The following is a 144179-nucleotide window of genomic DNA, read 5'->3' as shown; positions in this document are numbered from 1 at the left end:
TCCTTGGTACGCAGATTTGGTGAATTATTTGGTGACTAAACAAGGACCTAGCACCCTAAACAAATTCCAACGTGATAAACTTAAAAAGGATGCTAGATTTTATGTTTGGGATGACCCATACTTGTGGAAATATTGTTCAGATCAGGTTATAAGATGTGTGCATGAATCAGATTTTCTCTCAATTTTAAGTTTTTGTCACACATATGCATGTGGGGGTCATTTTGGCACCCAAAGGACAGCTTTTAAGGTTCTTGAATGTGGATTTTATTGGCCTACTTTGTTTAAAGATGCTAGAACCTTTTGTTTAGCATGTGATCGCTACCAAAGGACAGGTAATATAGGCCAAAAAGATCAAATGTCGCAGGTACGCATCTTTGTTGTTGAAATTTTTGATGTTTGGGGTATCGATTTTATGGGTCCTTTTCCTTCATCTTTTGGTTTCGTTTACATATTACTTGCCGTTGATTATGTTTCAAAGTGGGTGGAAGCGAAAGCCACTCGAACTAACGATTCTAAAGTTGTGGCAGATTTTGTGAAAACTAATATCTTTTCTAGATTTGGGATGCCGAGGGTGTTAATCAGTGATGGAAGGTCTCATTTTTGCAATGATAGGAGCATATTTATGCGCCTTAGTTAGCTAGTTCTTATGCACTTTTGTATGTTTTCTTTGTTAAAATAGTCTTTTAAGCTACTTTCTTGTGTTTTCAGGTTTAGCGGACGTATTACATGAAATGATGCAATTGGGAGCTTTTGGAGCAAAAAGTGAGCTTGAATTGAAAAGGACATGCTTGGAACGCAAGGTTGGGATGGAATTGAAGAATTGAAGATTTGAGGTTTCCTACTTGAAGTAGGAAAGCTAAGCCTAAAAGTTTCCATTTTGGGTCGATCTTTCCTAAATCGGAATTGGCAACCAAAGTTTCTAAAAGTTGAAAGTTTCTATTCTTGGCGTTGGGCTTTTAGATGACCTAAACCCAAATTTCCTTGTGGACCTTCAACCCATGCCGAACCCTAGGGCCTAATCATCTAAAATCTGCCATGTTAAACCCTAGCCCATTCCTCCTAAACCCAAGCCGCACCTTTCCACCTAGAAGCCCTATTTTACAAACCCTAAACCCTAGTCCACTTAAGTAGCCGCACCTAACCCTAGCCCAATCTGATTTATTTAGGGTTTTAGGTGTCTATATATATGTATTTTTACACCTAGCCGCACATCTTCTTCCCTCTCCATAAAAATCAGAAAACCATATCCCTTTCCCCACCTTGCCGCAGCCACCATCACCCAAATTCCTTCCTTGCCGCAGCCATTCATCCATTCCAGCCACCATCCTCCACCTTTAGACACCATTCCACACCTCCATAACTCTTTCCCACACCTTGCCGCACCACCCTACCATCCTAACTCCCTTCTAAAAACCAAAAACACATCCAGCAAACTCCATTCACGCCAGAACCTGTCCCTCACCTTTGCCGAGCCCAACCTACACCCAAATCCATATTCTCTGACCCCAAACCTTCCTAGCCGTGCCCTACACCTGTCCTAGATAGTTTTCCACCATTCTCCCTCATCCAAAGTCATCCAAAACCATCCAAAAACCCCCTAAACCAACTCTGCCGCAACAAGGAGAAGAAGAAAGAGGAGCTTTCTGTGCAGAATTCAAAGTGGACTTCTTTGGCATTTTAGGTGTAATCTTTCTTATGTCTTCGATGTCTCAATTCAATAAACTTTGTGTTGTGAGTATGAGGAACTAAACCCCCTTAGTTGGGGGGTGATTCGAAACCATGTACATGCTTGCAATTTGATTCGATTACATTCAGTTGTTATTTCATGAGTTATGGATTCAATTCGTTCATCTATTTGATTGATAACTTATTTGTGTATGTTGATTGAGAGTGCACGCTTAGTTTTCATGCATGAATATGATGCTAGATTATGAAGGAGTTTCACCTAATAGTTACAATCTTATAATCACAAGTAGTGAAGATCGCTTGAAAACGATCGCGTTGAATGAATTCTTAGCATAAGTTTCATGCAATTCATAGTAACAAATGCTTCGTCAATGCTTATGTTTTTCATAGAACGTAATGATTCTTGCTTGTATCTCTATTATGCAATTCATGTAGGGAACTTGTAGGGAATGTTTTGAGTTGTCGTATGCAATCATCCAACTTGATAAATTCTGGAAAAACTGAGGGTTAATTAGTGCAATTCACGGTTAACTTGGGGCGTTGAGTATTCATAGTTTATTGGAAGAACAACTGAAAATCGTTTTGTTTGCAAGTGTGACATGTGTGGAGAAGAACCTCCTAACTAGCCTTTTATCCATCTATTTCACCAAAATCGTTTTTACAATCTGTTTAGTTTCAAGTTTCTGTTTTGTGTTAAATTTTCGTCCAAAACAAATCCCCCTTTAATTTGAAGTCTTAGATTAGTTAGAAAGTGTTTTGATTTGTGTTTCTAAGTATTTTGATTCAAGTTTTCATCAAATTTCGTCCAAATTAGTGTAGGTGCTCAAAACTGCCCAGAAAGTGGTTTTTAGGCAGTTTTGAGCCTTCTAGTTGCTGTTTTAAGTTTTAGGTTTGTTTAAGTGTTTTAACTTTTAGTTTTGCATTCTTTGAGTCTAGTTTAGTGTTTTTAACTTTGTTTTTGAGTGTTTAAGTCAGTTTCCAAGCGTTTAGCAATCCCTCCTAATCCCCGGTCTAGAACGATCCCTACTTACATCTTTGCTACAATTTGACAAAAAGAGGGTTTAATTTGTGTGCTTAATCTATTTCGCATCATGCAACCGTACCATTGAGGCATTACTCAAGAAGTACCATGTGACACATAAGGTTTCCACACCTTACCACCCCCAAACCAATGGCCAAGCCGAGGTGTCTAAGCCTTCGCTTGTTTCCTAGTAAGTTGTGTTCCAAATGGATTGGTCCTTTTGTGGTTACTAATGTTTTTTCTCATGGTGCAGTCCAAATACAAAGTTTGAAGACGCAACAAGAATTCAAGGTAAATGGGCATCGTTTGAAGCCCTATTATGAGGCCTTTGAGGAGCAAGTCGTGGAGAATGTACCCCTCAATGCCATGGGCCCTATTCAAGCTTAAATGGAGGTATCGTCCGGCTGGAAGACGTTAAAGCAAGCGCTTCTTGCGAGGCAACCCATGTATTCAAATGAGGAAGATTTTTGAATCGCTCCACAAGCAGTTTTGCGTTTCTAAAAACCTTCCCTTTTCTGCATTTTCATTTTGCCTGATTGTCAATTTTGTTTTTAATTTATTTGGTTGTTGCTTATTTAATCATTTTTGGGTTTGGATTTTTTTTTTTGAAACATTGACAAATATGCAAGGTATTTTTACATTCATAAAAAAAAAAGGAACATTAAGCAGAAAAATACAAGAGGAAGCCTTCACAAAGGCTGTTTGGGAGAAGTCTCAGTAGTCGGCGAAGCCTTAGCAGTCCGCGGGGCCACAGAAGGAGGAGGTATCGGAGGTTGATCATTTGGAGCTTCACTACGCGGTACAGCCCCAAAAGACGAAGGCAAATGATGTTGGAACAAACCCACAAACCTCCGATGATCAAGTAAAATCTGACCATCAAATTCCTGATCGGATCATATTTATATATATTTTTACTTCAAATTCACTCGTCTTTTCTTAGTTAGTTCCTTATATTTTTGAGCTATTTACGTTATTTTTGTGTTTATAGGATTTGTTATGCAAAGAAAATAAAAATGGCACAAATGAGTTTTAAATAATAAACAGAAAGAAGGAATAAAAATTAAAAGGAGCTGCCTTTGCAGCTGGAGGAAAGCAGGTCAGCAAGGGACAAACAAAAGGGGGAATAATAGCATAGACGAGGAAAGAAGACAGTGGGAAGGTAGTGGAACAAAAAGAATGGCAGAAAATAAGAGGAAGTGGACAGAGTTAGGTGAGATAGAAGAAGAATAATAAGGGGGGAGGAGACAAGAAACCGGAGGGGGGTAGCTGCCTTTGGCAGCTCATAGGAAAGAAAATAATATAAAAAAAAGGAAAAGAAGTCAGACGGGGAGAGGGGATAGAAACCGGGGATGAGAAGCAGAAACCGAGGGGGCAGCGTGATGGAGTGACGGAAACAGTGAGGACAAAGAGCTGCCCTTGGCAGCCTTGAAAAATGGAAAGAAAATAGAGGGAGGTCAGAGAGGTTAGACGAGAGAGCAGTGGGAAGAAAACAAGCAGAGAGCTGCCTGGCGGCAGCAGAAAACCGAAGGGGGAGCTGATGTGCAGAGCAGAAACCGAGGGAGAGACTGACAGCGTGCAGGAAACAGACGGACAGCAGGGGCAGAGGGGAAAAGGCGCAGGAAATGGGAGAGAGCTGCCTTGCGGACTCAGACTGGCGAGCAGTGTGAGCCTCGGGGAGGAGAAAAACAGAAGCAGCAAAGCTGTCCTCTCTCTCGGTTAAATCTTTCCAACTTATGTTTTACTTTTGGTTTAATTTGAGAATAATGTGTAACTAATTTTATTTTGGCTAGAGGTTAATTCAAAGTCATGAATATATTTGTAATATGAATTGATTACCTTCAGTTGTGATTTCTGAGTTGTGATTTAATTTGCTTAACTGCTTGATTGATAACTTATTTTTGTATGTCGATTAAGGATGCATACTTAATTTTCATGCATGAATTTGATGCTAGAATATAAGTGAGTTTCACCTAATCGTTATGAACTTATATTCACAAGTAGTGAAGGTTGCTAGTCACAATCACGTTAAGTAAATTCTTGGCATAAGTTTCATGCAAATCATAGTAACGAGTGCCTCGTCAATGCTTATGTTTTTCATAGAACTTAATGATTCTTGCTTGTATCTCTATTATGCAATTCATGTAGGGAACTTGTAGGGAATGTTTTGGGTTGTCGTATGCAATCATCCAACCCAATAACTTATGGAAAAACTGAAGGTTAATTAGTGCAATTCACGGTTAATTTGGGGCGTTGAGATTTACAATTTATTGAAAGAACAACTGAAAATCAATTTAGGTTGCATATGTGTCATGTGTGGAGAAGAACCCTCTAGCTAATCCGTCACCTATCCTTTCACCTTAATTTCATGTTTTTGTCAATTCTGTAATTTATTTAAGTTTAATTTTCTTCTCGTCAAAACCAAATCCCCCCCCCCCATTATTAAATTATATTATTTAGTTAGTTTTCTTTGTTGTTAGTCTTTTAATTCAATTTCCGTCCATTTCAGTTCCTAGTGTCTAATTTGATTGCTTTCATTATTTTGAGTCATTCTAAGTGTGTTTCGAGTTATTAGAGTTTTTAGCCTAGTTTTGTGTCCTTGAGTCTTGTTTAATATTTTTAAATTAATTTAGAATAGATTAGCAATCCCTCCTAATCCCCGGCCTAGAACGATACCCTACTTACATCTATACTACAATTGTCAAAAAGAGGGTTTAATTTGTGTGTCAAGTAATTCACGCATCAAATTTTGGCGCCGTTGCCGGGGATTAGCAACTTTGCTAATCCCTTTATTTTTGTTTTTGTTTATGTTTATATTGGTGTTTGTGTATTTTACTTTTGATATTTGATTTATTTTTCTTTCTTTGATTTTAGGTACAAATGGAGCAAGACATGGCACTTGCGACCATTCAAGCTCAATTGGCACAGCTCACTGCTCAATTGACTCATAATGCCGAACGGACCACAATGCCAAGTGTCCCTACACTTGATGTGCCCTATGGGCAAGGATATCAAAGTCCTCAATTTTCTGCCAATGAAAATGCTTGGGGTTATCAAGGCTATGATCAACCAAGCAACAACATGTTTTCCAACGCTTACAATTCGGCTTGGAGAGATCATTCAAATTATATGTGGGGGGAACCTCAACAATTCCAACAAGAGGGATATTGGCAGCAAGAGGAGGATTTCTATTCAAAACCTATGCAATATGCTCAATCAAACTCAGGTTCGTCAATAAATTATAATCAAATTCTTAATGAATTAAATTCTTTGGTGCAGGGCTCACAAAATCAAGCCAAGGAGGCTCAACAAGATGGATATTGGCAGCAATCTGAGGAGTTTTATTTAACGCCTATGCAGCCACCACCGCATACCCCACAACAATTCCAATCAAATTCAAATATGTCCATGGATAGTGATCAAATTCTTCAAGTACTAACCTCTTTGACGCAGGACCAACAAAATCAAGACAAGAAGTTGGATAAATTGATGAGTCAAATGGGAGAGATTATGGAATTCATGGTACAAATTCAAGAGCAAAGTGAACTCTCCAGCTCAACTGTTGAAAATTCAAAGGAAGATTTTGAAATCCACGATGCTATCACTTTGGAAGGTGACATGAAGGATGAAGCTGTCCCAGAACCATCCAAACATAGCCCGAACATGGATGAATTGCTGCTGCAAGCAGAAGAGGAGGAGGACGACCTGGGCAGTTTAGAAGAATTCTTGCTACAAGCTCCTCAAATCCCTATGTCATCCAACTCAGGTGAGGAAGTTCTAAATTCACTTCATTCTAACATTATTCCACCGAATGTCCTTTGTCCTTGCAGGTTTTTGATTCCAAATATCAAAGAGAGTGAAAAAGACATTGTGGAAGCTCTTCCAAAGGTGCAAAGTGATATCCCAATTCTTGGTGCACCAAAACAAGTTCCTGAGGGTATTGAAACGTTCAAAGAACCTTGCACACCAAGAAAAGGGATTCAAGAAACTGAAGTGGTTGAAGCATATCAAGAATACATCCAAGAGGCTGTGCATGAGACAATCAAGCCCAAAGCAGTTGAGTTTGATGACACGGGACAAGCCACAACCATCATAGTAAACCTGGCCAAGTTCAAAGTCCCGGAAATGTTCAACAATGTGGTGTTTGTCATTGAGTTTGTGTCAGAAAAAGAAAGTAAGCCATATTCTCCAATTCTAATTTTAATTTATACTAACATGTTTTTGATTTTGATGATTCAGGCACCCACTCTTGAATTTAAACCATTGCCGAATCATTTCAAGTATCACCTCCCATTAAAAGATAAATTCCATGCTTTGGAGCCGAGTGGAGTTTAAAGGAAAGATTCGTCCGGCTAAAGACGTTAAATCAAGCGCTTCTTGGGAGGCAACCCAAGCATTCAACGAAGGGAGACTTTGGAATCGCTAACCAAATCAGATTTGCATTCTTACACCCTTATCTTTACTGCTTTCATTTTGTTTTGTTCAGTTAGTTGTGTTATTTGGTTGATTTTTGTGAGTTTGTGTTATTTAGTTTAAGTGTGGGGGAAGGTTAAACAAAGTCTTTTTACATTGATTTATAAAAAAAAAAAAAAAAAAAAAAAAAAAAAAAAAAACATAAAAGTAAAAATATTTTACAATGATGTGTAAACTAATAGCATTCATTGGTCAGGTGGTGCTTCAGTAGTCGGCGGAGCTTCAGCAGTCGGCGGGGCCACAGAAGGAGAAGGCAACAGAGGTTGATCAGTTGGAGCTTCACTACGCGGTGCCGCCCCAGAAGACGAAGGCAGATGCGGTTGGAACAAACCCACAAACCTCCGGTGATCAAGTAAAATCTGACCATCATTTTCCTGTAGCTGGTCAATTTTCCTCTTCATGTTTGTGGCATAATTGTGTGCAAGCTTGTGCAATTGTTTATTTTCATGCTTGAGTCCTCTAATCTCCTCTTTGAGACTCTGTATTTCAGCCACCAACGATTCAACGTGACGGGTTCGAGCATATAGGCGTTGGGCCATGTTGGACACAGAACCAGCACACTGCACGCTAAGAGCCAGAGACTCCTTAACCGCCAATTCATCAGACCGTCTAGCGAGCAGTCTGTTATCTCTGGGGGTGACAAGGTTCCGGGCCACCACCGCAGCTGTCATATCATTTTTCATCACCGAATCCCCCACGGTAAGGGGACCGGTAGGGGATATGAAAGATGGACGCCATATGTTGTCTGGTGAAGGCGGGGCTGCCTCTTCACCACGGTTCAAGTCAAAACGACGATCGGAAGGGCCAGACATTTTTCAGAGGTGGTGAAGAAAGAAGAGAGTCGGACAGATCAAGATTAAACAAGTGCAAGAGGGGAGTGTTTACAGGAGGGAGCTCAAGTGTGTTGTGGAACAAAATTAACGCCTCTATAAAAAGAAGAAATCAAAGAGGCGCTCCTCAGAAATTGAAGAGGCGTCCTCTCGCAAATCGAAGAGTCGGGGCTCCGTTCTCAAACGCCTGATTCTTTTCTCAAAAGAGGAGTTTCCTTTCTCAAAAGCCGGTTTCATTTCTTAAAAGATGGGCTTGCTCAGAAACAACGAGCCGAACCCCGGATTTCAAAAAAATCAATTTGTCCAGACGTGTTGTCACTCGTCACATGCAACGTGCAGCTTTGCGGAAATTACGGGCAGCTTTGTTAGAAAGCGCGTAATTTGTACTATTCATCCATCCACCGGCTGCCGACAATGAGTGAGGGAATAGTTCCGGTTGTGAAGAAAAGTCCCATAAGTATCTACCTTCGCCTTCCACAGCAAAGGCACACCCTCTCAGCACTTCTTCCTCTCTGAAATGGCTTTCCAACAAACCCTCTCAAGTCACTCTGTATTTTTCATCCCCTGGGATACCCCTGCAAACAACCCATCCAAAGCACAAGTATTTCATATCATCAAGGTTGAGAGCACAAGTATCTCATATCATGCTTTCTCCCTGTCTTTTCTCCAGCCAGCACTTGCTCTCGAGTACTCATCATCTTATGTTTCCTCTTCGTCTCTCACGTATAAGGGAAGTGAAGATGATACCTCGAAGCATGTGGAGACAACGTGCTGATTCATCCTCAGCTAGGGACAAGGAGAAAGAGAGCAAGAGGTGGGCACTTGGAAAGATTGAAGAAAGAAACAGACCAATACCTCTACCTCGTGCCTGCCCGCCATGCAGAGGAAACAAGCAGAGAAGAATGCAGCTCGTACAATCAACCCAGCACAAGGAGTCCGAGCTGAAGAACTAGAGAAGCTGCCACATCTGCTTGGAGAACAAATAAGGAACTGCAACATCACCAAAGAGCAAAGCTTCGCCGTACAATATCATCAAATCATCACTTGCAAGTAAAAAGCTAAGTGTCACCCCGTTCAAGAGGAAAGCTGTGGAAAGTCAACAAGCACGACCAATGATCACTTATTAGTTCTATTCATTGTCTTTTATCGTGATTTTCAATTTTTCGTTTGCAATTTTTTTTATATTTTCTTGTGTTACTTAACTGAATTATTTCTTTTCTTTGCAGGAACTTTTGGTTATTTCCACCCTTGAAGTTGATTGCAGAATTTTAGCTTGGGGGTCATCACTTGATTTTACTGCAAATTAGGGAAATTTTCAGTCCACTTGTTTTATTTTGTTTCTTATTATTTATTTATTTTATTTTTATTTGCATTATAGTGTTTTCTGACATTGGGGACAATGTCCAGTTTAAGTTTGGGGGTAAAGAGTATAAAAAATGACCAAATTAAAATTTTTTGTACCTTCGACTACGAACTGGTTTCATTTGTTTCTGTGTTGTTGCTTTTTGTTTTCTTAATTAGTTTTGTTTTCTTTAAAAAAAAAAAAAATTAAAAAATCCAAAAATTTAAAAAATCCAAAAATATTGTCTTGTTTCCCTTATTGTTATGAATTAGATTTTTGTTAGTTTCCCGACCCAATGATATAATTGGATCAAATTTGAACCATGATCATCAAGAACTTAGTTAACATGTGTTTTGTGAAATTCCTAATTCTCTTGTTAGTTTTGTACATGTTTGATCATCTTTGAAAAACCAAATGCACATAGCCTTGTTGATGTGAAACTAAAGCATGACTTAAAGCTTCATATGTGAATTTAGTGACCATATACATCCTATGTGAGTTTTTGAGCCTATTGAAAGTGTATGCATTTTTCATACTCCTTTTTTTTTTATGTGTGATGAACTTATGTGAGATACATCTCTAGAACTTGCGTAGCGATCTTTCGAAATGTTTGTCATTGATTGCATGAATTTGGAAATGATAGAGGCATTAGGTTTACCACTATGGCCCAAATAACCATGTTTCCCAAAGAAAAAATGATATCATTAGATTGCCAATTTGAGCCGTGTATGTTGAGCCTTTTATTTCTTATCACCAGATATGTCTACCCTTATACCTGAAACATTTTTCCTTACCCTTTCCAAGCAAGCTAGTGAGCAATGTGAGATTGTCTTATGAGAAATGTTTGTGAAGTACTTTGAAGGTGTTTGGCAAAAGAATAAGTGTGGGGGTATTTCATGTTTGTATTTAAAAAAAAAAAAAAAAAAAAAAGAGAAAAGAGAAGAAAAGAAAAAGAAAAAGAAAGATTGTATACAAATGAAATAAAAAGTTTTTAAAGTTTCAGTTTAAGGGTGTGGTTGGAGGTGCTAGAAGAATCGCTGGAAAGATTGAGTTCTTATAAATCTAAACAAAAGAATTGCTTGCAATGTAGCTTGGAACTTGTGTTTTCCTATTCTTTCGTTTCAATAACCCTATCCCTAAGCCTCATTACATCCAATAAAAGTCCTCTTGATTTAAGTTTTGCAATTATGACTGTGGAGAAGTGATTTATGCAAGCTTATGGTAGAAATTTCACATTTGATTCTTTGAGCGAAACACATTAAAACTAAACACATGTGTGATTGAGTGCATATCTAGTGAGAAGGTCGCTAGTTTGCATATGATGATTTTAAAAATAAAAACTTGAAATTGCATTAGTATGGCTATCTCACACACTACACTTCAAGGATGATTCAAAGATTACTGCTAATATTTGAATAAGGAAGATGAACTAAGATTAGTTTGCTTGATGCTAGCTATGGTTCTTGATGATTTGTTTTCTTGAATGAAATTCTATGAGGGTCACATAGAGGGAAGCTAATGTTTTTCTTGTTACTTCTTGTTCTTGTTTTCTTTGTTTTGCTCGAGGACTAGCAAAAGCTAAGTATGGGGATATTTGATCGGATCATATTTATATATATTTTTACTTCAAATTCACTCGTCTATTCTTAGTTAGTTCCTTATATTTTTGAGCTATTTACGTTATTTTTGTGTTTATAGGATTTGTTATGCAAAGAAAATAAAAATGGCACAAATGAGTTTTAAATAATAAACAGAAAGAAGGAATAAAAATTAAAAGGAGCTGCCTTTGCAGCTGGAGGAAAGCAGGTCAGCAAGGGACAAACAAAAGGGGGAATAATAGCATAGACGAGGAAAGAAGACAGTTGTCACATCCCGGCCCGGGGCGGACCACTTCCCGGGCACGCTCCACCACCGTAGCACGATATTGTCCGCTTTGGGCCCCAACTACGCCCTCACGGTTTTGTTTCTGGGAACTCACGAGCAACTTCCCAGTGGGTCACCCATCATGGGAGTGCTCTAGCCCCCTTCTCGCTTAACTTCGGAGTTCCGACGGAACCCGAAGCCAGTGAGCTCCCAAAAGGCCTCGTGCTAGGTAGAGATGGGAATATACATTTAAGGATCGCTCCCCTGGGCGATGTGGGATGTCACAATCCAACCCCCTTAGGGGCCCGACGTCCTCGTCGGCACACTCGCGGCCAGGGTTAGGCTCTGATACCAATTGTCACATCCCGGCCCGGGGCGGACCACTTCCCGGGCACGCTCCACCATCGTAGCACGATATTGTCCGCTTTGGGCCCCAACTACGCCCTCACGGTTTTGTTTCTGGGAACTCACGAGCAACTTCCCAGTGGGTCACCCATCATGGGAGTGCTCTAGCCCTCTTCTCGCTTAACTTCGGAGTTCCGACGGAACCCGAAGCCAGTGAGCTCCCAAAAGGCCTCGTGCTAGGTAGAGATGGGAATATACATTTAAGGATCGCTCCCCTGGGCGATGTGGGATGTCACAACAGTGGGAAGGTAGTGGAACAAAAAGAATGGCAGAAAATAAGAGGAAGTGGACAGAGTTAGGTGAGATAGAAGAAGAATAATAAGGGGGGAGGAGACGAGAAACCGGAGGGGGGTAGCTGCCTTTGGCAGCTCATAGGAAAGAAAATAATATAAAAAAAAGGAAAAGAAGTCAGACGGGGAGAGGGGATAGAAACCGGGGAGGAGAAGCAGAAACCGAGGGGGCAGCGTGATGGAGTGACGGAAACAGTGAGGACAGAGAGCTGCCCTTGGCAGCCTTGAAAAATGGAAAGAAAATAGAGGGAGGTCAGAGAGGTTAGACGAGAGAGCAGTGGGAAGAAAACAAGCAGAAAGCTGCCTGGCGGCAGCAGAAAACCGAAGGGGGAGCTGATGTGCAGAGCAGAAACCGAGGGAGAGACTGACAGCGTGCAGGAAACAGACGGACAGCAGGGGCAGAGGGGAAAAGGCGCAGGAAATGGGAGAGAGCTGCCTTGCGGACTCAGACTGGCGAGCAGCGTGAGCCTCGGGGAGGAGAAAAACAGAAGCAGCAAAGCTGTCCTCTCTCTCGGTTAAATCTTTCCAACTTATGTTTTACTTTTGGTTTAATTTGAGAATAATGTGTAACTAATTTTATTTTGGCTAGAGGTTAATTCAAAGCCTTGAATATATTTGTAATATGAATTGATTACCTTCAGTTGTGATTTCTGAGTTGTGATTTAATTTGCTTAACTGCTTGATTGATAACTTATTTTTGTATGTCGATTAAGGATGCATACTTAATTTACATGCATGAATTTGATGCTAGAATATAAGTGAGTTTCACCTAATCGTTATGAACTTATATTCACAAGTAGTGAAGGTTGCTAGTCACAATCACGTTAAGTAAATTCTTGGCATAAGTTTCATGCAAATCATAGTAACGAGTGCCTCGTCAATGCTTATGTTTTTCATAGAACTTAATGATTCTTGCTTGTATCTCTATTATGCAATTCATGTAGGGAACTTGTAGGGAATGTTTTGGGTTGTCGTATGCAATCATCCAACCCAATAACTTGTGGAAAAACTGAAGGTTAATTAGTGCAATTCACGGTTAATTTGGGGCGTTGAGATTTACAATTTATTGAAAGAACAACTGAAAATCAATTTAGGTTGCATATGTGTCATGTGTGGAGAAGAACCCTCTAGCTAATCCGTCACCTATCCTTTCACCTTAATTTCATGTTTTTGTCAATTCTGTAATTTATTTAAGTTTAATTTTCTTCTCGTCAAAACCAAATCCCCCCCCCCCCATTATTAAATTATATTATTTAGTTAGTTTTCTTTGTTGTTAGTCTTTTAATTCAATTTCCGTCCATTTCAGTTCCTAGTGTCTAATTTGATTGCTTTCATTATTTTGAGTCATTCTAAGTGTGTTTCGAGTTATTAGAGTTTTTAGCCTAGTTTTGTGTCCTTGAGTCTTGTTTAATATTTTTAAATTAATTTAGAATAGATTAGCAATCCCTCCTAATCCCCGGCCTAGAACGATACCCTACTTACATCTATACTACAATTGTCAAAAAGAGGGTTTAATTTGTGTGTCAAGTAATTCACGCATCAATTCCTACATCTGGTCAATTTTTCTCTTCATGTTTGTGGCATAGTTGTGTGCGAGCTTGTGCAACTGTTTATTCTCATGCTTGAGCCCTCTAATCTTCTGTGTGAGACTCATCGCTTCAGCCGCCAACAATTCAACTTGACGGGTTCGAGCAAATAGGCGTTGGGCCATGTTGGACACAGAACCTGCACACTGCACACTAAGAGCCAGAGACTCCTTAACAGCCAACTCATCAGACCGTCTGGAAAGCAGTCCGTTATCTTTAGGAGTGACAAGGTTCTGGGCCACCACCGCAGCGGTCATGTAATTCTTCATCACCGAATCCCCAACGGTAAGAGGACCAGTAGGGGATATGAAGGATGGGCGCCATATGTTGTTTGGAGAAGGCGGGCTTGCCTCTTCACCAAGGTTCAAGTCAAAACGACGGTCGGAAAAGCAAGGATTCCTACTCGAAGTAGGAAAGTTAAGCCAAGGTTTCCTACTTTGGTTTGATTTTTCCTAAATGTCCCTAATGTTCCAGCAATTATGAAGACTCCCTAAGCATTCTAGGACACAAAACAAAAGCCTAGAACCCTTATTGACCCCTTGCCGCACTCCCTTACCCTTCCCTCTTCCTTGCCGTGCAAGGGAGAGTGCTATTTCCTATTTCCTTGCCTTAAATCACTTTCCTAATCCATTCTAATCCCATGCCGCACGCTTTACCTATTTTCTTTTAGTTTTCTGATTTATTTCCTTAATTCTAGAAGCTTTAAACTTAATTCCTGATTACCTAATTAACCTAGGGTTTGAATTCCTGAAATCCCCTTTAAATAAACATCCTTGTGCAACCACAAATCATCCATAGACTCACCATTCACGCCAGAAATCACATACCACCTCTAGCCGCACCATTCTATCACCATTCACCCTAGTTTCTGCCCAGAAACCACCCTAGCCGACCCTACATCTATCCTAACCTCAATTCCATCCTTCTACATCATCCACAACTCCCCAAATTCAACCCCAATCCCTGTGCCGCAGCAAAGGAGAGGAAGAAGAAGTACTTGAAGATTCTAGCTGTTCAACATCGAATCGTTGGAATATTTAGGTGTTCTCTTTCTTAGATTTACAATGTATAAATCTGTTTTCCTTTGTTTTGTGAACATGAGGAACTAAGCCTTTTTGGCTAGGGGGTTATTCAATACCATGATGATACTTGCAAGATGAATTGATTACGTCTAATTGTTATTTCATGAATTGTGAATGCAATTTGCTTAACCGTTTGATTGATGACTTATTTTTGTGTGTTAACTAAGGTGGCCAACTTAGTTTTCATGCAGGAATTTGAAGCTAAAACATAAGGAAGTTTCACCTAATAGTTACAACCTTATGTTTGCAAGTAGTGGAGGTCGCTTATAAACGATCGTGTTAAGTGAATTCTTCGCAAACGTTTCATGCTTTTCATAGTAACAATTGCCTCGTCAATGCTTATAGTTTTCATGAAGCTTAATGATCTTTGATTGTATCTTTATTGTGCTTTTCACGTAAGGAACTTTTAGAGAATGTTTTGAGTTGTTGCATGTGCATTCCCATCCAATTCAATAACGTAAGGAAGACTTGAAGGTTAAAAAAGTGCTATCACAGTTAACCTAGGGCATTGAGATTCATAGTTTATTGAAAGAAGCAATTGGAAATCAATTTGAATGCAAGTGTTTCATGTGTGGAGAAGATCCCCCTAGTTACCCCCATATCTCATCAAATCACCTAATTTTGTCTAAGAATCTGTTTTCATTGTTCTTGTCTTAATTTAATTAATTTCGTCCAAAATCAACCCCACCTTATTTCTTTGAGTCATATTAACTAGAACTTGTCTTAGAATATGTTTTTAGGTGTTTTAGGTCATTAGAAAATCAAAATTCGTCCAAGTTGTGTTAGAGTCCCAAAACTGCCCAGAAAGTAGTTTTTAGGCAGTTTTGAGTGTTTGTTTGCTGTTTTGAGTCTTTTGGTTTGTTTTAGTGTTTTAGAGTTTAGTTTTGCATTCTTTGAGTCTAGTTTAGTATTTTAAACTTTGTTTTACAGATTTGAGTCAGTTTAGAGTGTTTTACCAATCCCTCCTAATCCCCGGTTTAAGAACGATCCCTACTTATCCATACTACAATTGTCAACAAGAGGGTTAATTTGTGTGTTTAGTTATTTTACGCATCAAATTTTGGCGCTGTTGCCGGGGATTAGCAACTTTGCTAATCCCTCGTTCTTTTTGTTTATTACTTATTTTCGTTTGTTTTCTATTACAGATTGCTAACTTGTTTTGTTTCGTTGTTTTTAGGTACTAGTGCATGACTCGAAGTTCCAAACCTGTTCGTGAGCATATTTTGGACTTTGACGACGATTTTGAGAGAACTTTGAGAAGAAGGAAGAATCAACAAGAGTCTAACCCACCTAGCCCAGAACCTGATGATGTGAAAATTATGTTGACACTCAAATTAACCCTCTTTTTATCAATTGTAGCAAGTATGTAAGTAGGGATCGTTCTAGGCCGGGGATTAGGAGGGATTGCAAAATCACTTGGACTTGACTCAAAAACGTAAAAACAAGTTTAAAACACTAACTAGACTCAAAGAATGTAAAACTAAACTTTAAAACACTAAAACAAACCAAAAGACTCAAAACAGCAAATAAACACTCAAAACTGCCTTAAAACCACTTTCTGGGCAGTTTTGGACACTAGGGAAGAATTTGGACGAAAATTGGTTTAAACTTGACTCAAGACACCTAAAAACACAAACTAAATGGGTTTCTAACTAATATGACACTTAAAACTAAAGGGGGATTGATTTTGGACGAATTTTGAAAACAAAACAAAACTTTGTAAATTGAAGAGACTCTAAAACGAATTTGGTTTAAATGGATGTATGGAAGGCTAGCTAAGGGGTTCATCTCCAAACATGTCACACTTGCATATAAAACGATCTCTAATTGCTTTTCAATAAACCATGAATTCCCAACGCCCCAAGTTAATTAGGTCCGCTTAAATTAACCTTCAGATTTTCCTAATGTTATTGAATTGGATGATTGCATACGACAACCCAAAGCATTCCCCACAAGTCCCCTACATGATTGCATAATAGAGATACAAGCAAGAATCATTAAGTTCTATGAAAACCATAAGCATTGACGAAGCACTTGTTACTATGATTGCATGAAACTTATGCCAAGAATTTACTTAACACGATTGTGATCAACAACCCTTACTACTTGTGAATATAAGTTCATAACGATTAGGTGAAATTCCCTTATATCCTAGCATCAAATTCATGCATGCAAACTAAGTGTCGACCCTCAATCAACATACAAGAATAAGTTTTAATTCACATAGATAAGCAAATTGAAATCACAACTTATGAAACGCAATTAGAAGTAATCAAATCATATAGCAAGCATAAACATGGTTTCGAATCCCCCCCTAGCCAAGGGGGTTTAGTTCCTCATACTCGCAAATAAACAAAGATAAATAAATTTAAACATTAAAACAAAGATAGAAAACACCTAGAAACGCTCCACAATCCAAGCTCCTTGAATGGCATGCACGGCTCCAAGAGTTCTTCCTTCTTCTCCTTGGCAAACTCACGGCACAAGAGGTATATTTGGGTGAATGGTGTAGTGAAAATATGGTAGAGGATGGTGACTAAATGGTGCAGCAAAGGATGGTATTTATAGGCTGAAATTCGCAGCCCCTATGTAGCAAAGGAAAAGGATTTAAAAGCCTAATTTGTATAGGATAATAACACACAATCCTTGAGGGTGCGTTTGGTACGTGGGACGGGACGGGACGGAACGGAACGAGGCGTTCCGTCCCGCGTTTGGTGCGCTAAAAATGGGTGGAACGGGTTGTTCCACGGGACAGATTTTGGGTGTTTTTGCGTTCCACCTCTCCCCCCTGGAACGGGTTTGTTCCATGTCTGTGGAACACAATGTTTTACCATTTTAAGACAAATATACCCCATGTCTTTTTCAAAAATTACACCTTCGTTCCGTCCCGTCCCGTCCCGTTCCGTCCCGTCCCATCCCGTTCCGTTCTGTCCCGTCCGCGTACCAAACGCACCCTGAAGGAAAAGGCTAAGGCTTTTAGAAACCAAGGGGGAAAGGAATAATCAGGTTTCTAGAAGTTCTAGAAAGGTTTGGGGCGTCACTTTTGTAGGACAAGGGATAAGGCCTTCTAGAAAGGTTGTTTTGTGGCTGATTTCTAGAAAAAACAAGGGATAAGGTGTGGCACCTTTGTAGGAGTGGATAAGGGCTTCTAGAAACCAATTTTAATGTGTCCTAATCTGAAAATAAATCCCCCATGCAGCTGGAATTAAATTAGGATAGGATTAGGATAGGATAAGATAAGATAGGATTGGATAGGATAGGGTTTGGATAATGTTTTGGATAAGGTTTCTTCACTTGAGCTGATTCTTTGGCTTCAACTTCCCTTCTTCAAGTAGGAAACCTTGTTTGAGTAGGAAACTTCAATCTTCTAGGAATCCAACTTCAACTAGGAATCCATCTTCAACTAGGATTTCATCTTCAATTAAGCACTTTCCCACTTCAATTAGGAATCTTTGTATCTTCAATTCTTCAACTTCAAAACACATTCCTAGCTTCATCAATCCTTCAAATTCGTCCATCCCTTATGCTTCATGTGCATGAACTCCATTCTAGCCCAATTTTGCTCCAAAATGCTCCAAATTGCATCCTTTTGCTCACTTTGTCTCTAAAACCTGAAAACACATGAAAATAGCTTAAAAGACTAATTTAACTAAGAAAGCACAACATAAATGCATAAGAACTAGCTAACTAAGGCGCATAAATATGCTCCTATCACCTGACCTTGAAGAACAATTTCTAGAAGAGGAGGAGGATCCCACGGCACAAGTGGGTGAAGAAGAGCAAGGTATGGCCATGGACAACCGTACACTCAAGGAGATTTCTGCCTCGGGATTGGATAATGCCGCACCCTTGTGTATCCAATATCCCATGGCTGCTCAAGGTAAAACTGAAGAGTTCGAGTTAAAGTCAAGTTTGCTCCACCACATTCCAAAGTTCCATGGGCTGTCCATGGAGGACCCTAACAAGCATTTGAAAGAGTTTGAGGTGGTTTGCTCAAGTATGACTCCGGTTAACGTCGACGGAAGTATTTTGAAGATGAAAGCTTTTCCATTCTCTTTGATGGACAAAGCCAAGGATTGGTTATACGAGTTAGCTCCCGGAACAGTGACGTCTTGGGAAAGTATGAAGAAGGCATTTTTGGAGAAGTTCTTCCCAACTTCTCGAATCATCCTTCTTCGTCAAAAGATAAGTGGTATTCAGCAAGAGGAAAGTGAGTCTTTTTCCACTTATTATGAACGTTTTAAATCGCTTGTTGCTTCTTGTCCACAGCATCAGATGAAGGGGCTCCTACCACTTGAACGTCAAATGCTCGATGCTTCGGCGGGTGGAGCATTGGTGGACAAAACGCCCATGGCTGCAAAAATCTTGATTGCTAATCGAGCGTTGAACGCTCAACAATACGAAGGTGTAGGCCAAAGAGGACCCCCACGGCAACAAGTGCATGAGGTAAGTTCTACATCCAATATTCAATCTCAGTTAGCTATTCTTACTTCCATTGTTTCACAGATGGCCGAGGGAATGAAGATTCAAGGACCAATGGTGTGTGGCGTATGTTCTATCCAAGGACATGCCTCTAAAAAGTGTCCTCAACTCATTGAGAATGGTGGATGGGAGAGCGCGAATGCCATTGGATTTCAAAGCCAAAATCAACCGAGGAATGATCCATATTCAAATACTTATAATCCAGGTTGGAGAGACCATCCAAACTTCAAATGGAGATGCTTAACAATCCCAACCACAATGAGGCTTTAGGCAACAACCCCCGGGTTTCTACACCAAACCATACGCACCCCCTCAAGTCCAACCACAATCTGCCCCCAAATGCTTCAGGTACGTCTCTAGATAATGATGCACTTCTTAAGATACTAACCAAGTTATCTCAGGGGCAACACGATCACACCCAAGCAATGCAAAACCAAAACAAAAGGGTGGATCACTTGGAGAAACAAATTGGGCAGATTGCAGACTTTGTAGGGAAGTTTCGAGACCAAGGCCAACTTCCTAGTTCTACCATTCCAAATCCGAAGGGAGGGTTCGAAAGTGCAAAAGCCATATTGTTGAGAAGTGGAAAAGAAGTTGGGGCAGGTCCTATACCATCAAAATCAGGTCACAAAGAGGATGAAAACTGAAAATTGAAGAGGAGGAAGAAGGACAGCCCACGGCAAAGGTGGTTCCACCTTTGCCGCTAGCTTCTAGCACCCCAAAGTTGTCCAATCTGTCTAATACAGGTAAGAATGTGTCAAATTCAGTTCCTACTAATGTTTTTCCTTCGAATGTTCCTTTTCCTAGTAGGTTTATGCAAACAAAGAAGGAGGAAGCTGAAAAGGACATCCTTGAGACACTTAGGAAAGTTCAAGTGAACATACCCCTTTTGGATGCAATCAAGCAAGTTCCGAGATACGCCAAGTTTCTAAAGGAGTTGTGCACCACTAGGAAGAGGATTTCGACCAAGGAGGTTGTAAAGGTAGGTGAAAATGTCTTCGCCATCTTGCAACGCAAGCTACCCCCCAAATGCAAAGATCCAGGTAGTTTTACAATTCCTTCTGTCATTGGTAACACTCGCTTCGAATCTGCCATGCTAGATTTAGGTGCCTCTATAAATGTTATGCCATACTCAATTTATGCATCTATGAATTTAGGAGTGTTGAAAAATGATGGTGTAATAATACAATTGGCCGATAGATCTAACGCCTATCTAAACGGAGTTTTGGAAGATGTTCTTGTGCAGGTTAATTATTTAGTCTTCCCAGCGGATTTCTATGTCCTCGAAATGGATGAATCGGACCATGCTCCTTCACTGCCCATCCTCCTTGGAAGGCCATTCATGAAAACGGCCCGGACGAAGATTGACGTGTACAGCGGAACTTTGTCCATGAAATTTGATGGGGAAGTTGTTAATTTTAATCTTTCTGATTCCATTAAGTACCCTAGTGAGGACCATTCATGTTTCTCTATTGATATAATTGACTCTTTGGCGCAGGGATATCTTGAAGATTTGAAGGACGATGCATTTGAAAAAGTCATTACACGAGGCATGGAACTCACAACCAAGGGGGCAGATTCTAAGCTACCCCACGGCATACATGAACCAGGCCATGCCGTGCCTCCTAGTGAGGAAATTATTGAGTTTGTTGCTGCCCTTGAGTCATTACCTAAGCATGGTGGTAAGTCTCCTAACTTCGATTCAATTCTAATTTCGACTAACAAGTTGCTTCCATCCATTGTTCAGGCACCCATCCTTGATCTCAAACCCCTACCAAGCCATTTGAAGTACATTTTCTTGGGGGAAAACGAGACTTTACCTGCCATCATCTCCTCATCCCTCATGGCACAAGAGGAGGAGAAACTAGTGCGTGTGTTGAAGGAGTTCAAATCTGCCCTAGGATGGACCTCGGCCGATATCAAGGGTATAAGTCCTACAACATGTATGCATCACATATTTCTTGAGGAGGGGGCCAAACCAACTAGAGAGGCTCAACGCTGTCTTAACTAATTTTTTTCTTTATGATTGCATGTGAATTCATAAGCTATAACCACAACCAAGCATAAGCAAAGAGTAATTCAAACTTTCATCATATTAATAACTTTCTTTAACAGCCATGCAATTACAAACCGAATCCTCATCATTGTGTTGGAAGGTACCCTAAGACACAAACAAACACACAAAAACAAATCAAAACAACTCTTTTTGGTTTTTTTTTCAAAACAATTTTTCAATTTTTTCTGGGATTTTCGGATTTTTAGAACAACATATACTAAAACACATCAAAACAGCCTAAAAACACCTAAAAACAGCAAGGAACAACATTTTAAATTATGGGTGATAAAACCCTACGAATTTGTATCAAAACACTTTGGTTACCCCCCCCCCACACTTAAATCAAACATCGTCCTCAATGTTTCAAGCATAAACTAACACGAATAACCAACAAGCAAAGAAAACAGCAACTAAACAATCTAAATGACAGAAACGAAATAGCAACAAAGAGAAGGGTTTAGGAACGCAAATCTGGAATTGGAGTGCTCTCTAGGTCTTCCTTCGTCGAATGCATGGGTTGCCTCCCAGGTAGCGCTTGCTTTAACGTCGTGCAGCCGGACGAAGAACACAATCATGCCCCATTGGAGCCCACGGCATCTAGTGGGATCTCATCCTCTAACTCTATGAATGGAAGAGGATAGTAATCCTCCTTGATTGGGCCGTTGAGCATCCTACAATCCATGTGAATTAGGCCACCATCGGGGATCTGCGCAGGTACCTGCACCTAAGAAGGAAACCACCTCTTAATTTTAATGGGAATTGGATTTGGACTAGGTGCCTTACCTTGGTGTTGTGATGAAGTGGCAGCAACATGAATTTTTTTCCTCATGGTATTGTCGCCCACATTGGGTATCTTAAGGGCAGTGGCCGTGGGGTCCTCATGCTCCACTCCAATTCCCTCATCTTGCATGGTTCTTGAAGCAACCTTTGTGTTAGGGGCTGAATGATCCGTCCCTATCTTTTCTATTGTATCAATAACACAACAAGAACGAACAACGTTAGGAGTCTCAATGGATTCAGAAATTTTAAAACAAATCATATCACCACCAAATGCCATAGTTACTTCTCCTTTGGCTACATCAATCTTGGTTTGAGCCGTTTTCATGAAAGGCCGTCCAAGGAGAATGGGCAATGAAGGAGCATGATCCGATTCATCCATCTCGAGAACATAGAAATCTGCCGAAAAGATCAAATGATTAACCTGTACCAAAACATCTTCCACAACTCCCTTTGGATAGGCATTAGATCTATCGGCTAATTGTATGATTACACCATCATTTTTTAACTTGCCTAGGTTCATAGATGCATAAATTGAATATGGCATAACATTTATGGATGCACCTAAGTCTAACATGGCAGATTTGAACCTAGTATTACCAATGACACAAGGAATGGTGAAACTACCCGGATCTTTGCATTTAGGAGGTAGTTTACGTTGTATCATGGCAGACACATTCTCACTTACCCGTACCACTTCTTTCTCCCGAAAACGTTTCTTTGTTGTACAAAGCTTCTTCAAACACTTGGCGTACTTCGGGATTTGCTTGATTGCATCCAAGAGAGGTATGTTAACTTGAACCTTCCTAAATGTCTCTAGAACATCTTTTTCCTCCTCTTCATTCTTGAATTGCAAAAATCTGCTAGGAAAGGGCACATTGGGTGGAATAATGTTAGAATTAACCACACTTGGACTCATCTTACCTAGGGTGGACGGATTGGATGGCTTAGGGGCCATGGGTGCTTGCGGCAAAGGTGGTGCTACCTTTGCCGTGAGTGGACTTGGTGTCTCCTCTTCAGATTTCAACATTTCATTCTCTTCGGGACCTGATTTTGGTGGTGTAGTTATGAATGCCTCGTCAATGCTTATGATTTCCATTGAACTTAATGATCTTTGATATGTGTCTCTATCATGCGTATTCCATAGTTAGGGTCCTTGATAAGAATAATTTGGTTGTAATGCGTATTCCATTCAATTCAATGAATCTAGGGAAATCTGAGAATTAATTGGTGCAACCTAGTTAATTTGGGGCATTGTCATTCATGGTTTGTTGAAAGAGTAATTGGAAATCGAGTTGTATGCATATGTTCATGTGTGGATAAGGAACCCTCTAACTAGTTTCTCACCATTCTATTTCATCACAATCTGTTTTGCTTTAAGTTTGTTTTCAAAGTTTAAGTTTTAAAGTTTTAAGTTCGTCAAAATCAATTCAATCCCCCATTTATTTTAAAGTGTTAGATTAGTTAGAAATCAATTTAGTTTGTGTTTTTAAGTGTCTTGAGTCAAGTTTTAGTCCAATTTCGTCCAAATTAGTGTTAGGTACTCAAAACTGCCCAGAAAGTGGTTTTAAGGCAGTTTTGAGTCTTTTAGTTGCTGTTTTGAGTTTTTGGTTGGTTTAAGTGTTTTAAACTCTAGTTTTGCATTAATTGAGTCTAGTTTAGTGTTCTACATTATGTTTTTGTGTTCTTGAGTCAGTTTCACATTGATTAGCATCCCTAGTTAATCCTCGGTTTAGAACGATCCCTATTTGCTCATATACTACAATTGTCATCCATAGGGTTTAATTTGTGTGTCAAGTCAATTTTCACATCAAATTTTGGCGCCGTTGCCGGGGATTAGCAAAATTGCTAATCCCTTGTGTTTTTGCAGTGTGTTTTAGTATAATTTACTTAGTTTTCTGATTTTGTTTTGTTTTCTTGGTTTAGGTACTAGTGCATGACGCAGAGTTCTCAAACTGTGCATGCACATATCTTGGACTTTAACGACGATTTTGAACGTGATTTGAGAAGAAAGAGGAGGCATGCTGATAGGAGCATATTTATGCGACTTAGTATGTTTGTTTTCGTGCATTTATGTTCTTAGTTCTTAGTTATGTTAGTAGTTTAAGCCATTTTTGTGTGTTTGTAGGTTCTATGGGCCAATGATACAAGAAGATGCATTTTGGAGCATTTTTGGGCCAAGATTGGATGGTGCAAACATGGAGACATGAGGATGGACGAATTTGAAGTCAAATGAGGCTAGGAACATGCTAAAAATGTGGTGAAACAAATACAAAGTGCAAGAAGGGATAGGTTTCTAGAAGGATTGGCCAAAACTTCACTCAAAAACCTCAATGCCGTGGCTTTTACTTCAAAGCAACCAGAAATTTGAGTGGATGATGCAATGCTTAACTCACCATGACATGTGAGTGGATGATGCAATGCTTAACTCACCATGACATGTGAGTGGATGATGCAATGCTTAGCCCACCATGACATGTGAGTGGATGACTCAAAACCTACCCCAACAACAATTCTCCACCATTGCCGTGAGTTTACCTACCCATTCCACCAGAAATTTGTGCTTAAACAAGTCCATCCTCTCCCTATAAATACCATGCAGCAACCTCATTCAATTCATCCAGAAATTAACCATTCTCCAAGCCTTTCCTTGCCTCTCCTACATATCTAAACCCCTTCCCATCCATTCCTCCAAATAACCAACCTTCAACATCATTCCAACCTTGTTGTTGCGGCAAGGAGAAGGAGAAAAGTCCTTGGACGCGCTTGCTATCCAACATGGATCCTTGGAACGTTTAGGTGCTTTCTTCCCTTTGTTTTTCAATGTTTAAATTTGTTTATCTTTGTTTTGTAATAATGAGGAACTAAACCCCCCTTGGCTAGGGGGGGATTCGAAACCATGTTAATGCTTGCAATATGATTTGATTACTTTTAATTGCGTTTCATAAGTTATGAATTCAATTCACTTATCTATTTGATTGATAACATGTTTATGTATGTTGATTAGGGATGCATACTTAGTTTGCATGCATAAATATGATGCTAGAGTATAAGGGAATTTCACCTAATCGTTATGAACTTATATTCATAAGTAGTAAAAGTCGCTAGTCACGATTGTGTTAAGTAAATCCTTGGCAAGAGTAACATGCGTATTCCATAGTTATGAATGCCTCGTCAATGCTTATGATTTCCATTGAACTTAATGATCTTTGATATGTGTCTCTATCATGCGTATTCCATAGTTAGGGTCCTTGATAAGAATAATTTGGTTGTAATGCGTATTCCATTCAATTCAATGAACCTAGGGAAATCTAAGAATTAATTTATGCATTTCATGGTTAATTTGGGGCGTTGAGAATTAATAAGTTATTGAAATGCAATTGGAAATCATTTTGTATGCAAACAAGACATGTGTGGAGAAGAACCCCTTAGTTAGCCTTCCATTATCCATTCAACCCAAATTTGTTTAAAATCTATTTAAGTTTTTAGTTTATTCGTTTTTACTTTCAACTTCACCAAACTCAAATCCCCCTTTTACTTTCTTGTTTTAAAATCTTTTGTTTACATTTTTAACTTTGTTTCTTTTTGTTTTTGAGTCAGTTTAGAGGTTTTAGCAAGCCCTCCTAATCCCCGGTTTAGAACGATCCCTACTTACATACTTTGCTACAATTGTCAAAAGAGGGTTTAATTAGTGTTTTAAACTTGTTTTTACATATTTGAGTCAGTTTTCAAGTGATTTTGCAATCCCTCCTAATCCCCGGTTTAGAACGATCCCTACTTACATACTTTGCTACAATTGTCAAAAGAGGGTTTGCACCAACTCAACCCCAAGCACAACCTGCCCAAAAATCAGGTTCGTCTATTGATAATGATCAAATTTTTAATTTACTAACTTCTATGGCGCAGGGAATGCAAAATAGGGACAAAAAGGTGGACGAGTTGGAGAAACAAGTAGGGCAAATTGCCGAGTTCATGGGGCAGTTTCGAGAGCAAGGCAGGTTGCCTAGCTCAACCATTGCAAATCCAAAAGGAGGCTTTGAATCTGCCAAGGCAATCATGTTAAGAAGCGGGAAACAAGTTGGAACAACCCCACCACCATCCAAATCAGCCCCAAACAAGGTGGAGTGATGTGAAAATTATGTTGACACTCAAATTAACCCTCTTTTTATCAATTGTAGCAAAGTATGTAAGTAGGGATTGTTCTAAACCGGGGATTAGGAGGGATTGCAAAATCACTTGAAAACTGACTCAAATATGTAAAAACAAGTTTAAAACACTAAACTAGACTCAAAGAATGCAAAACTAAACTTTAAAACACCAAAACAAACCAAAAGACTCAAAACAGCACCAAAACACTCAAAACTGCCTTAAAAACACAATCTGGGCAGTTTTGGACACTAAGCACCAAATTAGACGAATTTGGGTTTTAACTTGAATCAAAACACTTAAAAACACAAAGTAAAACACTTACTAACTAATTTGACACTTTAAAACAAAGGGGGATTGGTTTTGGACGAATTTAAAACAAAACAAACTTTGTAAATTAAAACAGATTGTAAAAACGAATTCGATTTAAATGGGTGAATGGAAGGCTAGCTAAGGGGTTCATCTCCACACATGTTATACTTGCATACAAAACGATTTCCAATTGCTTTTCAATAAACCATGAATTCTCAATGCCCCAAGTTAATTACGTCCGCTTAAATTAACCCTCAGATTTTCCTAACGTTATTGAATTGGATGATTGCATACGACAACCCAAACATTCCCCACAAGTCCCCTACATGATTGCATAATAGAGATACAAGCAAGAATCATTAAGTTCTATGAAACCCATAAGCATTGACGAAGCACTTGTTACTATGATTGCATGAAACTTATGCCAAGAATTTACTTAACGCGATTGAGATCATCAACCTTTACTACTTGTGAATATAATTCCATAACGATTAGGTGAAATTTCCTTATATCCTAGCATTCAATTCATGCATGATAATTAAGTGTGCACTCTCAACCAACACACACAAATCAATGTAATTCACATAGATAAGTAAATTGAATTCACAACTTATGAAACGCAATTAGAAGTAATCAAATCATAACGCAAGCATAAACATGTATTTCGAATCCCCCCCTAGCCAAGGGGAGGTTTAGTTCCTCATACGCACAAAACAAAGAGAATTGAATTTAAACATTGAAATCAAAGGAAAAGAAACACCTAGAAATTCCAGCGACGCGAACTTGAATTGCATGAACTTCCGAGCTTCCTTCTCCTCCTCCTTGGTGCGGCAAGGGTCTAGGGACAGGTTTAGGACCTTAGGTGTATGGATGCATGGTTATGGAGGGATGTAGTGGTGTTTAGGGGAAGGGAATGGTGCGGCAAAGATGTGGAGAGAGTTTGGACGAATTTCTGGAGTGAATTGTGAATTGTGGTGAGTGATGATCTGATTTAGGGGTTAATAGGAGTATATATAGGCACTTAAAACCCTAGGGTAATCAGATATGGACTTGGATAACCCAAATCCACAAGGAAATAGGTCTAAACAATCAGATTTTGCAAGGAAAAAGGCTCCTAGGTGCGGCTGGATAGGGATAAGGTGGATAAGGCTTCTAGAAAGCCTTGCAAGGCAAGGAAATCAGATTTCTAGAAGCTAGGGTGCGGCACCAATGTAGGGATTAGGGATAGGGCTTCTAGAAAGCCCCAAAACTGATAGGAAATGTAGGAAACTCACGGCAAGGAGGGGAACACTCTAGAAACTTCTCATTTGTGTTCTACAACACTTAGGAGTCCTTCTAGCATTAGGAAAACATGTGAAAATCCTCCCTTGACTTGGAATTCTTCTCCTTCTTCATCTTGGATTCCTTTTCCTTCTTGGACTTGGAAAACTTCTTTGTTGCTGAAACTTGATGCCATTTGGATTTAACTTTCCTACTTCAAGTAGGAAACCTTGTTTGAGTAGGAATCTTCATCTTCTAGGAATCCCAATTCAACTAGGAAACCCATTTTGACTAGGAATCCTAATTCAACTAGGATTCCATCTTCACTTAGGCGTTTTCCTACTTCGACTAGGAAACCTTGTTCAAGTAGGAAACATCATCTTCAAATCTTCAATTTCGTCCATCCTTTTGGCTTCAAGCATATGACATTCATTCCAAGCTCAACTTTGCTCCAAAAGGCTCCAAAATGCATCCTTTTGCATACTTTGCCCTTAGAACCTGAAAACACATAAAACTAGCTTAAAAGACTACTTTACTAAGGAAAAACACTATAAATGCACAAGAACAAGCTAAACTAAGGCGCATAAATATGCTCCTATCATGGAGGAAGTGATAATTGAAGAGGAGGAACAAGGGTTGGCCACGGCAAGGAAAGAGGTTCCTTTGCCGCAAGTCTCCATGGCTCCTAAGCCATCCAATCTGCCAAATAAAGGTACAATCAAGTCCAATTCCTTTCCTACTAATGATTTTCCTTTGAATGTCCCCTTTCCTAGTAGGTTCAAGCAAACAAAGAAAGAAGAAGCTGAAAAGGACATTCTAGAGACGTTCCGGAAAGTTCAAGTCAACATTCCCCTTTTGGACGCCATCAAGCAAATCCCGAGGTACGCCAAGTTCTTAAAGGAACTTTGCACCACAAGAAAGAGGATTTCGAACAAAGAGGTGGTTCAAGTAAGTGAAAATGTCTCTGCTGTGTTACAAAGGAAATTACCTCCTAAATGCAAAGATCCGGGAAGTTTTACAATTCCATGTGTTATAGGCAATACCAAATTTGAACATGCTATGTTAGATCTAGGAGCCTCAATTAACGTCATGCCATACTCAATTTATGCATCAATGAACTTAGGAGAACTTAAAAACGATGGTGTTATAATTCAATTAGCCGATCGTTCTAATGCATATCCGAAAGGAGTTTTGGAGGATGTATTGGTGCAGGTGGATAACTTGATATTTCCAGCGGATTTCTACGTTTTAGAGATGGAGGACTCACCAAATGTCACCCCATTGCCGATTCTACTTGGGAGGCCATTCATGAAAACAGCACGCACCAAGATCGATGTGTTCAAAGGGACGTTGACAATAGAATTTGATGGGGGAGATTATTAACTTTAACATTTCTGAAGCTATGAAATTTCCTAAAGATGATCATTCTTGTTTTTCTATTGATATATTGGATGAATTGGCGCAGGATTATCTTGATATGTTGGAAGACGATCCACTCGAAACGACAATTGCACAAGGATTTGGCACAAAACCCAACATGGTCGTACCAAATGATGAACATGCCGAGCTTGTGGCTGCCTTGGAATCATTACCAAAACATCATGGTAAGCCGTCTAACCCAATTCCAATTCCCGTTTCCACTAATACGTTGTTACCTTCTGTGATTCAGGCCCCCGTTCTTGAGCTTAAACCGTTACCGGATCATTTAAAGTATGCATTCTTGGGAGAGGAAGAGACGTTGCCCATCATTGTCTCTTCATCACTCACGGCATTAGAGGAAGAAAAGTTGATTCGGGTGTTGAAAGAGCACAAAACAGCCATCGGATGGACATTGGCAGATATTAAGGGAATTAGCCCTACAACGTGCATGCATCGCATCTTTCTAGAGGAGGGGGCTAAACCAACTCGAGAGGCTCAATGCCGACTCAACCCTCCAATGATGGAAGTCGTGAAAAAGGAGATTATAAAGCTTCTCGATTGTGGGGTGATTTATCCAATTTCGGATAGCCGTTGGGTCTCACCGGTTCAAGTTGTCCCAAAGAAGTCCGGAGTCACTGTGGTGACGAATGCCGAGGACGAGCTTGTACCAACCCGTATTCAAACAGGTTGGAGAGTATGCATTGATTATAGGAAGCTCAACAACACCACAAGGAAGGACCACTTTCCACTACCATTCATCGATCAAATGCTAGAAAGGTTAGCCGGTCATTCTTTTTATTGTTTTCTTGACGGTTATTCGGGATATAATCAAATTGTCATAGCTCCGGAAGACCAAGAAAAGACCACCTTCACGTGCCCATTTGGTACTTTTGCTTACCGCCGCATGCCATTCGGTTTATGCAATGCACCGGCCACGTTCCAACGATGCATGGTAAGTATTTTTTCAGATTTTATTGAGAAGATTATTGAGGTATTCATGGATGATTTTAGTGTCTTTGGCGATTCGTTTGATGGTTGCTTGGAAAATCTCACATTAATCTTAAAACGATGCATGGAAACTAACCTCGTTTTAAATTGGGAAAAGTGTCACTTTATGGTAAAACAAGGCATAGTTTTAGGGCATATTATCTCTGAAAACGGCATTGAGGTGGATAAATCCAAAATAGATCTAGTACGTCACTTACCCTCTCCGACTTCGGTTAGAGAGGTTCGTTCGTTTCTTGGTCATGCAGGATTTTATCGTAGGTTTATCAAAGATTTTTCGAAGATAGCACAACCTCTTTGCCGTCTCCTACAAAAAGAAGTGGCGTTTGAATTCACCAAGGAGTGCACGGCATCATTCAATCAACTCAAGGAGTTGTTAACCACGGCACCCATCATTGTTCCACCAGATTGGAGTCTACCTTTCGAGCTTATGTGCGATGCATCCGACTACGCTTTAGGGGCTGTTTTGGGACAAATGAAGGACAAAAAGCCACACGTCATCTACTATGCCTCACGGACGTTGAATGATGCACAATTGAACTATTCCACTACAGAAAAAGAACTTCTTGTCGTTGTTTTTGCTTTAGATAAGTTTAGATCATATCTAATTGGTACTAAAGTAATTGTTTTCACTGACCATGCAGCATTGAAGTACTTGCTCACCAAAAAGGAGGCCAAGCCACGGCTAATTCGGTGGATGTTGCTACTTCAAGAGTTCGACATAGAGATTCGTGACAAGAAGGGAAGTGAGAACGTAGTGGCTGACCACTTGAGCCGAATGGTGCATAATGAGGAGGCTTTGCCGATTTTGGAGACATTCCCCGATGAACAATTGATGTCCATAAAGGTTAGTGAGCCTTGGTATGCTGATTTGGTGAACTTTTTGGTGACAAAACGAATTCCAAGCACTTACACTAGGCACCAACGTGATAAACTTAAGCATGATGCACGGTTTTATGTGTGGGATGATCCATATTTGTGGAAATTTTGCCCGGATCAAATTGTTCGTCGTTGTGTGCTTGATTCTGAATTTCGTTCAATTTTAAGTTTTTGTCACACATATGCATGTGGTGGGCACTTTGGCACACAAAGAACTGCCCTTAAGGTATTACAATGTGGATTTTATTGGCCTAGTATTTTTAAGGATGCTAGAACTTTTTGCTTAACATGTGATAAATGCCAACGAATGGGTAACATTGGTGCTAGGGACCAAATGCCGCAGGTTTCTATCCTAAATGTTGAAATTTTTGATGTTTGGGGTATTGATTTCATGGGTCCCTTTCCTTCTTCGTATGGTTTTATATATATTTTGCTTGCGGTTGATTATGTGTCAAAGTGGGTGGAAGCAAAGGCCACCCGGACTAATGATTCTAAAATGGTTGCAGATTTTATTAGAACTAACATTTTTGCAAGGTTTGGCATGCCACGAGTGATCATTAGTGATGGAGGGTCACACTTTTGCAACCGGACCATTGAGGCGTTATTGAGGAAATACAATGTCAATCATAAGGTTTCTACGCCTTATCATCCTCAAACTAATGGTCAAGCCGAGGTTTCCAACCGTGAGATCAAGCAAATCCTAGAGAAGACCGTTGGGCCAACGAGGAGGGATTGGAGTTTACGGTTAGATGATGCACTTTGGGCGTATCGTACGGCGTACAAGACACCCATTGGAATGTCCCCATTTCGGCTTGTCTATGGCAAACCGTGCCATCTCCCCGTTGAGTTGGAGCACAAAGCTCATTGGGCCGTCAAGAAGTTTAACATGAACCTCGATGAAGCGGGAAGTCACCGGAAGTTCCAATTGAATGAGCTTGATGAGATACGACACGAGGCATACGAGAACGCAAGCATTTACAAGGAAAAGACCAAGGCGTTCCATGATAAGATGATTAGAGGCAAAACGTTCGCAATTGGGCAGAAAGTGCTATTGTTCAATTCCCGTTTACGTTTGTTTCCCGGTAAGTTACGTTCCAAGTGGATTGGACCTTTTGTTATTACTAATATTTTTGTTCATGGTGCAGTCCAAATCCAAAGCTTGAAAACGGGACACGAATTCAAGGTGAACGGGCATCGTTTGAAGCCATACTACGAGAACTTTGAGGAGCATACCATGGATGACATTCCCTTGCATGCCGTGGACTCCATTGAGGAGTGAATGGGTTCTTCGTCCGGCTGTACGACGTTAAAGCAAGCGCTACTTGGGAGGCAACCCATGCATGCAACAAAGGAAGACCTAGAGAGCACTCCAAATTCCAGATTTGCGTTCCTAAACCCTTATCTTTGTTGTTGTTTTCATTTATGCCATGTTAAATTGCTTAGTTGCTGTTTTGTTTGTTTGTTTGTTATTTGTGTTAGTCTATGCTTGAAACATTGAGGACAATGTTTGATTTAAGTGTGGGGGAGTAACCAAAGTATTTTGATACAAATTCGTAGGGTTTTCTCACTCATAATTTCTAATGTTGTTTTTCACTGTTTTTAAGCCTTTTTAAGCTGTTTTGGTATGTTTTAGTGTGTTTTGAGTCAAAAATCCGAAAATCCCATAAAAATTTGAAAAAAAAAAAAAAAATAAATAAATTGTTTTAAAAACCCAAAAAGAGTTGTTTTTGTATGTTTGTTTGTGTCTTAGGGTACCTTCCAACACAATGATGAGGATTCGGTTTGTAATTGCATGACGGTTAAAGAAAGTTATAAACATGGAAAGAAGGGGTTTAATGCTCTTGATTTATGCTTGGTTATAGTTATAGTTTACGAATTCACATGTAATCACAAAGAAAAAAAAAATCAGTTTTTGTAACATGCTTGAAGGAAGGAACTCAAACTAACACTACAACCTTGAGAGACTTGAGCCTAATACGTTCTTTGGAGAGTTATTAATCTGTGCATTTTTTGTTTTCTAAAGTCGTTGCATGATCTCATCATTCTTTGCTTGGTTGCTACTTAGAAGGCGTTTCATCATTTAAGTTCCAAATACTAGAACTTATGCCCGTTCCATTCAAAGCATGACATTGATTTGCATAACACATATTCAAGATGAAGTTGTGTAGTGAACTAGAGCCAAAAAGCTTATCCCGTGCATATTTGTTTAAGTTTAACCCCGTTGAGCCTTGTTTAGCCTGTTTTCTTTGTTAAACCACATTTCCCTTACCTAGCCTAGATTAGGACTATCCATACCCTTGTTTTTAAAGCATAATGAAGCATGACTTAAAATGAATTCCTTTTGATTGTCCTTATGCAGAAAACAAGTGTGGGGGAATGAGATTTTTGTGTTTAGTGTGCCAAAAGAAAGTAATAAGGCACGGGTTAGAAAAGAAAAAGAAAAAAAAAGAATAGAAAAAGTGTTGAAAAGAAAAGAAAAAGAGTTTGAAATAAGTGAGGAAAGGCTCACAAGTGTTGTTTGTTGTAGAAAGGGTCCAAAAAGTTGAAATCGGCCCTAAAAAGTTGAATGAATAACCCCATTGTGTTTAAAGTTAGTTGCTGCATTCAAAGGGAATTCTAAGCATCAATTTCATTACTTTGCTTATTATGCTTTAAAAACATTTGTTTCCTTACCTTTCATTGTTAGCCAATCACCCCTAACCCCGTTACAACCCTTAACTTCAATCTTGAGTGTTATGTGTTTCAATATGTGGAGTTTGGGATTGGTACGAGCATATGGTGTCCCTGGTTATCGCATCTAAGTAGTAGCATTCCAGTCATGAGATCATATCTATACATGCTTAATAACTCCAGAAATTGCTTTCTTTACTATAAACATATGTGAGTTTTCGTTTTCATGTTTACATCAATCTTCTCACATACACCTAGTGTAGGGTGTGTAGTCAGAAAATCGGAGTGAAAATAAGAGTGTATCTTGTAAGGAATTGAGGAGATTCTCTAAAGCATGTTACTACATTCAAAACATAGTTTTAATTGGTTATATGTGAACTAGTATGTGGTGACTATAATCAAGTATGTGCTCAAGGGTGGGGAAGGCCAAAATATGTGGTTATGATGATCTTTTGCATGTCATGTTGCATTGAAAATCCCTAAGGTAAATATTGGAAGGTTCAGGTTTTGTTTTGTTCTTATGTTTTGTTTCTTTGTTTTGCTCGAGGACTAGCAAAAGCTAAGTGTGGGGGAATTTGATAGGAGCATATTTATGCGACTTAGTATGTTTGTTTTCGTGCATTTATGTTCTTAGTTCTTAGTTATGTTAGTAGTTTAAGCCATTTTTGTGTGTTTGTAGGTTCTATGGGCCAATGATACAAGAAGATGCATTTTGGAGCATTTTGGAGCATTTTTGGGCCAAGATTGGATGGTGCAAACATGGAGAAATGAGGATGGACGAATTTGAAGTCAAATGAGGCTAGGAACATGCTAAAAATGTGGTGAAACAAATACAAAGTGCAAGAAGGGATAGGTTTCTAGAAGGATTGGCCAAAACTTCACTCAAAAACCTCAATGCCGTGGCTTTTACTTCAAAGCAACCAGAAATTTGAGTGGATGATGCAATGCTTAACTCACCATGACATGTGAGTGGATGATGCAATGCTTAACTCACCATGACATGTGAGTGGATGATGCAATGCTTAGCCCACCATGACATGTGAGTGGATGACTCAAAACCTACCCCAACAACAATTCTCCACCATTGCCGTGAGTTTACCTACCCATTCCACCAGAAATTTGTGCTTAAACAAGTCCATCCTCTCCCTATAAATACCATGCAGCAACCTCATTCAATTCATCCAGAAATTAACCATTCACCAAGCCTTTCCTTGCCTCTCCTACATATCTAAACCCCTTCCCATCCATTCCTCCAAATAACCAACCCTTCAACATCATTCCAACCTTGTTGTTGCGGCAAGGAGAAGGAGAAAAGTCCTTGGACGCGCTTGCTATCCAACATGGATCCTTGGAACGTTTAGGTGCTTTCTTCCCTTTGTTTTTCAATGTTTAAATTTGTTTATCTTTGTTTTGTAATAATGAGGAACTAAACCCCCCTTGGCTAGGGGGGGATTCGAAACCATGTTAATGCTTGCAATATGATTTGATTACTTTTAATTGCGTTTCATAAGTTATGAATTCAATTCACTTATCTATTTGATTGATAACATGTTTATGTATGTTGATTAGGGATGCATACTTAGTTTGCATGCATAAATATGATGCTAGAGTATAAGGGAATTTCACCTAATCGTTATGAACTTATATTCATAAGTAGTAAAAGTCGCTAGTCACGATTGTGTTAAGTAAATCCTTGGCAAGAGTAACATGCGTATTCCATAGTTATGAATGCCTCGTCAATGCTTATGATTTCCATTGAACTTAATGATCTTTGATATGTGTCTCTATCATGCGTATTCCATAGTTAGGGTCCTTGATAAGAATAATTTGGTTGTAATGCGTATTCCATTCAATTCAATGAACCTAGGGAAATCTGAGAATTAATTTATGCATTTCATGGTTAATTTGGGGCGTTGAGAATTAATAAGTTATTGAAATGCAATTGGAAATCATTTTGTATGCAAGCAAGACATGTGTGGAGAAGAACCCCTTAGTTAGCCTTCCATTATCCATTCAACCCAAATTTGTTTAAAATCTATTTAAGTTTTTAGTTTATTCGTTTTTACTTTCAACTTCACCAAACTCAAATCCCCCTTTTACTTTCTTGTTTTAAAATCTTTTGTTTACATTTTTAACTTTGTTTCTTTTTGTTTTTGAGTCAGTTTAGAGGTTTTAGCAAGCCCTCCTAATCCCCGGTTTAGAACGATCCCTACTTACATACTTTGCTACAATTGTCAAAAGAGGGTTTAATTTGTGTGTCAAGTAATTCTAGCATCACATCCCAAACCTAGTGAACCTAGTTCAAGTTCAGAGGCCGAATCTGAGTTTGAAGAAGTGGAAGAAGAAGTTATGGCAGCGGACAATCGGACCATTAAAGAGCTTTCGGCCTCGGGGTTGACCAATGCCGCACCATTATGCATTCAATACCCCGCGGTTGCCCAAGGCAAGACCGATGAATTCGAGTTGAAGTCAAGCATGTTGCACCACATTCCGAAATACCATGGGCTTTCCATGGAAGATCCCAACAAGCATCTCAAGGAGTTCGAGGTTGTTTGTTCGAGCATGACACCCATAAATGTCGACGGAAACATTTTGATGATGAAGGCTTTTCCATTCTCACTTTTGGAAAAGGCGAAGGATTGGCTTTATGAGTTAGCACCTGGAACGGTTACATCTTGGGATAGTATGAAAAGAGCTTTCTTGGAGAAGTTTTTCCCAACTTCAAGAGTCATTCTCTTGAGGAAACGGATTAGTGGCATCCAACAAAATCAAGGTGAATCGTTTCCTTCTTATTATGAACGTTTTAAATCACTTGTTGCTTCTTGTCCACAGCATCAAATGAAGGAGGAGCTGCTCATTCAATACTTCTACGAAGGACTCGTTCCCATGGAACACCAAATGCTTGATGCCTCGGCGGGAGGTGCGTTGGTGGATAAAACTCCGGGGGCTGCAAAAGTTCTAATTGCCAACCGAGCACACAACGCACAACAATACGAAGGTGTTGGACAAAGAGACCCCCCACGGCCACAAGTGAATGAGGTAAGTTCTATGCTCGAAATTCAATCCCAATTAGCTAACCTTACTTCTATTGTTTCTCAGTTGGCCGAGGGAATGAAGATTCATGGACCAAGTGTGTGTGGCGTGTGCTCTATGCAAGGACATGCCAACGATCAATGCCCTCAATTGATTGAGAATGGAGGTTGGGAGTCTACCAATGCCGTGGGTTTTGGGAACCAAAATCAACCACGCCATGATCCATACTCTAATACCTACAATCCGGGGTGGAGGGACCATCCAAATTTCAAATGGCGGGATCCTCAACAACCCCAACAACAAGGAGGATTTAGGCAGCCACCACCGGGCTTTTATACAAAGCCATTCGTCCCCAATCAAAACCAAGTGCAATCTGCCCCAACAACCTCAGGTACGTCTTTGGATAATGATCAAGTTGTTAAGTTACTTACTACTTTGACGCAGGAGGTACAAACTCAAAATAAGGAGAGACAAATCCAAGACAAACGGGTAGATAATTTGGAGAAGCAAATGGGTCAAATTGCCGAATTCATGGGGCAAATTAGACAACAAGGCAGATTACCTAGTTCAACAGTTGTAAACCCGAAGGGAGGATTTGAAACCGCTAAGGCCATTATGTTGAGAAGTGGTAAACAGGTTGGAGCGGACTCAAATACATCCAAATCAAGTCAAGACGAGGAGGACAAGTTGCTGAAAGAGGAAGCACAGGGAGCAAAGCCCACGGCCAAGGATGACCAAACCTTGCCGCCACCACCTAGTCCTCCTAAACCGTCCCCAACCACCAAGGTAAGTCCAAATTCGACTTTTTCTAGTTATATTCCACTAAATGTGCCCTTTCCTGGCAGGTTTAGGCAATCAAAGAAGGAAGAAGTTGAGAAGGACATTCTAGAGACCTTTCGGAAAGTTCAAGTCAATATTCCGCTCCTTGATGCGATTAAGCAAGTCCCGAGGTATGCTAAGTTCTTAAAAGAGCTTTGTACAACAAGGAGAAGGATTTCGAACAAAGAGGTGGTCCAGGTAAGTGAAAATGTCTCTGCTGTGTTACAAAGGAAGTTACCCCCTAAATGCAAAGATCCGAGTAGTTTTACAATTCCGTGCGTTATTGGTAATACTAAGTTTCAACACTGCATGTTAGACTTAGGGGCTTCGATTAATGTTATGCCATACTCGATTTATGCATCTATGAACTTAGGTGAGCTTAAAAATGATGGTGTGATAATTCAATTAGCCGATCGTTCTAATGCATACCCAAAGGGTGTTTTGGAAGATGTGTTGGTGCAGGTTGGTAACTTGATTTTTCCAGCGGATTTCTACGTGCTTGACATGGAGGATTCACCCCATTCCACCCCATTGCCGATTCTATTAGGGAGGCCCTTCATGAAAACAGCCCGCACCAAGATAGATGTGTTTAAAGGAACTTTAACGATGGAATTTGATGGGGAAGTCATTGATTTTAATCTTTCTGAAAGTATTAAATTTCCTAAGGACGATCATTCTTGCTTTTCTATTGATATAATTGATGATTTGGTGCAGGATTTTCTCGATTGTTTGGAGAGGGATACACTTGAAACGACAATTGCACAAGGAATTGGGCAAACATCTTGTTTTGCCGTGCCTAGAAGTGAGGAGGAGGCCGAGATAGTGGCTGCCCTTGAGTCACTACCTCAACACCATGGTAAGCCTTCTAACCCAATTTCAATTCCAGTTTCCACTAATAAGTTGTTACCCTCAGTGATTCAGGCACCCGTACTTGAGCTTAAACCGTTGCCCGATCATTTAAAGTACGTCTTTCTGGGAGACAACGAGACATTGCCCGTCATTGTCTCCTCATCATTCACGACCATAGAGGAGGAGAAGTTGATCCAAGTGTTGAAAGAGCACAAGACGGCCATTGGGTGGACTTTGGCCGATATTAGGGGAATTAGCCCGACTACGTGCATGCATCGCATACTTCTAGAGGAGGGGGCTAAACCAACTCGAGAGGCTCAGCGCCGTCTCAACCCTCCAATGATGGAAGTTGTGAAAAAGGAGATTATCAAACTTCTTGATTGTGGAGTGATTTATCCGATCTCTGATAGTCGTTGGGTGTCACCGGTGCAATGTGTTCCAAAGAAGTCCGGAGTGACAGTGGTGAAGAATGCTGAGAATGAGCTTGTGCCAACCCGCATCCAAACAGGTTGGCGAGTGTGCATTGATTATAGGAAGCTCAATGCCACCACAAGGAAGGACCACTTCCCTTTGCCGTTCATTGATCAAATGCTTGAAAGGTTAGCCGGTCATTCTTTTTATTGTTTCCTTGATGGTTATTCTGGATATAATCAGATTGTCATAGCGCCGGATGACCAAGAAAAGACAACTTTCACATGCCCCTTTGGTACCTTTGCTTATCGTCGCATGCCTTTTGGGTTATGCAATGCTCCGGCCACATTTCAAAGGTGTATGGTAAGTATCTTTTCAGATTTTGTGGAAAAGATTATTGAGGTATTTATGGATGATTTCAGTGTGTTTGGTGATTCATTTGATGGATGTTTGGAAAATCTCACAATAATTTTGAAACGATGTGTAGAAACTAACCTTGTGCTTAATTGGGAAAAATGTCACTTTATGGTTAGACAAGGCATAGTTCTAGGGCATATTGTTTCAGAAAGAGGAATTGAAGTGGATAAATCGAAAATAGATCTTGTACGCTACTTACCCTTTCCTACTTCGGTTCGAGAGGTTCGTTCGTTTCTTGGTCATGCAGGATTTTATAGGCGATTTATCAAGGACTTCTCCAAGATCTCAAACCCTCTTTGCCGTCTCCTCCAGAAAGATGTGGCATTTGACTTCAACGAGGAGTGTGAGAAGGCGTTCAATCACCTCAAGGACATGCTAACTTCGGCCCCTATCATAGTTCCACCGGATTGGAGCTGTTTTGGGGCTGTTTTGGGGCAAACGAGGAGTGTGAGAAGGCGTTCAATCCTTTTGAGCTTATGTGCGATGCTTCCGATTATGCATTAGGAGCTGTTTTGGGGCAAAGGAAGGACAAGAGGCCGCATGTTAACTATTATGCCTCTCGGACTTTAAATGATGCACAATTGAATTATTCTACCACTGAAAAAGAACTTCTTGCTGTTGTATTTGCTTTAGATAAATTCCGTTCTTATTTGCTTGGTACTAAAGTTATTATTTATACGGACCATGCAGCATTGAAGTATTTGTTCACCAAGAAGGAGGCCAAACCACGACTCATTCGTTGGATGCTTCTTCTTCAAGAGTTCGATATCGAAATCCGGGACAAGAAGGGAAGTGAAAACGTGGTGGCTGACCACTTGAGCCGTATGGTGCATGAAGACGATGCCGTGCCTATCATAGAGACATTCCCCGATGAGCAACTGATGTCCGTCAAGGTAAGTGAACAGTGGTATGCTGATTTGGTGAATTATTTGGTGTCTAAACATGTTCCTAGTGAATTACTTAAACACCAAGGTGATAAATTGAAGAAAGAGGCACGGTTTTATGTGTGGGATGACCCGTATTTATGGAAATATTGCCCTGACCAAGTTATACGTAGGTGTGTGCACGATTCTGAGTTTAATGCTATTCTAACCTTTTGTCTCACTTATGCTTGTGGGGGACACTTTGGCACTCAAAGAACAGCACTTAAGGTGTTAGAATGTGGTTTCTATTGGCCTACCATCTTTAGGGATGCTAGAACATTTTGCATGTCTTGTGATAGATGCCAAAGAACGGGCAATATTGGTCCTAAACAACAAATGCCGCAAACCCCCATTTTTAGTGTTGAAATCTTTGATGTTTGGGGTATTGATTTTATGGGTCCCTTTCCTTCATCACATGGGTTTCTTTATATATTGCTTGCTGTGGACTATGTGTCGAAATGGGTGGAAGCAAAAGCCACCTGAACTAATGATTCTCGAGTGGTTGCAGATTTTGTGAAAACTAACATTTTTGCAAGGTTCGGAATGCCACGAGTGCTAATCAGTGATGGCGGTTCCCATTTTTGTAATCGAACCATCGAGGCGTTGCTCAAGAAATACAATGTCACGCATAAGGTGGCCACACCTTATTATCCTCAAACGAGCGGGCAAGCCGAGGTTTCGAATAGGGAAATCAAGCAGATTCTTGAGAAGACCGTGGGGCCTACAAGGAAGGATTGGAGTTTACGCTTAAACGATGCATTGTGGGCGTATCGCATTGCCTACAAGACCCCCATTGGGATGTCACCTTTCCGGCTCATCTATGGGAAGCCTTATCTTACCCTATCCTTTAGTGCCACACCTTTTAGCCTTTTTCCCATTGAATTTCTGATTTCTAGGCCTTTTTCCTTGTGGATTTGGATTCTAGAAGTCCATATCTGATTCCCCTAGGGTTTTTAGAGCCTATATAAAGGATGTGCCGCACCCATTCATACACACCACCTCTCACATTCATAAATCACGCCAGAAATCTGCCCTAGCCTTTGCCGCACCCTTCCACCACCATTCTCCCAAATTTCTGCCTAAAAACAACCCTAGCCGCACCACCCATCAACCCTAAAGCCTTCCATACCATTCCCCATCCATTCTACACCACAAATAACCCCAAAAACCTGTCTTAAGTTCTCTGCCGCAGCAAGGAGGAAGGAGGATTCTTGGATGCACTTGCTGCCACGTTGGAGCATTCTAGGTGTTTTCTTTCCTTTGATTTTAATGTCTAAATTTATGTATCTTTGCTTTGCGAGTATGAGGAACTAAACCCCCCCTTGGCTAGGGGGGGATTCGAAATACATGTTTATGCTTGCGTTATGATTTGATTACTTCTAATTGCGTTTCATAAGTTGTGAATTCAATTTACTTATCTATGTGAATTACATTGATTTGTGTGTGTTGGTTGAGAGTGCACGCTGATAGGAGCATATTTATGCGCCTTAGTTAGCTAGTTCCTATGCATTTCCATGGTGTTTTCTTAGTTAAAGTAGTCTTTTAAGCTAGTTTTATGTGTTTTCAGGTTTTAAGGCCAAAGGATGCAAGAAGATGCATTTTGGAGCTTTTTGGAGCAAAATTGGGCTTGGAATGATTATCACATAATTGGAGCCAAGGTTTGGACGAATTTGAAGACTTGAAGATGATGATTCCTACTTGAACAAGGTTTCCTAGTTGAAGTAGGAAAGTGCTTACATGAAGGAGAATTCCTAATCGACGAAGGATTCCTAATCGACGAAGGATTCCTAATCAACGAAGGATTCCTAATTGAAGATGGATTCCTAATCACATGAGGATTCCTAGAAGAACAAGGATTCCTCCTCCAACAAGGATTCCTACTTGAAGTAGGAAAGTTAAGCCAAGGTTTCCTACTTTGGTTTGATTTTTCCTAATTGTCCCTAAAAGTTCCAGCAATTATGAAGACTTTCTAAGCATTCTAGGACACAAAACAAAAGCCTAGAACGCTTTTGAACCCTTGCCGCACCCCCCTTTGCATTTCCTCTTCCTTATTTCCTGTTTTTATGCTTTAAAACACCTTCCTTTTGTGTTTTAAACCCTAGCCGAATTTCCCTTGCCCTTTCCTTTAATTTTCTGATTTATTTCCTAATTCTAGAATCCTTAGACTTAATTTCTGATTTCCTAATCAACCTAGGGTTTTTAATTTCCTAATCCCTTTAAATAAACATGTTTGTGCAGCCACAAACATTCCACATTCATCCAGAAACTCACCATTCACGCCAGAAACTGAACTTCATCTTCAACAGCCCCATTCTACCACCATTCACCCAAATTTCTGCCACAAAACCACCCTAGCCGCACCACCCATCAACCCTAAACACTTCCATACGTCCTCCATCCATTCTACATCATCAAAACAGCCCAGGAACCACCAACATCCAATCTGCCGCAAGCAAGGAAAGGGGACAGATTCTCTACAATTGTTTGGCTTTTCAATCTGAGTTGTTGAACGATTTTAGGTGTTTTCTATCTTATATTTCAATGTCTAATTCATGTAATCTTTGTTTTGCTTTAAGTATGATTGGCTAAATTCGTTTTGGCTAAGGGTGGATTCAAAACCATGATTATATATGTGAAATAAGTTGATTACTTCCAGTTATCGTTCCATAAGTCGTGAATACAATTCGCTTAACCGTTTGATTTAGAACTTATTCTTGTATGTTGATTGAGAGTGCACGCTTAATTTGCATGCTTGAATTTGGTGCTAGGATATAAGTTTGTTTCACCTAATCGTTATGAATTTATATTCGCAAGTAGTGAAGGTCGCTAGTCACGATCGTGTTAAGTAGATTCCTGGCAAGAGTATCATGCTTTTCATAGTTACGAATGCCTTGTCGATGCTTATGATTTCCAAAGAACGTAATGATTCTAACTTGTATCTTTATCATGCTGTTCATATAGAGAACTTGTTAGGAATAATTTGTTTGCGATGCATATTCATCCAATTCAATGATTCTAGGGAAATCTGAAGGTTAATTTAAGCGGACCTAATTAACTTGGAGTGTCGAGGTTCATAACTTGTTAAATTGATAACTGGAAATCGATTTAGATTGCATATATTTCATGTGTGGAGAAGAACCCCTTAGCCATTCCATCATCCATTGATTCATCACAATTTTGTCTTACAATCTGTTTTCTTTTTCAATCTGCCCATTTAATTATTTTCGTCCAAAATCAATCCCACCTTATTCCTTTAAGTCATATTACTTAGAACTTGTCTTAGAATATGTTTTTAGGTGTTTTAGGTCATTAGGAAACCAAAATTCGTCCAAGTTGTGTTAGAGTCCCAAAACTGCCCAGAAAGTGGTTTTTAGGCAATTTTGAGTGTTTGTTTGCTGTTTTGAGTCTTTTGGTTTGTTTTAGTATTTTAGATTTTAGTTTTGCATTCTTTGAGTCTAGTTTAGTATTTTAAACTTTGTTTTACAGATTTGAGTCAGTTTAGAGTGTTTTAGCAATCCCTCCTAATCCCCGGTTTAAGAACGATCCCTACTTATCCATACTACATTTGTCAACAAGAGGGTTTAATTTGTGTGTTTAGTTATTTTACGCATCACACGCTTAATTATCATGCATAAATTGAATGCTAGGATATAAGGAAATTTCACCTAATCGTTATGGACTTATATTCACAAGTAGTAAAGGTTGATCTCTGATGTGAAAATTATGTTGACACACAAATTAAACCCTATTTGTGACAATTGTAGTAATGATGTAAGTAGGGATCGTTCTAACCGGGGATTAACTAGGGGCACTAATCACTTGAAAACTGAATTAGAAACGCAAAAACAAAGTTTAAAACACTAGATTAGACTCAAAGAATGCAAAACTAACGTTTAAAATACTAAAACAAACCAAAAACTCAAAACAGCAACTAAAAGACTCAAAACTGCCTTAAAAACACTTTCTGGGCAGTTTTGAACACAAAGCACCAAATTGGACGAATTTGGGTTTTAACTTGTACCAAAACACTTAAAAACATAAACCAACACACTTTTTAACTAATCTAGGACTTCAAAATAAATGGGGATTTGATTTGGACGAAAATAAACTAAATGGACAGATTGTAAAGAAAACAGATTGTAAGACAAAATTGTGATGAATCAATGGATGATGGAATAGCTAAGGGGTTCTTCTCCACACATGAAATATATGCAATCTAAATCGATTTCCAGTTATCAATTTAACAAGTTATGAACCTCGACACTCCAAGTTAATTAGGTCCGCTTAAATTAACCTTCAGATTTCCCTAGAATCATTGAATTGGATGAATATGCATCGCAAACAAATTATTCCTAACAAGTTCTCTATATGAACAGCATGATAAAGATACAAGTTAGAATCATTACGTTCTTTGGAAATCATAAGCATCGACAAGGCATTCGTAACTATGAAAAGCATGATACTCTTGCCAGGAATCTACTTAACACGATCGTGTCTAGCGACCTTCACTACTTGCGAATATAAATTCATAACGATTAGGTGAAACAAACTTATATCCTAGCACCAAATTCAAGCATGCAAATTAAGCATGCACTCTCAATCAACATACAAGAATAAGTTCTAAATCAAACGGTTAAGCGAATTGTATTCACGACTTATGCAACGATAACTGGAAGTAATCAACTTATTTCACATATATAATCATGGTTTTGAATCCACCCTTAGCCAAAACGAATTTAGCCAATCATACTTAAAGCAAAACAAAGATTAGATGAATTAGACATTGAAATATAAGATAGAAAACACCTAAAATCGTTCAACAACTCAGATTGAAAAGCCAAACAATTGTAGAGAATCTGTCCCCTTTGTTGCTTGCGGCAGATTGTATGGTGATGCTTCTTGGATTGTTTTGATGACGTAGAATGGAATTTGGGGGGTGTAGAGGCACGGCAAGGGTTGTAGGATGAGTGGTGGATGGATGGAAGATGGTGGAAAGCTCGGCAAGAATGGTGGGAATGTGCGGCAGATTATAGAACTAGGGTTTCTGGAATTTTGAATGAATGTAGCAGGTTGTTTGGGATGGTTTTGGATGGGGTTGAATGGTGGAAACGTTTCTAGGATGGGTGTATGGCACGGCTAGGGGGGTTTGGGGTCAGAAACTATGGAGTTTTGTGAAGGATATGTGCGGTTAGGGATGGTGGATGAATTCTGGCGTGAATGGAGTTGTATGGATGTGTGTGGAATGTTTTGTGGCTGCAACAAGGAGCTTTATTTAAAGGAAAACAGAAATTAAAACCCTAGGTTGATTAGGAAATCAGAAATTAAGTCTAAGGATTCTAGAATTAGGAAATAAATCAGAAAATTAAAGGAAAGGGCAAGGGAAATTCGGCTAGGGTTTAAAACACAAAAGGAAGGTGTTTTAAAGCATAAAAAAAGGAAATAAGGAAGAGGAAATGCAAAGGGGGGTGCGGCAAGGGTTCAAAAGGGTTCTAGGCTTTTGTTTTGTGTCCTAGAATGCTTAGAAAGTCTTCATAATTGCTGGAACTTTTAGGGACAATTAGGAAAAATCAAACCAAAGTAGGAAACCTTGGCTTAACTTTCCTACTTCAAGTAGGAATCCTTGTTGGAGGAGGAATCCTTGTTCTTCTAGGAATCCTCATGTGATTAGGAATCCATCTTCAATTAGGAATCCTCATGTGATTAGGAATCCATCTTCAATTAGGAATCCTTCGTTGATTAGGAATCCTTCGTCGATTAGGAATCCTTCGTCGATTAGGAATCCTCCTTCATGTAAGCACTTTCCTACTTCAACTAGGAAACTTGTTCAAGTAGGAATCATCATCTTCAAGTCTTCAAATTCGTCCAAACCTTGGCTCCAATTATGTGATAATCATTCCAAGCCCAATTTTGCTCCAAAAAGCTCCAAAATGCATCTTCTAGCATCCTTTGGCCTTAAAACCTGAAAACACATAAAACTAGCTTAAAAGACTACTTTAACTAAGAAAACACCATGGAAATGCATAAGAACTAGCTAACTAAGGCGCATAAATATGCTCCTATCAATCTCAATCGTGTTAAGTAAATTCTTGGCATAAGTTTCATGCAATCATAGTAACAAGTGCTTCGTCAATGCTTATGGTTTTCATAGAACTTAATGATTCTTGCTTGTATCTCTATTATGCAATCATGTAGGGGACTTGTGGGGAATGTTTTGGGTTGTCGTATGCAATCATCCAATTCAATAACGTTAGGAAAATCTGAAGGTTAATTTAAGCGGACCTAATTAACTTGGGGCGTTGAGAATTCATGGTTTATTGAAAAGCAATTGGAAATCGTTTTGAATGCAAGTATAACATGTGTGGAGATGAACCCCTTAGCTAGCCTTCCATCCATTCATTTAAACCAAATTCGTTTTCAAAACTGTTTTGTTTTACAAAGTTTATGTCTTGTTTTAAATTCGTCCAAACCAATTTCCCCTTTGTTTTAAAGTGTCAAAGTAGTTAGTAAGTGTTTTACTTTGTGTTTTTAAGTGTTTTGATTCAAGTTAAAACCCAAATTCGTCCAATTTGGTGATTAGTGTCCAAAACTGCCCAGAAAGTGGTTTTTAGGCTGTTTTGAGTCTTTTGGTTTGTTTTGGTATTTTAAAGTTTAGTTTTGCATTCTTTGAGTCTAGTCTAGTGTTTTCAACTTGTTTTTACGTATTTGAGTCAGTTTTCAAGTGATTTTGCAATCCCTCCTAATCCCCGGCCTAGAACGATCCCTACTTACATACTTGCTACAATTGATAAAAAGAGGGTTAATTTGAGTGCTAGTTAATTTTCACATCAAAGGGAATGGAATCTGGTGGCCGAATGATGGGGGCCGAAGTTTGCATCTCCTTGAGGTGTTTGAACGCCTTTTCACACTCCTCGTTGAATTCGAAGGACACATCCTTTTGGAGAAGTCGGCATAGGGGTGTGGAAATCTTTGAAAAATCCTTGATGAATCGCCTATAAAATCCTGCATGGCCCAGAAAAGAACGAACCTCTCTAACCGAAGTTGGAGAGGGTAAGTAGCGTACAAGATCTATTTTCGATTTATGAACCTCAATTCCCCTTTCAGAAACGATATGCCCTAAAACGATGCCTTGTTTTACCATAAAGTGACACTTTTCCCAATTTAAAACAAGGTTAGTTTCCACGCATCATTTTAAGATTAATGTGAGATTTTCCAAGCAACCATCAAACGAATCGCCAAAGACACTAAAATCATCCATGAATACCTTAATAATCTTCTCAATAAAATCTGAAAAGATACTTACCATGCATCTTTGGAACGTGGCCGGTGCATTGCATAAACCGAATGGCATGCGCCGGTAAGCAAAAGTACCAAATGGGCACGTGAAGGTGGTCTTTTCTTGGTCTTCCGGAGCTATGACAATTTGATTATATCCCGAATAACCGTCAAGAAAACAATAAAAAGAATGACCGGCTAACCTTTCTAGCATTTGATCGATGAATGGTAGTGGAAAGTGGTCCTTCCTTGTGGTGTTGTTGAGCTTCCTATAGTCAATGCACACTCTCCAACCTGTTTGAATACGGGTTGGCACAAGCTCATCCTCGGCATTCTTCACCACAGTGACTCCGGACTTCTTTGGGACAACTTGAACCGATGAGACCTAACGGCTATCCGAAATTGGATAAATCACTCCACAATCGAGAAGCTTTATAATCTCCTTTTTCACAACTTCCATCATCGGAGGGTTGAGTCGGCGTTGAGCCTCTTGAGTTGGTTTAGCCCCCTCCTCTAGAAATATGCGATGCATGCATGTTGTAGGGCTAATCCCCTTAATATCGGCCAATGTCCATCCAATGGCTGTTTTGTGCTCTTTTAACACCCGAATCAACTTTTCCTCCTCTAATGCCGTGAGTGATGAGGAGACAATGACGGGCAACGTCTCTTCATCTCCCAAAAATACATACTTTAAATGATCCGGCAATGGTTTAAGCTCAAGAACAGGGGCCTGAATCACAGAAGGTAACAACGTATTAGTGGAAACGGGAATTGGAATTGGGTTAGAAGGCTTACCACGATGTTGTGGCAATGATTCAAAGGCAGCCACAAGCTCGGCATGTTCTTCCTTAGGTACGGCCAGATTGGGTGGCATTCCAATTCCTTGTGCAATTGTTGTTTCAAGGGGATCGTCTTCCAACATATCAAGATAATCCTGCGCCAATTCATCCAATATATCAATAGAAAAGCAAGAATGATCATCTTTAGGAAATTTCATAGCTTCAGAAATGTTAAAATTAATAATCTCCCCATCAAATTCCATTGTTAACGTCCCCTTGAACACATCGATCTTGGTGCGTGCTATTTTCATGAAGGGCCTCCCAAGTAAAATCGGCAATGGGGTGACATTTGGTGAGTCCTCCATCTCTAAAACGTAGAAATCCGCTGGGAATATCAAGTTATCCACCTGCACCAACAGATCTTCCAAAACTCCTTTCGGATATGCATTAGAACGATCGGCTAATTGAATTATAACACCATCGTTTTTAAGCTCTCCTAAGTTCATAGATGCATAAATCGAGTATGGCATGACATTAATTGAAGCTCCTAGATCTAACATAGCATGTTCAAACTTAGTATTGCCTATAACACATGGAATTGTGAAACTCCCCGGATCTTTGCATTTAGGGGGTAATTTTCTTTGCAAAACAGCGGAAACATTCTCACTTACCTGGACAACCTCTTTGTTTGAAATTCTCCTTCTTGTTGTACATAGTTTCTTCAAAAACTTGGCGTACCTAGGTACTTGCTTACTTGCGTCAAGAAGAGGTATATTGACTTGCACTTTCCGAAACGTCTCCAAAATGTCTTTCTCGTTCTCCTCCTTCTTGGATTGCCTCAACCTGCTAGGAAAAGGCACGTTCAGTGGAATAGAACTAGGAGAATTCGGATTTGCACTTACCTTGGTCGATTTAGATGGGTTGGAAATGCAAGATGGCTGCGGCAAAGGTTGTTCCATCCTTGCCGTTGGTTTGGCTTGTGTTTCCTCCTCAAACTGCAACTTTTCATCCTCTTCATGACTTGATTTGGATGCTTGGGGTTCACTTCCAACTTGTTTACCACTCCTCAATGTGATTGCTTTGGCGGTTTCAAATCCCCCCTTTGGATATGCAACGGTTGAACTAGGGAGTCTTCCTTGGTCTCAAAACTGTCCTACAAACTCCGCAATCTGCCCAATTTGCTTCTCCAAGGGATCCACCCTTTTGTCTTGGTTTTGCATTGCTTTGGTTTGATTTTCTTGCCCCTGAGACAAAGTGGTGAGTAATTTAAGAATTGTATCATTATCCAAGGACGTACCTGAATTTGTTGGGGCAGATTGTATTTGAGTTTGATTTGGTGCGAATGGCTTTTGATAAAAGCCTGGAGGTTGCTGCCTAAATCATCCTTGTTGTTGAGGTTGCTGAGGTTCTCGCCATTTGAAATTTGGGTGATCACGCCAACCGTGATTGTAGGTATTAAAAAAGGGGTCATTCCTTTGTTGGTATTGGTTGCCAAATCCCACGGCATTGAGGGTCTCCCACCCTCCATTCTCTATTAATTGTGGGCACTTGTCTGTAGGGTGTCTTTGCATGGAGCATACGCCACAAGCTGCCACGGTTTGCACTTTTGGACCTTCCACCACCTGAGAAAGCAAAGTAGTAAGGTTAGCCATTTGATTTTGAAGTTCGGTTATGGCACTTACCTCATTCACTTGGTGTTGCCGTGGGTTGCTCCTTTGTCCAACACCTTCGTATTGTTGAGCGTTTAATGCTCGATTGGCAATCAATGTCTTTGCTGCCGTGGGGGTCTTGTCCACCAAGGCTCCTCCCGCCGAGGCATCTAGCATTTGACGTTCGATTGGTAAAAGCCCCTCGTAGAAGTATTGTAGGAGAAGCTCCTCCTTCATTTAATGCTGTGGACAAGAAGCAACAAGAGATTTAAAACGTTCATAATAAGTAGGAAAAGATTCACCTTTCTCTTGTTGAATTCCACTTATCCTTTTTCGTAGGAGGATGACTCGGAAGTTGGGAAAAACTTCTCCAAGAAGGCCCGTTTCATGCTCTCCCAAGTTGTGACTGTTCCGGGAGCCAATTCATATAACCAATCTTTCGCCTTTTCCAAGAGAGAAAAAGGAAAGGCCTTCATCTTTAATATGCTCTCATCGACGTTGATTGGAGTCATGCTTGAACAAACCACTTCGAACTCTTTCAAGTGCTTGTTAGGATCCTCCATGGACAACCCATGGTACTTCGGAATGTGGTGTAGCAAACTTGACTTCAACTCGAATTCCTCGGTCTTTCCTTGGGCAGCTGCGGGATATTGAATACATAGAGGTGCGGTATTATCCAATCCCGAAGCCGAAAGCTCCTTGATTGTACGATTGTCTTGTGCCATGGCTTCCTCCACTTCACCCACTCTTGCCGTGGGTTCCTTTCCTCAAACTCAACTTCGGCTTCTGAGTTTGAACTTGATTCACTAGGTTCTGGATTCTTCCTTTTTCTTCTCAACTCTCGCTCAAAATCGTCGTCAAAGTCCAAGATGTGTTCACGAATCGGATGAGTACTCCTATTGATGACAATTGTAGTAATGATGCAAGTAGGGATCGTTCTAGACCGGGGATTAACTAGGGATCCTAATCAACACAAATAAGACTCAAAAACACTAAACTAGACTCTATAGACTCAAAACACTCAAAACAGCAAATAACAACCAAAAAGACTCAATTCTAGACCTAACAAGTGATTTGGACGAAAATAGAACTTCAAAGACTCAAAAGACTTAAAAGAAACAAGTTTTGACTCTAAAAACAAGACTTAAAAGTAAGGGGGTTGGTTTTGACGAAATTGGACTTTAAAACATAAACTTTGAAAACAAACTTAACAAAAACGATTTTGGATGAAAAAGAATGGTGAAAGGCTAGTTAGAGGGTTCCTTCTCCACACATGAAACATATGCATACAACTCGATTTCCAGTTACTCTTTCAACAAATCATGAATGACAATGCCCCAAATTAACTAGATTGCACCAATTAATTCTCAGATTTCCCTAGATTCATTGAATTGAATGGAATACGCATTACAACCAAATTATTCTTATCAAGGACCCTAACTATGGAATACGCATGATAGAGACACATATCAAAGATCATTAAGTTCAATGGAAATCATAAACATTGACTAGGCATTGATAACTATGGAATACGCATGTTACTCTTGCCAAGGATTTACTTAACACAATCGTGACTAGCGACTTTTACTACTTATGAATATAAGTTAATAACGATTAGGTGAAATTCCCTTATACTCTAGCATCAAATTCATGCATGCGAACTAAGTATGCATCCTTAATTAACACACAAGAACAAGTTATCAATCAAATAGATTTGTGTTAGGGGCTGAATGATCCGTCCCTATCTTTTCTATTGTATCAATAACACAACAAGAACGAACAACGTTAGGAGTCTCAATGGATTCAGAAATTTTAAAACAAATCATATCACCACCAAATGCCATAGTTACTTCTCCTTTGGCTACATCAATCTTGGTTTGAGCCGTTTTCATGAAAGGCCGTCCAAGGAGAATGGGCAATGAAGGAGCATGATCCGATTCATCCATCTCGAGAACATAGAAATCTGCCGGTAAGATCAAATGATTAACCTGCACCAAAACATCTTCCATAACTCCCTTTGGATAAGCATTAGATCTATCGGCTAATTGTATGATTACACCATCATTTTGTAACTTGCCTAGGTTCATAGATGCATAAATTGAATATGGCATAACATTTATGGATGCACCTAAGTCTAACATGGCAGATTTGAACCTAGTATTACCAATGACACAAGGAATGGTGAAACTACCCGGATCTTTGCATTTAGAAGGTAGTTTACGTTGTATCATGGCAGACGCATTCTCACTTACCCGTACCACTTCTTTCTCCCGAAAACGTTTCTTTGTTGTACAAAGCTTCTTCAAACACTTGGCGTACTTCGGGATTTGCTTGATTGCATCCAAGAGAGGTATGTTAACTTGAACCTTCCTAAATGTCTCTAGAACATCTTTTTCCCCCTCTTCATTCTTGAATTGCAAAAATCTGCTAGGAAAGGGCACATTGGGTGGAATAATGTTAGAATTAACCACACTTGGACTCATCTTACCTAGGGTGGACGGATTGGATGGCTTAGGGGCCATGGGTGCTTGCGGCAAAGGTGGTGCTACCTTTGCCGTGAGTGGACTTGGTGTCTCCTCTTCAAATTTCAACATTTCATTCTCTTCGGGACCTGATTTTGGTGGTGTAGGACCTGCCCCAACTTCTTTTCCACTCCTTAGCATGATTGCATTTGCGGTTTCAAAGCCTCCTTTTGGATTCGCAATGGTTGAACTAGGAAGTTTTCCTTGTTCTCTAAACTGCCCAACAAACTCCGCAATCTGCCCAATTTGCTTCTCCAATTGATCTACCCTAATGTTCGTGCTTTGCATTGCTTGGGTTTGCTTTTCCTGCCCATGAGTCAACTTGGTTAGTATCTTAAGAAGTGCATCATTGTCTAGGGACGTACCTGAAGCATTTGGGTCAGATTGTGGTTGGTTTTGATTGGGTGTGTACGGCTTGGTGAAGAACCCCGGGGGTTGTTGCCTAAAGCCTCCTTGGTTTTGAGGTTGCTGGGGCTCCCTCCACTTGAAATTTGGGTGGTCTCTCCAACCGGGATTATATGTGTTTGAATATGGATCGTTCCTTGGTTGGTTTTGACCTTGAAACCCAATTGCATGGGCGCTTTCCCATCCACCATTTTCAATCAACTGTGGACACTTTTCAGAGGCATGTCCTTGGATGGAACATACGCCACATACAATTGGTCCTTGCATCTTCATGCCCTCGGCCATCTGAGACACAATAGAAGTAAGATTAGCCAATTGTGAATGAAGATCGGAAGTTGAACTTACCTCATGTACTTGGTGCCGTGGGGGTCCCCTTTGGCCTACTCCCTCGTATTGTTGAGCGTTCAACGCTCGATTAGAGATCAAGATCTTGGCAGCCATGGGTGTTTTGTCCACCAATGCTCCCCCCGCCGAAGCATCAAGCATTTGACGTTCTAGAGGTAGGAGACCCTCGTAGAAGTATTGCAAAAGCAACTCCTCCTTCATCTGATGATGTGGACAAGAAGCAACAAGTGATTTAAATCGTTCATAATATGTAGGAAAAGACTCACCTTCTTCTTGCTGAATTCCGCTTATCTTTTTGCGTAGGAGGATGATGCGAGAAGTTGGAAAGAACTTCTCCAAGAACGCTCTCTTCATACTCTCCCAAGATGTGACAGTGCCAGGAGCTAACTCGTATAACCAATCCTTGGCTTTATCCATCAAAGAGAATGGAAAAGCCTTCATCTTCAAAATACTTCCATCAACATTGACGGGAGTCATGCTAGAGCAAACTACTTCAAATTCTTTCAATTGTTTGTTAGGATCTTCCATGGACAAGCCATGGTATTTAGGAATATGATGAAGCAAACTTGACTTTAATTCAAACTCTTCCGTCTTACCTTGGGCAGCCGTGGGGTATTGGATGCACAAGGGTGCGGCATTATCCAATCCCGAGGCCGAGAGCTCTTTGAGTGTACGGTTGTCCACCGCCATGCCTTGAACCTCTTCAAATATCCCTGCCGTGGCCTCCTCCTCTTCTTGTACGTTTTCTTCAAGGTCAGATTCGGAATTGGGTGGGTTAGACTCTTGTTGGTTCCTCCTTCTTCTCAAAGTTCGCTCGAAATCGTCGTCGAAGTCCAAAATATGCTCACGAACAGGTTTGGAACTTCGAGTCATGCACTAGTACCTAAGAAACAAGAAACAAAATTAGGTCAGGAACTTAAAATAAAATCTGAAGCAAAGTAAAATAAAAGAAACAAAAACAATCCAAGGGATTAGCAAAATTGCTAATCCCCGGCAACGGCGCCAAAAATTTGATGCGAAATATATTAAGCACACAAATTAAACCCTCTTTTGTCAAATTGTAGTAAAGATGTAAGTAGGGATTGTTCTAAACCGGGGATTATGAGGGATTGCTAAACTCTTGAAAACTAACTCAATAATGTAAAAACAAAGTTTAAAACACTAAACTAGACTCAAATAATGTAAAATTACATGTTAAAACACTTAAACAAACATAAAACTCAAAACAGCAACCTAATGACTCAAAACTGCCTAAAACCACTTTCTGGGCAGTTTTGAGAACCTAACAAGAACTTGGACGAATTTGGGTGAAAACTTGAATCAAAACACTTAGAAACACAAATCAAAACACCTTCTAACTAATCTAAGACTTCAAAATAAAGGGGGATTTGTTTTGGACGAAAATTGAAAACAAAACAGAAACTTTGAAACAAAACAGATTGTAAAACGTTTTTGGATGAAAAGGATGGATAAAAGGCTAGTTAGGAGGTTCTTCTCCACACATGTCACACTTGCAAACAAAACGATTTTCAGTTGTTCTTCCAATAAATTATGAATACTCAACGCCCCAAATTAACCGTGAATTGCACTAATTAACCCTCAGTTTTTCCACAAGTTATTGAGTTGGATGATTGCATACGACAACCCAAAACATTCCCTACAAGAATTGCATAATAGAGATACAAGCAAGAATCATTAAGTCCTATGAAAAACATAAGCATTGACGAGGCATTCGTTACTATGAATTGCATGAAACTTATGCCAAGAATTCATTCAACGCGATCGTTTTTAAGCGACCTTCACTACTTGTGATTATAAGATTGTAACTATTAGGTGAAACTCCCTCATAATCTAGCATCATATTCATGCATGAAAACTAAGCGTGCACTCTCAATCAACATACACAAATAAGTTATCAATCAAGTAGATGAACGAATTGAATCCACAACTTATGAAATAACAACTGAATGTAATCAAATCATATTGCAAGCATGCACATGGTTTCGAATCACCCCCCAACTAAGGGGGTTTAGTTCCTCATACTCACAACACAAAGTTTATTGAATTGAAACATTGAAAACATAAGAAAGATTACACCTAAAAGTTCCAGCAATCTGCAATAGACTAGCAAGCACATTCAAGAGCACTCCTTCTTCCTTCTTGCTGCGGCATAAGGTATGGAGATGGTTTGGGATGGTTTTGGATGAGGTAGAATGGTAGAAAAGTGTCTAAGATGGGTGTATGGCACGGCTAGGGAGGTTTGGGGTCAGAAAATATGGATTTGGGTGAAGATTGGGCACGGCAAAGGTAGGGGAAAGGTTTCTGGCGTGAATGGATGTGAATGGGTGTGTGTGGAATGTTTGGTGGCTGCAACAAGGAGGTTTATTTAAAGGAAAACAGTAATTAAAACCCTAGTTTGATTAGGAAATCATAAATTAAGTCTAAGGATTCTAGAATTAGGAAATAAATCAGAAAATTAAAGGAAAGGGCAAGGGAAATTCGGCTAGGGTTTAAAACACAAAAGGAAGGTGTTTTAAAGCATAAAAACAGGAAATAAGGAAGAGGAAATGCAAAGGGGGGTGCGGCAAGAGTTCAAAAGGGTTCTAGGCTTTTGTTTTGTGTCCTAGAATGCTTAGAAAGTCTTCATAATTGCTGGAACTTTTAGGGACAATTAGGAAAAATCAAACCAAAGTAGGAAACCTTGGCTTAACTTTCCTACTTCAAGTAGGAATCCTTGTTGGAGGGGGAATCCTTGTTCTTCTAGGAATCCTCATGTGATTAGGAATCCATCTTCAATTAGGAATCCTTCGTTGATTAGGAATCCATCTTCAATTAGGAATCCTTCGTTGATTAGGAATCCTTCGTCGATTAGGAATCCTTCTTCATGTAAGCACTTTCCTACTTCAACTAGGAAACCTTGTTCAAGTAGGAATCATCATCTTCAAGTCTTCAAATTCGTCCAAACCTTGGCTCCAATTATGTGATAATCATTCCAAGCCCAATTTTGCTCCAAAAAGCTCCAAAATGCATCTTCTTGCATCCTTTGGCCTTAAAACCTGAAAACACATAAAACTAGCTTAAAAGACTACTTTAACTAAGAAAACACCATGGAAATGCATAAGAACTAGCTAACTAAGGCGCATAAATATGCTCCTATCAGTGAACAACAAAGAGTGCACGGCCCCAACCTTGAAATCACCAAATCTAACCGAGTGCATGATAGGAGCATATTTATGCGCCTTAGTTTAGCTTGTTCTTGTGCATTTATAGTGTTTTTGCTTAGTAAAGTAGTCTTTTAAGCTAGTTTTATGTGTTTTCAGGTTCTAAGGGCAAAGTATGCAAAAGAATGCATTTTGGAGCCTTTTGGAGCAAAGTTGAGCTTGGAATGGATGTCATATGCTTGGAGCCAAGAGGATGGACGAAATTGAAGATTTGAAGATGATGTTTCCTACTTGAACAAGGTTCCCTAGTCGAAGTAGGAAAGTGCCTAAGTGAAGATGGAATCCTAGTTGAATTAGGATTCCTAGTCAAAATGGGTTTCCTAGTTGAATTAGGATTCCTTGAAGATGAAGATTCCTACTCAAACAAGGTTTCCTACTTGAAGTAGGAAAGTTAAATCCAAATGGCATCAAGTTGCAGCTACAAAGAAGATTTCCAAGTCCAAGAAGGAGAAGGAATCCAGAATGAAGAAGGAATGACAAAGACAAGGTTTCCTAATCCTAATAGGCAAAGTTTCCAAATGCAATGAGGAGTCCTTATCCATTTAGGATACCTTATCCTTGTTCTAGAAACCTTATCCATCCTTGCTGTGAGTTTTCCTTGCATTAGAGGGTTTCTAGAAGCCCTAATCTGCCCTATCCTTTAAGTGCCGCACCTATCCCTTCTAGAAACCTGATTTCCTTGCCTTGCAAGGCCATCTAGAAGCCTTATCCACCTTATCCCTATCCAGCCGCACCTAGGACCCCTTTTCCCTTGCAAAATCTGATTGTTAGACCTATTTCCTTGTGGATTTGGGTTATCCAAGTCCATATCTGATTACCCTAGGGTTTTAAGTGCCTATATATACTCCTATTAACCCCTAAATCAGATCACCACTCACCACAATTCACAATTCACTCCAGAAATTCGTCCAAACTCTCTCCACACCTTTGCCGCACCATTCCCTTCCCCTAAACACTACTACATCCCTCCATAACCATGCATCCATACACCTAAGGTCCTAAACCTGTCCCTAGACCCTTGCCGCACCAAGGAGGAGAACAAGGAAGCTCGGAAGTTCATGCAATTCAAGTTCGCGTCGCTGGAATTTCTAGGTGTTTCTTTTCCTTTGATTTCAATGTTTAAATTCAATTCTCTTTGTTTTGTGCGTATGAGGAACTAAACCCCCCCTTGGCTAGGGGGGGATTCGAAATACATGTTTATGCTTGCGTTATGATATGATTACTTCTAATTGCGTTTCATAAGTTTTGAATTCAATTTACTTATCTATGCGAATTACATTGATTTATGTGTATTGGTTGAGAGTGCACGCTTAATTATCATGCATAAATTGAATGCTAGGATAGAAGGAAATTTCACCTAATCGTTATGGAATTATATTCACAAGTAGTAAAGGTTGATGATCTCAATCGCGTTAAGTAAATTCTTGGCATAAGTTTCATGCAATCATAGTAACAAGTGATTCGTCAATGCTTATGGTTTTCATAGAACTTAATGATTCTTGCTTGTATCTCTATTATGCAATCATGTAGGGGACTTGTGGGTAGGGGTGGGTTCGGTTCCATTCGGTTCGGTTTTTGGCCGAAACCGGAAACCAAACCGAAATTACTGTTCGGTTCGGTTCGGTTCGGTTTTTCTTCGGTTTTTTTCGGTTCGGTTTTTTTCGGTTTTGATTTTTTTCGGTTCGGTTTCGGCCCGGTTCGGTTTTTTTCATGAGTTTTTTTTTTTTTTTCTTTTAAATCTGGAGCTTGAAGCCTTGAGCATCATCAGTGAGAAATCATCATGCAAGTTGAACAACAGATAAATCCACATTTAAAAAGAGAAAATATATACATTCCGTGCTTAACTGAGTAGGTTGCTAGATAGGAGAATCCTTGATCCCATTGCAGCAAGCTTGTCAAAATTGTAAACACTAACTAACTAACTAACAACAAAACTAATGTAAATACCTACTTGAATCTTTTATAAACAAAACAGCATGCCCATCAACCAATTGGGTTGGAAATCATAAAGATGGATTTGATGCCTTGGGGTATGAAATCGAAGGTGGAGTCGATCCAGGCTTCGACCTCGTCCATGGAGACAACTTTGACATCGGGAAACAAGCAGAGCCCAGCCAAGCTCGGGCCATGGTCTTCCATTCCTGGGAGGACTGCTCGCTCAAAATCTTACAAGCTGCCGCAGGTTCTGAGGTGGGATTTCTGGGTTTTGGTTGTGTTTTTGGTTGGAGGGAGGTAGAGAGAGAGAGGGAAACAGAGAAGAGAATGATGAATGATGGGAATTGGGTATGAAGTGGCTAGGGTTAAAGGTGTTGGTGGCTGCGGCAGGAACCAGAGAGAGAAGAGGGGAATCTAAAATAGAAAAGGTGTGGCTGCCTAGGGTTTTGTTGATCATTAACAAAAGACTATAGATTTCAATTTTATAAATAATTTAGTCATACATCCATAGCAAAACAAAACCCACTGCCCACTTGGTTTCAGGGAAGCTTTCTCAAGCTGCAGTGCATGGGTTTGAACCCCCATGACTCTAGAATTTCGAAGTTTTTTTTAATGATTTTTTATAATTAAAATATTATAAAAAATAATTAAATATATATTTCGGTTCGGTTCGGTTCGGTTCGGTTTTCGAACCTCAAAAACCGAAACCGAACCAGCCATATTCGGTTCGGTTCGGTTTTGACAGTTTCGGTTCGGTTTTTTTCGGCCTCGGTCCGGTTTTCGGTTCGGTTTTTTTCGGTTTTCGGTTTTTTGAACCCACCCCTACTTGTGGGGAATGTTTGGGTTGTCGTATGCAATCATCCAATTCAATAACGTTAGGAAAATCTGAAGGTTAATTTAAGCGAACCTAATTAACTTGGGGCATTGAGAATTCATGGTTTATTGAAAAGCAATTGGAAATCGTTTTGTATGCAAGTATAACATGTGTGGAGATGAACCCCTTAGCTAGCCTTCCATTCACCCATTTAAATCAAATTCGTTTTTACAATCTGTTCTAATTTACAAAGTTTGTTTTGTTTTTAAATTCGTCCAAAACCAATCCCCCTTTGTTTTAAAGTGTCAAATTAGTTAGTAAGTGTTTTACTTTGTGTTTTTAAGTGTTTTGATTCAAGTTAAAACCCAAATTCGTCCAATTTGGTGCTTAGTGTCCAAAACTGCCCAGATTGTGTTTTTAAGGCAGTTTTGAGTGTTTTGGTGCTGTTTTGAGACTTTTGGTTTGTTTTGGTGTTTTAAAGTTTAGTTTTGCATTCTTTGAGTCTAGTTTAGTGTTTTAAACTTGTTTTTACATATTTGAGTCAGTTTTCAAGTGATTTTGCAATCCCTCCTAATCCCCGGTTTAGAACGATCCCTACTTACATACTTTGCTACAATTGATAAAAAGAGGGTTAATTTGAGTGTCAACATAATTTTCACAAAGTTCTAATTGCCAACCGAGCACATAATGCACAACAATACGAAGGTGTTGGACAAAGAGACCCCCCACGGCCACAAGTGAATGAGGTAAGTTCTATGCCCGAGATTCAATCCCAATTAGCTAACCTTACTTCTATTTGATAGGAGCATATTTATGCGACTTAGTTGGCTTGTTCTTAAGCATTTATGTTGTTTTTCTTTAGTTATTTTAGTGTTTAAAGTCATTTTCGTGCAATTTCAGGTTTAGAGACGAAGTATGCAAAGAAGTGCAAAATGGAGCATTTTAGAGCAAAATTGAGCTAGAATGGAGTGTATGCTAATGGAGCACAAGGAATGGACGAGTTTGAAGGTCAAATGAGCTTAAGAAATGAAGAAATGAAAGTGAAGAACAAAGAATTCAGATTTGGAAACCAAAGTTTCTAAAGTTGGAAGTTTCTATTCTTGGAGGTTTCCATTTTCGAGAGTTTCTATTCTTGGTTTTGGGCTTTTAGATGACCTAAACCCTAATTCCTTGTGGACCCTAACCCTAGCCGCACCTTAGGCCTTATTCCCACTAAAAATCTGATTGTTTTAACCTAATTTCTGGTGGATTTGGGCTTCTAGAAACCCTAATCTGATTACCCTAGGGTTTTGGATGCCTATATATACTCATTATAACCCCTAGATCAGAGCATCACCTCTCATACATAACCATTCACGCCAGAAATTAAACCTTGATTTCTGGCGCACCTTTCCATCACCAAAGTCCCAAAATTCTGCCCAAAATCATCCCTAGCCGTACCCCCATCAACCCTAAACCTCTCCATACCATTCCCCATCCATTCTACACCACAAATAACCCCAAAAACCTGTTCTAAAGTCTTTGCCGCAGCAAGGAGGAAGGAGAATTCGTTGGATGCACTTGCTGCCAAGTTGGAGCGTTCTAGGTGTTTTCTTTCTTTGGATTTTAATTTCTAAATTTATGTATCTTGGCTTTGCGAGTATGAGGAACTAAACCCCCCCTTGGCTAGGGGGGGATTCGAAACCATGTTTATGCTTGCTATATGATTTGATTACTTCTAATTGCGTTTCATAAGTTGGGAATTCAATTTACTTATCTACAAGAATTAAAACTGATTTGTGTATGTTGGTTGAGGGTCGACACTTAATTTGCATGCATGAATTTGATGCTAGGATATAAGGAAATTTCACCTAATCGTTATGGACTTATATTCATAAGTAGTAAAGGTTGATGATCTCAATCGCGTTAAGTAAATTCTTGGCATAAGTTTCATGCAATCATAGTAACAAGTGCTTCGTCAATGCTTATGGTTTTCATAGAACTTAATGATTCTTGCTTGTATCTCTATTATGCAATCATGTAGGGGACTTGTGGGGAATGCTTTGGGTTGTCGTATGCAATCATCCAATTCAATAACGTTAGGAAAAATCTGAAGGTTAATTTAAGCGGACCTAATTAACTTGGGGCATTGAGAATTCATGGGTTATTGAAAAGCAATTGGAAATCGTTTTGAATACAAGTCTAACATGTGTGGAGATGAACCCCTTAGCTAGCTTTCTATCCATTCAATTCAATCAAATTCGTTTTAAAATCTGTTTTGATTTACAAGTTTATGTTTTGTTTTCAATTTCGTAAAAACCAAATCCCCCTTTGTTTTCAAGTGTCAAATTAGTTAGAGAGTGTGTTAGTTTGTGTTTTTAAGTGTTTTGAGTCAAGTTAAAACCTATTTTCGTCAAAATCTTGTTTAGAGTTCAAAACTGCCCAGAAAGTGGTTTTAAGGCAGTTTTGACTTTTGGTTTGTTTTGGTGTTTTAAGTTATAGTTTTACATTCTTTGAGTCTAGTTTAGTGTTTTAAACTTTGTTTTTACGTTTTTGAGTCAGTTTTCAAGTGATTTAGCAATCCCTCCTAATCCCCGGCCTAGAACGATCCCTACTTACATACTTACTACAATTGATAAAAAGAGGGTTAATTTGAGTACTAGTTAATATCATATCAAATTTTGGCGCCGTTGCCGGGGATTAGCAACTTTGCTAATCCCTTGGTTCTTTTCTTTTTGTTTAGTTTGTTTCTGTTTTAGTTTCTGACTTAGTTTTGTTTTCCTTTTTTTGTGTTACTTTTGATATTTGATTTAGTTCTCTTTCTTTGATTTTAGGTACTAGAGAAGTAAGACATGGATTTTGCTAGCATTCAAGCTCAATTAGCAAATCTTACTTCTCAATTGTCACAGATTGCCGAAAGTACCACAATGCAAAGTGTCCCTACATTTGGTGCGTCTTATAGGCAAGGATACCAAGCCAATCTATATCCACAAAGCGATTGGAGTGATCATTCAAACTCTATGTGGTGGGAAGCTCAACAAGTTCAACACAAAGCATATTGGCAGCCATATGAAGAGTTCTATTCAAGACCTATGCAGCCACCACAACCTCATATACAATATGCTCAATCAAATTTAGGTTCGTCAATAGATTATAATCAAATTCTTAATGAATTAAATTCTTTGTTGCAGGGCTCACAAAATCAAGCCAAGGTGGATATTGGCAGCAAGAAGAGGAGTTCTATCATTGGCCATATGAACTATCACATCCATCACAACAATTTGCCCAATTCAATTCAGGTACGTCTTTGGATAATGATATGTTTAATAAGTTACTCACCTCTTTGTACCAGGAAGTAGAAAATCGAAACAAAGAGATGCCAATTCAAACCAAGAAGACGGGTGAATTGGAGAAGCATATTGGGCAGATTATGGAGTTCATGGCACACATTCAAGAGCAAAGTGAAGTTTCCAACTCAACTATTGAAAATTCGAAGGAAGATTTTGAAATCCATGATGCTATCACTTTGGGAAGGGCTATGGAGGTTGGAGCTGACCTAAAAACGTCCAAACATTGCCTAGAAGTGGATGAGGAGCTGATGATTGAGGAGGAGGAAGAAGACATACACACGGCAAGGGTAGAACAACCCTTGCCGCAACCCCCTAAGCCTTCTAACCCACCCACCTGGACGTCCCAATTTCATTTCATTCTAATGTTATTCCTCCCAATGTCCATTTTCCTAGCAGGTTTTTGATTCCCAAGCAAGAAGAGAGTGAAAAAGACATCGTGGCAGCTCTTCCAAAGGTGCAAAAGGATATTCCAATTCTTGGTGCAACAAAGCAAGCTCTAGATCGTGTTGAATATTTCAAAGGCCTTTGTTTCCCAAGAAGAATGATTCAAGAGAAAGTAGTGGCTAAAGAATGTCAAGACTTCATCAAAGAGGACAAATTTGAAACAACAAAGCCCAAAGAAGTTGAACTTGATGACATTGGACAAGTCACAACCATCATAGTAAATCTGGCCAAGTCCAATATCCCTGAAACGTTCAAAGGAATGGTGTTTGTCATTGAGTTCTTGTCGGACAAAGCAAGTAAGTCATCTTCTCCAATTTCCATTACATTTTATACTAACTTGCTGATTTTGATGAATCAGGTACCTACACTAGAATCTAAACCAATGCCGGTTCATTTCAAGTATCATCGTCCATTCAAAGATCAAATCCATGCCGTGGGACCTAGGAATTGCTCTAACAACCAGATTTGAGTTTCTAAAACCCTTCACTTTGTTGCTTGTTTCTAATCTGCCAGTTTTGTTTTTAACTTGCTGTTTGTGTGTTTCTTTGTGTTTTGTGTGAGTTTATGCTTGAAACATTGAGGACAATGTTTGATTTAAGTGTGGGGGGGGTAAATTTTTGAGTGTTTTAGATGCAAATTCGTGGGATTTTATCACCCTTAACTTGGATACTTGTTCCTTGCTGTTTTTAAGTGTTTTTGAGCAGTTTTGATGTGTTTTAGTGTGTTTTGATGCAAAAATCCGAAAATCACATAAAAATTTGAAAAATTTGTTTTAAAAAAATCCAAAAAGAGTTGTTTTTGTGTGTTTGTTGTGTCTTAGGGTACCTTCCAACACAATGATGAGGATTCGGTTTGTAATTACATGGCTGTTAAAGAGAGTGATTAACGTGGATGAAAGTTTGATTTACTCTTTGTTTATGCTTGGTTGTGGTTATAACTTATGAATTCACATGCAATCATAAAAGAAAAAAATCAGTTTTTGTAACATGCTTGAAGGAAGGAACTCAAACAAACGCTACAACCTTGTGAGACTTGAGCCTAAACGTTTATTTGGAGAGTTAAAATCTGTGCATTGTTGTTTTCTAAAGTCGTTGCATGATCTCATTATTCTTTGCTTGGTTATTACTTAGAAGGCGTTTCATCATTTAGTTCCAAATGCTAGAACTCATGCCAATTTCATTCAAAACATGTTATTGAATTACATAACACATATTCAAGATGAAGTTAGTAGTTACCACCATAGCCAAAAAGCCTTCATTCCATGCAGTCGTTTTTGTAGGTTTTAACCCCGTTGAGCCTTGTTTAGCCTATGTTTTCTTCGTTAACCCACATTATCCTCACCTAGCCTAGATTAGGACCATCCATACCTTCGTTCTTGAAGCATAGTAATGAATGACTCAAAATGAATTCCTTTTGGTCATTGTTGGCAGAAAACAAGTGTGGGGGAAGTGAGTTTTGTTGTGGGTGTGCCAAAGTCTTGAATGAGGCACGAAAAAGAAAAGAAAAAAAAAATTTCGTGGAAAAAGAAAAAAAAATTGAAGAAAAAAGTATGAAAAGTTTGAAAAAAGAGTTGAAAAGTTGAGAAAAAGAGTTCTTAAGTGTTGTTTGTTGAAGGAAGGGTCCAAAACAATGAATTCGGCCCTAATTGTTGTTGAATCTTCCCTTTTGTGTTTAAAAGTTAATTTCTGCATGCTAATGGGAATTCTGAGTACGATTTCATTGTTTTGCTTACTATTGCTTAAAGAACGTTTGTTTTCCCTATCCTTTCGTTGTTAGCCAACTCCCCTAGCCCCGTTACAACCCTTGACTTTAATCTTGAGTGTTATGTGTTTCAATTTGTGGAGTTTAAAATTGGTATGAGCATATGGTGTCACTGGTTCTCGCATCTAAGTAGTAGCATTCCATTCATGAGATTATATCTAAACATGCTTATTAACTCCGAAAAGTGCTTTCTTTGTTATACATATATGTGAGCATTCGTTTTCATGTTTATAACAATCTTCTCACATATAACTAGTATAGGGTGTGTAGTCAGAATATCTGAGTGAAAATTGAGTGCATATCTAGTAAGGAATTGAGCACATTCTCTAAGGCATGTTACTACATTCAAAATCATGTTTTAATTGGTTAAATGTGAACTAGTACGTGGTGACTATGATTAAGTATGTGCTTAAGTGTGAAGATGACTAAAATCTGTGGGAGTGATGATTTTTAACATGTCATGTGCATTGGAAATCCCTGAGGCAAATGTTGGAAGGTTTAGATTGTGTTTTTGTTTTGTTTGGTTTCTTTGTTTTGCTCGAGGACTAGCAAAAGCTAAGTGTGGGGGAATTTGATAGGAGCATATTTATGCGACTTAGTTGGCTTGTTCTTAAGCATTTATGTTGTTTTTCTTTAGTTATTTTAGTGTTTAAAGTCATTTTCGTGCAATTTCAGGTTTAGAGACGAAGTATGCAAAGAAGTGCAAAATGGAGCATTTTAGAGCAAAATTGAGCTAGAATGGAGTGTATGCTAATGGAGCACAAGGAATGGACGAGTTTGAAGGTCAAATGAGCTTAAGAAATGAAGAAATGAAAGTGAAGAACAAAGAATTCAGATTTGGAAACCAAAGTTTCTAAAGTTGGAAGTTTCTATTCTTGGAGGTTTCCATTTTCGAGAGTTTCTATTCTTGGTTTTGGGCTTTTAGATGACCTAAACCCTAATTCCTTGTGGACCCTAACCCTAGCCGCACCTTAGGCCTTATTCCCACTAAAAATCTGATTGTTTTAACCTAATTTCTGGTGGATTTGGGCTTCTAGAAACCCTAATCTGATTACCCTAGGGTTTTGGATGCCTATATATACTCATTATAACCCCTAGATCAGAGCATCACCTCTCATACATAACCATTCACGCCAGAAATTAAACCTTGATTTCTGGCGCACCTTTCCATCACCAAAGTCCCAAAATTCTGCCCAAAATCATCCCTAGCCGTACCCCCATCAACCCTAAACCTCTCCATACCATTCCCCATCCATTCTACACCACAAATAACCCCAAAAACCTGTTCTAAAGTCTTTGCCGCAGCAAGGAGGAAGGAGAATTCGTTGGATGCACTTGCTGCCAAGTTGGAGCGTTCTAGGTGTTTTCTTTCTTTGGATTTTAATTTCTAAATTTATGTATCTTGGCTTTGCGAGTATGAGGAACTAAACCCCCCCTTGGCTAGGGGGGGATTCGAAACCATGTTTATGCTTGCTATATGATTTGATTACTTCTAATTGCGTTTCATAAGTTGGGAATTCAATTTACTTATCTACAAGAATTAAAACTGATTTGTGTATGTTGGTTGAGGGTCGACACTTAATTTGCATGCATGAATTTGATGCTAGGATATAAGGAAATTTCACCTAATCGTTATGGACTTATATTCATAAGTAGTAAAGGTTGATGATCTCAATCGCGTTAAGTAAATTCTTGGCATAAGTTTCATGCAATCATAGTAACAAGTGCTTCGTCAATGCTTATGGTTTTCATAGAACTTAATGATTCTTGCTTGTATCTCTATTATGCAATCATGTAGGGGACTTGTGGGGAATGCTTTGGGTTGTCGTATGCAATCATCCAATTCAATAACGTTAGGAAAAATCTGAAGGTTAATTTAAGCGGACCTAATTAACTTGGGGCATTGAGAATTCATGGGTTATTGAAAAGCAATTGGAAATCGTTTTGAATACAAGTCTAACATGTGTGGAGATGAACCCCTTAGCTAGCTTTCTATCCATTCAATTCAATCAAATTCGTTTTAAAATCTGTTTTGATTTACAAGTTTATGTTTTGTTTTCAATTTCGTAAAAACCAAATCCCCCTTTGTTTTCAAGTGTCAAATTAGTTAGAGAGTGTGTTAGTTTGTGTTTTTAAGTGTTTTGAGTCAAGTTAAAACCTATTTTCGTCAAAATCTTGTTTAGAGTTCAAAACTGCCCAGAAAGTGGTTTTAAGGCAGTTTTGACTTTTGGTTTGTTTTGGTGTTTTAAGTTATAGTTTTACATTCTTTGAGTCTAGTTTAGTGTTTTAAACTTTGTTTTTACGTTTTTGAGTCAGTTTTCAAGTGATTTAGCAATCCCTCCTAATCCCCGGCCTAGAACGATCCCTACTTACATACTTACTACAATTGATAAAAAGAGGGTTAATTTGAGTGCTAGTTAATATCATATCACTATTGTTTCTCAGTTAGCCGAGGGAATGAAGATTCATGGACCAAGTGTGTGTGGCGTGTGCTCGATGCAAGGACATGCCAATGATCAATGCCCTCAATTGATTGAGAATGGGGGTTGGGAAGCTGCCAATGCCGTGGGTTTTGGGAACCAAAATCAACCACGCCATGATCCATACTCTAATTCCTATAATCCGGGGAGGAGGGACCATCTGAATTTCAAATGGCGGGATCCTCAACAACCACAACAACAAGGAGGATTTAGGCAGCAACCACCGGGCTTTTTACAAAGCCATTTGTCCCCAATCAAAACCAAGTGCAAACCGCCCCACCAACCTCAGGTACGTCTTTGGATAATGATCAAGTTGTTAAGTTACTTACTACTTTGACGCAGGAAGTACAAACTCAAAATAAGGAGAGACAAATCCAAGACAAACGGGTGGACAACTTGGAGAAGCAAATGGGTCAAATTGCAGAGTTTATGGGTCAAATTAGAGAACAAGGCAGATTGCCTAGTTCAACCGTTGTGAACCCGAAGGGAGGATTTGAAACCGCTAAGGCCATCATGTTGAGAAGTGGTAAACAGGTTGGAGCGGACTCAAATACATCCAAATCAAGTCAAGACGAGGAGGACAAGTTGATGCAAGAGGAGGCACAAAGAGCAAAACCCACGGCCAAGGATGACCAATCCTTGCCGCCACCCTCTAACCCTCCTAAATCGTCCTCAACCACCAAGGTAAGTCCAAATTCGACTTTTTCTAGTTCTATTCCACTGAATGTGCCCTTTCCTGGCAGGTTTAGGCAATCAAAGAAGGAAGAAGCCGAGAAGGACATTCTAGAGACCTTTCGGAAAGTTCAAGTCAATATCCCGCTCCTTGATGCGATTAAGCAAGTCCCGAGGTATGCTAAGTTCTTAAAAGAACTTTGTACAACAAGGAGAAGGATTTCGAACAAAGAGGTGGTCCAGGTAAGTGAAAACGTCTCTGCTGTGTTACAAAGGAAATTACCCCCTAAATGCAAAGATCCGGGTAGTTTTACAATTCCGTGCGTTATTGGTAATACTAAGTTTGAACAATGCATGTTAGACTTAGGGGCTTCGATTAATGTCATGCCATACTCGATTTATGCATCTATGAACTTAGGTGAGCTTAAACATGATGGTGTGATAATTCAATTAGCCGATCGTTCTAATGCATACCCAAAGGGTGTTTTGGAAGATGTTTTGGTGCAGGTTGGTAATTTGATTTTTCCAGCGGACTTTTACGTGCTTGACATGGAGGATTCACCCCATTCTACCCCATTGCCGATTCTATTAGGGAGGCCCTTCATGAAAACAGCCCGCACCAAGATAGATGTGTTTAAAGGAACTTTAACGATGGAATTTGATGGGGAAGTCATTGATTTTAATCTTTCTGAAAGTATTAAATTTCCTAAGGACGATCATTCTTGCTTTTCTATTGATATAATTGATGATTTGGCGCAGGATTTCCTCGATTGTTTGGAGAGGGATACACTTGAAACGACAATTGCACAAGGAATTGGGCACAAAAATGGTATTGCCGTGCCTAGAAGTGAGGATGAGGCCGAGATAGTGGCTGCCCTTGAGTCACTCCCTCAACACCATGGTAAGCCTTCTAACCCAATTTCAATTCCAGTTTCCACTAATAAGATGTTACCCTCAGTGATTCAGGCACCCGTACTTGAGCTTAAACCGTTACCCGATCATTTAAAGTACGTTTTTCTGGGAGACAACGAGACATTGCCCGTCATTGTCTCCTCATCACTCACGGCTATAGAGGAGGAGAAGTTGATCCGAGTGTTGAAAGAGCACAAGACGACCATTGGGTGGACTTTGGCCGATATTAGGGGAATTAGCCCAACTACGTGCATGCATCGCATACTTCTAGAGGAGGGGGCTAAACCAACTCGAGAGGCTCAGCGCCGTCTCAACCCTCCAATGATGGAAGTTGTGAAAAATGAGATTATCAAACTTCTTGATTGTGGAGTGATTTATCCGATCTTTGATAGTCGTTGGGTGTCACAGGTGCAATGTGTTCCAAAGAAGTCCGGAGTGACCGTGGTGAAGAATGCCGAGAATGAGCTTGTGCCAACCCGTATCCAAACAGGTTGGCGAGTGTGCATTGATTATAGGAAGCTCAACGCCACCACAAGGAAATACCACTTCCCTTTGCCGTTCATTGATCAAATGCTTGAAAGGTTAGCCGGTCATTCTTTTTATTGTTTCCTTGATGGTTATTCTGGATATAATCAGATTGTCATAGCGCCGGATGACCAAGAAAAGACAACTTTCACATGCCCCTTTGGTACTTTTGCTTATCGTCGCATGCCTTTTGGTTTATGCAATGCTTCGGCCACATTTCAAAGGTGTATGGTAAGTATCTTTTCAGATTTTGTGGAAAAAATTATTGAGGTATTTATGGATGATTTCAGTGTGTTTGGTGATTCATTTGATGGTTGTTTGGAAAATCTCACACTAATTTTGAAACGATGTGTAGAAACTAACCTTGTGCTTAATTGGGAAAAATGTCACTTTATGGTTAGACAAGGCATAGTTTTAGGGCATATTGTTTCAGAAAGAGGAATTGAAGTGGATAAATCGGAAATAGATCTTGTACGCTACTTACCCTCTCCTACTTCGGTTCGAGAGGTTCGTTCGTTTCTTTGTCATGCAGGATTTTATAGGTGATTTATCAAGGACTTCTCCAAGATCTCAAACCCTCTTTGCCGTCTCCTCCAGAAAGATGTGGCGTTTGACTTCAACAAGGAGTGTGAGAAGGCGTTCAATCACCTAGAGGACATGCTAACTTCGGCCCCTATCATAGTTCCACCGGATTGGAGCCTTCCTTTTGAGCTTATGTGCGACGCTTCCGATTATGCATTAGGAGCTGTTTTGGGGCAAAGGAAGGACAAGAGGCCGCATGCTATCTATTATGCCTCTCGGACTTTAAATGATGCACAATTAAATTATTCCACCACTGAAAAAGAACTTCTAGCTGTTGTATTTGCTTTAGATAAATTCCGTTCTTATTTGCTTGGTACTAAAGTTATTATTTATACTGACCATGCAGCATTGAAGTATTTGTTCACCAAGAAGGAGGCCAAACCACGACTCATTCGTTGGATGCTTCTTCTCCAAGAGTTCGATATCGAAATCCGGGACAAGAAGGGAAGTGAAAACGTGGTGGCTGACCACTTGAGCCGTATGGTACATGAGGAGGATGCCGTACCTATCATGGAGACATTCCCAGATGAGCAACTGATGTCCGTCAAGGTAAGTGAACCGTGGTATGCTGATTTGGTGAATTATTTGGTGTCTAAACATGTTCCTAGGGAATTACTTAAACACCAAGGTGATAAATTGAAGAAAGAGGCACGGTTTTATGTGTGGGATGACCCGTATTTATGGAAATATTGCCCTGACCAAGTTATACGTAGGTGTGTGCACGATTCTGAGTTTAATGCTATTCTAACATTTTGTCACACTTATGCTTGTGGGGGACACTTTGGCACTAATAGAACAACACTTAAGGTATTAGAATGTGGTTTCTATTGGCCTACCATCTTTAGGGATGCTAGAACATTTTGCATGTCTTGTGATAGATGCCAAAGAACGGGCAATATAGGTCCTAAACAACAAATGCCGCAAACCCCCATTTTTAGTGTTGAAATATTTGATGTTTGGGGTATTGATTTTATGGGTCCCTTTCCTTCGTCACATGGATTTCTTTATATATTACTTGCTGTGGATTATGTGTCGAAGTGGGTGGAAGCAAAAGCCACCCGAACTAATGATTCTCGAGTGGTTGCAGATTTTGTGAAAACTAACATTTTTGCAAGGTTCGGAATGCCACGCGTGCTCATCAGTGATGGAGGTTCCCATTTTTGTAATCGAACCATCGAGGCGTTGCTCAAGAAATACAATGTCACGCATAAGGTGGCCACACCTTATCATCCTCAAACGAGCGGGCAAGCCGAGGTTTCGAATAGGGAAATCAAGCAAATTCTTGAGAAGACCGTGGGGCCTACGAGGAAGGATTGGAGTTTGCGCTTAAACGATGCATTGTGGGCGTATCGCACTGCCTACAAAACCCCCATTGGGATGTCACCTTTTCGGCTCATCTATGGGAAGCCATGCCATCTTCCCGTCGAGTTAGAGCATCATGCACACTGGGCTGTCAAAACGTTTAACATGGACCTTGATGCCGCAGGTTTACATAGGAAGCTCCAATTGTGTGAGCTTGAGGAAATCCGACATGAAGCTTATGAGAATGCCCGGATTTACAAGGAGAAAACGAAGGCATTCCATGACAAGATGATTCGTGCCAAGACGTTCTCTATTGGGCAGAAAGTGTTGTTGTTCAATTCTCGCCTTCGGTTGTTTCCGGGTAAGTTGCGTTCCAAATGGGTTGGTCCTTTTATTGTCACTAATGTTTTCCCTCATGGTGCAGTGCAAATCAAGAGTGCAAGGACGCAACAAGAATTCAAGGTGAATGGGCATCGATTGAAGCCCTATTACGAGATGTTTGAGGAGCATGTCGTGGAGGAGGTACCCCTCCATGCCGTGGCACATAGTCAAGCTTAAACGGAGGTACCGTCCGGCTGGAAGACGTTAAAGCAAGCGCTTCTTGGGAGGCAACCCATGCATTCGACAAAGGAAGACCTAGCGAGCACTCCAATTCCAGATTTGCGTTCCTAAACCCTTCTCTTTGTTGTTTATTTCGTTTCTGCCATGTTCGGTTGTTAGTGTTTGTTTGTTTGTTTATGTGTTGTTGTGTGAGTTTATGCTTAAAACATTGAGGACAATGTTTGGTTTAAGTGTGGGGGGGGGTAACCAAAGTGTTTTGATGCAAATTCGTAGGGTTTTCTCACTCATAATTTCCAATGTTGTTTCTTGCTGTTTTTAGGCGTTTTTAGGCTGTTTTGGTGTGTTTTAATGTGTTTTGATTCCAAAATCCGAAAATCCCATAAAAATTTGAAAAATTGTTTTACAAAACCCAAAAAGAGTCGTTTTTAAGTTGTTTTTGTGTGTTTGTTTGTGTCTTAGGGTACCTTCCAACACAATGATGAGGATTCGGTTTTTAATTGCGTGACTGTTAAAGAGAGTTATAAACATGGATGAAAGTTTGATTTACTCTTGGTTTGTGCTTGGTTGTGGTTATAACTTATGAATTCACATGTAATCATAAAGAAAAAAAAATTTAGTTTTTGTAACATGTTTGAAGGAAGGAACTCAAACTAACGCTACAACCTTGTGAGACTTGAACCTAAACATTATTTGGAGAGTTAAAATCTGTGCATTCTTGTTTTCCAAAGTCATTGCATGATCTCACTATTCTTTGCTTGGTTATTACTTAGAAGGCGTTTCATCACTTTAGTTCCAAATGCTAGAACTCATGCCAATTTCATTCAAAACATTTCATTGAATTGCATAACACGTATTCAAGATGAAGTTGTTTAGTAGTTACCACCATAGCCAAAAAGCCTTCATTCCATACATTTGTTTTTGTAGGTTTTAGCCCCGTTGAGCCTTGTTTAGCCTATATTGTTTGTTAACCCACGTTATCCTTACCTAGCCTAGATTAGGACCATCCATACCCTTGTTCTTAAAGCATAGTAAGCATGACTTAAAATGAATTCCTTTTGATCAAGGGTGTGCAGAAAACAAGTGTGGGGGAAAGTGAGCCTTGTGTATTGTGTGCCAAAGTCTTAAATGAGGCATGGGGTAGAAAAGAAAAAGAAAAGAAAAAAAAAATGTGAAAAGTGTGAAAAAGAGTTGAAAGAGCATGAAAATGAGCTCTAAGGTGTTGGTTGTTGAAGAATGGGTCCAAAACAGTGAATTTGACCCTAAGTGTTGCATGAATTTCCCCTTTGAGTTTAAAAGTTGATTTTTGCATTCAAAAGTGAATTCTAAGTGTCAATTTCATTGCTTTGCTTACTATTGTTTTAAGAACGTTTGTTTACCCTTCACCTTTCTTTGTTAGCCAATACCCCAAGCCCCGTTACAACCCTTAACTTCTATCTTGAGTGTTGTGTATTTCAATTTGTGGAGTTTGGGATTGGTATGAGCATATGGTGTCACTGGTTCTCGCGTCTAAGTAGTAGCATTCCTTTCATGAGATCATATACATGCTTATTAAATTCAGAAAAAGCTTTCCTTGTTATAAGATATGTGAGCATTCGTTTTCATATTTACATCAATCTTCTCACATATAACTAGTATAGGGTGTGTAGTCAGAAAATCTGTGTGAAAATTGAGTGCATATCTAGTGAGGATTTGAGCAAATTCTCTAAGGCATGTTACTACATTCAAAATCATGTTTTACTTGGTTAAATGCGAACTAGTACGTGGTAACTATAATTATGTATGTGCTTAAGTGTAAAGATGGCTAAAATCTGTGGGAATGATGATTTTTAATATGTCATGTGCATTGGAAATCCCTGAGGCAAACGTTGGAAGGTTTAGGTTGTTTTTGTTTGTTTTGTTTCGTTTTGTTTTTCTTTTGTTTCTTTGTTTTGCTCGAGGACTAGCAAAAGCTAAGTGTGGGGGAATTTGATAGAAGCATATTTATGCGCCTTAGTTAGCTAGTTCTTATGCATTTTCGTTATGTTTTCTTCGTTAAAGTAGTCTTTTGAGCTACTTTCATGTGTTTTCAGGCTTAAAGGGCATATGACATAAAAGGATGCAAATTGGAGCCTTTTGGAGCAAAATGGAGCTTAGATTGGAAAGTACATGCTTGGAGCACAAGGAATGGACGAGTTTGAAGGGCAAAGGAGCTTAAGAAATGAAGAAATGAATGTGAAGAACAAAGAATTCAGAATTAGAAACCAAAGTTTCTAAAGTTGGAAGTTTCTATTCTTGGAGGTTTCCATTTCCGAGAGTTTCTATTCTTGGTTTTGGGCTTTCTAGAAGCCCTATCTACAAACCCTAACCCTAGCCCACTAATTTGCCGCACCTAGGCCTTTAAAATTTCTGATTTCCTTGCCTTGCAAGGCATTCTAGAAGCCTAAACCCTAGCCCACTAAACCAGCCGAACCCTAGGCCTTTTCCCTTGCAAATTCTGATTGTTTTAACCTATTTTCTGGTGGATTTGGGTTTCTAGAAACCCTAATCTGATTGCTAAGGTTTTTAAGTGCCTATATATACTCTCTTAAACCTCTTGGCCGAACATATCACCCCCCATATCATCCATTCACTCCAGAAAATCATTCTAAACCCTTGCCGCAACCACCAGTCCCATTCTCCCTAGTTCTAAGTCCTAGCCGTGTCTCCCTAATCCTTTTAACCCTTCTACCCTCTTCCATAACCATCCATCCACCATAGCCGTGCCTTCCCACCACCATCACCACCTTGCGCAGCCACCAAAGGAGGAGAAAGGAGGAGTGCCGTGCAGTCCAAAGGAGGAAGACACCTTGCACATGCAATCTGCCATTAGTGGAGTGTTTGGAGTTCTTTCTTTCTTTGTTTCTGTTTTCATGTTTAATTTAAATTGTTGTTCAATTATGTTAGACATGTGGAACTAATTCCTTTATAGTTAGAGGTGAATTTGAAGCCATGGACATATGTTTTATATGATTTGATTTCTTCCAATTATGATTTCAGAAATTGTGAATGTGATTTACTTATCTATTTGATTGATAACTTGTTTATGTATGTGGGTTGAGGGTCGACACTTAATTTGCATGCCTAAACTTGATGCTAGGATATAAGGGAATTTCACCTAATCGTTATTAACTTGTATTCATAAGTAGTGAAAGTCGCTAGTCACGATTGTGTTAAGTAAATCCTAGGCAAGAGTAACATGCGTATCCCATAGTTATGAATGCCTCGTCAATGCTTATGATGTCCATTGAATGAATCTAGGGAAATCTGAGAATTAATTGGTGCAATCTAGTTAATTTGGGGCATTGTCATTCATGGTTTGTTGGAAGAGTAATTGGAGATTGAGTTGTATGCATATGTTCATGTGCGGATAAGGAACCTTCTAACTAGCTTCTCACCATTCTATTTAATCACAATCTGTTTTGCTTTACATTTGTTTTTAAAGTTTGTGTTTTAAAGTTTTAATTTCGTCAAAATCATTCCCCCATGTATTTTAAAGTGTTAGATTAGTTAGAAATCCATTTAGTTGTGTTTTTAAGTGTTTTGAGTCAAGTCATAGTCCAAATTCGTCCAAACTAGTGTTAGGTACTCAAAACTGCCCAGAAAGTGGTTTTAAGGCAGTTTTGAGCCTTTTAATTGCTGTTTTGAGTTTTTAGTTTGTTTAGGTGTTTTAAACCCTAGTTTTGCATTAATTGAGTCTAGTTTAGTGTTCTACATCACGTTTTTTACGTTTTGAGTCAGTTTCACATTGATTAGCATCCCTAGTTAATCCCCGGTCTAGAATGATCCCTATTTGCTCATATACTACAATTGTCATCCATAGGGTTTAATTTGTGTGTCAAGTTAATTTTCACATCAGGGATTAGGAGGGATTGCTAAACACTTGGAAACTGACTTAAAAACTCAAAAACAAAGTTTAAACCACTAAACTAGACTCAAAGAATGCAAAACTAAAGGGTAAAACACTTAAACAAACCTAAAACTCAAAACAGCAACCTAATAACTCAAAACTGTTTAAAAACCACTTTCTGGGCAGTTTTGAGAACCTAACAAGAACTTGGACGAATTTGAGTGAAAACTTGAATCAAAACACTTAGAAACACAAATCAAAACACTTTCTAAATAATCTAAGACTTCAAAATAAAGGGGGATTTGTTTTGGACGAAAATTGAAAACAAAACAGAAACTTAAAACTAAACAGATTGTAAAACGTTTTTGGATGAAAAGGATGGATAAAAGGCTAGTTAGGAGGTTCTTCTCCACACATGTCACACTTGCAAACGAAACGATTTTCAGTTGTTCTTCCAATAAATTATAAATACTCAACGCCCCAAATTAACCGTGAATTGCACTAATTAACCCTCAGTTTCTCCACAAGTTATTAAGTTGGATGATTGCATACGACAACCCAAAACATTCCCTACAAGTTCCCTACATGAATTGCATAATAGAGATACAAGCAAGAATCATTAAGTTCTATGAAAAACATAAGCATTGACGAAGCGTTCGTTACTATGAATTGCATGAAACTTATGCTAAGAGTTCATTCAACGCGATCGTTTTCAAGCGACCTTCACTACTTGTGATTATAAGATTGTAACTATTAGGTGAAACTCCCTCATAATCTAGCATCATATTCATGCATGAAAACTAAGCGTGCACTCTCAATCAACATACACAAATAAGTTATCAAACAAATAGATGAACGAATTGAATCCACAACTTATGAAATAACAACTGAATGTAATCAAATCATATTGCAAGCATGTACATGGTTTCGAATTACCCCCCAACTAAGGGGGTTTAGTTCCTCATACTCACAACACAAAGTTTATTGAATTGAAACATCGAAGACATAAGAAAGATTACACCTAAAACGCCCAACAATTCCACTTTGAACTTCTGCACGTCAAGCTCCTCTTTCTTCTTCTCCTTGCTGCGGCAGAGAGGGTTTAGGGTATTTTTGGATGTGATTTTGGTTTTGGAAGGGAGTTAGGATAGTATGGTGGTGCGGCAAGGGGTATGGGTGGTGTATGGAGGTGTAGAATGGTTGCGGCAAGGATGAAAGGTTGCTGGAATGGATGAAGAAGTGGCGGCTAAGAGGTATTAGGGTGATGGTGGCTGCGGCAAGGAATGGGAGTGGCTGGTTTTTCTATTTTCTGAATTCTCGAGAGAGCTCCTGCGGCAAGGATGTAAAACACATATATATAGGCACCTAAAACCCTAAAGAAATCAGATTAGACCATGGGCTAGGGTTTAGGTGCGGCTAGGGTTAAAAATCCACAAGGAATTAGGTTAAACAATCAGATTTTTGCATGGGAAAAAGCCTAGGGTGCGGCTGCTTAAGTGGGCTAGGGTTAGGGTTTGTAAATAGGGCTTCTAGAATGGAAAGGTGCGGCTGGTTAGTGGGAGTGTGGATAGGGCTTCTAAAAAGCCCAAAACCAAGAGAAACTAAGCCCTAACCCACGGCAAGGATGAGAAAATATTCTAACACCTTTCTTTGTGTCTTCCAACGCTTCGGAACCTTCTAATGTTGCTCAAACGCAAGGCCATTCCGGTTTAGGAAAGATCAACCCAAAATGGAAACTTTTAGGCTTAGCTTTCCTACTTCAAGTAGGAAACCTCAAATCTTCAACTCGTCAATTTCATCCCAACCTTGTGTTCCAAGCATGTCCTTTTCAATCCAAGCTCACTTTTTGCTCCAAAAGCTCCAAATTGCATCATTTCATGTAATATGTCCTTTAAACCTGAAAACACATGAAAGTAGCTTAAAAGACTACTTTAACGAAGAAAACATAACGAAAATGCATAAGAACTAGCTAACTAAGGCGCATAAATATGCTCCTATCAGCCGTGCCTATGGCACACAATTCCTCATGAAAAACACTTCCCCCACACTTGTTTTCTGCTAACATAGATCAACAGGAATTCAATTCAAATCATGCTTTACTAGGCTTTAAGAACAAGGGTATGGATGGTCCTAAACTAGGCTAGGTGAGGTTAATGTGGGTTAACAAAGAAAAGGCTAAACAAGGCTCAATGGGGTTAAAACCTACAAAACATAATGACATAGGGGATTCATGGCTTTTTGGCTAAGGTGGTGGTAACTACACAACTTCATCTTGAATATGTGTTATGCAAATCAATAACATGCTTTCAATGAAATGGGCATGAGTTCTAGCATTTGGAACTAAATGATGAAACGCCTTCTAAATAGTAACCAAGCAAGGAATAATGAGATCATGCAACGACTTAGAAAACAAAGAATGCACAGATTTTAACTCTCCAAATAAACGTTTAGGCTCAAGTCTCACAAGGTTGTAGCGTTAGTTTGAATTCCTTCCTTCAAGCATGTTACAAAAACTGATTTTTTTCTTTTATGATTGCATGTGAATTCATAAGTTATAACCACAACCAAGCATAAACAAAGAGTAAATCAAACTTTCATCCATGTTAATCACTCTCTTTAACAGTCATGCAATTAAAAACCAAATCCTCATCATTGTGTTGGAAGGTACCCTAAGACACAACAAACACACAAAAACAACTCTTTTTGGGTTTTTTAAAACAAATTTTTCAAATTTTTATGTGATTTTCGGATTTTTGCATCAAAACACACTAAAACACATCAAAACTGCTCAAAAACACTTAAAAACAGCAAGGAACAAGTCTCCAAGTTAAGGGTGATAAAATCCCACGAATTTGCATCTAAAACACTTAGTTACCCCCCCACACTTAAATCAAACATTGTCCTCAATGTTTCAAGCATAAAATCACACTAAACAAAAAGAAACACACAAACAGCAACTAAAACAACTAAAGAGGCAGATTCGAAATAAACAACAAAGTGAAGAGTTTAGGAACGCAAATCTGGAATTGGAGTAATTCCTTGGTCTTCCTTTGTTGAATTGCATGGGTTGCCTCCCAAGTAGTGATAGGAGCATATTTATGCGCCTTAGTTAGCTAGTTCTTATGCATCTTTGTTATGTTTTCTTCGTTAAAGTAGTCTTTTAAGCTACTTTCTTGTGTTTTCAGGTTTAGCGGACGTATTACATGAAATGATGCAATTTGGAGCTTTTGGAGCAAAAAGTGAGCTTGAATTGAAAAGGACATGCTTGGAACGCAAGGTTGGGATGGAATTGAAGAGTTGATGATTTGAGGTTTCCTACTTGAAGTAGGAAAGCTAAGCCTAAAAGTTTCCATTTTGGGTCGATCTTTCCTAAATCGGAATTGGCAACCAAAGTTTCTAAAAGTTGGAAGTTTCTATTCTTGGAGGTTTCCATTTTCGAGAGTTTCTATTCTTGGCGTTGGGCTTTTAGATGACCTAAACCCAAATTTCCTTGTGGACCTTCAACCCATGCCGAACCCTAGGGCCTAATCATCTAAAATCTGCCATGTTAAACCCTAGTCCATTTCTCCTAAACCCAAGCCGCACCTAACCCTAGCCCATTGTTAAAAATCTGATTTCATTAGGGTTTCTAAGTGCCTATATATACCACCCTTACACCCTAGCCGCATACATCTTGCCCTCTCCACAAAATCAGAAAATCATCTCTCCTTCCCCCCACCTTTTGCCGCAGCCACCATCACCCAAAATCCATCCATTCCAGCCGCCACTCATCCATTCCAGCAACCTACCATACACCTCCCTTACCCTTTGCCGAACCACCATATCATCCCAAATCCATCCCTAAACCGAACTCACATCCAAACAGCCCCTAAACCCTCACTGCCGCAGCAAGGAGAAGAAGAAAGAGGAGCTTTCTGTGCAGATTTCAAAGTGGACTTCTTTGGCATTTTAGGTGTAATCTTTCTTATGTCTTTGATGTTTCAATTCAATAAACTTTGTGTTGTGAGTACGAGGAACTAAACCCCCTTAGTTGGGGGGTAATTCGAAACCATGTACATGTTTGCAATTTGATTCGATTACATTCAGTTGTTATTTCATAAGTTGTGGATTCGATTCGTTCATCTATTTGATTGATACTTATTTATGTATGTTGATTGAGAGTCCACGCTTAGTTTTCATGCATGAATATGATGCTAGATTATGAGGGAGTTTCACCTAATAGTTACAACCTTATAATCACAAGTAGTGAAGATCGCTTGAAATCGATCGCGTTGAATGAATTCTTAGCATAAGTTTCATGCAATTCATAGTAACAAATGTTTCGTCAATGCTTATGTTTTTCATAGAACGTAATGATTCTTGCTTGTATCTCTATTATGCAATTCATGTAGGGAACTTGTAGGGAATGTTTTGGGTTGTCGTATACAATCATCCAACTTGATAAATTCTGGAAAAACTGAGGGTTAATTAGTGCAATTCACGGTTAATTCGGGGCATTGAGTCTTTATAATTTATTGGAAGAACAACTGAAAATCGTTTTGTTTGCAAGTGTGACATGTGTGGAGAAGAACCTCCTAACTAGCCTTTTATCCATCTATTTCACCAAAATCGTTTTTACAATCTGTTTAGTTTCAAGTTCTGTTTGGTGTTAAATTTTCGTCCAAAACAAATCCCCCTTTAATTTGAAGTCTTAGATTAGTTAGAAAGTGTTTTGATTTGTGTTTCTAAGTATTTTGATTCAAGTTTTCATCAAATTTCGTCCAAATTAGTGTAGGTGCTCAAAACTGCCCAGAAAGTGGTTTTTAGGCAGTTTTGAGCCTTCTAGTTGCTGTTTTGAGTTTTAGGTTTGTTTAAGTGTTTTAACCTTTACTTTTGCATTCTTTGAGTCTAGTTTAGTGTTTTAAACTTTGTTTTTGAGTTTTTAAGTCAGTTTCCAAGTGTTTAGCAATCCCTCCTAATCCCCGGTTTAGAACGATCCCTACTTACATCTTTGCTACAATTTGACAAAAAGAGGGTTTAATTTGTGTGCTTAATATATTTCGCATCAAGTAGCACTTTCTTTTACGTCGTACAGCCGGACGAAAAGCCCAATCATGCCCCATTGGAGCCCACGGCATGGAGTGGGATCTCCTCCACAACCTGCCCCACAAAGTTCTTGTACATTGCATTGATGCGAAATAGATAAGCACACAAATTAAACCCTCTTTTTGTCAAATTGTAGCAAAGATGTAAGTAGGGATCGTTCTAAACCGGGGATTAGGAGGGATTGCTAAACACTTGGAAACTGACTTAAAAACTCAAAAACAAAGTTTAAAACACTAAACTAGACTCAAAGAATGCAAAAGTAAAGGTTAAAACACTTAAACAAACCTAAAACTCAAAACAGCAACTAGAAGGCTCAAAACTGCCTAAAAACCACTTTCTGGGCAGTTTTGAGCACCTACACTAATTTGGACGAAATTTGATGAAAACTTGAATCAAAGTACTTAGAAACACAAATCAAAACACTTTCTAACTAATCTAAGGCTTCAAATAAAAGGGGGATTTGTTTTGGACGAAAATTTAACACAAAACAGAAACTTGAAACTAAACAGATTGTAAAAACGATTTTGGTGAAATCAATGGTTAAAAGGCTAGTTAGGAGGTTCTTCTCCACACATGTCACACTTGCAAACAAAACGATTTTCAGTTGTTCTTCCGATAAACTATGAATACTCAACGCCCCAAATTGACCGTGAATTGCACTAATTAACCCTCAGTTTTTCCACAAGTTATTAAGTTGGATGATTGCATACGACAACCCAAAACATTCCCTACAAGTTCCCTACATGAATTGCATAATAGAGATACAAGCAAGAATCATTACGTTCTATGAAAAACATAAGCATTGACGAAGCATTTGTTACTATGAATTGCATGAAACTTATGCTAAGAATTCATTCAACGCGATCGTTTTCAAGCGATCTTCACTACTTGTGATTATAAGATTGTAACTATTAGGTGAAACTCCCTCATAATCTAGCATCATATTCATGCATGAAAACTAAGCGTGCACTCTTAATCAACATACACAAATAAGTTATCAATCAAATAGATGAACGAATTGAATCCACAACTTATGAAATAACAACTGAATGTAATCGAATCAAATTGCAAGCATGTACATGGTTTCGAATTACCCCCCAACCAAGGGGGTTTAGTTCCTCATACTCACAACATAAAGTTTATTGAATTGAAACATCGAAGACATAAGAAAGATTACACCTAAAACGCCCAAGAATTCCACTTTGAATTTCTGCACGTCAAGCTCCTCTTCTCTTCTCCTTGCTGCGGCAGAGATGGTTTTGGGGGTTTTTGGATGTGGTTTTTGTTCAAGAATGGAGTTAGGATGATATGGTGGTGCGGCAAGGTGTGTGGGTGGTGGAGGGAAGTGTAGAATGGTGTATGGAGGTGGATGGTGGCTGCGGCAAGGTTGGGAAGTGGCTGGAATGGATGAAGGTGGCTGCGGCAAGGTGGGGAAATAAGGGTTGGATGGTTTCTGATTTGTGGAGAGGGAGATAATCTGCGGCAAAGGGGTAAAACATATATATATAGGCACCTAAAACCCTAAGAAATCAGATTGGGCTAGGGTTAGGTGCGGCTACATAAGTGGACTAGGGTTAAGGTTTGTGAAATAGGGCTTCTAGGATGGACATGTGCGGCATGGGCTTAGGAGAAATGGATTAGGGTTTAACATGGCAGAAATTGAATGATTAGGCCCTAGGATGCGGCATGGACTTAGGGTTCACAAGGAATTAGGGTTTAAGTCATCTAAAAGCCCAAAGCCGAGAATAGAAACTCACGACAATGGAAACCTCCAAGAATAGAAACTTCCAACTTTAGAAACTTTGGTTGCCAATTCCGATTTAGGAAAGATCAACCCAAAATGGAAACTTTTAGGCTTAGCTTTCCTACTTCAAGTAGGAAACCTCAAATCTTCAATTCTTCAATTTCATCCCAACCTTGTGTTCCAAGCATGTCCTTTTCAATCCAAGCTCATATTTTGCTCCAAAAGCTCCAACTTGCATCATTTCATGTAATATGTCCTTTAAACCTGAAAACACATGAAAGTAGCTTAAAAGACTACTTTAACGAAGAAAACATAACAAAGATGCATAAGAACTAGCTAACTAAGGCGCATAAATATGCTCCTATCATGCATCCTTGAACGGAAATGGATAGTGATGTTTGTTGATGGGTGCGTTGTGTTGCCTAAGGTTCATGTTCATGCGCCCACCATCGGAGATTTGCTTGGGTACCTGCACCAAAGAAGGAAACCACCTATCAACTTTAATGGGAATTGGATTTGGACTAGGTGCCTTACCTTGGAGTTGTGATGAAGTGGCAGCAACATGAACTTTTTTTCTCATGGTGTTCTCGGCCACATTGGGTATCTTAAGGGCAGTGGCTGTGGGGTCCTTATGCTCTACTCCAATTCCCTCGTCTTGCATGGCTCTTGATGCAACCTTTGTGTTAGGGGCTGAATGGTCCGTCCCTATCTTTTCTATTGTATCCATAACACAACAAGAACGAACAACGTTAGGAGTCTCAATGGATTCAGAAATTTTAAAACAAATCATATCACCACCAAATGCCATAGTTACTTCTCCTTTGGCTACATCAATCTTGGTTTGAGCCGTTTTCATGAAAGGCCGTCCAAGGAGAATGGGCAATGAAGGAGCATGATCTGATTCATCCATCTCAAGAACATAGAAATCCGCCGGAAAGATCAAATGATTAACCTGCACCAAAACATCTTCCACAACTCCCTTTGGATATGCATTAGATCTATCGGCCAATTGTATGATTACACCATCATTTTTTAACTTGCCTAGGTTCATAGATGCATAAATTGAATATGGCATAACATTTATGGATGCACCTAAGTCTAACATGGCAGATTTGAACCTAGTATTACCAATGACACAAGGAATGGTGAAACTACCCGGATCTTTGCATTTAGGAGGTAGTTTACGTTGTATCATGGCAGACACATTCTCACTTACCTGTACCACTTCTTTCTCCTGAAAACGTTTCTTTGTTGTACAAAGCTTCTTCAAACACTTGGCGTACTTCGGGATTTGCTTGATTGCATCCAAGAGAGGTATGTTAACTTGAACCTTCCTAAATGTCTCTAGAACATCTTTTTCCTCCTCTTCATTCTTGAATTGCAAAAATCTGCTAGGAAAGGGCACATTGGGTGGAATAATGTTAGAATTAACCAAACTTGGACTTATCTTACCTAGGGTGGACGGATTGGATGGCTTAGGGGCCATGGGTGCTTGCTGCAAAGGTGGTGCTACCTTTGCCGTGAGTGGACTTGGTGTCTCCTCTTCATATTTCAACGTTTCATCCTCTTTGGGACCTGATTTTGGTGAAGAACCTGCCCCAACCTCCTTACCACTTCTTAGGGTGATTGCTTTTGCACTTTCGAAACCTCCCTTCGGATTTGGAATGGTGGAACTAGGAAGTTGTCCGGGATCTCGAAACTTACCTACAAACTCGGCAATCTGCCCAATTTGTTTCTCAAGTTGATCCACCCTTTTATCTTGGTTTTGCATAGCCTTAGCTTGATCTTCCTGCCCATTAGACAACTTAGTTAGTATCTTAAGAAGTGCATCATTGTCAAGAGACGTACCTGAGGCACTTGGGCCGGATTGGGCTTGATTTTGGGGTGGGCCGTAGGTTTTGGGAAAGAACCCCGGGGGTTGTTGCCTAAAGCCTCCTTGGTTTTGAGGTTGTTGGGGATCCCTCCACTTGAAATTTGGGTAGTCTCGCCACCCCGGATTATACGTGTTGGAGTATGGATCATGTCTTGACTGATTTTGGCTTTGAAACCCAATGGCATTTGCACTCTCCCATCCGCCATTCTCGATGAGTTGAGGACATTTTTCGGAGACATGTCCTTGGATAGAACATACGCCACATACCACAGGTCCTTGCATCTTCATTCCCTCGGCCATCTGTGAAACAATAGAAGTAAGATTAGCCAATTGTGAATGAAGATCAGAAGTTGAACTTACCTCATATACTTGGTGCCGTGAGGGTCCTCTTTGGCCTACACCCTCGTACTGTTGAGCGTTCAACGCTCTATTAGCAATCAAGACCTTGGCAGCCATGGGTGTTTTGTCCACCAATGCTCCCCCCGCCGAAGCATCAAGCATTTGACGTTCTAGAGGTAGGAGGCCCTCGTAGAAATATTGCAAGAGCAATTCCTCCTTCATCCAAGTGATTTAAATCGTTCATAATATGTAGGAAAAGACTCACCTTCTTCTTGCTGAATTCCGCTTATCTTTTTGCGTAGGAGGATGATGCGAGAAGTTGGAAAGAACTTCTCCAAGTACGCTCTCTTCATACTCTCCCAAGAAGTGACAGTGCCGGGAGCTAACTCGTATAACCAATCCTTGGCTTTATCCATCAAAGAGAATGGAAAAGCCTTCATCTTCAAGATATTTCCGTCAACATTGACGGGAGTCATACTAGAGCAAACTACTTCAAATTCTTTCAAATGTTTGTTAGGATCTTCCATGGACAAGCCATGGTATTTAGGAATATGATGAAGCAAACTTGACTTTAATTCAAACTCGTCCGTCTTACCTTGGGCAGCCATGGGGTATTGAATGCACAAGGGTGCAGCATTATCCAAACCTGAGGCGGAAAGCTCCTTGAGTGTACGGTTGTCCACTGCCATGCCTTGGACTTCTTCAAATATCCCTACCGTGGCTTCCTCCTCCTCTTCTTGTACGTTTTCTTCAAGGTCAGATTTGGAATTTGGTGGATGGTGTTCTTGCTGGTTTCTAACTCTTCTCAACTTCCTCTCAAAATCGTCGTCAAAATCCAAGATGTTCGCACGAATCGTTTGAGAGCTTCTAGTCATACATTAGTACCTAAGAAACAAGAAACAAAATTAGGTCAGAAACTTACACAAAGTCAGAAACAAAGTGAAATAAAAGGAACAAAAACAATCCAAGGGATTAGCAAAATTGCTAATCCCCGGCAACGGCGCCAAAAATTTGATGCGAAATAGATAAGCACACAAATTAAACCCTCTTTTGTCAAATTGTAGTAGAGATGTAAGTAGGGATCGTTCTAGACCGGGGATTAGGAGGGATTGCTAAACACTTGGAAATTGACTCAAAAACAAAGTTTGAACCACTAAACTAGACTCAAAGAATGCAAAACTAAAGGTTAAAACACTTAAACAAACCTAAAACTCAAAACAGCAACCTAATGACTCAAAACTGCCTAAAAACCACTTTCTGGGCAGTTTTGAGAACCTAACAAGAACTTGGACGAATTTGAGTGAAAACTTGAATCAAAACACTTAGAAACACAAATCAAAACACTTTCTAACTAATCTAAGACTTCAAAATAAAGGGGGATTTGTTTTGGACGAAAATTGAAAACAAAACAGAAACTTTAAACTAAACAGATTGTAGAACGTTTTTGAATAAATGGATGGATAAAAGGCTAGTTAGGAGGTTCTTCTCCACACATGTCACACTTGCAAACAAAACGATTATCAGTTGTTCTTCCAATGAATTATGAATACTCAACGCCCCAAATTAACCGTGAATTGCACTAGTTAACCCTCAGTTTTTCCACAAGTTATTAAGTTGGATGATTGCATACGACAACCCAAAACATTCCCTACAAGTTCCCTACATGAATTGCATAATAGAGATACAAGCAAGAATCATTACGTTCTATGAAAAACATAAGCATTGACGAAGCATTTGTTACTATGAATTGCATGAAACTTATACCAAGAATTCATTCAACACGATCGTTTTCAAGCGATCTTCACTACTTGTGATTATAAGATTGTAACTATTAGGTGAAACTCCCTCATAATCTAGCATCATATTCATGCATGAAAACTAAGCGTGCACTCTCAATCAACATACACAAATAAGTTATCAAACAAATAGATGAACGAATTGAATCCACAACTCATGAAATAACAACTGAATGTAATCAAATCATATTGCAAGCATGTACATGGTTTCGAATTACCCCCCAACTAAGGGGGTTTAGTTCCTCATACTCACAACACAAAGTTTATTGAATTGAAACATCGAAGACATAAGAAAGATTACACCTAAAACGCCCAACAATTCCACTTTGAATTCTGCACGTGAAGCTCCTCTTTCTTCTTCTCCTTGCTGCGGCAGAGAGGGTTTAGGGGATTTTTGGATGTGATTTTGGGTTTGGAAGGGAGTTAGGATAGTATGGTGGTGCGGCAAGGTGTATGGATGGTGTATGGAGGTGTAGAATGGTGTATGGTTGTGGAGAAGGGTTGCGGCAAGGTGTGGGAAATGGCTGGAATGGATGGAGGAGTGGCGGCTAAGGGTATAAGGATGATGGTGGCTGCGGCAAGGAATGGGAATATAGGGTTGGATGAATTTCTGAATTGTGGAGAGGTGATGTGTGCGGCTAGGTGTAGAAATATATATATAGGCACTTAAAAACCCTAGCAAATCAGATTAGGGTTTCTAGAAACCCAAATCCACCAGAAAAATAGGTTAAACAATCAGAAATTTGGTGAGAAAAGGGCCTAGGGTGCGGCAATTAAGTGGGCTAGGGTTAGGGCTTCTAGAAAGCCTTGCAAGGCAAGGAAATATGTGTTCTAGAAGGGGAAAGGTGCGGCTGGTTTGTGGGAATGTGGATAGGGCTTCTAAAAAGCCCAAAACCAAGAGAAATTAAGCCCTAACCCACGGCAAGGATGAGAAAATATTCTAACACCTTTCTTTGTGTCTTCCAACGCTTCGGAACCTTCTAATGTTGCTCAAACGCAAGGTCATTCCGGTTTAGGAAAGATCAACCCAAAATGGAAACTTTTAGGCTTAGCTTTCCTACTTCAAGTAGGAAACCTCAAATCTTCAACTCTTCAATTTCATCCCAACCTTGTGTTCCAAGCATGTCCTTTTCATTCCAAGCTCACTTTTTGCTCCAAAAGCTCCAAATTGCATCATTTCATGTAATATGTCCTTTAAACCTGAAAACACATGAAAGTAGCTTAAAAGACTACTTTAACAAAGAAAACATAACGAAAATGCATAAGAACTAGCTAACTAAGGCGCATAAATATGCTCCTATCAGTCCCTTCCCTTCATCGTATGGTTTCATGTATATTTTGCTTGCGGTTGATTATGTGTCGAAATGGGTGGAAGCCAAGGCCACCCGGACTAATGATTCTAAAGTGGTTGCAGATTTTATTAGAACTAACATTTTTGCAAGGTTTGGAATGCCACGAGTGATCATTAGTGATGGAGGGTCACATTTTTGCAATCGGACCATTGAAGCGTTATTGAGGAAATACAGTGTCACCCATAAGGTTTCTACACCTTACCATCCTCAAACGAATGGCCAAGCCGAGGTTTCCAACCGAGAGATCAAGCAAATACTTGAGAAGACAGTTGGGCCAACAAGGAAGGATTGGAGCTTACTGATAGGAGCATATTTATGCGCCTTAGTTTAGCTTGTTCTTGTGCATTTATAGTGTTTTTACTTAGTAAAGTAGTCTTTTAAGCTAGTTTTATGTGTTTTCAGGTTCTAAGGGCAAAGTATGCAAAGAGGTGCGAAATGGAGCATTTTAGAGCAAAATTGAGCTGGAATGGAGTGTATGCTAATGGAGCACAAGGAATGGACGAGTTTGAAGGTCAAAGGAGCTTAAGAAATGAAGAAATGGAAGTGAAGAACAAAGAAGTCGGAATTGGCAACCAAAGTTTCTAAAGTTGGAAGTTTCTATTCTTGGAGGTTTCCATTTTCGTGAGTTTCTATTCTTGGCTTTGGGCTTTTAGATGACATAAACCCTAAACTCCTTGTGGACCCTAAGCCTATGCCGCACCTAAACCCTAATCCTAGCCCACTTAATCAGCCACACCCTAGGGCCTAATCATTTAATTTCTGCCAAGTTAAACCCTAATCTATCTACCCTAAGCCCATGCCGCACCTAATGTTCTAGAAACCCTATTTTCTGGTGGATTTCCAACCCCTTGCCGCACCCAAACCCTAGCCTATTTGCCTAACCTGATTTCTTTAGGGTTTGGCTGCCTATATATATGTGTTTTACCACCATGCCGCAGGGATGCTCCCTCTCCACAAATCAGAAAATCATCCAACCCTTTTCCCCACCTTGCCGCAGCCACCATCACCTTAATCCCTCCTTGCCGCAACAATCCTTTACTCCAGCCACCATTATACACCTCCATACACCATCCATACCCCTTGCCGCACCACCATATCATCCTAACTCAATTCCTAAACCAAAACCACATCCAAAAATCCCTTTAACCATCTCTGCCGCAGCAAGGAGAAGAAGAAGAGGAGCTTGACGTGCAGAAATTCAAAGTGGAATTCTTGGGCGTTTTAGGTGTAATCTTTCTTATGTCTTCGATGTTTCAATTCAATAAACTTTGTGTTGTGAGTATGAGGAACTAAACCCCCTTAGTTGGGGGGTAATTCGAAACCATGTACATGCTTGCGATATGATTTGATTACATTCAGTTGTTATTTCATAAGTTGTGGATTCAATTCGTTCATCTATGTGATTGATAACTTATTTGTGTATGTTGATTGAGAGTGCACGCTTAGTTTTCATGCATGAATATGATGCTAGATTATGAGGGAGTTTCACCTAATAGTTACAATCTTATAATCACAAGTAGTGAAGGTCGCTTGAAAACGATCGCGTTGAATGAATTCTTAGCATAAGTTTCATGCAATTCATAGTAACGAATGTGGCGCCGTTGCCGGGGATTAGCAAAATTGCTAATCCCTTGGATTGTTTTTGTTTCTTTTATTTCACTTTGTTTCTGACTTTGTTTAAGTTTCTGACCTAATTTTATTTCTTGTTTCTTAGGTACTAATGTATGACTAGAAGCTCTCAACCGATTCGTACAAATATCTTGGATTTTGACGATGATTTTGAGAGGAAGTTGAGAAGAGCTAGAAACCAGCAAGAGCATCATCCACCCAGTTCCGAATCTGACCTTGAAGAAAACGTACAAGAAGAGGAGGAGGAAGCCACGGCAGGGATATTTGAAGAAGTCCAAGGCATGGCCATGGACAATCGTACACTCAAGGAGCTTTCCGCCTCGGGTTTGGATAATGCCGCACCCTTGTGCATCCAATACCCCGTGGCTGCCCAAGGTAAGACGGACGAGTTTGAATTAAAGTCAAGTTTGCTTCATCATATTCCTAAATACCATGGCTTGTCCATGGAAGATCCTAACAAACATTTGAAAGAATTTGAAGTGGTTTGCTCTAGTATGACTCCCGTCAATGTTGACGGAAATATTTTGAAGATGAAGGCTTTTCCATTCTCTTTGATGGATAAAGCCAAGGATTGGTTATATGAGTTAGCTCCCGGCACTGTCACTTCTTGGGAGAGTATGAAGAGAGCGTTCTTGGAGAAGTTCTTTCCAACTTCTCGCATCATCCTTCTCCGCAAAAAGATAAGCGGAATTCAGCAAGAAGAAGGTGAGTCTTTTCCTACATATTATGAACGATTTAAATCACTTGTTGCTTCTTGTCCACAGCATCAGATGAAGGAGGAGTTACTGTTGCAATACTTCTACGAGGGTCTCCTACCTCTAGAACGTCAAATGCTTGATGCTTCGGCGGGGGGAGCATTGGTGGATAAAACACCCATGGCTGCGAAGGTCTTGATTGCTAATAGAGCGTTGAACGCTCAACAGTACGAAGGTGTAGGCCAAAGAGGACCCCCACGGCACCAAGTACATGAGGTAAGTTCGACTTCCGATCTTCATTCACAATTGGCTAATCTTACTTCTCTTGTGTCTCAGATGGCCGAGGGCATGAAGATGTAAGGAACAACTGTATGTGGCGTATGTTCCATCCAAGGACATGTCTCTGAAAAATGTCCACAGTTGATTGAAAATGGTGGATGGGAAAGCGCCCATGCAATTGGGTTTCAAGGGCAAAACCAACCAAGGAACGATCCATATTCAAACACATATAATCCCGGTTGGAGAGATCACCCAAATTTCAAGTGGAGGGAGCCCCAACAACCTCAAAACCAAGGAGGCTTTAGGCAACAACCCCCGGGGTTCTTTCCCAAAACCTACGGCCCACCCCAAAATCAAGCCCAATCCGGCCCAAGTGCCTTAGGTACGTCTCTTGACAATGATGCACTTCTTAAGATACTAACTAAGTTGTCTAATGGGCAGGAAGATCAAGCTAAAGCTATGCAAACCAAGACAGAAGGGTGGATCAACTTGAGAAACAAATTGGGCAGATTGCCGAGTTTGTAGGTAAGTTTCGAGATCCCGGACAACTCCCTAGTTCCACCATTCCAAATCCAAAGGGAGGCTTTGAAACCGCAAATGCAATCATGCTAAGGAGTGGAAAAGAAGTTGGGGCAGGTCCTACACCACCAAAATCAGGTCCCAAAGAAGATGAAACGTTGAAATCTGGAGAGGAGAACCCAAAGCAACCCACGGCAAAGGTGGAGCAACCTTTGCCGCAAGCAACCATTGATCCTAAGTCCTCCAATCCGTCCACCCTAGGTAAGAAAGGTCCAAGTTCAGTTAATTCTAACATTATTCCACCCAATGTGCCCTTTCCTAGCAGATTTTTGCAATCCAAGAATGAAGAGGAGGAAAAAGATGTTCTAGAGACATTTAGGAAAGTTCAAGTTAACATACCTCTTTTGGATGCAATCAAGCAAATCCCGAAGTATGCCAAGTTCTTGAAGAAGCTTTGTACAACGAGGAAGCGGATTCGGGAGAAGGAGGTGGTACATGTAAGCGAGAATGTCTCTGCAATGTTGCAAAGGAAGCTACCACCTAAATGTAAAGATCCAGGTAGTTTCACAATCCCTTGTGTAATTGGTAATACAAGATTTGAACATGCTATGCTAGATCTAGGTGCATCAATTAATGTCATGCCATATTCTGTTTATGCATCTATGAATCTAGGAAAACTTAAAAATGATGGCTTTATAATTCAATTAGCCGATCGATCTAATGCATATTCCAAGGGAGTGTTGGAAGATGTTTTGGTGCAGGTAGACCATTTGATTTTTCCTGCAGATTTCTATGTGCTTGATATGGAGGAGTCAACCCACTCTCCACCATCACCACTCTTGCTTGGACGACCATTCATGAAAACGGCTCAAACCAAGATTGATGTGGCCAAGGGAGCCGTAACTATGGCCTTTGGTGGTGATATGATTAACTTTAAGATTCCTGAATCAATTGAGAATACTAATGATGTTCGTTCTTGTTGTGCCATTAATGTAATTGAAAATATAGGGCAGGAATGTTCAACACTAGTCAAGAAAAATGCACCTCGAACTACCATCGAGGAGGGAATTGGAGTGAGCAACAAAGAATGCACGGCCTCAACCTTGAAATCACCAAATTTGGCCGAGTGCAACCTTTGTGCATCTGTCCATTGTACTCCCACTCCTATGCCGCACCTAGGTAAGCCACCTGATCCAATTTCAATTCCCATTTCAACTAATCGGTTGTTACCTTGTATGGTGCAGGTACCTAATCAAAGTCAATATGGTGGGAGAGTTCGTGTTGATTTAGAGAAGCACAACACGACACTACGAAAGGATCATTATCCCATTCCATTCAAGGACCCAATGCATGAAGTGGTTCGAAGGACAAGGTGTAGAGGAAACACCCCTCCATGCCGTGGGGTTCAATAACCTTCAAAGGAGCATTGTCCGGCTGCAAGACGTTAAAGAAAGCGCTACTTGGGAGGCAACCCATGCAATTCAACAAAGGAAGACCAAGGAATTACTCCAATTCCAGATTTGCGTTCCTAAACTCTTCACTTTGTTGTTTATTTCTAATCTGCCTATTTAGTTGTTTTAGTTGCTGTTTGTGTGTTTCTTTTTGTTTAGTGCGATTTTATGCTTGAAACATTGAGGACAATGTGTGATTTAAGTGTGGGGGGGTGACTAAGTGTTTTAGATGCAAATTCGTGGGATTTTATCACCCTAAACTTGAAGACTTGTTCCTTGCTGTTTTTAAGTGTTTTTGAGCAGTTTTGAGGTGTTTTAGTGTGTTTTGAAGTAAAAATCCGAAAATTACATAAAAATTTGAAAAATTTGTTTTAAAAACCCAAAAAGAGTTGTTTTTGTGTGTTTGTTTGTGTCTTAGGGTACCTTCCAACACAATGATGAGGATTCGGTTTGTAATTACATGACTGTTAAAGAGAGTGATTAACATGGATGAAAGTTTGATTTACTCTTTGTTATGCTTAGTTGTGGTTATAACTTATGAATTCACATGCAATCATAAAAGAAAAAAATCAGTTTTTGTAACATGCTTGAAGGAAGGAACTCAAACTAACGCTACAACCTTGTAAGACTTGAGCCTAAACGTTTATTTGGAGAGTTAAAATCTGCGCATTCTTTGTTTTCTAAAGTCGTTGCATGATCTCATTATTCTTTGCTTGGTTGCTACTTAGTAGGCGTTTCATCATTTAGTTCCAAATGCTAGAACTCATGCCCATTTCATTCAAAGCATGTCATTGATTTGCATAACACATATTCAAGATTAAGTTGTGTAGTGTCCACCATAGCCCAAAAGCCGTATATCCCTATTCCATTATGTTTTGTAGGTTTTAACCCCGTTGAGCCTTGTTTAGCCTATTTTCTTCGTTAACCACATTATCCTCACCTAGCCTAGATTAGGACCATCCACACCCTTGTTCTTAAAGCATAGTAAAGCATGATTCAAATTGAATTCCTTTTGATTTATGTTGGCAAAAAACTAGTGTGGGGGAAGTATTTCTTTTGTGATTTTGTGTGCCATAGGCACGTGTGGAAAGAAAAGAAAAAAATTCGTGGAAAAAGAAAAAAATGAAGAAAAAAAATATGAAAAGTGTGAAAAAGAGTTGAAAAGTTGAGAAAAAGAGTTCCAAAGTATTGTTTGTTGAAGTAAGGGTCCAAAACAATGAATTCGGCCCTAAGGAGTTGTTTAAATCTTTCCCTTGTGTTTTAAAGTTAATTTCTGCACTCTAAGTGAATTCTAAGTCTCAATTTCATTGCTTTGCTTCTATTGCTTGAAGAACGTTTGTTTTCCTTATCCTTTCCTTGTTAACCAACACCCCAAGCCCCATTACAACCCTTAACTTCTATCTTGAGTGTTATGTGTTTCAATTTGTGGAGTTTGAATTTGGTATGAGCATATGGTGTCACTGGTTCTCGCATCTAAGTAGTAGCATTCCATTCATGAGATCATATCTAAACATGCTTCTTAAACTCTAGAAATTGTGTTCTTTGTGATACATATATGTGAGCATTCGTTTTCATTTCTACATCAATCTTCTCACATATGACTAGTGTAGGGTGTGGAGTTAGAAAATCTGAGTGAAAATAGAGTGTATATCTTGTAAGGAATTGAGGGAATTCTCTAAGGCATGTTACTACATTCAAAGCATTGTTTTAATTGATTACTTGTGAATTGGTAAGTATGTGCTTGTGTAAAGATGACTCAAATCTGTGGGGATAACAATCTTTAATATGTCATGTGCATTGGAAATCCCTGAGGCAAACGTTGGAAGGTTTAGGTTTTATTTTGGTTAGTTGGTTTCGTTATGTTTCCTTTCTTTTGTTTGTTTTGCTCGAGGACTAGCAAAAGCTAAGTGTGGGGGAATTTCTACTAGGAAAAGGCACATTTGAAGGGAAAACATTAGTATGAACCGAATTTGACACATTCTTACCTTTGTGGGACAAATTGGGCAGATTTGGGGCCTTAGGGACTTGCGGCAAAGGTGGAACCACCTTTGCCGTGGGCAACCTTGATTCCTCCTCTTCCATTTGCAAAATTTCATCCTCGTTATGACCTGTTTTTGATGTAGGACCTGCCCCAACTTCCTTACCACTTCTTAGGGTGATTGCTTTTGCACTTTCGAAACCTCCCTTCGGATTTGGAATGGTGGAACTAGGAAGTTGTCCGGGATCTCGAAACTTACCTACAAACTCGGCAATCTGCCCAATTTGTTTCTCAAGTTGATCCACCCTTTTATCTTGGTTTTGCATAGCCTTAGCTTGATCTTCCTGCCCATTAGACAACTTAGTTAGTATCTTAAGAAGTGCATCATTGTCAAGAGACGTACCTGAGGCACTTGGGCCGAATTGGGCTTGATTTTGGGGTGGGCCGTAGGTTTTGGGAAAGAATCCCGGGGGTTGTTGCCTAAAGCCTCCTTGGTTTTGAGGTTGTTGGGGATCCCTCCACTTGAAATTTGGGTGGTCTCGCCACCCCGGATTATATGTGTTGGAGTATGGATCGTGTCTTGACTGATTTTGGCTTTGAAACCCAATGGCATTCGCACTCTCCCATCCGCCATTCTCGATGAGTTGAGGACATTTTTCGGAGACATGTCCTTGGATAGAACATACGCCACATACCACATGTCCTTGCCTCTTCATTCCCTCGGCCATCTGTGAAACAATAGAAGTAAGATTAGCCAATTGTGAATGAAGATCGGCAGTTGAACTTACCTCATGTACTTGGTGCCGTGGGGGTCCTCTTTGGCCTACACCCTCGTACTGTTGAGCGTTCAACGCTCTATTAGCAATCAAGACCTTGGCAGCCATGGGTGTTTTGTCCACCAATGCTCCCCCCGCCGAAGCATCAAGCATTTGACGTTCTAGAGGTAGGAGACCCTCGTAGAAGTATTGCAAAAGCAACTCCTCCTTCATCTGATGCTGTGGACAAGAAGCAACAAGTGATTTAAATCGTTCATAATATGTAGGAAAAGACTCACCTTCTTCTTGCTGAATTCCGCTTATCTTTTTGCGTAGGAGGATGATGCGAGAAGTTGGAAAGAATTTCTCCAAGAACGCTCTCTTCATACTCTCCCAAGAAGTGACAGTGCCGGGAGCTAACTCGTATAACCAATCCTTGGCTTTATCCATCAAAGAGAATGGAAAAGCCTTCATCTTCAAGATACTTCCGTCAACATTGATGGGAGTCATACTAGAGCAAACTACTTCAAATTCTTTCAAATGTTTGTTAGGATCTTCCATGGACAAGCCATGGTATTTAGGAATATGATGAAGCAAACTTGACTTTAATTCAAACTCGTCTGTCTTACCTTGGGCAGCCATGGGGTATTGAATGCACAAGGGTGCGGCATTATCCAAACCTGAGGCGGAAAGCTCCTTGAGTGTACGGTTGTCCACCGCCATGCCTTGGATTTCTTCAAATATCCCTGCCGTGGCTTCCTCCTCCTCTTCTTGGACGTTTTCTTCAAGGTCAGATTCGGAATTGGGTGGATGATGTTCTTGCTGGTTTCTAGCTCTTCTCAACTTCCTCTCAAAAATCGTCGTCAAAATCCAAGATGTTCGCACGAATCGTTTGAGAGCTTCTAGTCATACATTAGTACCTAAGAAACAAGAAACAAAATTAGGTCAGAAACTTAAACAAAGTCAGAAACAAAGTGAAATAAAAGAAACAAAAACAATCCAAGGGATTAGCAAAATTGCTAATCCCCGGCAACGGCGCCAAAAATTTGATGCGAAATAGATAAGCACACAAATTAAACCCTCTTTTGTCAAATTGTAGTAGAGATGTAAGTAGGGATCGTTCTAGACCGGGGATTAGGAGGGATTGCTAAACACTTGGAAACTGACTTAAAAACTCAAAAACAAAGTTTAAACCACTAAACTAGACTCAAAGAATGCAAAACTAAAGGTTAAAACACTTAAACAAACCTAAAACTCAAAACAGCAACCTAATGACTCAAAACTGCCTAAAAACCACTTTCTGGGCAGTTTTGAGAACCTAACAAGAACTTGGACGAATTTGAGTGAAAACTTGAATCAAAACACTTAGAAACACAAATCAAAACACTTTCTAACTAATCTAAGACTTCAAAATAAAGGGGGATTTGTTTTGGACAAAAATTGAAAACAAAACAGAAACTTAAAACTAAACAGATTGTAAAACGTTTTTGGATGAAAATGATGGATAAAAGGCTAGTTAGGAGGTTCTTCTCCACACATGTCACACTTGCAGACGAAACGATTTTCAGTTGTTCTTCCAATAAATTATAAATACTCAACGCCCCAAATTAACCGTGAATTGCACTAATTAACCCTCAGTTTCTCCACAAGTTATTAAGTTGGATGATTGCATACGACAACCCAAAACATTCCCTACAAGTTCCCTACATGAATTGCATAATAGAGATACAAGCAAGAATCATTAAGTTCTATGAAAAACATAAGCATTGACGAAGCATTCGTTACTATGAATTGCATGAAACTTATGCTAAGAGTTCATTCAACGCGATCGTTTTCAACCGACCTTCACTACTTGTGATTATAAGATTGTAACTATTAGGTGAAACTCCCTCATAATCTAGCATCATATTCATGCATGAAAACTAAGCGTGCACTCTCAATCAACATACACAAATAAGTTATCAAACAAATAGATGAACGAATTGAATCCACAACTTATGAAATAACAATTGAATGTAATCAAATCATATTGCAAGCATGTACATGGTTTCGAATTACCCCCCAACTAAGGGGGTTTAGTTCCTCATACTCACAACACAAAGTTTATTGAATTGAAACATCGAAGACATAAGAAAGATTACACCTAAAACGCCCAACAATTCCACTTTGAATTTCTGCACGTCAAGCTCCTCTTTCTTCTTCTCCTTGCTGCGGCAGAGAGGGTTTAGGGGATTTTTGGATGTGATTTTGGTTTTGGAAGGGAGTTAGGATAGTATGGTGGTGCGGCAAGAGGTATGGGTGGTGTATGGAGGTGTAGAATGGTTGCGGCAAGGATGGAAGGTTGCTGGAATGGATGGAGAAGTGGCGGCTAAGAGGTATTAGGGTGATGGTGGCTGCGGAAAGGAATGGGAGTGGCTAGTTTTTCTATTTTCTGAATTGTGGAGAGAGCTCCTGCGGCAAGGATGTAAAACACATATATATAGGCACCTAAAACCCTAAAGAAATCAGATTAGACCATGGGCTAGGGTTTAGGTGCGGCTAGGGTTAAAAATCCACAAGGAATTAGGTTAAACAATCAGATTTTTGCATGGGAAAAAGCCTAGGGTACGGCTGCTTAAGTGTGCTAGGGTTAGGGTTTGTAAATAGGGCTTCTAGAATGGAAAGGTGCGGCTGGTTAGTGGGAGTGTGGATAGGGCTTCTAAAAAGCCCAAAATCAAGAGAAACTAAGCCCTAACCCACGGCAAGGATGAGAAAATATTCTAACACCTTTCTTTGTGTCTTCCAACGCTTCGGAACCTTCTAATGTTGCTCAAACGCAAGGCCATTCCGGTTTAGGAAAGATCAACCCAAAATGGAAACTTTTAGGCTTAGCTTTCCTACTTCAAGTAGGAAACCTCAAATCTTCAACTCGTCAATTTCATCCCAACCTTGTGTTCCAAGCATGTCTTTTTCAATCCAAGCTCACTTTTTGCTCCAAAAGCTCCAAATTGCATCATTTCATGTAATATGTCCTTTAAACCTGAAAACACATGAAAGTAGCTTAAAAGACTACTTTAACGAAGAAAACATAACGAAAATGAATAAGAACTAGCTAACTAAGGCGCATAAATATGCTCCTATCAGAAGGCGGGACTGCCTCTTCACCAAGGTTCAAGTCAAAACGACGGTCGGAAGGTTCAGACATTTTCAAAGGTGTTAAAGAAAGAAGAGGTCGGACAAGTCAAGATCGTAGAAGTGCAAGAAGGGAGTTTTCTATAGGCAGAAATTCAAGTGTGCTTTGAACGTCCTGCGTACCTCTATAAAAATTAGCATGTGATGGGATTTCAGAGATTGAAGAGGCGAGTTCAGAAATCGAAGAGGCCAACTAAAAAAATCAAAGAGGCGCTAGCTTTCTCAAAAGCTGGGCTTGCTCAGAAACCACGGCCAATCTTCTTTTCCAGATTTGTCCGCACTTGTCACATGCAACCTTTGCACTCGACGGGATTTCAGAGATCGAAGAGGCAATTCCAGATATCGAGAGGCATCTGCTTTTCCAGACGTGTCAGCATCTGTCACATGCAGAGTAAGCTTTGCGGAAATCACGGGCAGTTTGTCGAAGCGCCGATTCCAACCATCTGCTTTTCCAGACGTGTCAACATCTATCACATACAGAGTCAGCTTTGCGGAAATCACGGGCAGTTTGTCGAAACACCGATTCTAGATGTCGAAGAGGCACTTGCTTTTCCAGACGTGTCAGCGCCTGTCACATGCACACTTAGCTTTACGGAAATCACGGGAAATTTGTCGATGATTTCTGGTGAAGTATAAAGCACGTGAAGTTTAATGTTCAATCATCCAACGGTTGCCGACAAGAGTGAAAGAACAGTACCGGTTATTATTTCCTATAAATGTCGACCTTCACCCTCCATGGCAAGGCAGACATACATAACCTTCCGTCATCTCCGAGAATGCCTTTCCAACAAACCTGATGTGAAAAATAAGTTAACACACAAAATTAAACCCTCTTTTTATCAATTGTAGCAAAGTATGTAAATAGGGATCGTTCTAGACCGGGGATTAGGAGGGATTGCTAAACACTTGAAAACTGACTTAGAAATGTAAAAACAAAGTTTAAAGCACTAGATTAGACTCAAAGAATGCAAAACTCACGTTAAAATACTAAAACGAACCAAAAGAATCAAAACAGCAACCAAACACTCAAAACTGCCTAAAAACCACTTTCTGGGCAGTTTTGGGACTCTAACTCAACTTGGACGAATTTTGGTTTCCTAGTGACCTAAAACACCTAAAAACATAAACCAACACACTTTCCAATTAATCTAGGAATTCAAAATAATTGGGGATTTGATTTGGACGAAAATAAACTTAAATGGCAGATTGTAAGAGAAACAGATTGTAATACAAAGTTATGAAGAATCAATGGATGATGGAATGGCTAAGGGGTTCTTCTCCACACATGAAATATATGCAACGTAAATCAATTTCCAGTTATCAATTCAATAAGTTATGAACCTCAACACTCCAAGTTAATTAGGTCCGCTTAAATTAACCTTCAGATTTCCCTAGGATAAAGACACAAGTTATTCCTAACAAGTTAATTATGCATCGCAAACAAATTATTCCTAACAAGTTCTGTATATGAACAACATGATAAAGACACAAGTTAGAATCATTACGTTCTTTGGAAATCATAAGCATCGACAAGGCATTCGTAACTATGAAAAGCATGATACTCTTGCCAGGAATCTACTTAACACGATCGTGACTAGCGACCTTCACTACTTACGAATATAAATTCATAACGATTAAGTGAAACAAATTTATATCCTAGCATCAAATTCAAGCATGCAAATTAAGCGTGCACTCTCAATCAACATACAAGAATAAGTTCTAAATCAAATGGTTAAGCAAATTGTATTCACGACTTATGTAACAATAACTGGAAGTAATCAACTCATTTCACATATATAATCATGGTTTTGAATACACCCTTAGCCAAAAACGAAATTAGCCAATCATACTTAAAGCAAAACAAAGATTACATGAATTAGACATTAAAATCCAAAGAAAGAAAACACCTAGAATGCTCCAACTTGGCAGCAAGTGCATCCAAGATTCCTCCTTTCCCTTGCTTGCGGCAGATTGGGTTATGGACAGGTTTTGGGTAGTTTTATGGTGTAGAATGGATGGGGAATGGTATGGGAAGGTTTAGGGTGAGTGTGGAGGAGTGTTTGATGGTTGGAGGGTGGTAGAGAACTCGGCAAAGATGGTGGAATAAGGTGGAGTGGCTGTTATGTTTTCTGGGCACTAGAATGGTGTTTTTGGGGTGTTTTACTGCCTAGGGTGAGTATGGACGAATTTTCTGCATGAATGATGAATATGGGAGGTTCAACCCTTTGCCAAGGGTTGTAAACATGTATATATAGGCCACAAAAACCCTAGAGAATCAGATTAGGCAGTGGGGAAATGCACAGCAAGGAGGGTGAATTTGTGGTGTGCAATGGTCCAAGGATGAAAATGGAGCAATGATGCAAAGTATGGAGGGTAAAATGGAGTGGTATTTCAGCTAGGGAGCATGAATGATTGTGTTCATTGCATGGAAATGAAAAGGGGAGGTGAAATGTTTCAGAAATTAGTTAAAGGTGCAGCAACATGTGTTGCACAAGGCATTGGATTCCAAATGTGGATGATGGAGCATCAATTGGTGCATGGAATGGTTGTGAAATCTGATGGGTGAAGGGAACAAGAGGTATGCAGCAATTGAGTGTGATAATTGAGTGTATTGAGGCATGAAATCAGAAATATTTTAGGGGACAAGGATAATTAAGCATGCATGGGAATCCAAAGGGAATGCTATGTGGATTGCACGGCAAGGATGTGTGTCCTTTTGTGGCTGAGTTCTTGATCCTTTGTACACTAATTCTTCACATTCTTAGCCTCTTTAAGTCTTCAATTTCGTCCAAACCTTGGTTCCAAATATGTGACATGCATTCCAAGCTCCATTTTGCTCCAAAATGCATCTTCTTGCCTACTTTGTCCTTAAAATCTGAAAACACACGAAAATGACTTTAAACATTAAAATAACTAAGGAAACATGACATAAATGCACAAGAACAAGCCAACTAAGTCGCATAAATATGCTCCTATCAAAACCCTCTCGAGTCACTCAGTGTTCCTTATTCCTTGGGGTACCTCTGCAAACAACCCATCCAAAGCAAAAGTATTTCATATCATGAAGGTTGAAAGCAAGAGTATCTCATACCATGCTTTCTCCCTGTCCTTCTCCTTGTCGTTGTTTTAGGACAAGGAGAAAGTGAGTAATCAGCCAGCACTTGGTATCAATCTTCCGATCTGGAACCGACTGCCTGGAACCCCTTCCTGATTGCTTACCTAGCCTTGCTCTTGAGTACTCATCTTCATCATCTTATGCTTCCTCTTCGTCTACCACATCTGCCTGGGGAACAGATAAGGGAAGTGAAAATGATACCTCGAAGCATGTGGAGACAATTTACCAATTCATCCTCAGCTAGGGACAAGGAGAAAGAAAGCAAGAGGTGGGCACTTGGAAAGATTGAAGAAAGAAACAGACCAACACCTTTACCTCGTGCCTGCCCGCCGTGCAGAAGAAACAAGCAGAGAAGAATGACTGCACAATCAAATCATCCCAGTAGAAGGAGTCTGATTTGAAACCAAGGAACTCTCATATTTCTCGCTCAGAATTCCAAACCAATTCGAGACCAAAGCTGTGGAAAGTCAACAAGATCATCTATCTCCGAAACCAGATTTGCGTTCTTAAACTCTACTATGTCTGGTTTTTACTTTGCCATATTTGTCATGTTTATTCGTTAATTGTTTGTTTGCTTGTTTTTGTGTGAGTTTATGCTTAAAACATTAAGGACAATGTTTGATTTAAGTGTGGGGGGTAACCAAGTTGTTTTGCATGAAATTCGTAGGAGTTTATCACCCATTACTTCTAGTGTTGTTCCTTGCTGTTTTAAGTGTTTTTAAGCTATTTTGGAGTATTTTAGTGTGTTTTGACATAAAAATCCGAAAATCTCATAAAAATTTGAAAAATTGTTTTGAAAAAAACCAAAAAGAGTTGTTTTTGTATATGTCTTAGGGTACCTTCCAACACAATGATGAGGATTTGGTTTTTAATTACATGACTGTTAAAGAGAGTTATAAACATGGATGAACATTTGATTTACTCTTTGGTGTATGCTTGGTTGTGGTTATAATTTATGAATTCACATGCAATCATAAAGGAAAAATCAGTTTTGTAACATGCTTGAAAAAAGGAACTCAAATGTACGCTACAACCTTGTGAGACTTGAGCCTAAACGTTTATTTGGAGAGTTAATAAACTGTGCATCATTGTTTTCTAAAGTCGTTGCATGATCTCATTATTCTTTGCTTGGTTGCTACTTAGAAGGCGTTTCATCATTTAGTTCCAAATGCTAGAACTCATGCCTATTTCATTCAAAGCATATTATTGATTTGCATAACACATATTCAAGATGAAGTTGTTTAGTGAGCCGAGAGCCAAAAAGCCTATCCCATTCATTATATGTTTAAGTTTAACCCCGTTGAGCCTTGTTTAGCCTACGTTCTTTGTTAACCCACACTATCCTCACCTAGCCTAGATTAGGACCATCCATACCCTTGTTCTTGAAGCATAGTAAAGCATGACTCAAATTGAATTCCTTTTGATTAATGTATTGCAGAAAACAAGTGTGGGGGAAGTGATTCTTGTGTGTGTGTGCCAAAGTCCTTAATAAGGCACAGGTCGAAAAAAAAAAAAAAAAAGTTGTGAAAATGTATGAAAAAGAGTTCTAAAGTGTTGTTTGTTGAAGAAAGGGTCCAAAACATTGAATTCAGCCCTAAGTATTGCTCAAATCTTCCCTTTGTGTTAAAAGTTGATTTCTGCATTCTAAAGTGAATTCTAAGTTTCGATTTCATTACTTTGCTTGCTATTGCCTTAGGAACGTTTGTTATCCCTATCTTTCCTTTGATAACCATTACCCCAAGCCTCGGTACAACCCTTGACTTCTATCTTGAGTGTTATGTGTTTCAATTTGTGGAGTTTGAATTTGGTATGAGCATATGGTGTCACTGGTTCTCGCATCTAAGTAGTAGCATTTCATTCATGAGATCATATCTAAACATGCTTAATAACTCCAGAAATTGCTTTCTTTGTAACACATATATGTGAGTGTTCGTTTTCATGTTTACATCAATCTTCTCACATATAAATAGTGTAGGAGAAAATGTGTGAAAATAGAGAGTATCCTGTAAGGAATTGAGCAAATTCTCTAAGGCATGTTACTACATTCAAAACATCATTTTAATTGGTTAAATGAGAACTAGTAAGTGGTGACTGTGATTAAGTATGTGCTCAAGTGTGAAGATAACTAAAATCTGTGGGAATAATGATTTTTAACATGTCATGTGCATTGGAAATCCCTGAGGAAAATGTTGGAAGGATTAGAATGTGTTTTGTTTACTTTGTTTTGTTTGTTTGTTTCGTTTTGCTCGTGGACTAGCAAAAGCTAAGTGTGGGGGAATTTGATAGGAGCATATTTATGCGACTTAGTTAACATGTTTTCTTGCATTTACTTAGTTAGTTATTGCTTATAAGAGTGTTTTAAGCTATTTTCGTGTGTTTGTAGGTCCTAATAACAAAGTTGGAAAGAAAGTGCATTTTGGTACAATTTGGAGCAATTTTGGGCCAAAATGGTTTGCATGCATATGGAGCAAGTGGGATGGACGTTTTTGGTGTTTTAAAAAGGGTTTCAACACATGCAAAAATCTGAATAATGAAGTTGAAGTGTGGAAGTTGCAGATACATACACTTAAGGAACAATTTGAAAGGAAAAGAAGTGAAATATGTCATTTGTTGGATTGCTTTACAAGATGTATTCACATTTTCAGCAACTACAAACATAATTGCAAGCTGAAATGATGCATAGCATGTGTGTAGAGGTGTAAAGTGGCCGAAAGTTGATGTTTGCAAGATGAAATGATGCAAAACATGTGTGTGAAAGTTGTCTAACAGCTAGTACATGTGTAAAAGGGATGAAATACAAGGCAAATGCATCAGAAATTGAAGAATAAAGGCACATGGACAGCTACAAAGGAGTTGAATTAGCAAAAGAGGAATGATTGCCTTTTGTTAAAGGCAAGACACAATGATAAAAGAGCATGTAAACTAGCTGTTTTTGCATCATTTTGGTCTTTGTTTGTATTGTTTATTGAAGCCACTTGAGTGATTCTTTGCTTTGGAGCTTCTATAAATAGGGAGTGAAGGGAAGAACACTACATATCACACTACATCAAAAAAAATACAATCAGCCACACCACCCATTCTCCATCCATTCTTTTAGCCAAACCCATCTACACATTCATACACTACATCAGAAACACATTTTCAGCCATCTTTCTCTCTTTTGCCACACCCCCCCCATCCATCCTAAACACCACCATACCATCTCCCATCCATTCTTCCATACAAATACCATCCAAACCTGTCCCCAAAACCTTGTGCCGCAGCAAAGAAGAAGGAGGAGAAGCCTTGGACGTGCATGCCATTCAAGTTAGGATTGCTGGAATGTTTTAGGTGTTTTCTTTCCCTTGTTTTCAATGTTTAAATTCAATACTCTTTGTTTTGTAAGTATGAGGAACTAAACCCCCCTTTGGCTAGGGGGCAATTCGAAACCATGTTTATGCTAGCAATATGATTTGATTACTTCTAATTGCGTTTCATAAGCTGTGAATTCAATTTACTTATCCGTTCGTATAAAAACTGATTTGTGTATGTTGGTTGCGAGTGCACGCTTAATTTTCATGCATGAATTTGATGCTAGAATATAAGGGAGTTTCACCTAATCATTATGAACTTATATTCGCAAGTAGTGAAGGTTGCTAGTCACAATCGCGTTAAGTAAATTCTTGGCATAAATTTCATGCAATTCATAGCAACGAGTGCCTCGTCAATGCTTATGTTTTTCATAGAACTTAATGGTTCTTGCTTGTATCTCTATTATGCAATTCATGTGGGGAACTTGTAGGGAATGTTTTGGGTTGTTGTACGCAATCATCCAACTCAATAACTTGTGAAAAAACTGAGGGTTAATTAGTGCAATTCACGGTTAATCTGGGGCGTTGAGTATTCATAGTGTATCGAAAAGCAATTGGAGATCGTTTTGTATGCAAGTGTGACATGTGTGGAGAAGAACCTCCTAGCTAACCTTCCATCCATAAGCTTCATTCAAATTCGTTCTACAATCTGTTTTAATTACAAAGTTTTGTCTTGTTTTCAATTTCTTCAAAACCAAATCCCCCTGTATTTTAAAGTGTTAGATTAGTTAGAAATCCATTTAGTTTGTGTTTTTGATGCGTTATAAACTAACACACAAATTAAACCCTCTTGTTGTCAAATTGTAGTAAAGATGCAAGTAGGGATCGTTCTGGACCGGGGATTAGGAGGGCTTGCTAAAACCTCTAAACTGACTTAGAAACACAAAAATAAACTTAAAAACACTTAACAAGACTCACAAGACTCAAATCAAACTTAAAAGACTCAAAACAGCACAAAACAATGAAATTGACTCAAATCTGCCACCTAGAGTAAATTTGGACGAAAATTGGTTTTAACTTGACTCAAGACACTTAAAAACACAAACCAAAACAGATTTTAACTAATCTAACACTTCAAAGTAAAGGGGATTGGGTTTTTGGACGAAAATAAGCAAAACAAAACAGAAACTTAAAACTAAACAGATTTTGGACGAAATTAAGATGAATGGATGGATGATGGATTAGCTAGAAGGTCCTTCCCCACACATGACACACTTGCACATAAACCAATTTTCAGTTGTTCTTTCGATAAATCATGAAACTCAACACCCCAGGTTAATTAGGTCCGCTTAAATTAACCTTCAAGTTCTCCTTAAGTTAATGAATTGGATGGGAAAGCGCATACAACAATTCAAAGCATTCTTCAAAAGTCCTTTACGTGAAAAGCACAATAAAGATACAATCAAAGATCATTAAGCATCATGAAAACTATAAGTATTGACGAGGCATTCGTTACTATGATGAGCATGAAACTAGTGCCAAGAATTCATTTAACGCGATCGTTTATAAGCGACCTCCACTACTTGTGAATATAAGTTTGTAACTATTAGGTGAAACTCCCTTATACTCTAGCATCATATTCATGCATGCAAACTAAGTAGGCCTCCTTAATCAACATACACGAATAAGTTATCAATCAAGCAGTTAAACAAATTGAATTCACAACTTATGAAATCACAACTGAAGGTAATCAATTCATATTGCAAATATAATCATGGTTTCGAAATTCCCCCTAGCCAAGAGGGGTTTAGTTCCTCATACTCGCAAAACAAAGATACATAAATTTAGATATTGAAAACAAAGAATGAAAACACCTAGAAACGCTCCAACAATCCAATGTCTTGAATGGCAAGCACGTCCAAGGGTCTCCTTCCTTCTTCTTTTCTGCGGCACAAAGGATGGGTGATGGTTTTTGTGGTGATTTGTGGTGGTGGATGGATATAGGTTAGTTATGGTGAAGGGTGGAACTCCCAAAAGCTGCTGCAAGGGTCTTTTTTTATAGGGCAAGGAAGGGCTACGAATTTGAAGTAGTTTTAGGGAAGGATTTAGCTTTCCAAATCCCCAAGAAAACCTAACAGAAATTAATGAATTTAGGAGAGGAAAATATATGGCAGATTTGAAGGAAAAGAGGTAAATAATTGTGGCAGAGAAAAGGAAAGTGAATAGAGGTCAGAAATTTGAAGGAAAAAGGGAAGGTAAGTGCAGGAATTAAAGAGAAAAAGAAGGGAAATTCGGCAAAGATTTTAGGGCAGATTTTAGGAATGTGTTTTGGGTCACAAAATAGGTAAGAACCTCTCCCCTTGTGTGGCAAGGCTTTATAACAAAGGGGAATGTAATTTTGGGTCAGAAAATAGGTAAGGAGATGAGGTAGGGTGCAGCAAGGATGGAAGAAACAAAAGGGGAATGTGAATTAAAATCAGAAAATAGGAAAGGAGAGGATCCCATGTGCGGCAAGGATTAGGGATAGGTCTAGGTCTCCTAAAATCATATAATTAAGTGTCCTAAATGATTTAGGAACCCCTTTTGTGGCTGGAACATATGTGACTTAGGATTAGGAAAGTGTAGAGCCAAAGATGGAAACCTTCACAAATGGAAACCTCCAAGAATAGAAACTTCCAACTTTAGAAACTTTGGCTTCCAATTTTGAACTCTTCATTCTTCATTTGTCTTGAATCCAATTCTTCACATCTTCATTCAATCCTAAGCTCATTTGATCTTCAATTTCGTCCATCTTCTTAGCTCCAAGCATGTGCAATCCATTTGATGCCCAAAACTGCTCCAAAAGGCTCCAAAATACACTTCTTTGCCACTTTAAACCATTGGACCTACAAACACACGAAAATAGCTTAAAATACTAAAATAACTACGAACTAACAACGTAAATGCACAAGAACAAGCTAACTAAGTGGCATAAATATGCTCCTATCAGTTTTTAAGTGTTTTGATTCAAGTTGTAACCCAATTTCGTCCAAATTTGTGTTTGTGTTTAAAACTGCCCAGAAAGTGTTTTTAAGGCAGTTTTGAGTGTTGGTTTGCTGTTTTGAGTCTTTTGGTTTGTTTCAGTGTTTCAAAATTTAGTTTTACATTCTTTGAGTCTAGTTTAGTGTTTTAAACTTTGTTTTTACGTTTCTAAGTCAGTTTTCAAGTGTTTAGCAATCCCTCATAATCCCCGGTCCAGAACGATCCCTACTTACATACTTTACTACATTTGATAAAAAGAGGGTTTAATTTGTGTGCTTATATATTGCGCATCAATTCCTAATCAACGAAGGAGCCCTAATTGAAGAAGGATTCCTAATCAACGAGGGATTCCTAGTTGAAGATGGATTCCTAGAAGAATGAAGATTCCTACTCAAACAAGGTTTCCTACTTGAAGTAGGAAAGTTAAGCCTAGAAGTTGCTATTTTGGGTTGATCTTTCCTAAACCTAAATGGCTTTAAGTTTCAGCAAAATTAGAAGGTTCCTAAGCGTTGGAAGACACAAAGAAAGGTTAGAGAGCATTTCCTTATCCTTGTTGTGGGTTAGGGCCTATTTCCTCTTGGTTTTGGGTTTCTAGAAGCCCTATCCTCTTCCCCTAAATCCATGCCACACCTAGCCTTCTAGAAACCCCTTGTTCCTTGCCTTGCAAGGTCTTCTAGAAGCCTTATCTTCCTTATCCCTTATCTGCCGCACCCTTTAGCCTATTTCCTGGTGGATTCTGATTTCCTAAGCCTTTTTCCTTGTGGATTTGGGTTCTCCAAGTCCATATCTGATTACCCTAGGGTTTTAGGTCCCTATATATACTCATATCTCAGCCCTAGCCGAATTACCACCTCTCATACACAACAATTCATGCCAGAAATCTGCCTTCTCCTTTGCCGCAGCCTTCTTTCACCATCTCCCAAATTTCTGCCAAAAACAACCCCTTGCCACCCATCCATCCTAAACACTCTCATACCATTCCATATCCATTCCCGCATACAAATACCACCCAAAACCTGTCCAAAGTCTCTGTGCCGCAGCAAGGAGGAAGGAGGAATCGTGGATGCACCTGCTGCGAAGTTGGAGCGTTTTAGGTGTTCTCTTTCTTTAGATTTTAATGTCTAAATTTATGTATCTTTGCTTTGCGAGTATGAGGAACTAAACCCCCCTTGGCTAGGGGGGATTCGAAACCATGTTTATGCTTGCTATATGATTTGATTACTTCTAATTGCGTTTGATAAGTTGTGAATTCAATTTGCTTATCTATATGAATTAAAACTGATTTGTGTGTGTTGGTTGAGAGTGCACGCTTAATTTTCATGCATAAGTTTGATGCTAGGATATAAGGGAATTTCACCTAATCGTTATGAACTTATTTTCAAAAGTAGTAAAGGTTGTTGATCACAATCGTGTTAAGTAAATTCTTGGCATAAGTTTCATGCAATTCATAGTAACAAGTGCCTCGCCAATGCTTATGGTTTTCATAGAACTTAATGATCTTTGCTTGTATCTTTGTTATGCAATTCTGATGCGTAAAATAACTAAACACACAAATTAAACCCTCTTGTTGACAATTGTTGTATGGATAAGTAGGGATCGTTCTTAAACCGGGGATTAGCAATCTAAACACTCTAAACTGACTCAAATACGTAAAACAAAGTTTAAAACACTAAACTAGACTCAAAGAATGCAAAACTAAACTCTAAAACACTAAAACAAACCAAAAGACTCAAAACAACACAAAAACACTCAAAACTGCCTTAAAAACACTTTCTTGGCAGTTTTGGACTCTAACACAAACTTGGACGAAATTTGGTTTTCTAATGACTTAAAACACTTAAAAACATAATCTAAGACAAGTTCTAACTAATATGACCAAAGAAATAAGGTGGGGTTGATTTTGGACGAAAATAAGTAAATTAAGACAAGAACAATGTAAACAGATTCTTACACAAAATTAGGTGTATTGATGAGATATGGGGTAACTAGAGGGTTCTTCTCCACACATGATACACTTGCATTCAAAATTGATTTCCAATTGCTTCTTTCAATAAACCATGAACCTCAACGCCCTAGGTTAACTGTGATAGCACTTTTTTAACCTTCAAGTCTTCCTTAAGTTATTGAATTGGATGGGGATGCACATGTGATAGGAGCATATTTATGCGCCTTAGTTAGCTAGTTCTTATGCATCTTTGTTATGTTTTCTTCGTTAAAGTAGTCTTTTAAGCTACTTTCATGTGTTTTCAGGTTTAAAGGACATATTACATGAAATGATGCAAGTTGGAGCTTTTGGAGCAAAATATGAGCTTGGATTGAAAAGGACATGCTTGGAACACAAGGTTGGGATGGAATTGAAGAGTTGAAGATTTGAAGTTTCCTACTTGAAGTAGGAAAGCTAAGCCTAAAAGTTTCCATTTTGGGTTGATCTTTCCTAAATCGGAATTGGCAACCAAAGTTTCTAAAGTTGGAAGTTTCTATTCTTGGAGGTTTCCATTTTCGTGAGTTTCTATTCTCGGCTTTGGGCTTTTGGATGACCCATCCTTACTTCTTGGACCTATGCCGCACCTAAACCCTAACCCTAGCCACTTAATCAGCCGCACCTAGGCCTTGTTCACATGCAAAAATCTGATTATGTACCCTAAGCCCATGCCGCACCTTTCCATCCAAGAAGCCCTATTTTACAAACCTTAACCCTAGTCCACTTAAGTAGCCGCACCTAACCCTAGCCCAATCTGATTTCTTTAGGGTTTTAGGTGCCTATATATATGTGTTCTACACCTTGCCGCATCTCCTCTCCCATTCTACAAATCAGAAATCGTCTAAACCCTATTCCCACACCTTGCCGCAGCCTTCATCCATTCCAGCCACTTCCCATCCTTGCCGAAGCTACCATCCACCTCCATACACCATTCTACACTTCCATACACCATCCTTACCCCTTTGCCGCACCACCATACTATCCTAACTCCATTCTAAAACCAAAATCACATCCAAAAACACCCTAAACCCTCTCTGCCGCAGCAAGGAGAAGAAGAAAGAGGTGCTTGAAGTCAGAAATTCAAAGTGGAATTCTTGGGCGTTTTAGGTGTAATCTTTCTTATGTCTTCGATGTTTCAATTCAATAAACTTTATGTTGTGAGTATGAGGAACTAAACCCCCTTAGTTGGGGGGTAATTCGAGACCATGTACATGCTTGCAATTTGATTCGATTTCATTCAGTTGTTATTTCATAAGTTGTGGATTCAATTTGTTCATCTATTTGATTGATAACTTATTTGTGTATGTTGATTGAGAGTGCACGCTTAGTTTTCATGCATGAATATGATGCTAGATTATGAGGGAGTTTCACCTAATAGTTACAATCTTATAATCACAAGTAGTGAAGGTCGCTTGAAAACGATTGCGTTGAATGAATTCTTAGCATAAGTTTCATGCAATTCATAGTAACGAATGCTTTGTCAATGCTTATGTTTTTCATAGAACTTAATGATTCTTGCTTGTATCTCTATTATGCAATTCATGTAGGGAACTTGTAGGGAATGTTTTGGGTTGTCGTATGCAATCATCCAACTTGATAACTTATGGAAAAACTGAGGGTTAATTAGTGCAATTCACGGTTAATTTGGGGCATTGAGTATTCATAATTTATTGGAAGAACAACTGAAAATCGTTTTGTGTGCAAGTGTGACATGTGTGGAGAAGAACCTCCTAACTAGCCTTTTAACCATCTATTTCACCAAAATCGTTTTTACAATCTGTGTTAGTTAAAGTTTCTGTTTGGTGTTAAATTTTCGTCCAAAACAAATCCCCCTTTCATTTGAAGTCTTAGATTAGTTAGAAAGTGTTTTGATTTGTGTTTCTAAGTATTTTGATTCAAGTTTTCATCACATTTCGTCCAAATTAGTGTAGGTGCTCAAAACTGCCCAGAAAGTGGTTTTTAGGCAGTTTTGAGCCTTCTAGTTGCTGTTTTGAGTTTTAGGTTTGTTTAAGTGTTTTAACCTTTAGTTTTGCATTCTTTGAGTCTAGTTTAGTGTTTTAAACTTTGTTTTTGAGTTTTTAAGTCAGTTTCCAAGTGTTTAGCAATCCCTCCTAATCCCCGGTCTAGAACGATCCCTACTTACATACTTTACTACATTTGTCAAAAGAGGGTTTAATTTGTGTGCTTAATATATTTCGCATCAACATGCAACAACTCAAAACATTCTCTAAAAGTCCCTTACGTGAAAAGCACAATAAGATACAATCAAAGATCATTAAGCTTCATGAAAACTATAAGCATTGACGAGGCAATTGTTACTATGGAAAGCATGAAACGTTTGCCAAGAATTCACTTAACACAATCGTTTATAAGCGACCTCCACTACTTGCAAATATAAGGTTGTAACTATTAGGTGAAACTTCCTTATACTTTAGCTTCAAATTCCTGCATGAAAACTAAGTTGACCACCTTAATCAACACACAAAAATAAGTCATCAATCAAACGGTTAAGCAAATTGCATTCACAATTCATGAAATAACAATTAGACGTAATCAATTCATCTTGCAAGCATAATCATGGTAATGAATAACCCCCTAGTCAAAAAGGCTTAGTTCCTCATGTTCACAAAACAAAGGAAAACAGATTTATACATTGTAATTATAAGAAAGAGAACACCTAAATACTCCAACGATTCATTGTTGAACAGCTAGAACCTTCAAGCACTTCTTCTTTCTCTCCTTTGCTGCGGCACAAGGGTTGGGGGTGAATTTAGGGAGTTATGGATGATGTAGAAGGATGGAATTAAGGTTAGGATGGATGTAGGGGACGGCAAGGGTTGTTTTTGGGCAGAAAATATGATGAATGGTGAAGTATGGATGTGGTAGAGAGTGGTGGATGATTTTTGGCGTGAATGGTGAATGAATGGATCCTTTTGTGGCTGCAAAAGAGAGTTTATTTAAAGGGTTTCAGGAATTCAAACCCTAGGTTATTTAGGTAATCAGAATTTAAGTCAAAAGCTTCTAGAAATAGGAAATCAAATCAGAAAACTAAGGGAAATTGGCTAAGATATGTGGCAAGGCTTTAAAATAGATTAGGAATGTGTTTAAATGCATGGAATTGATAGGAGCATATTTATGCGACTTAGTTAGCTTGTTTTCTTGCACTTTTATAGTTAGTTTGTGGTTATTATAGTGTTTTAAGCTATTTTCGTGTGTTTGTAGGTCCAAATGACAAAATATGTAAAATGGTGCAATTTGGAGCCTTTTGAAGCAGTTTTGAGCATAAAATGGATATCACATGCTTGGAGTCAAATGGATGGACGATATTGAAGATCAAAGGAGGCAAGTGATGTGAAAATTATGTTGACACACAAATTAAATCCTATTTGTGACAATTGTAGTAATGATGTAAGTAGGGATCGTTCTAACCGGGGATTAACTAGGGGTACTAATCACTTGAAAACTGAATTAGAAACGTAAAAATAAAGTTTAAAACACTAGATTAGACTCAAGGAATGCAAAACTAACGTTTAAAATACTAAAACAAACCAAAAACTCAAAACAGCAACCAAAAGATTCAAAACTGCCTTAAAAACACTTTCTGGGCAGTTTTGAACACAAAGCACCAAATTGGACGAATTTGGGTTTTAACTTGTACCAAAACACTTAAAAACATAAACCAACACACTTTCTAACTAATCTAGGACTTCAAAACAAATGGGGATTTGATTTGGACGAAAATAATTAAATGGGCAGATTGTGAAACAAAAACAGATTGTAAGATAAAATTGTAATGAATCAACAGATGATGGAATAGCTAAGGGGTTCTTCTCCACACATGAAATATATGCAGCCTAAATCGATTTCCAGTTATCAAATTAATAAGTTATGAATCTCGACACTCCAAGTTAATTAGTTCCGCTTAAATTAACCTTCAGATTTCCCTAGAATCATTGAATTGGTGAATATGCATCGCAAACAAATTATTCCTAACAAGTTCTCTATATGAACAGCATGATAAAGATACAAGTTAGAATCATTACGTTCTTTGGAAATCATAAGCATCGACAAGGCATTCGTAACTATGAAAAGCATGATACTCTTGCCAGGAATCTACTTAACACGATCGTGACTAGCGACCTTTACTACTTGCGAATATAAATTCATAACGATTAGGTGAAACAAACTTATATCCTAGCATCAAATTCAAGCATGCAAATTAAGCGTGCACTCTCAATCAACATACAAGAATAAGTTCTAAATCAAACGGTTAAGCGAATTGTATTCACGACTTATGCAACGATAACTGGAAGTAATCAACTTATTTCACATATATAATCATGGTTTTGAATCCACCCTTAGCCAAAACGAATTTAGCCAATCATACTTAAAGCAAAACAAAGATTACATGAATTAGACATTGAAATATAAGATAGAAAACACCTAAAATCGTTCAACAACTCAGATTGAAAAGCCAAACAATGTAGAGAATCTTTCCCCTTTGTTGCTTGCGGCAGATTGTATGGTGATGCTTCTTGGATTGTTTTGATGACGTAGAATGGAATTTGGGGGGTGTAGAGGCATGGCAAGGGTTGTAGGATGAGTGTGGATGAGTGGTGGATGGATGGAAGATGGTGGAAAGCTCGGCAAGAATGGTGGGAAGGTGCGGCAGATTATAGAACTAAGGTTTCTGGAATTTTGAATGAATGTAGCAGGTTGTCATTCGGCCTAGGGGTTAAAACACATATATATAAGCACTACAAACCCTAGGGCAAACAGATTAGGTGATAGGAGCATATTTATGCGCCTTAGTTAGCTAGTTCTTATGCATTTTCGTTATGTTTTCTTAGTTAAAGTAGTCTTTTGAGCTACTTTCATGTGTTTTCAGGTTCAAAGGGCATATGACATAAAAGATGGCAAAATGGAGCATTTTAGAGCAAAAGTGAGCTTGGATTGAAAAGTACATGCTTGGAACAAGGAATGGACGAGTTTGAAGGTCGAGGGAGCTTAAGAAATGAAGAAATGAAAGTAAAGAACAAAGAAGTCGGAATTGGCAACTAAAGTTTCTAAAGTTGGAAGTTTCTATTCTTGGAGGTTTCCATTTTCGAGAGTTTCTATTCTTGGCTTTGGGCTTTTGGATGACCCATCTTTGCCTCTTGGACCTATGCTGCACCTAACCCTAACCCTAGCACACTTAATCAGCCGCACCTAGGCCTTGTTCACATGAAAAAAATCTGATTACTTACCCTAAGCCCATGCCGCACCTAATGTTCTAGAAACCCTAGTTTTTGGTGGATTTCTTAACCCTAGCCGCACCTAAACCCTAGCCCATTTGTCTAACCTGATTTCTTTAGGGTTTGGCTGCCTATATATATGTGTTTTACCTCCCTTGGCCGAAGACGACCCTCTCCATATTCAGAAATTCGTCCAACACCCTATTTCCCACCTTGCCGCAGCCTTCCATCCCCAAACTCCCAACTTTCTGCCCAAATTCAACCTTGCCGCACCATCCTCTTCCCCAAACCATTCCTACATCCTTCCATAACCATTCATCCACCTTGTGCAGCCACTAAAGGAGGAGAAAGAAGGAGTGCCGTGCAGTCCAAAGGAAGGAGAAGCCTTGCACATGCAATCTGCCATTAGTGGAGTGTTTGGAGTTCTTTCTTTCTTTGTTTCTGTTTTCATGTTTAATTTAAATTGTTGTTCAATTATGTTAGACATGTGGAACTAATTTCTTTTTAGTTAGAGGTGAATTTGAAGCCATGGACATATGTTTTATATGATTTGATTTCTTCCAATTATGATTTCAGAAATTGTGAATGTGATTTACTTATCTATTTGATTGATAACTTGTTTATGTATGTGGGTTGAGGGTCGACACTTAATTTGCATGCTTAAACTTGATGCTAGGGTATAAGGGAATTTCACCTAATCGTTATTAACTTATATTCATAAGTAGTGAAAGTCGCTAGTCACGATTGTGTTAAGTAAATCCTAGGCAAGAGTAACATGCGTATCCCATAGTTATGAATGCCTCGTCAATGCTTATGATGTCCATTGAACTTAATGATCTTTGATATGTGTCTCTATCATGCGTATTCCATAGTTAGGGTCCTTGATAAGAATAATTTGGTTGTAATGCGTATTCCATTCAATTCAATGAATCTAGGGAAATCTGAGAATTAATTGGTGCAATCTAGTTAATTTGGGGCATTGTCATTCATGATTTGTTGAAAGAGTAATTGGAGATTGAGTTGTATGCATATGTTCATGTGTGGATAAGGAATCCTCTAACTAGCTTCTCACCATTCTATTTAATCACAATCTGTTTTGCTTTACATTTGTTTTTAAAGTTTGAGTTTTAAAGTTTTAATTTCGTCAAAATCATTCCCCCATCTATTTTAAAGTGTTAGATTAGTTAGAAATCCATTTAGTTGTGTTTCTAAGTGTTTTGAGTCAAGTCATAGTCCAAATTCGTCCAAAGTAGTGTAGGTGCTCAAAACTGCCCAGAAAGTGGTTTTTAGGCAGTTTTGAGCCTTCTAGTTGCTGTTTTGAGTTTTTAGTTTGTTTAGGTGTTTTAAACCCTAGTTTTGCATTAATTGAGTCTAGTTTAGTGTTCTACATTATATTTTTATGTTCTTGAGTCAGTTTTACATTGATTAGCATCCCTAGTTAATCCCCGGTTAGAACGATCCCTATTTGCTCATATACTACAATTGTCATCCATAGGGTTTAATTTGTGTGTCAAGTTAATTTTCACATCAAATTTTGGCGCCGTTGCCGGGGATTAGCAAAATTGCTAATCCCTTGTGTTGTTGCCGTGTGTCTTGATTTAATTTACCTAGTTTTCTGATTTTGTTTTGTTTTCTTGGTTTAGGTACTAGTGCATGACGCGGAGTTCTCAAACTGTGCATGCACACATATTGGATTTTCACGACGATTTTGAACGTGATTTGAGAAGAAAGAGGAGGCATCCCGAACCTAGTGAACCTAGTTCAAGTTCAGAGGCCGAATCTGAGTTTGAAGAAGAGGAAGAAGAAGTTATGGCCGCGGACAATCGGACCATTAAAGAGCTTTCGGCCTCGGGGTTGACCAATGCCGCACCATTATGCATTCAATACCCCGCGGCTGCCCAAGGCAAGACCGACGAATTTGAGTTGAAGTCAAGCTTGTTGCACCACATTCCGAAATACCATGGGCTTTCCATGGAAGATCCCAACAAGCATCTCAAGGAGTTCGAGGTTGTTTGTTCGAGCATGACACCCATCAATGTTGACGGGAGTATTCTGATGATGAAGGCTTTTCCATTCTCACTTTTGGAAAAGGCGAAAGATTGGCTTTACGAGTTAGCACCCGGAACGGTTACATCTTGGGATAGTATGAAAAGAGCGTTCTTGGAGAAGTTTTTCCCAACTTCAAGAGTCATTCTCTTGAGGAAACGGATTAGTGGCATCCAACAAAACCCAGGTGAATCGTTTCCTTCTTATTATGAACGTTTTAAATCACTTGTTGCTTCTTGTCCACAGCATCAAATGAAGGAGGAGCTACTCATTCAATACTTCTACGAAGGACTCCTTCCCATGGAACGCCAAATGCTTGATGCCTCGGCGGGAGGAGCATTGGTGGATAAGACTCCGGGGGCTGCAAAAGTTCTAATTGCCAACCGAGCACATAATGCACAACAATACGAAGGTGTTGGACAAAGGGACCCCCCACGGCCACAAGTGAATGAGGTAAGTTCTATGCCCGAGATTCAATCCCAATTAGCTAACCTTACTTCTATTGTTTCTCAGTTGGCCGAGGGAATGAAGATTCATGGACCAAGTGTGTGTGGCGTGTGTTCGATGCAAGGACATGCCAATGATCAATGCCCTCAATTGATTGAGAATGGGGGTTGGGTTTTGGGAACCAAAATCAACCACGCCATGATCCATACTCTAATTCCTACAATCCGGGGTGGAGGGACCATCCGAATTTCAAATGGCGGGATCCTCAACAACCCCAACAACAAGGAGGATTTAGGCAGCAACCACCGGGCTTTTATACAAAGCCATTCGTCCCCAATCAAAACCAAGTGCAAACCGCCCCACCAACCTCAGGTACGTCTTTGGATAATGATCAAGTTGTTAAGTTACTTACTACTTTGACGCAGGAAGTACAAACTCAAAATAAGGAGAGACAAATCCAAGACAAACGGGTGGACAACTTGGAGAAGCAGATGGGTCAAATTGCAGAGTTTATGGGGCAAATTAGAGAACAAGGCAGATTGCCTAGTTCAACCGTTGTGAACCCGAAGGGAGGATTTGAAACCGCTAAGGCCATCATGTTGAGAAGTGGTAAACAGGTTGGAGCGGACTCAAATACATCCAAATCAAGTCAAGACGAGGAGGACAAGTTGATGCAAGAGGAGGCACAAAGAACAAAACCCACGGCCAAGGATGACCAATCCTTGCCGCCACCCTCTAACCCTCCTAAATCGTCCTCAACCACCAAGGTAAGTCCAAATTCGACTTTTTCTAGTTCTATTCCACTGAATGTGCCCTTTCCTGGCAGGTTTAGGCAATCAAAGAAGGAAGAAGCCGAGAAGGACATTCTAGAGACCTTTCGGAAAGTTCAAGTCAATATCCCGCTCCTTGATGCGATTAAGCAAGTCCCGAGGTATGCTAAGTTCTTAAAAGAACTTTGTACAACAAGGAGAAGGATTTCGAACAAAGAGGTGGTTCAAGTAAGTGAAAATGTCTCTGCTGTGTTACAAAGGAAATTACCCCCTAAATGCAAAGATCCGGGTAGTTTTACAATTCCGTGCGTTATTGGTAATACTAAGTTTGAACAATGCATGTTAGACTTAGGGGCTTCGATTAATGTTATGCCATACTCGATTTATGCATCTATGAACTTAGGTGAGCTTAAAAATGATGGTGTGATAATTCAATTAGCCGATCGTTCTAATGCATATCCAAAGGGTGTTTTGGAAGATGTTTTGGTGCAGGTTGGTAACTTGATTTTTCCAGTGGATTTCTACGTGCTTGACATGGAGGATTCACCCCATTCCACCCCATTGCCGATTCTATTAGGGAGGCCCTTCATGAAAACAGCCCGCACCAAGATAGATGTGTTTAAAGGAACTTTAACGATGGAATTTGATGGGGAAGTCATTGATTTTAATCTTTCTGAAAGTATTAAATTTCCTAAGGACGATCATTCTTGCTTTTCTATTGATATAATTGATGATTTGGCGCAGGATTTCCTCGATTGTTTGGAGAGGGATACACTTGAAACGACAATTGCACAAGGAATTGGGCACAAAAATGGTGTTGCCGTGCCTAGAAGTGAGGATGAGGCCGAGATAGTGGCTGCCCTTGAGTCACTCCCTCAACACCATGGTAAGCCTTCTAACCCAATTTCAATTCCAGTTTCCACTAATAAGATGTTACCCTCAGTGATTCAGGCACCCGTACTTGAGCTTAAACCGTTACCCGATCATTTAAAGTACGTTTTTCTGGGAGACAATGAGACATTGCCCGTCATTGTCTCTTCATCACTCACGCCCATAGAGGAGGAGAAGTTGATCCGAGTGTTGAAAGAGCACAAGACGGCCATTGGGTGGACTTTGGCCGATATTAGGGGAATTAGCCCAACTACGTGCATGCATCGCATACTTCTAGAGGAGGGGGCTAAACCAACTCGAGAGGCTCAGCGCCGTCTCAACCCTCCAATGATGGAAGTTGTGAAAAAGGAGATTATCAAACTTCTTGATTGTGGAGTGATTTATCCGATCTCTGATAGTCGTTGGGTGTCACCGGTGCAATGTGTTCCAAAGAAGTCCGGAGTGACCGTGGTGAAGAATGCCGAGAATGAGCTTGTGCCAACCCGTATCCAAACAGGTTGGCGAGTGTGCATTGATTATAGGAAGCTCAACGCCACCACAAGGAAGGACCACTTCCCTTTGCCATTCATTGATCAAATGCTTGAAAGGTTAGCCGGTCATTCTTTTTATTGTTTCCTTGATGGTTATTCTGGATATAATCAGATTGTCATAGCGCTGGATGACCAAGAAAAGACAACTTTCACATGCCCCTTTGGTACTTTTGCTTATCGTCGCATGCCTTTTGGGTTATGCAATGCTCCGGCCACATTTCAAAGGTGTATGGTGAGTATCTTTTCAGATTTTGTGGAAAAGATTATTGAGGTATTTATGGATGATTTCAGTGTGTTTGGTGATTCATTTGATGGATGTTTGGAAAATCTCACACTAATTTTGAAACGATGTGTAGAAACTAACCTAGTGCTTAATTGGGAAAAATGTCACTTTATGGTTAGACAAGGCATAGTTCTAGGGCATATTGTTTCAGAAAGAGGAATTGAAGTGGATAAATCGAAAATAGATCTTGTACGCTACTTACCCTCTCCTACTTCGGTTCGAGAGGTTCGTTCGTTTCTTGGTCATGCAGGATTTTATAGGCGATTTATCAAGGACTTCTCCAAGATCTCTAATCCTCTTTGCCGTCTCCTCCAGAAAGATGTGGCGTTTGACTTCAACAAGGAGTGTGAGAAGGCGTTCAATCACCTAAAGGACATGCTAACTTCGGCCCCTATCATAATTCCACCGGATTGGAGCCTTCCTTTTGAGCTTATGTGCGACGCTTCCGATTATGCATTAGGAGCTGTTTTGGGGCAAAGGAAGGACAAGAGGCCGCATGCTATCTATTATGCCTCTCGGACTTTAAATGATGCACAATTGAATTATTCCACCACTGAAAAAGAACTTCTAGCTGTTGTATTTGCTTTAGATAAATTCCGTTCTTATTTGCTTGGTACTAAAGTTATTATTTATACTGACCATGCAGCATTGAAGTATTTGTTCACCAAGAAGGAGGCCAAACCACGACTCATTCGTTGGATGCTTCTTCTCCAAGAGTTCGATATCGAAATCCGGGACAAGAAGGGAAGTGAAAACGTGGTGGCTGACCACTTGAGCCGTATGGTACATGAGGAGGATGCCGTACCTATCATGGAGACATTCCCAGATGAGCAACTGATGTCCGTCAAGGTAAGTGAACCGTGGTATGCTGATTTGGTGAATTATTTGGTGTCTAAACATGTTCCTAGGGAATTACTTAAACACCAAGGTGATAAATTGAAGAAAGAGGCACGGTTTTATGTGTGGGATGACCCGTATTTATGGAAATATTGCCCTGACCAAGTTATACGTAGGTGTGTGCACGATTCTGAGTTTAATGCTATTCTAACATTTTGTCACACTTATGCTTGTGGGGGACACTTTGGCACTAATAGAACAGCACTTAAGGTATTAGAATGTGGTTTCTATTGGCCTACCATCTTTAGGGATGCTAGAACATTTTGCATGTCTTGTGATAAATGCCAAAGAACGGGCAATATAGGTCCTAAACAACAAATGCCGCAAACCCCCATTTTTAGTGTTGAAATATTTGATGTTTGGGGTATTGATTTTATGGGTCCCTTTCCTTCGTCACATGGATTTCTTTATATATTACTTGCTGTGGATTATGTGTCGAAGTGGGTGGAAGCAAAAGCCACCCGAACTAATGATTCTCGAGTGGTTGCAGATTTTGTGAAAACTAACATTTTTGCAAGGTTCGGAATGCCACGCGTGCTCATCAGTGATGGAGGTTCCCATTTTTGTAATCGAACCATCGAGGCGTTGCTCAAGAAATACAATGTCACGCATAAGGTGGCCACACCTTATCATCCTCAAACGAGCGGGCAAGCCGAGGTTTCTTATAGGGAAATCAAGCAAATTATTGAGAAGACCGTGGGGCCTACGAGGAAGGATTGGAGTTTACGCTTAAACGATGCATTGTGGGCGTATCGCACTGCCTACAAAACCCCCATTGGGATGTCACCTTTTCGGCTCATCTATGGGAAGCCATGCCATCTTCCCGTCGAGTTAGAGCATCGTGCACACTGGGCCGTCAAAACGTTTAACATGGACCTTGATGCCGCAGGTTTACGTAGGAAGCTCCAATTGTGTGAGCTTGAGGAAATCCGAAATGAAGCATATGAGAATGCCCGGATTTACAAGGAGAAAACGAAGGCATTCCATGACAAGATGATTCGTGCCAAGACATTCTCTATTGGGCAGAAAGTGTTGTTGTTCAATTCTCGCCTTCGGTTGTTTCCGGGTAAGTTGCGTTCCAAATGGGTTGGTCCTTTTATTGTCACTAATGTTTTCCCTCATGGTGCAGTGCAAATCAAGAGTGCAAGGACGCAACAAGAATTCAAAGTGAATGGGCATCGATTGAAGCCCTATTACGAGATGTTTGAGGAGCATGTCGTGGAGGAGGTACCCCTCCATGCCGTGGCACATAGTCAAGCTTAAACGGAGGTACCGTCCGGCTGGAAGACGTTAAAGCAAGCGCTTCTTGGGAGGCAACCCATGCATTCGACAAAGGAAGACCTAGAGAGCACTCCAATTCCAGATTTACGTTCCTAAACCCTTCTCTTTGTTGTTTATTTCGTTTCTGCCATGTTCGGTTGTTAGTGTTTGTTTGTTTGTTTATGTGTTTTTGTGTGAGTCTATGCTTAAAACATTGAGGACAATGTTTGGTTTAAGTGTGGGGGGGTAACCAAAGTGTTTTGATGCAAATTCGTAGGGTTTTCTCACTCATAATTTCCAATGTTGTTTCTTGCTGTTTTTAGGCGTTTTTAGGCTGTTTTGGTGTGTTTTAATGTGTTTTGATTCAAAAATCCGGAAATCCCATAAAAATTTGAAAACTTGTTTTACAAAACCCAAAAAGAGTCGTTTTTAAGTTGTTTTTGTGTGTTTGTTTGTGTCTTAGGGTACCTTCCAACACAATGATGAGGATTCGGTTTTTAATTGCATGACTGTTAAAGAGAGTTATAAACATGGATGAAAGTTTGATTTACTCTTGGTTTATGCTTGGTTGTGGTTATAACTTATGAATTCACATGTAATCATAAAGAAAAAAATTAGTTTTTGTAACATGTTTGAAGGAAGGAACTCAAACTAACGCTACAACCTTGTGAGACTTGAGCCTAAACATTATTTGGAGAGTTAAAATCTGTGCATTCTTGTTTTCTAAAGTCGTTGCATGATCTCACTATTCTTTGCTTGGTTATTACTTAGAAGGCGTTTCATCACTTTAGTTCCAAATGCTAGAACTCATGCCAATTTCATTCAAAACATTTCGTTGAATTGCATAACACGTATTCAAGATGAAGTTGTTTAGTAGTACCACCATAGCCAAAAAGCCTTCATTCCATACATTTGTTTTGTAGGTTTTAGCCCCGTTGAGCCTTGTTTAGCCTATATTGTTTGTTAACCCACGTTATCCTTACCTAGCCTAGATTAGGACCATCCATACCCTTGTTCTTAAAGCATAGTAAGCATGACTTAAAATGAATTCCTTTTGATCAAGGGTGTGCAGAAAACAAGTGTGGGGGAAAGTGAGCCTTGTGTATTGTGTGCCAAAGTCTTAAATGAGGCATGGGGTAGAAAAGAAAAGAAAAGAAAAAAAAAATGTGAAAAGTGTGAAAAAGAGTTGAAAGAGCATGAAAATGAGCTCTAAGGTGTTGGTTGTTGAAGAATGGGTCCAAAACAGTGAATTTGACCCTAAGTGTTGCATGAATTTCCCCTTTGAGTTTAAAAGTTGATTTTTGCATTCAAAAGTGAATTCTAAGTGTCAATTTCATTGCTTTGCTTACTATTGTTTTAAGAACGTTTGTTTACCCTTCACCTTTCTTTGTTAGCCAATACCCCAAGCCCCGTTACAACCCTTAACTTCTATCTTGAGTGTTGTGTATTTCAATTTGTGGAGTTTGGGATTGGTATGAGTATATGGTGTCACTGGTTCTCGCGTCTAAGTAGTAGCATTCCTTTCATGAGATCATATACATGCTTATTAAATTCAGAAAAAGCTTTCCTTGTTATAACATATGTGAGCATTCGTTTTCATATTTACATCAATCTTCTCACATATAACTAGTATAGGGTGTGTAGTCAGAAAATCTGTGTGAAAATTGAGTGCATGTCTAGTGAGGATTTGAGCAAATTCTCTAAGGCATGTTACTACATTCAAAATCATGTTTTACTTGGTTAAATGCGAACTAGTACGTGGTAACTATAATTAAGTATGTGCTTAAGTGTAAAGATGGCTAAAATCTGTGGGAATGATGATTTTTAATATGTCATGTGCATTGGAAATCCCTGAGGCAAACGTTGGAAGGTTTAGGTTGTTTTTGTTTGTTTTGTTTCGTTTTGTTTTTCTTTTGTTTCTTTGTTTTGCTCGAGGACTAGCAAAAGCTAAGTGTGGGGGAATTTGATAGGAGCATATTTATGCGCCTTAGTTAGCTAGTTCTTATGCATTTTCGTTATGTTTTCTTAGTTAAAGTAGTCTTTTGAGCTACTTTCATGTGTTTTCAGGTTCAAAGGGCATATGACATAAAAGATGGCAAAATGGAGCATTTTAGAGCAAAAGTGAGCTTGGATTGAAAAGTACATGCTTGGAACAAGGAATGGACGAGTTTGAAGGTCGAGGGAGCTTAAGAAATGAAGAAATGAAAGTAAAGAACAAAGAAGTCGGAATTGGCAACTAAAGTTTCTAAAGTTGGAAGTTTCTATTCTTGGAGGTTTCCATTTTCGAGAGTTTCTATTCTTGGCTTTGGGCTTTTGGATGACCCATCTTTGCCTCTTGGACCTATGCTGCACCTAACCCTAACCCTAGCCCACTTAATCAGCCGCACCTAGGCCTTGTTCACATGAAAAAAATCTGATTACTTACCCTAAGCCCATGCCGCACCTAATGTTCTAGAAACCCTAGTTTTTGGTGGATTTCTTAACCCTAGCCGCACCTAAACCCTAGCCCATTTGTCTAACCTGATTTCTTTAGGGTTTGGCTGCCTATATATATGTGTTTTACCTCCCTTGGCCGAAGACGACCCTCTCCATATTCAGAAATTCGTCCAACACCCTATTTCCCACCTTGCCGCAGCCTTCCATCCCCAAACTCCCAACTTTCTGCCCAAATTCAACCTTGCCGCACCATCCTCTTCCCCAAACCATTCCTACATCCTTCCATAACCATTCATCCACCTTGTGCAGCCACTAAAGGAGGAGAAAGAAGGAGTGCCGTGCAGTCCAAAGGAAGGAGAAGCCTTGCACATGCAATCTGCCATTAGTGGAGTGTTTGGAGTTCTTCCTTTCTTTGTTTCTGTTTTCATGTTTAATTTAAATTGTTGTTCAATTATGTTAGACATGTGGAACTAATTTCTTTTTAGTTAGAGGTGAATTTGAAGCCATGGACATATGTTTTATATGATTTGATTTCTTCCAATTATGATTTCAGAAATTGTGAATGTGATTTACTTATCTATTTGATTGATAACTTGTTTATGTATGTGGGTTGAGGGTCGACACTTAATTTGCATGCTTAAACTTGATGCTAGGGTATAAGGGAATTTCACCTAATCGTTATTAACTTATATTCATAAGTAGTGAAAGTCGCTAGTCACGATTGTGTTAAGTAAATCCTAGGCAAGAGTAACATGCGTATCCCATAGTTATGAATGCCTCGTCAATGCTTATGATGTCCATTGAACTTAATGATCTTTGATATGTGTCTCTATCATGCGTATTCCATAGTTAGGGTCCTTGATAAGAATAATTTGGTTGTAATGCGTATTCCATTCAATTCAATGAATCTAGGGAAATCTGAGAATTAATTGGTGCAATCTAGTTAATTTGGGGCATTGTCATTCATGATTTGTTGAAAGAGTAATTGGAGATTGAGTTGTATGCATATGTTCATGTGTGGATAAGGAATCCTCTAACTAGCTTCTCACCATTCTATTTAATCACAATCTGTTTTGCTTTACATTTGTTTTTAAAGTTTGAGTTTTAAAGTTTTAATTTCGTCAAAATCATTCCCCCATCTATTTTAAAGTGTTAGATTAGTTAGAAATCCATTTAGTTGTGTTTCTAAGTGTTTTGAGTCAAGTCATAGTCCAAATTCGTCCAAAGTAGTGTAGGTGCTCAAAACTGCCCAGAAAGTGGTTTTTAGGCAGTTTTGAGCCTTCTAGTTGCTGTTTTGAGTTTTTAGTTTGTTTAGGTGTTTTAAACCCTAGTTTTGCATTAATTGAGTCTAGTTTAGTGTTCTACATTATATTTTTATGTTCTTGAGTCAGTTTTACATTGATTAGCATCCCTAGTTAATCCCCGGTTAGAACGATCCCTATTTGCTCATATACTACAATTGTCATCCATAGGGTTTAATTTGTGTGTCAAGTTAATTTTCACATCATTAGGGCCTCTAAAACCCAAATCCATCAGAAATTAGGTTAAAACAATTAGAATTTAAGTGGGAAAAGGGCCTAGGGTGTGGCTGGTTACTAGGGTAAAGGAATGGGCCTTCTAGAATGCCTTGCAAGGCAAGGAAATCAGATTTCTAAAGCCCTAGGTGCGGCAAGGGTTAGCGGGGAAAGGCTAGGTCATCTAAAAGCCCAAAGCCAAGAATAGAAACTCTCAAAAATGGAAACCTCCAAGAATAGAAACTTCCAACTTTAGAAACTTTGGTTTCCAATTCCGAATTCTTTGTTCTTCACTTTCATTTCTTCCTTTCTTAAGCTCCTTTGACCTTCAAACTCGTCCATTCCTTGTGCTCCAAAAGCATACACAACATTCCAGCTCAATTTTGCTCTAAAATGCTCCATTTCGCACTTATTTGCATCCTTTGTCTCTAAACCTGAAATTGCATGAAACTGACTTTAAACATTGAAATAACTCAAGAAAAACAACATAAATGCATGAGAACAAGCCCACTAAGTCGCATAAATATGCTCCTATCAAATTCCCCCACACTTAGCTTTTGCTAGTCCTCGAGCAAAACAAACAAAAGAAAGAAAACAAAACGAAACAAACTAACCAAAATAAAACCTAAACCTTCCAACGTTTGCCTCAGGGATTTCCAATGCACATGACGTATTAGAGATTGTTATCCCCACAAATTTGAGTCATCTTTACACATAAGCACATACTTAATTAAAGCCACAACTTACTAGTTCACAAGTAATCAATTAAAACAATGCTTTGAATGTAGTAACATGCCTTAGAGAATTCCCTCAATTCCTTAGAAGATATACACTCTATTTTCACTCAGATTTTCTAACTACACACCCTATACTAGTCATATGTGAGAAGATTGATGTAGATATGAAAACGAATGCTCACATATATGTTTCACAAAGAACGCAATTTCTAGAGTTAAGAAGCATGTTTAGATATAATCTCATGAATGGAATGCTACTACTTAGATGCGAGAACCAGTGACACCATATGCTCATACCAAATTCAAACTCCACAAATTGAAACACATAACACTCAAGATAGAGGTTAAGGGTTGTAATGGGGCTTGGGGTATTGGCTAACAAGGAAAAGAGAGGAAAAACAACCGTTCTTCAAGCGATAGTAAGCAAAGTAATGAACTTGAGACTTAGAATTCACTTAGATTGCAGAAATTAACTTTAACACACAAGGGGGAGACTTAAACAACTCCTTAGGGTCAAATTCATTGTTTTGGACCCTTCAACAAACAATACTTTGGAACTCTTTTTCTCAACTTTTCAACTCTTTTTTCAAACTTTTCATATTTTTTTCTTCATTTTTATTTTTATTTTTATTTTTTTCTTTTCTTTGCCGTGCCTATGGCACACAATTCCTCACGAAAAAAAATACTTCCCCTACACTTGTTTTCTGCTAACATAGATCAAAAGGAATTCAATTCGAATCATGCTTTACTATGCTTTAAGAACAAGGGTATGGATGGTCCTAAACTATGCTAGGTAAGGATATTGTGGGTTAACAAACAACATAGGTTAAACAAGGCTCAACGGGGTTAAACTTAAACATAAAATGATATGGGATACACGGCAGTTTGGCTAAGGTGGTGGTAACTACACAACTTCATCTTGAATATGTGTTATGCAAATCAATAACATGCTTTGAATGAAATGGGCATGAGTTCTAGCATTTGGAACTAAATGATGAAACGCCTTCTAAGTAGTAACCAAGCAAGGAAATATGAGATTATGCAACGACTTAGAAAACAATAATGCACAGATTTTAACTCTCCAAATAAACGTTTAGGCTCAAGTCTCACAAGGTTGTAGCGTTAGTTTGAGTTCCTTCCTTCAAGCATGTTACAAAAACTAATTTTTTCTTTATGATTACATGTGAATTCATAAGTTATAACCACAACCAAGCATAAACAAAGAGTAAATCAAACTTTCATCCATGTTAATCATTCTCTTTAACAGTCATGCAATTACAAACCGAATCCTCATCATTGTGTTGGAAGGTACCCTAAGACACAAACAAACACACCAAAACAACTTAAAAACACCTAAAAACAGCAAGGAACAACATTTGAAATTATGGGTGATAAAACCCTACGAATTTGTATCAAAACACTTTGGTTACCCTCCCCGCACTTAAATCAAACATTGTCCTCAATGTTTCAAGCATAAACTAACACAAATAACCAACAAGCAAAGAAAACAGCAACTAAACAATCTAAATGGCAGAAATGAAATAACAACAAAGAGAAGGGTTTAGGAACGCAAATCTGGAATTGGAGTGCTCTCTAGGTCTTCCTTTGTCGAATGCATGGGTTGCCTCCCAAGTAGCGCTTTCTTTAACGTCTTGCAGCCGGACGATGCCACATTGATCAACCTTCATGGGAACCCACGGCATAGTGGGTTGTCTCCTCCACATCATGTTCTACAAAGCTCTCGTGGTATGGCTTCAAGCGATGCCCATTCACCTTGAACTCTTGACCTGTTTTGAAACTACGAACCTGGACTGCACTATGAGGAAAAACATCAGTAATAACAAAGGGTCCAATCCAACGTGAACGAAACTTACCCAGAAAAAGACGAAGACGAGAATTAAACAACAACACTTTTTGTCCAACAGCGAAGGACTTGGTGCGACTCATCTTGTCATGAAAGGCCTTCGTCTTTTCCTTGTAAAGGCGAGCATTCTCGTAAGCTTCATTCCGGATTTCCTCAAGCTCATTCAATTGTAGCTTACGATGAAGTCCTGCCTCATCTACATCCATGTTGAATTTCCTCACGGCCCAATGAGCCTTGTGCTCCAACTCCACAGGTAAGTGACATGGTTTCCCATACACAAGCCGAAAGGGAGACATTCCGATGGGTGTTTTGTAGGCGGTCTTATAAGCCCACAATGCATCTTCTAACCTCAAGCTCCAATCTTTTCGTGTTGGCCCAACTGTCTTCTCAAGAATCTGCTTTATCTCCCGATTCGACACCTCGGCTTGCCCGCTTGTTTGAGGATGATAGGGTGTCGAAACCCTATGTGTAACGTTGTACTTCTTGAGCAGTGCCTCGATTGTGCGATTACAAAAATGTGAACCTCCATCACTGATAAGGACTCGAGGCATTCCAAACCTGGCAAAAATGTTAGACTTCACAAAATCTGCCACCACTTTAGAATCGTTAGTCCGGGTGGCTTTTGCTTCCACCCATTTGGAAACATAATCCACCGCCAACAAGATATAGAGAAAACCATGTGATGAAGGAAAAGGACCCATAAAATCAATGCCCCACACATCAAATATTTCAACAGAAAGTATAGGGTTTTGTGGCATTTGATCCTTAGCACTTATATTACCCATTCGTTGACAACGATCACATGTAAGGCAAAATGTCCTAGCATCCCTAAAAATGGTTGGCCAATAAAACCCACATTCTAAGACTTTAAGGGCAGTGCGTTGGGTGCCAAAATGTCCCCCACATGCATACGAATGACAGAATGTTAAAATAGATTGAAACTCAGATTCATTCACACAACGTCGTACAATCTGATCGGGACAAAATTTCCAAAGGTATGGATCATCCCAAACATAAAACCTAGCATCCTTTTTAAGCTTATCACTTTGATTCCTATTAAGTGTGCTAGGGATATGTTTAGACACCAAAAAGTTCACTAAATCTGCATACCAAGGCTCACTTACCTGGATCGATAGTAGTTGCTCATCGGGGAAGGTTTCAAAAATTGGCGATGCTTCATGGATTGTTTTGATGACGTAGAATGGAATTTGGGGGGTGTAAAGGCACGGCAAGGGTTGTAGGATGAGTGTGGATGAGTGGTGGATGGATGGAAGATGGTGGAAAGCTCGGCAAGAATGGTGGGAAGGTGCGGCAGATTATAGAACTAGGGTTTCTGGAATTTTGAATGAATGTAACAGGTTGTCATTCGGCCTAGGGGGTTAAAACACATATATATAAGCACTACAAACCCTAGGGCAAACAGATTAGGGCCTCTAAAAACCAAATCCATCAGAAATTAGGTTAAAACAATTAGAATTTAAGTGGGAAAAGGGCCTAGGGTGCGGCTGGTTACTAGGGTAAAGGAATGGGCCTTCTAGAATGCCTTGCAAGCAAGGAAATCAGATTTCTAAAGCCCTAGGTGAAGCAAGGGTTAGGGGGGAAAGGCTAGGTCATCTAAAAGCCCAAAGCCAAGAATAGAAACTCTCGAAAATGGAAACCTCCAAGAATAGAAACTTCCAACTTTAGAAACTTTGGTTTCCAATTCCGAATTCTTTGTTCTTCACTTTCATTTCTTCCTTTCTTAAGCTCCTTTGACCTTCAAACTCGTCCATTCCTTGTGCTCCATAAGCATACACAACATTCCAGCTCAATTTTGCTCTAAAATGCTCCATTTCGCACTTATTTGCATCCTTTGTCTCTAAACCTGAAATTGCATGAAACTGACTTTAAACATTGAAATAACTCAAGAAAAACAACATAAATGCATGAGAACAAGCCCACTAAGTCGCATAAATATGCTCATATCAGCAAGAAATGAAGAAATGAACATGAAGAACAAAGAGTTCAGAATTGGAAACCAAAGTTTCTAAAGTTAGAAGTTGCTATTCTTGGAGGTTTCCATTCTTGAAGGCTTCTACTCTTGAATTGGAAGTTTCCTAATCCTTTTTCAGCTTTGTTCTAAGCCCATGCCGCACCCTAGGGCCCTAATCCTTTATTTTCTGCTAAGTTTAAACCCTAATCCATCTACCCTAGGGTTGTGACGCACCTAGTGTTCTAGAAGCCTAAAAATCTGCATAAAACCCTAATTCTTTTCTCCCTTGGATGGGCCAAGCCTTTTATCTCCAAAACCCTAACCTTTTCCCATCAGATTTTGTGAAAACCCTAGCTTTGCCAAGCCTATAAATAGATGTTTTAAAGCCTAAATTCGTCACCACCCTTCACACCATTCAGAAACACCTTGCCGCAACCCTAATCACCATTCTACATCACGAAACACCATCCTCCATCCATATACATCTCTGCCGCACCTTTTGGAGAAGAAGGAGAGCCTTGTCGTGCATTCCATTGATGAAGGAGGGCCTTGTGCGCAAGCCATCTGCATCCTTGGGAGTTTTAAGAGTTCCCTTGTTTCAGTTTCGATGTTTATTTTAATTTGCTTTTCAATTGCTATGAACATGTGGAATTAAACTCTTATTAGTTAGTGGTGAATTTGAAGCCCTGGACATATGTTAATATGAATTGATCCCTTTCAGTTATTGTTTCGTAAAACATGAATGCGATTTACTTATCTATTTGATTGATAACTTATTCTTGTGTGTTGATTAAGGAGGCCTACTTAAGTTGTATGCTTGAATCTGATGCTAAATTATAAGGGACTTTCACCTAATCGTTAGAAACTTATAATTACAAGTAGTGGAGATTGTTAGTCACAATCGTGTTAAGTAGATTCTTGGCAAAAGTATCATGCAGTTCATAGTTATAATTGCCTTGTCAATGCTTATGAGTTCCATGGAATTTAATGATCTTTGAATGTATCTCTATCATGCTGTTCATATAGGGAACTTGAGAAGAATAATTTGGGTTGTTGCATGCATTCACGATTAATTTGGGGCATTGTCGTTCATGGTTTAAAGAAACAATACTGGAAATCGATTTATGTTGCATATGTTCATGTGTGGAGAAGGATCCTCTAACTAGCTTTTCACCCTTGAATTCATCTTAATTTCGTTTTAGTTTACTTTGATTTGCAATTTGTTTAGTTTTAATTCAATTTCGTCAGAAATCAAACCCCCTTTTCTGTTTTATGTTATTAGGTCAGAATCTGTCCTAATTAGGTTCTTTAGAGTGTTTTGAGTCAATATAGGTTAGAATCTGTCCATAAACATTGTTTGGGTCTTAGTTTAGTCCTAAATTCGTCCAATTTCATCTCTAGAATCTGTTTTGAGTCTAATTGTTAGTATTGTGCTGTGATGCGTAAAATAACTTAACACACAAATTAAACCCTCTTGTTGACAATTGTAGTATGAATAAGTAGGGATTGCTAAACACTTGAAAACTGACTTAGAAACGTAAAACCAAAGTTTAAACACTAGATTAGACTCAAAGAATGCAAAACTAAAGTTTAAAACACTAAAACAAACCAAAAACTCAAAACAGCAACCAAAAGACTCAAAACTGTCTTAAAAACACTTTCTGGGCAGTTTTGAGCACAAAGCACCAAATTGGACGAATTTGGGTTTTAACTTGTACCAAAACACTTAAAAACATAAACCAAAACACTTTCTAACTAATCTAGGACTTCAAAATAAATGGGGATTTGATTTGGACGAAAATAAACTAACAAAACAGATTGCAAAGTAAAAACAGATTTGAAAACGATTTTGGGGTTTTAAATGGATGATGGATTAGTTAGAGGCTCCTTCTCCACACATGACAAGTATGCAAACGACTCGATTTCCAGTTATTCCTTCATTGAATTATGAATGACAATGCCCCAAATTAACCGTGACATCACTAGTTAATTCTCAAGTTTTCCTTGTGTTATTGGATTGGATGACATCATTCGACAACCCAAAGCATTCCTCAAAAGTTCCCTACATGACATCATAATAAAGATACAATCAAAGATCATTACGTTCAATGAAAACTATAAGCATTGACAAAGCACTTGCAACTATAACATCATGTCACTCATGCTAGGAATTGGACTTAACGCGATCGTGACTAGCGGCCTTCACTACATATGAATATAAGTGTGTGACGATTATGTGAAACAACCTTATATTCTAGCATCATATTCATGCAAGCCAATTAAGTGTCGACCCCTAATTAACAAACACAAATAAGTTATTACTCGCACAGTTAAGCCAATTGCATCACGATTCAAGAACTCATAACTGGAATTTATCAAATCAAATTGCCCACATAGTCATGGCTTTGAAATCACCCCCTAACTAATAGGGTTTAGTTCCTCATAATCGCAACACAAAGATTATTAAACTTAAACATTGAAAACAAAAGAAAGATTACACCTAGAAACTAATAGGAGCATATTTATGCGCCTTAGTTTAGCTTGTTCTTGTGCATTTATAGTGTTTTTCCTTAGTAAAGTAGTCTTTTAAGCTAGTTTTATGTGTTTTCAGGTTCTAAGGGCAAAGTATGCAAAAGGATGCATTTTGGAGCCTTTTGGAGCAATTTAGAGCTTGGAATGGACATCATATGCTTGGAGCCAAGAGGATGGACGAAATTGAAGATTTGAAGATGATGTTTCCTACTTGAAAAAAGGTTTCCTAGTCGAAGTAGGAAAGCGCCTAATTAAAAGATGAAATCCTAATCAACAAAGGATTCCTAATTGAAGAAGGATTCCTAATCTACGAGGGATTCCTAGTTGAAGATGGATTCCTAGAAGAATGAAGATTCCTACTCAAACAAGGTTTCCTACTTGATGTAGGAAAGTCAAAATCCAAATGGTCTCAAGTGAAGCAACAAAGAAGTTTTCCAAGTCCAAGAAGGAAAAGGAGTCCAAGATGAAGAAGGAATGACAAAGACAAGGTTTCCTAATCCAAATAGGCAAAGTTTCCAAGTGCAATGAGGAATCCTTATCCATTTAGGGCACCTTATCCATCCTTGCCGTGAGTTTTCCTTGCATTAGAGGGTTTCTAGAAGCCCTAATCTGCCCTATCCTTTAGTGCCGCACCTCTCCCTTCTAGAAAGCTGATTTTCCTTGCCTTGCAAGGCATTCTAGAAGCCTTATCACCCCATCTCCTTACCTGCCGCACCTAGGAAGCATTATCCCTTTTTATTTCAGATTTCTAAGCCCTTTCCTGATGGGATTTAATCCTCCAAGTCCTAATCTGATTTGCTAGACTTTTAGGACCCTATAAATACATGATGACGCACCCATTCATTCACACCACTCACCACAATTCACAATTCACTCCAGAAATTCGTCCAACCCTCTCCACACTCTTGCCGCACCAACCAAACACCATTCCCCCTAGTTCTAAGTTCTTGCCGCACCATCCCCATCCCCTAAACACTACTACATCCATCCATCACCATGCATCCCTACACCTAAGGTCCTAAACCTGTCCCTAGACCCTTTGCCGCACCAAGGAGGAGGAGAAGGAAGCTTGGAAGTTCATGCAATTCAAGTTCGTGTCGCTGGAATTTCTAGGTGTTTCTTTTCCTTTGATTTCAATGTTTAAATTCAATTCTCTTTGTTTTGTGCGTATGAGGAACTAAACCCCCCTTGGCTAGGGGGGATTCGAAATACATATTTATGCTTGTGATATGATTTGATTACTTCTAATTGCGTTTCATAAGTTATGAATTCAATTTACTTATCTATGTGAATTACATTGATTTGTGTGTGTTGGTTGAGAGTGCACGCTTAATTATCATGCATAAATTGAATGCTAGGATATAAGGAAATTTCACCTAATCGTTATGGAATTATATTCACAAGTAGTAAAGGTTGATGATCTCAATCGCGTTAAGTAAATTCTTGGCATAAGTTTCATGCAATCATAGTAACAAGTGCTTCGTCAATGCTTATGGTTTTCATAGAACTTAATGATTCTTGCTTGTATCTCTATTATGAAATCATGTAGGGGACTTGTGGGGAATGTTTGGGTTGTCGTATGCAATCATCCAATTCAATAACGTTAGGAAAATCTGAAGGTTAATTTAAGCGGACCTAATTAACTTGGGGCATTGAGAATTCATGGTTTATTGAAAAGCAATTGGAAATCGTTTTGTATGCAAGTATAACATGTGTGGAGATGAACCCCTTAGCTAGCCTTCCATTCACCCATTTAAATCAAATTCGTTTTTACAATCTGTTCTAATTTACAAAGTTTGTTTTGTTTTTAAATTCGTCCAAAACCAATCCCCTTTTGTTTTAAAGTGTCAAAATTAGTTAGTAAGTGTTTAGTTTGTGTTTTTAAGTGTCTTAGGTCAAGTTAAAACCAATTTTCGTCCAATTTTGTGTCTAGTGTTCAAAACTGCCCAGATTGTGTTTTTAAGGCAGTTTTGAGTGTTTTGGGGCTGTTTTGAGTCTTTTGGTTTGTTTTGGTGTTTTAAAGTTTAGTTTTGCATTCTTTGAGTCTAGTTCAGTATTTTAAACTTGTTTTTACGTATTTGAGTCAATTCCAAGCGATTTTGCAATCCCTCCTAATCCCCGGTCTAGAACGATCCCTACTTACATATATTGCTACAATTGATCAAAAGAGGGTTTAATTTGTGTGTCAACTTAATTTTCACATCAGAAACGCTCCAACAATCCAACGTCTTGAATGGCAAGCACGTCCAAGGGTGTTTGGTGATGATTTGTGGTGAATTATGGTGGTGGATGGATGTAGGTAGGTTATGGTGAAGGGTGGAATGCTTAGAATGGTCAGCAAGGGCCTTTATTTGTAGGGGAAGGAAGGGCTACGAATTTGAAGCGGTTTTAGGGAAGGATTTATGTAGGAAAAGGAATGTGATTTTGGGTCAGAAAATAGGCAAGAAAGGTGCAGGAATTAAAGAGAAAAGGAAAGGGAAATTCGGCAGAATTTGTAGGACAGATGTAGGAATGTGTTTTGAGGCACAAAATAGGTAAGAATAGATGTAGGGTGCGGCATAGGGTTTTAGGGAAAATGAAATACGTTTTAGGACATAAAATAGGAAGGAGAATCTCTCCCTTGTGCAGCAAGGGATGGAACAAAACAGGAATGTGTTTAATTGCAAGAACTAGGAAAACAAGAAAGGGAAACAAGGAAGGTAAAGTAGGAAAAATAGGAAGGTGGGTGCGGCAAAGATTAGGGATAGGTCTAGGTCTTCTAGACGCATTTATTTAGTCTCCTAAAATATTTAGGAAGCCTCCTTGCAGCTGGAACATAGGTGAATTAGGATTAGGAAAGTTTAGAGCCAAAGATGGAAACCATCAAGAATGGAAACCTCCAAGAATAGAAACTTCCAACTTTAGAAACTTTGGCTTCCAATTTTGAACTCTTCATTCTTTATTTGTCTTGAATCCAATTCTTCACATCTTCATTCAATCCTACGCTCATTTTGATCTTCAATTTTCTCCATCTTCTTAGCTCCAAGCATGTGCAATCAATTTGATGTCCAAAATGCTCAAAAAGGCTCCAAAATGCATCTTTTTGCATACTTTGTCCTTAAAACCTCAAATTGCACAAAAATGACTTTAAACACTAAAATAACTAAGGAAAACAACATAAATGCACAAGAACAAGCTAACTAAGTTGCATAAATATGCTCCTATCATGCTGTTTTGAGTCTTTTAAGTGTTTTCTGAGTTAGTTATGTTACAATCTGTTTTCTTTTAATCTTTTGAGTCAAAGTAAGTTTTAATTTCGTCCAAATCACTTGTCAGGTTTAGAATTGCGTCAATTTCACTTAGTTTTGCAGATTTGAGTGTCTTAGGTCAGTTTAGAGTCTATAGAGTCTATTCTTGTGTTTTTAAGTCTAGTTCAGTGTTTTAGAGTTTAATTTGAGTAGATTAGCAGCCCTAGTTAATCCCCGGTTTAGAACGATCCCTACTTACATCTTTGCTACAATTGTCATCAATAGGGTTTAATTTGTGTGTCAAGTAATTTTCACATCAGGAATCAGGAAACAACCCTCTCCCTTGCACGGCAAGGAAGAGGAATGGGCAGGGTGTGTGCGGCAAGGACTTTAGGAAGGTCTAAGTGTCCTAAAACTGATGGGAGAAGGGCTTCCTTGCACGGCAAGGGGATGGAAGATTGGGAAAGGTGTGGCAAAGGTCCCTAAGGGTTCTAGGGCCTTTGTTTTGTGTCTTCAAGTGCATATGAAGTCTTCAAAGTGGCTGGAACACAAGTACTTTTAGAATTAGGAAAGGTTAAACCAAAATAGGAAACCTTGGCTTAACTTTCCTACATCAAGTAGGAATCCTTGTTGGAGGTGGAAACCTTGTTCTTCTAGGAATCCTCATGTGATTAGGAATCTATCTTCAATTAGGAATCATTCGTTGATTAGGAAACCTAATTTCTTCAAGTCTTCAATTCATCCATTCCTTTTGCTCCAAAAGCTCCAAATTACATCATTTTGCACACTTTGGCCTTAGAATTTGAAAACACACAAAAGTGACTTTAAACACTAAAATAACTAAAGAAACACAACGTAAAGCATGAGAACAAGCCAATTAAGTCGCATAAATATGCTCCTATCAAATTCCCCACACTTAGCTTTTGCTAGTCCTCGAGCAAAACAAAGAAATAAAATGAAACAAAACAAATAAAACACAACCTAAACCTTCCAACATTTGCCTCAGGGATTTCCAATGCACATGACATGTTAAAAATCATCATCCCCGCAGATTTGAGTCATCTTTACACTTGAGCACATACTTAATCATAGTCACCACTTACTAGTTCACAATTAATCAATTAAAACAATGTTTTGAATGTAGTAACATGCCTTAGAGAATTCGCTCAATTCCTTACAAGATATGCACTCAATTTTCACTCAGATTTTCTAACTACACACCCTTTACTAGTTATATGTGAGAAGATTGATGTAGACATGAAAACGAATGCTCACATATATGTATAACTGATCGGATCATATTTATATATATTTTTACTTCGAATTCACTCGTCTTTTCTTAGTTAGTTCCTTATATTTTTGAGCTATTTACGTTATTTTTGTGTTTATAGGATTTGTTATGCAAAGAAAATAAAAATAGAACAAGTGAAATTTTATGTAATAAATTCGTCAAAAGCAAATTTAAATTACAATATTGCTAACCCATTGTGACGCTAAATGATAAACCAATATTTAAACTATATATTTCATCCTTTTATATTTCTTTTCTTGTCTAATTTAGTTGGAAGCTTTAAGTATTTATGATACTTTTGATTTATTGTGCTTGTAGGAGAAGAAAGAAAGCTAAGAGAGACCAGAAAATTGTGTGAAAGATAGAATAAAATAGAAGGAGCAAAAACGCAGAAACGTGAAAAAGGGAAAGCAGGATAATTAAAGGGTAATGGGCAGACAGCTGCCCTTGCAGCTGAGACTGACGACAAAAGGAGGGCATGAAGACAGCGGGACAGATAGAAGAGCGTGGGATTAAGCAGAAAAAAAAGAGAGAATGAGCTGCTTTTGCAGCGTGGGGGAAAAGAAAAATAAAAAGGAAAGACAGCGCAATAAGAGTAGAGAGAGAAGTGAGTCCAGCAAGGAAGCGTGGGCAACGGGGAGAGAAGGAGACGGTCAGAAGGGCAGCAAGGTGGAAAGTGGAAAGCTGGAGCTGAAACATGACAGAAAAATGTGCAGAGAAATAATAGAAAAGAAAAAGAGGGCGAGAGGAGAGCGGGAGAACGTGAAGGTCAGTGAGGGACTGACACGCCAGAAAAATAAGAAAAACGAAAGGGGAAGATAGACGGACAGCAGAGAGAGGACAGCTGCCTGGCAGCTAGTGGGAGAAGAGGAAATATAAGAGGGGGAAATGGAAAGAACCGGGGGGTGTCACAAGCTGCCTTTGGCAGCGTGACTGGCAGAACACGGAGAGCACCGCTGCCCTTGCAGCGTGTGCGCCAGAGAAGAACAGCTGCGGGAAGAGGAGAGGTCAGCAAGAGGAAAGCTGCCATTTGGCAGCATGAGAATGGGGAGGATGGACACTGAAGCACTCTTTCCTCTTTCGGTTTAATCTTTCCAAACTTCTATTTTATTTCGGTTTTAATAATGTGTAATTAAATTTATTTTGGCTAGAGGTTAATTCAAAGTCATGGATATATTTGTAATATGAATTGATTACCTTCAGTTGTGATTTATAAGTTGTGAATTCAATTTACTTATCCGTTCGTATAAAAACTGATTTGTGTATGTTGGTTGAGAGTGCACGCTTAATTTACATGCATGAATTTGATGCTAGAATATAAGTGAATTTCACCTAATCGTTATGAACTTATTTTCACAAGTAGTAAAGGTTGCTAGTCACAATCACGTTAAGTAAATTCTTGGCAAGAGTATCATGCTTTTCATAGTTACGAATGCCTCGTCAATGCTTATAGTTTTCACAAAGTTTAATGATTTTTTATTGTATCTCTATTGTGCTTTTCACGTAGGGGACTTTTGAAGAATGTTTTGAATTGTTGTATGCGTTTTCCCGTCCAATTCAATAACTTAAGGAAAACTTGAAGATTAAAAAAGTGCTGTTCACGGTTAATCTGGAGTATTGAAATTCACAATTTATTAAAAGAACAACTGGAAATCATTTTGTATGCAAGTATAACATGTGTGGAGAAGAACCCTCTAGCTAGTCCGTCATTTATCATTTTACATTAATTTTATATTTTTATCAATTCTGTAATTTAATTAAGTTTAATTTACTTTTCATCAAAACCAAACACCCATCCATTATTAAATTATATTATTTAGTTAGTTTTCTTTATTGTTAGTCTTTTAATTTAATTTCCGTCCATTTCAGTTCCTAGTGTTTAATTTAATTGTTTTCATTATTTTGAGTCATTTTAAGTGTGTTTCGAGTTATTAGAGTTTTTAGCCTAATTTTGTGTCCTTGAGTCTTATTTAATATTTTTAAATTAATTTAGAATAGATTAGCAATCCCTCCTAATCCCCGGCCTAGAACGATACCCTACTTACATCTATACTACAATTGTCAAAAAGAGGGTTTAATTTGTGTGTCAAGTAATTCTCACATCAATAACAAAGAATGCAATTTCTGGAGTTAATAAGCATGTTTAGATATGATCTCATGAATAAAATGCTACTACTTAGATGCGAGAACCAGTGACACCATATGCTCATACCAAATTCAAACTCCACAAATTGAAACGCATAACACTCAAGATTGAAGTCAAAGGTTGTAACGGGGCTTGGGGTATTGGCTAACAAAGAAAGGTAGGGGAAAACAAACTTTCTTAAAGCAATAGCAAGCAAAGTAATGAAATCTAGACTTAGAATTCACTTAGATTACAGAAATCAACTTTTAAACACGAAGGGAAGAATAAAGCAATACTTAGGGCCAAATTCAATGTTTTGGACCCTTTCTTCAAAAACAACACTTTAGAACTCTTTTTTTTTTCTTCTTTTCAACTCTTTTTTTTCATACTTTTCACACTTTTATTTTTTCTTTCTTTCTTTTCACGAATTTTTCTTTTCTATTCTTTCTACCCGTGCCTATGGCACACTAACTCACATGAGAAACACTTCCCCCACACTTGTTTTCTGCCATACATTAATCAAAAGGAATTCAATTTGAATCATGCTTTACTATGCTTCAAGAACAAGGGTATGGATGGTCCTAATCTAGGCTAGGTGAGGATAACATGGGTTAACAAAGAATGTAGGCTAACAAGGCTCAATGGGGTTAACTTAAACATATAATGATATAGGATACACAGCAGTTTGGCTTTGGTGGTGGTGACTACACAACTTCATCTTGAATATGTGTTATGCAAATCAATAACATGATTTGAATGAAATGGGCATGAGTTCTAGCATTTGGAACTAAACGATGAACGCCTTCTAAGTAGTAACCAAGCAAAGAATAATGAGATCATGCAACGACTTTAGAAAACAACAATGCACATATTATTAACTCTCCAAATAAACGTTTAGGCTTAAGTCTCACAAGGTTGTAGCGTTAGTGTGAGTTCCTTCCTTCAAGCATGTTACAAAAACTAATTTTTTTCCTTTTGATTGCATGTGAATTCATAAATTATAACCATAACCAAGCATAAAGAAAGAGTAAATCAAACTTTCATCCATGTTAATCACTCTTTTTAACAGCCATGCATTTACAAACCAAATCTTCATCATTGTGTTGGAAGGTACCCTAAGACACAAACAAACACACAAAAATAAATCAAAAACAACTCTTTTTTGGGCTTTTCAAAACACTTTTTTCAAATTTTTATATGATTTTCGGATTTTTAAGTCAAAACACACCAAAACAGCTTAAAAACACTTAAAAACAGCAAGGAACAACATTTGAAGTTATGGGTGATATAATCTGCATCAAAAACACTTAGTTACCCCCCCCCCCACTTAAATCAAACATTGTCCTCAATGTTTCAAGCATAAATTCACACAAAACACAAGTAAATAAACAAACAGCAACTTAAGCAACTAAACATGGCAGATTAGAAAACAGCAACAAAGAGAAGGGTTTGAGGAACGCAAATCTGGAATTGGAGTGATTCTTAGGGCTTCCTTTGTTGAATGCATGGGTTGCCTCCCAAGTAGCACTTGCTTTAACGTCGTACAGCCGGACGAAGAACACCTTCACTCCTCCTTGGAACCCACGGCATGCAGTGGGATCTCCTCCACAACATGCTCCACAAAGTTCTCGTAGTATGGCTTCAATCGATGTCCATTCACCTTGAATTCTTGCCCAGTTCTCAAACTCTTAATTTGGACTGCACCATACACAAAAAGATTAGTAATAACAAACGGACCAACCAACTTGGAACGTAACTTACCAAGGAATAGACGAAGACAGGAGTTGAACAACAACACTTTCTGCCCTAGTGTGAAAGTCTTGCCTCGAAGCATCTTATCATGGAATGTCGTGGTCATCTCTTTGTAAATTCTAGCATTCTCATAAGCTTCATGCCTTATCTCATCAAGTTCACTCAATTGAAGTTTTCTATGAATTCCAGCTTGGTCCACATTCAAATTGAAGGTCTTGATAGCCCAATGAGCTCTATGTTCTAATTCCACGGGGAGATGGCATGGTTTTCCATACACAAGCCGAAAAGGAGACATACCAATGGGGGTTTTGTAAGCCGTTCAATACGCCCATAGTGCATCCAATCGTAAGCTCCAATCTTTTCTATTTGGCCCAACGGTCTTCTCCAAAATCTGTTTGATCTCACTATTGGACACCTCGGCTTGGCCATTGGTTTGGGGGTGATAAGGTGTGGAAACCTTATGTGTCACATGATACTTCTTGAGTAATGCCTCAATGGTACGATTGCAAAAATGAGATCCCCCATCACTTATTAGCACCCTAGGCATCCCAAATCTAGAAAAGATATTAGTTTTCACAAAATCTGCCACAACTTTAGAATCGTTAGTGCGAGTGGCTTTCGCTTCCACCCACTTTGAAACATAATCAACTGCAAGTAATATGTAATTGAAACCAAAAGATGAAGAAAAAGGTCCCATAAAATCAATACCCCAAACATAAAAAATTTCAACAACAAAGATGGGTACCTGCGGCATTTGATCTTTTTGGCCTATATTACCTATCCTTTGGCAGCGATCACACGTTAAACAAAAGGTTCTAGCATCTTTAAACAAAGTAGGCCAATAAAAACCACATTCAAGAACTTTAAAAGTTGTCCTTTGGGTGCCAAAATGACCCCCACATGCATATGTGTGACAAAAACTTTAAATTGAGTGAAAATCTGATTCATGCACATATCTTTTTATAATCTGATCTGAACAATATTTCCACAAGTATGGGTCATCCCAAACATAAAATCTAGCATCCTTCTTAAGTTTATCACGTTGGAATTTGTTTAGGGTGCTAGGAACTTGTTTAGTCACCAAATAATTCACCAAATCTGCGTACCAAGGCTCACTTACCTTAATGGACAAGAGTTGTTCATTCGGAAACGTTTCAGAGATGGGAAGAACCTCCTCTTCACGCACTAACCTGCTTAGATGGTCGGCAACTACATTGTCACTCCCATTTTTGTCCTTAATTTAGATATCAAACTCTTGAAGTAGAAGCATCCAACGAATGAGTCTAGGTTTAGCTTCTTTCTTTGTGAACAAGTACTTCAAGGCTGCATGGTCAATGAAAACAATGACTTTAGTGCCAATTAAATACGATCTAAACTTATCTAATGCAAAGACAACAGCCAAGAGCTCTTTCTCAATTGTGGAATAATTTAATTGTGCATCATTTAAGGTGCGAGAAGCATAATAAATAACATGTGGCAGCTTGTTTTTCCTTTGACCCAACACAGCTCCAAGTGCATAATCCGATGCATCACACATTAGCTTAAAGGGAATGGACCAATCTGGTGGAGTGAGGATTGGTGCCGTGGTGAGTAAGTCCTTGAGATTGTTGAATGCTTGCTCCCACGCCTCGTTGAACTCAAAAGACATTTCCTTTTGTAGGAGACGGTATAGAGGCTGTGCAATCTTGGAAAAGTCCTTGATAAATCGTCGATAGAATCCTGCATGAGCAAGAAAAGAATGAACCTCTCTCACTGAAGTAGGAGAGGGTAAGTAGCGTACAAGATCTATTTTAGACTTATCAACCTCAATTCCTTTTTCAGAGATTATATGACCCAAAACAATGCCTTGTTTAACCATAAAATGGCATTTCTCCCAATTTAACACAAGGTTTGTTTCAACACAACGTTTCAAGATTAAAGTGAGATTATCCAAGCAATTATCAAATGAACTACCAAACACACTAAAATCATCCATGAATATCTCAATAATCCTTTCAACATAATCAGAAAATATGCTAACCATACACCTTTGAAACGTGGCAGGAGCATTGTACAACCCGAATGGCATGCGTCGATATGCAAACGTTCCAAAGGGACAAGTAAAAGTGGTCTTTTCTTGATCATCCGGGGCAATGATGATGCGCAATATATTAAGCACACAAATTAAACCCTCTTTTTGTTAATTGTAGTAAAGTATGTAAGTAGGGATCGTTCTGGACCGGGGATTAGGAGGGATTGCTAAACACTTGAAAACTGACTTAGAAACGTAAAAACAAAGTTTAAAACACTAGATTAGACTCAAAGAATGCAAAACTAAAGTTTAAAACACAAAAACAAACCAAAAACTCAAAACAGCAACCAAAAGACTCAAAACTGCCTTAAAAACACTTTCTGGGCAGTTTTGAACACAAAGCACCAAATTGGACGAATTTGGGTTTTAACTTGTACCAAAACACTTAAAAACATAAACTAAAACACTTTCTAACTAATCTAGGACTCCAAAATAAATGGGGGTTTGATTTGGACGAAAATAACTAACAAAACAGATTGCAAAGTAAAAATAGAATTGAAAACGATTTTGGGATTTTAAATGGATGATGGATTAGTTAGAGGCTCTTTCTCCACACATGACAAGTATGCAAACGACTCGATTTCCAGTTATTCCTTCGTTGAATTATGAATGACAATGCCCCAAATTAACCGTGACATCACTAGTTAATTCTCAAGTTTTCCTTGTGTTATTGGATTGGATGACATCATTCGACAACCCAAAGCATTCCTCAAAAGTTCCTTACATGACATCATAATAAAGATACAATCAAAGATCATTACGTTCAATGAAAACTATAAGCATTGACAAAACACTTGCAACTATGACATCATGTCACTC

General features: G+C 39.1%; 1 protein-coding gene across 1 annotated transcript; it reads left to right on the top strand.

Moving 5' to 3' along the window:
- Positions 1-37124: 37124 nt before the first annotated feature.
- LOC126611868 (uncharacterized) lies at positions 37125-118998 on the top strand (the record flags this gene model as incomplete). Its single annotated transcript, XM_050280194.1, has 2 exons — positions 37125-37459; positions 118035-118998. Coding segments are annotated over exons 1-2 (1299 nt in total), but the record flags the coding sequence as incomplete, so codon positions are not given.
- Between the last annotated feature and the right edge of the window lie 25181 nt (positions 118999-144179).

The sequence above is a fragment of the Malus sylvestris genome, chromosome 17, assembly GCF_916048215.2.
Source record: "Malus sylvestris chromosome 17, drMalSylv7.2, whole genome shotgun sequence".
Taxonomy (NCBI): Eukaryota; Viridiplantae; Streptophyta; class Magnoliopsida; order Rosales; family Rosaceae; genus Malus; species Malus sylvestris.
Note: the sequence above shows the minus strand (reverse complement) of the source record. Positions and strands in the feature narration are given on the sequence as shown.